The 130,433-nt window shown below is 47.3% G+C and overlaps 2 protein-coding genes and 1 non-coding gene across 5 annotated transcripts; 2 read left to right on the plus strand and 1 right to left on the minus strand.

Annotated features, from left to right (window-relative positions):
• Positions 1–242: 242 nt before the first annotated feature.
• Positions 243–11,800, plus strand: KLHL36 (kelch like family member 36). 3 transcript variants are annotated; one of them, XM_061138309.1, is made up of 5 exons: positions 243–351; positions 2,756–2,834; positions 7,491–8,564; positions 10,084–10,241; positions 11,099–11,800. In XM_061138309.1, the coding sequence occupies exons 2-5, from the start codon at positions 2,775–2,777 to the stop codon at positions 11,652–11,654; spliced, it is 1,848 nt and encodes a 615-aa protein (XP_060994292.1). In that variant the 5' UTR covers positions 243–351; positions 2,756–2,774; the 3' UTR covers positions 11,655–11,800. The 3 variants fall into 3 exon arrangements, with proteins under 3 accessions (XP_060994292.1, XP_060994293.1, XP_060994294.1); XM_061138310.1 differs by lacking the exon at positions 243–351 and adding an exon at positions 635–752; XM_061138311.1 differs by lacking the exon at positions 243–351 and adding an exon at positions 1,737–1,757.
• A 21,893-nt stretch (positions 11,801–33,693) lies between these two features.
• On the plus strand, positions 33,694–98,212 carry USP10 (ubiquitin specific peptidase 10). Its single transcript, XM_061138312.1, has 14 exons — positions 33,694–33,831; positions 64,990–65,058; positions 69,432–69,492; positions 73,831–74,877; positions 84,547–84,638; positions 85,168–85,277; positions 85,789–85,844; positions 86,071–86,174; positions 88,500–88,599; positions 89,377–89,554; positions 91,831–91,996; positions 93,073–93,217; positions 94,469–94,534; positions 97,218–98,212. The coding sequence occupies exons 1-14, from the start codon at positions 33,811–33,813 to the stop codon at positions 97,403–97,405; spliced, it is 2,403 nt and encodes an 800-aa protein (XP_060994295.1). The 5' UTR covers positions 33,694–33,810; the 3' UTR covers positions 97,406–98,212.
• LOC133055277 (U6 spliceosomal RNA) lies at positions 70,320–70,426 on the minus strand. Its single transcript, XR_009692576.1, has one exon. It is a non-coding gene; the product is annotated as a U6 spliceosomal RNA (small nuclear RNA).
• Positions 98,213–130,433: the final 32,221 nt, after the last annotated feature.

The raw sequence follows: 130,433 nt of genomic DNA on the forward strand, positions 1-130,433 counted from the left end.
TAGTCCCCGGGTCGAGGGTGTGCGGGCGGAGGGGTGGACGAGGACCCCACGCAGGCCCGGACCCCGCGCAGGCCCCGCCCTCCCGGCGCAGGCCCCACCCCAGCGCAGGTCCCGCCCACCCGGCGCAGGCCCCGCCCCTAGCAGGCCCTGCCCACGCGCCGCCTGCGCCCACCCGCTCCCGGCCGCCGCCATTGGCCGCGCGAGCCTCCGCCCTCGGCCTCGCACTTCCTGGCGAAGCCATGGCCGTGATCCCGGCCGGCCCGCGGGCTGCGGTGCTCCGGCCCCGCCGCCCCGCCCGCTCGGCCCCGCCGCCAGGGGTCCCTGCGCCGCGCCAGTAGCGCGCCCTCCCAGGTGGGCCTCCGCGCGCGCCCCGCTCCTGCGCGGGCCGGGAGCCGCGCGCCGTCCTGGGGCCGGGGCGGGGGGCGGGCCTGCTTCGGGAGGGTCGCCGGCGCCGCGGTTCCGCCCGTGGGAGCCCTTTGTGCTCGGCGGAGCGCCGGTGAGGACCGCGGGGCGAGGGGGACAGGTGCGGCCTGCCCGTCGGCGCGCGGCCCAGGTAGGCGAGTGTCCCTGCGTCCCGCCCCCGGCGCCCTCTCCGGGCGCCACCCCGCTCCGCGCCCTCCCCCGCCTCGCGGCCCGCGCGAGCCCGCCCGGCGGCCGTTGTGCCGGCGGTTCCGCCTTAGGGTGCCGGGTCCGAGGAAGCGACGGCGGCGTCCGCCGAGAGCCGGGACCTGTGAGTGCGGGCAAGCGTCCAGGTACACCTCCACCTCCACGACGCGGTTACCCCCATCCCCGGAGCGCCGCGGTCCGGCAGGTTTCAGGGTTGAAACCCGGGCTCCCTGGGACCCTTCCGGCCGCCCGGACGTGGCCTCTGTTCCGTGTTTAGTAAAAAGACCTCTCAACACCTCACTCGGTGTCGCCACCGTGCCTGCGGATGGCCTGGACCCCTCACCTGCTTGCAGAAAGCACAGGAGGCAGCTGACACCCACACTCCTGGAGCAGCTGGCCCCCCGAACCGCTTGCCCTCAGACAAAAGGGAGCCTCCGCACGAAGAAAACTCTCTCTAGAAACGTTGGCCTAGAAAACAAAGCTTTTAGCACTGAAGGCAGACCTGAGACCTGGCTGGCTGCCTAGGGTGGTGGAGACCGTCTGCTGCGGGTGACCTTGGGCGGGCCCCACGGCCACCTGAGCCTGGGCATCAGGAGCGGCGGTGACACCTGTCTCGGAGGGTGAAGGTGAAACAAGGAAGTCAGGGGTGAAGAGTAGGATGGATGCTGGTGTCCTTCCCTTCCGTCTCTGAGCCCCCAGCATCCTAGGGGCAGTCAGAAAGGATTGGGGGGAGGGCTACAGCTGGTCTTTGTCACAAAGCTGCTAATTTGCCAAAAGAAATCTACTTATTCCTTCCCCGCAGGAAACTGGCAGGGTAGACTGCGCCGGGATCGCTTCCTCCCCCTCCCCCGCATCACTGGAGCCCCCTCTTGGTTTCCCTGATTATCTTAACAGAGCGCTGACTCCTTGTCACACTGTTATTTGTTAGCAAAAGCTGTGTATTCAGCAGGTGACACATTGACTCTTCTCAACTTGGATAGCAAGGCATAGATCCCAATGGAAACCCTCTGTCCCAGTATATGGCTTGTGCCCATGTTGCTGGCTTAATCCTTCCTCCCTGTGCTCCCATCCTCTGAGGTCCCCCAGAGCCGGGCTGTGTGCTCTTAGTGAGTTGCTTGACATTTCCGAAACTGGAAGAAGCCTATCACGGGGTGAGTACACCAGCCCTTGCCATAGACTCCACCATGAAGTGTGTAGAGGTTAAATTGCTTGTTCAAGTTTATCTTGGATGTTCCAGGCAGGGCATACCCCCGTCCCCTCCCCCATTCTCTCTCAGAGGTTTCCTGCCTCTGGGTGTTTGTTTAATGGCCAAGTGGTGTAGCCTAGGGGTTGAGAGCCTGCAAGCCTCCCTGCCTTGGAATCCTGACTCTGCTGCTGCTTCCTGAGTGTGAAGCTGAGCAAGTTCCTTCCCCTCCCTGTGTCAGCTTCCTCCTCTGTAGACTGAGGGTAATAATGGTGCTGGCCTCCTGGTGATGTTGTGGGGCTGAAATCAGTGAGACACAGAAAACAAGACAGCGCCTGTGTCCGGAACATATTTTATACTTGGTAGTCGTCACCGAACCATATCCTGAACATCATGAAATTTTACAAGGATGAGACTCTCAAAGCCTAGGCCCCTTTCAAGGGCCCGTGTCTGTCCAGTTTTGAAGCTGAACAGATTGAGGTTTGATTCCCAGCCGTTCACTAGCTTTGTGACCTTGAGCTCAACATCTTCATCTGTGAAATGGGTTAAGTGACATCAGCTTGGTCAAGCCATTTTGGAAGTTTAATGTGATAGCAGGTGTCAGTCCTTTAACTTGGTCCTGGGGTCATAGTCTGGGTTCTGAAATGACAACTATTGATGTTGTGGTCTTGATCTATTGGAAAGACGTCCTTCTGATCAAATATCCAAAGGTAGGTGTTTGTAGGCGAGCTTAGAGACAAGACGAGGTGGGACTTTAGGTGAGAAGGGAACGCTTACTATGTGTTGTCTGATTTTAACACCCGAATGTTTTCAGTGCTCAGCGTGACAGAGTGCTTGGAAGTACAGTGTTGTCTCTCTCTTCCCTCCCTTCGCTCTTGCTGTCACTGACACCTGCCAGCAGAGCCTACGATTTGTGAATGACCTTGAGTTATTACCACACGCTCAGAAACCCCGTTCTTGTCGTAGGGCTGCGATCTCGTTTGTGATGGAGGGAAGCCGGCAGACGCGAGTGTCTCGGCCGTACAAGATCAGCGAGTCCTCAAAGGTCTGTGAACGGGTCACTGTGCCGATTGCCCAAGAAGTGTGAGGTTTTTCTAACAAGCTCATTCTCATTGTACAGGCTGATTTTCTATTCTTGGCATTGGTGTTAATCTCCTTAACGATGACTAGAGGCGGCACAGGCAAGAAGTGGAAAAATCATAAAATCAGAGCGGGGGTTGAAGGGAGTGGTGGATGTTAGAAACACAACTGGACTCCTTTATCCTGCACCTTGACCATGAGAGGTGTACAGGACAGGGTGGATGCCATGGGATTCCTGTTTCCACCTGAGGCTCCAAAGATGTCTGTCAAGAAGCCAGCCCCCAGCCTTATAGTGGGGCAGCACTTGGCATACCTGATGTGAAAGGCCAGAGCCTTTCCTGGTCGTGACTTTCTGGGACCCTAGGGGTGAGTGAGGGTGAGTCCCCAGGGCGCTGCTACCTACCTGTGTCACACTGACTGCATCAAACTCATCCTGGGAAGAGGGAGGGGGCAGGCGTCTCATTGGCAGTACATATACCCAGCCCCACCCCAGACCTGCTAAATTAAAATCTGGGAGCAGGACCTGGTAATCTGTAACCTTTAGCAGACTCCTCAGGTGACTTGAAACGGCCCTTGTCCCCACAGCCACTGTAGATAAGGTTCAGGGGACCAATTTGTGGGACAGTCCCCATTTACACCTGTTTCTTTATAAATATCAGTAGCATCCTTTTCTTTAAAAGTCTCCTTTTTTGAAGATTAAATGTCATCGTTGGACTAGATCATGCATTCTCCATGGGGCTGACGTTGCTCACAAGGAGCTGCAGTGTGTTCTTGGGGGTGTGGAAAGAATTTTACCCTTTCAAAGTACATATAATACGTGCCCAGATATATAGACTATATTATGTATTTAAATGACACAGTGAGCTATTAAGAAAAAAATATCTTAAAAGGAGACAAATGAAGAAAGATAAATACCATTTTAGATAAAGGGAGCTGCGAGCAACTTATAGATGAAGAGAAAAAGAGGGAGTGAGGTTCAACAACAGATGTGTGAAAAAGAAGAATGGGGTGTAATTTTCAGGGGAGGCTGGTCCCCCTGAGAACTCTGTTTCCATTAGAGCGGACTGAGAAGGCTCTTGCCAAGCCCGGCTTTATCTGCTGTGAAAACCCAGAAAGGTCTCACTGCTGCCTCAAAGGGGCTTTGTTTCGGAGCTTGGCTGCCAAGACAGCGTAGCTTTCTAAGTTCAACGGCGCCAGAAACCTTTGTCCCTTCAAGCTAGATTCTGAACCGGTTTCTCTTTGAATTGAAGCTTTCAGGAACAGGCTTCTCTATCCCTTGGTTCATTGTATTTATGTTCCTAACATTTTATACTTACCAAGTGCCCAAATCATAACGTGCCCTTGAGTTTCTAGACATTCATCACACCCATGTGGCCCGAACCTGGATAAGTTAAAAAGAACATAACCAGACCCCTCCGGGTCCCTGCAGTTGGGAGAGCCACTCTCCCAGCTTTCAGCTGCGCGGTTTCACCTGCCCTTGAACTTGTATGAATGGAGTCAGGGGCGGATCCTCTGTGTGCCTGCTCCCTGCTCTCGTTACCCTGCTTCTGAGGGTTACCCCAGTTACTGCATGTGGTGGTACACCTTGCCTGTCTCAGATCAGTGGAGTCTTCCATTCTGTGGCTGCCCCTGCTCATTTATCTCCTCTAAAATGTGTCGATCCAATTTGATGGTGAATTCTTTGTTTTTTAATGTTTGTTTGTTTATTTTGGTTGTGCCACGTGGCTTGTGGGACTTTAGTCCCCCGACCAGAGATTGAACCCATACACCATGCAGTGGAAGCGAGGAGTCCTAACCGCTGGATCACCAGGGAAGTCCCTGAGTTCTTTTTTAGTGTAAGGTACCCCGTCCTCAGGTTCCTTAGTGGCTCAGCGGCAGAGGGTCCACCTGCCAATTCAGGAGACACAGGTTTGATCCCTGGGTTGGGAAGATCCTGGAGGAGGAAATGGCAATCCACTCCAGTATTCTTGCCTCGAAAAATCCCATGGACAGAGGAGCCTGGTGGGCTGCAGTCTATGGGGTTGCAGAGTCGGACACGACCTTACAACTAAACAGCAACGACAACCCCATAGCTCCTCCTTTCTGTCCAGCGTTAGACCCTGAGTACCTGTGTTTCTTCACCTTGCCTAGCCCTTGAGGATGGTGCTAAAATAAGAAATGAAGGAATGAACAGGGTTAATGTCATGGGAGAAAGTCAAAGGTCAGAGTTTCTAAATTACGTGAAGTGCTGCAACTCTTTTACTGATGACCCTTTAAAGTCGGGAAGTTACGTTTGTCTGTTTTTAGTTCTTGGCTCTGCTGCTGCACCAAACAGCTGGAAACAGGCTGCGATGGAGACCCAGGTGAAGAACTAGACGAGCCCACTTAGCCTGGAGGCCCAGCTGTAGAAGCAGTGAAGGCGTCCCTGCCTTGGCTGTCTGCAGCAGATAGCCCCGTGGCAGCTGTCCTCCGGGGCTCTCCCTATCCTTGCCCCTCCCCAGGGCTGTTTCCTTTTCACTCCGCAGCTAGGGGCGTGTGTACCCCTATTTAACTGTGATAGTGCCGGTGCCCCCACCAGCTTGGAAGCAACCAGGAGACCAGGGTGGGCTCAGAGCTCACCTGAGGCCCCTCACTTGCTTCTCAAGGACACTAGCCTTCACTGTCACTTGATAGCCCACTCCTGTGGTGCCTTTTTATTTCCTTACTTCAGTCTGCACCCAAGAGGGGCCCCAAGCCAGCTTGTGCTGGAGCCCAGACCTTTCCTGCTCAATTGTAAGCCAAAACCAGGCCAGCCCAGCTCTCTGTGGATAACCAGAATAGGCAGAAATATCCATGTGTGGACCTCCAAGAAGCCACCCTGTAATGTCAGGCCGGAGAGCCTGGCTCTGTAGACTTGGAAGAGAAGGGAGCTCTAAGGATCGGCTGCATGGTGTCCTCAGATTGTGAGGATGTTGCCTGAGACTCGTATGGATGGAGCCATGGGTGTTGGAACTGGCTGGACGGGAAGGACCACAGGGAGATAAAGTGGCCCGTTACTAGTGCATCAGAGGTGGTAGAGAGCAGATTTGGAAGGGAAGGAAAAACCAAGTCCCTCCCATAGAACACATGTTGAGAAGTAATCTCTAGGGACCTGTGTGCAAGTCAGCCAGCTGCTTGCACCTGCACAGCCTCACCCCCCGTCTTCCTTTCTGTCATCCCCCACCTCCACCCTCACCAGACTTAATGCCCAGCCCTCCCAGCCCTTTTTCCCAATCACCCTTGAATCGCCCTGCTGATGTTTCTGAATGGTCTGTTTTACCACATGTTGAACCATCTTGTTTTTATAGGGAGTAAATAGAGCAGTGTGAAATATCCTGATTATTCCATCCAGGATTTAGAAACTGTTGTCTAAAGTCTGAGTTTTCTTTGTATCTTTAAAAGCCCAGGGCAGACAGACAACAGTCAGTCAATGTCCACCAACCTGAATGTATTGAATTAACTCCTATTAATTATTCGTGTCAGTTGATTTGTTACTTCCTGTGTAGTGTGGTGATGAAAGGTTTGGGCTCTGGAATCAGATCCAGGTTGAAATCCCAGCGCTGCCTGTCAGTCACTGTGGGATTTTGGACAGATTTCGTGGTCTCTCTGAGCCTGACTTTTCCTCATCTGGAAATACAATTGACGCTCCCTTGGAGGGTTCCCGTGATGCTCAGACAAGAGCATGCAGTCACGTGCACAGGGGGGTGTGTAGCAGTGTTCCTGCAATTTACATACGTTTCTTTTAACCCGGGCCATGACTGCTAAAGCCGTGTTTCTGAAAGTAAGATTCCCCAGGCACGTTAGTCTCTGGGCCCCACAATCTTGCTGGATGGTCTCTGTAGCCTAAGTGTTGGCACTGTGCCTCCGTGGGGACTGAAGGGCCCAGCAGGTGATTTCTGCTGCCGCTCCCCTGGGGCCAGCTCTGTGCCAGGTTCTGTCTCAGGACCCCCGCAAACCTGGGTGATGAACACCCTCAGCCTCACTTGTGAGACCAGGAACGGAGGCTCAGAGCCTGCTTGAGACTCAGAGGCTGCAGAGCTGGGGCTCCACCAACTCCCATCCCACCAGAGAGGCTCCGCCCCACATAACTTCACCCTCCCCATGGGACAGCATTTGCAAACCTCTGCCATGACACGCACTTGCTGAGAAGGAAAGAGAGATGGGAAAGGAGGGAATGAGGAACACTTTGGGGAATTCTGTTTATAAAGGAGGAGGATGGGGGAAAATGAAAGGAAAAAAGAAAGATTGAGTAAATTTAATTTGTAAAGAAACGGAACTGAAAGTTGCTCAGTCATGTCTGACTCTTTGCTGACCCCATGGACTGTAGCCCACCAGGCTCCTCTGCCCATGGGATTCTCCAGGCAAGAGTACTGGAGTGGGTTGCCATGCCCTCCTCCAGGGATCCTCCTAACCCAGGGATCAAATCCGGGTCTCCCGCATTGCAGGCAGATTCATTACCATCTCAGCCACCAGGGAAGCCCAATACAAATATAGACACACGCACAGTGAAACACCCTTATTTTCTGCGAGGCACTCTGGCACTGTGTCTCCCGTTCTCTCTCCTTCTGCCGTGTGTTGAGTGCTGATCGGGCTCCCCTCCTGACGGGCGCTCTCACCGCTGCAGGTGTACCGCTGGGCCGAGCACGCCGGCACGGTGCTGCAGCGGCTGAACGAGCAGCGCCTGCGCGGCCTCTTCTGCGACGTGGTCCTGGTGGCCGACGAGCAGCGCCTGCCGGCCCACCGCAACCTGCTGGCCGTGTGCAGCGACTACTTCAACTCCATGTTCACCCTGGGCATGCGCGAGGCCTTCCAGAAGGAGGTGGAGCTGATCGGCGCCTCTTACATCGGGCTCAAGGCCGTGGTGGACTTCCTGTACGGCGGGGAGCTGGTGCTGGACGGCGGCAACATCGACTACGTGCTGGAGACGGCCCACCTGCTGCAGATCTGGACTGCAGTGGACTTCTGCTGCGAGTACCTGGAGCAGGAGGTGAGCGAGGACAACTACCTGTACCTGCAGGAGCTGGCCTCCATCTACAGCCTCAAGCGGCTGGACGCCTTCATCGACGGCTTCATCCTCAGCCGCTTCGGCACGCTGTCCTTCACGCCCGACTTCCTGCAGAACATCTCCATGCAGAAGCTGTGCGCCTACCTGGGCAGCAGTGAGGTGCAGCGGGAGTGTGAGCACGACCTGCTGCAGGCCGCCCTGCAGTGGCTGACTCAGCAGCCTGAGCGCGAGGCCCACGCCTACCAGGTGCTGGAGAACATCCACTTCCCACTCATCCCCAAGAACGACCTGCTGCACCGCGTCAAGCCCGCCGTGTGCTCACTGCTGCCGCGCGAGGCCAACTGCGAGGGCTTCATCGAGGAGGCCGTGCGCTACCACAACAACCTGGCGGCCCAGCCCGTCATGCAGACCAAGCGCACGGCCCTCCGCACCACCCAGGAGTGCCTGCTCTTCGTGGGCGGCGAGGTCTCCGAGCGGTGTCTGGAGCTCAGCGACGACACCTGCTACCTGGATGCCCAGAGCGAGCAGTGGGTCAAGGAGACGCCCCTGCCGGCCCGGCGGAGCCACCACTGCGTTGCCGTGCTGGGGGGGTTCATCTTCATCGCCGGCGGCAGCTTCTCACGGGACAACGGAGGGGATGCAGCCTCCAATCTCCTTTATAGGTATGACCCCCGCTGTAAACAGTGGATCAAGGTGAGATTAAAGCCAGATTATTTCTTTACTCTTGAGGACTTTCCATCTCCTTAACCTTAGTCTTGACTGCCCCCCCACCCCCTTCTCTTGGGCCTGGATGGCCATCCTGCTTCTGAACTAGGTGTGATAAAGTGATGAGCCCCATCACGGCCCCCTAATGGGGGCGGTGAGGGGTGACTGGCCACCTTCTGCAGGGATGGGCCACGTCCAGAGCACCGCTGCCCCGTAGAACTCTCTGTACCGGCAGAACCGTTCTATGTCTGTGCCATCCAACAGTAGCCACCAGCCACCTGTGGCAATTGAGGGCTTGAAGTGTGGCCCACGGGACTAAAGAACTGAGTTTTCAGTTTTATTTCATTTTCATTCATTTAAACTTGAGTGTGAATGGCCACGTGAGACTAGTGGCTACCACCCTGGATGGCACTGGTCTGGGGACTTGACCCATAGTTCTGACAGCCTCCCCAGGTCTCGGAGTCTCCGCCAAGCTCCTCTCTGGGACGGGTTTGGAGGTGCTTCAGGGAGGCTGCAAAGGCTTATGCCTCGTAGGAGCCATGGCCCCTTGGCAGGCGTGGTGGCTAATTCTGGGAAGGGCCTGGGTCTTGGTATCAGACCCAGGTTCACGGCCCAGCTTGGCTAAATTGTAGCTGAGAGTTTCAGGCCGGTTCCATGCCCACTCCAAATCTCAGCTTCTCCCTCTGGAAACAGGTGAGGGGACATTGACCTTCCAGGGTCACGGTTGTAGCTCACATTTTGGGGGGTTGGGGTTGTGCTCCTTTGCTCTCCAGAACCACAGCTCCACCCACACGAGTCTGTCCCAGTCTTTATACTCACATCTCAGTCTGCTGACCTAATTCGGAGCTTTCCTGAGCTCAAAGCTCAGAAGGGACTCAGATGACTTTTTGATTTTATTCTCAAAAATATAAAAACAACCGCTTTGTAAGTCTTGCCACAAGAAGGAAGCTCCCAGCCTTGAAGGCTGGCCTCCAGACCATCATAGCAGTGGCAGCCTAACCGTGCAGTCGCCTGTGGGACTGTCTTCATTCGAGTGTCTTGCTTGTCGTTAATATCTTTAATTCGAATGTCCTGAATGTCTTTAAAAAAGAAAACAGAAGCTTGGGTCTCCTGTTGGTAATCTCCTGCTGAGTGCCACTTTCTGCCCGTCAACACGGATGGCAATCAGTACTAGTTTTTAAAATATCTGATCGTGGGGGGCGAGGGGAGAGGTGAACTTACATTTCAGGAAACCAGTCCAGCCGCTGGGACCCGTGTGTCCTGCAGAATTCTAGTCCACGTGTGCCAGACAGGTTTGGGGAAGTGAATTCTCCATGCCCCTCATGGGGATTCATGAGGTCTTGAGGGTCCCACCTTCTTCTTCCAGTTTGGCTCCCTTCCCCAGACTCACGTGGCTGCTGCCTCACCTGGGCTGTGTCTTCCGTGGAGCAGGTTGGGGACACAGTGCTGGATGTTGATGCTGACCCGAGTTTGGGAATGGGGAAGTACAGGTGTGTCGCCTCCGCAGGTGGCCTCCATGAACCAGCGCCGCGTGGATTTCTACCTGGCCTCCATCGAGGACATGCTGGTGGCCGTCGGCGGTCGAAATGAGAACGGCGCACTCTCCTCGGTGGAGACCTACAGCCCCAAGACCGACTCCTGGTCTTACGTGGCCGGCCTGCCAAGGTGATTGGGGCTTGGGAGCAGACCTACAGATGCTGAGGCTCTGGGATGGCAGTTGAGCCCACCTGCCTCTCTGGGTATCTTGGCCTCCAATTCCAGGTGGAGTCTCCTGGCTTGTAAATACCAGCGTGAGGAGCAGAGGGTGTAGTGGTGACGTGTCAGGGCGCCTGTTCTAAGCCTCCGGAGTGCTCCATTACTAAGTCTCTTCACTGCCTGAGTTTCAGGGAGTGGGTTCTGGGTTCAGGGAGTGAGAGATTTACTGAAAACCTCTCAACTTTGGGCAGGAGGCGTTCAGAGGGTTGTCTGTGCTCCATCTGACTCGAGCAGGTGTCCCCATCCCGTGCTGTCTCTGCTTCTTCATCCGTGAAGGGGACGTTGATGACTGTCCCACCCTGCCCAGCTGTCCGTTCACTGCGTTTGTTATCATCACGAGTTTAGCAGAAGGGCCTGTCATTTATCTGACCAGCTCTTTGCAATCAAACCTGCAAGTGCAGCCTCTGAAGCAGGCTTGCTGTGGAACACGTCTGAGTGTCTAGGGGTCTTTGTCCCTGGGACTTAGAAGAGGGTATGGGGTAAGCGTCTGGGTGTGGCTCCCAGCTCCTCCACTGAGCCACCAGGGAAGCCCTACCCGGGCACCTGTGAATAGAATGATGACCGTGTGCCAGCGTGGGCCTCGTGCTTCACGTGATGAGTTGAGTCCCTCGATCCCCAGAATAACTAGCAGGGTGGATTGTAACACACCTAGTTTATCACTCAAACCCAGACGACCGTGGATGGGGAAGCTGACCGTGGAAATCTTGACCTTGTCCTAGGCAAGCCCTTAGCTTCCTCTCTCCCTCTGTCCATTCACCCATCCGCAGGTTCACCTACGGCCATGCAGGCACTATCTACAAGGACTTTGTGTACATCTCGGGGGGCCACGACTACCAGATCGGCCCCTACCGCAAGAACCTGCTGTGCTACGACCACCGGACGGATGTGTGGGAGGAGCGGCGGCCCATGAGCACGGCGCGCGGCTGGCACAGCATGTGCAGCCTGGGGGACAGCATCTACTCCATCGGCGGCAGCGACGACAGCCTGGAGTCCATGGAGCGCTTCGACGTGCTGGGCGTGGAGGCCTACAGCCCGCAGTGCAACCAGTGGACGCGCGTGGCGCCCCTGCTGCACGCCAACAGCGAGTCGGGCGTGGCCGTGTGGGAGGGCCGCATCTACATCCTGGGGGGCTACAGCTGGGAGAACACGGCCTTCTCCAAGACTGTGCAGGTCTACGACCGCGACAAGGACAAGTGGAGCGAGGGCACTGAGCTGCCCAAGGCCATCGCCGGCGTGTCGGCCTGCGTGTGTGCCCTGAAGCCGCGGCTGGAGGACAAGAAGAGGAAGGGCAAGGGCAAGAGGCCCCAGGACCGCGGCCAGTGACCCCCGGCCTGCCGGCAGACCCGCAGCCACCCGGGAGAACCCGGCACCATTATGTACGACTTAGCAGCTTTTTTTTTTTTTACTTTTATGATTCTTGGTATTTCTATGGTATCACAGTAACCAATTAAATATTCTATATGACTTGACATATCATCTTGCTTGAGTAATTAACCTGGGGCCCAGGCAGGAGTGGTCCCTGCATCTGCGCGGGGCTGCTTCCCAAGTCACCAACCCCTGTGGGTGCCCCCCCAGCCCCACTCCCCGACCATCCCGCTGAGAGCAGCCAGGGCAAGAGTGACCCAGAAGTTTCTGTAGTGGAATGAAGGGCTCCAGTGTGACAGTGCAGGCCCTGGAGTCCACGCCTCCCCAAACCTGTCTGAGCTGTTCAAGACCCAGGTTCCTGGGCCCCACCTCAGAATTATCGATTCTGAGACCACCAGGAGTGATGGTAGGGGTGGGGGGCCGAGAGGGGGGCTGAAAACTACTGCCCCTGGAATGCCTGAGCGTCAGCCATGCTTGGGAATCACTGGCCAGGTGGTTTTTTACAAGCAGGACAGAGAGACTCCTGGAGAGTGACCGAGGGTCACCAGCAACCCAGGCAGTCAGGTAAGGTGTCGGACTTCTCACCAGGGATGTCTCCCCACTGGCCTTTCTTCCTCAGGTAACCGTTTCTCCCGGTTGGTCATCTTCCCGAATTCTAGAAGGGAACAGGTAATCAAGGGAGAAAGGAAAGCAGGCACAAGGCTCTTGATAAGCGTTATTCTGTAATTTGTGCTTTGGTCTTTTTATTGTCTCTTCTGGAACCCACTGTTTCTTAGATTACTGATGTACTGAGCCTCACGAATCTCCATTTATCACTCAGGAAAGAAGGGGGCAGGTGGAACGTGCCATTGTGTTCTATGACGCCCGCTCTGAGACGCCCCAGGAGGCTCCCACATGAAGGAGGGCCCGGGGACCCCTGACCAGAGGAGGCTGTCGGAGCTTCTCCGCAACTCCAGTGCCAGATCCTATCCCTCCCGGCTGTCGCCAGGTAGTCCTGTGCTGGGGGCACACTCTTCAACAAGTCTCGAGCTGCTTCCCACCATTAAGGACGGGTGAGATCCTGGCCAGGCCTCCTCCCAGGGGTCGAGGTCTCCCAGTCTGTGTGAGCTGTGATGGTGGATTCCGCACCTCCTCCTGAGATGTGCGACCACCCCTGCTGGTCCCGCAGTTACCAGAACTGACAGCAGTAGTGTGTGCCCTTTAAGGAGCGATTGAGACTCCTGCCCAAGCCACCTGTCACACCAGGACAATGGGTGTGGAGCAGGTTTTAATCAGCAGCCAAGGGAGGCATTAGTGATCCGTGCTGTGGCAGAGATCTTACTGCAGAGACGAGAACGCCTCTTGATTTATCGTTAACGTTGGCATTAGAATAAGCTCAGTGAACTTCTTTCTTCTTTTCCTTTTTTTCTGTCTCTTTATGGCACTTCCTTCCCCTTCTCTTGAAGGTTCACTGTGGTTTTGGTTGGCCTGTTTCCATAGTGACCAGGAGAGCTGAGAGCCAGCTGAGAGTTGAAAACTTGGTAGCCAAATGACCGCCGCCTCTCATGAGATGGGTGACCTGTCTGCATGTTTAATCTGTGGAAGTCGCTAAAGGCTTACAAACCCTTGAGAGGTTCTGCAAGGCATACAAATAAACCAAAAAACTGTCCACCTTCTTGGAGTTCCTTGATACAACATTTCGGTGTATTGAAGGCTCTGAGAAGTCCTGTGTCACCTGTTAACCCTCCATCAACCCTGCACCTCCAAACTGCATTGAAGCGGAAATTCTTTCATCTCAAACTTAATCCAGCCGTCCACAGAATCCGCGTTATAGCACTACTGCCAACCTTGGGAGAGCTTACCCTCCTCCTGTTCCAAGGCAGGTGTCGTTATTCCCTGAAAGGCACAGAACCTGTGGTCTGTTCCCAGCTCAGCCCAGGTCATGAGCAAAGAGGTGTTCATTCAACCAGAATCCAGGGGCAGACTGGGCTGAGCACATGTTAAGACCGTGCTTGCTTTGAGGAGCAGGCAGGCTTTGACCTCGGGAGGAGGACAGCTGTGGATTTCTAGCCCAAGCTAGCTGTTGTGCTTTTGACAGTAAGGGTGTGCTGCTGACCTCTATTCCGATTTTCTCGTGCCTTGATGTCTTTCTTGCCACTGTGAAGGATGTTTGTGATCTACGCACCTTAGAATCTGGTATGATTGAGGCGTGAGTGGGCTTTTAAAGGTAGGGTCGATGAGAAAAATTTCTTCTTGTAGACCCTCTTCAAATAGTTGGCAGTGGCTTCCCTGTGCCAAGAAAGGTTTTTCCAAGCTCTTTGGGGTCCATGGACAGGAGCTTTGTGACCCGGGGGCAGTGCCTGCCTGGGTGGGGCAGTGGTGGGAGAGCGCAGCGTGGGACTGTGGCAGATTTCTGCTGTCTGCACTTTTAAGGTGGAAATCAGTGTGCTGTGCAATCCAACTAAGACTGGAGGAAAAGTCTGTAACCCAGGTGGGCAGAGCTTTGGGGCACAGTTAGCAGGCGGCCCTTCAAACTGCAGAACCACAATAATATGATTTCCAGCCACAGTGACAAAGGCTTGGGGTCTCCTGGCCGCCACACTGAGACAGAAATGGTAACTTTCCCCATCGTGTTGTCAAGCTCAGCGCTCCCAGCTATTTGCCTTGAACTTTGACAACACCTTGATTGTCTTATTTTGATCTTTCAGAATGATGGGGTTTATTCAAGTTCTGTTTTTTTTTCTTTTAAAGAACTAGAGTTTTAACTTCATATGAGTGGTACATTTTTTTGTTTTGTTTTGTTTTGTTTGTTTGTTTGTTTGTTTTATTAGTTGGAAGGAGTGGTACATTTTGAGTTTGATCCTCACCTGAGTTGGAACCCTGTTTGCTTAAGATGTTAATGTAATGACAGAAAGAAAGCTGAAGAATCCTTGTTACTTACAGTGGTCTGTCTGCTGTTTAAAGTATACAGAGGTTATCTTAACACCTTGCTTGTGTGTATGGCTCAATCTGTATTTCTAACATCCTGCTGCTTTTAGAAATCTAGACTGTCAGGTGGTAGGTCTAGGTCCTTCTAGGTCTTAATCTGAGCAGAAAACCTCATGTGTGTATTTTTATTCTGAATGCCCTTCCCTTTGCCCCTTAATCATAAGTTGGCCACATGGTGACTTAATGGGAACAGCAGAAATCAGCCCTAAAGGGTGTTCAGTGCTGGATGGCAGCCCAGATGCCCAAGGGAAGTGGCGTCCCTTGCAGGCCTTGGTCCCACTCTTGAGTTCAGGTGAGTTAAGGGCCTGACCCCTAAGCCAGTAGGGACCTCTGGGCCACAGGCAGCCATGTAGGAAGTGAAAGGACTCCACTCCCACCCCTTGTAGACCTAGTAGCCTCCTCCTCCTCTTACCCTTTCCTCCATAGCATGCGCCTTGGCCAGCATCTCACTGAGCTTGTGGCTCTCAGGTCTTCTGGTTAGAATCTGAGACCCCTGTTCCTAAACCTGGAGGGGCAGTTCCAGCCATGTGGCGTGGACATCCTTGCTGTCTCCATGGATTCTGAGCACCTTCAGAGGGGAAGAGGCCATGTCCCTGACCTCCAGGATAAACCTCTGAAATGTAGGGCCACTCTCCAGGGGCTTGGAGAGCCCGCCCTCTGTGTCCGCCAAGCCTGGCAGTTTTTAAAGTTTTTGAAATGTTTTGATACTTTTTTATACCATTTGCTGATAACCATTTTGTAGTTGCCTGCCGGGGTTTTCATTTTCCATCTCCTCACCACCACCCCTTCCGAGGTCAGCGCCAGGGTCTTGTCATAGCCGCCTCCCATGGACATGACTCTCTGCCATGGCTACGATCTGATCCATGCTTTTGAGTTGTATGAGGTCACACATGGCCCAGGAATGTGACTGTCTTGGGCCCCAGCTGAGCAAAAGGGCAGTGTGTGTGATGAGGATGCGCTAACACCCTGAGACGTTGAACATTTCTTCCAAAGCTCCTACCTCAGCAGAGTGTGCAGAGTTGAAAAGATCCCTGAGGGCCGATCCATCTGTCACCTTTCCAATATGGGTCATTTTTCAACCCAGGGCCTGGCTGGGTCTTGAGTCACTCTTGTCCGTCCACCCTTTCTTTTATAAAGACACATTAACTTGAAATCCAACAAAAGCTGTAACCTAAACCATCCTGCACTTTACAGAGTTTTGGAGATCGCTCTTTTTTTTTCTTTCCATTTTTACACGGGTAGAATTTGTGGCTTTGCAGGGTGTTCGGTTCAGTGTTCTCAAGAAATTGTAGTTTGGTTGCCTTAGAAGAATTAATGAATGTACAAATTTGGGGGAGTGGGGCCGGAGGAGAAAAACCTTCCTGTGTCAGTTTTCTTTGAGAAAAGGAACTCTACTTTTCCAAGTTACTCGAGCCGTCTTTACAGGTTTGCTTGTGATGGAAGGAAAAAGCCCTTTGGATCAACTGAAATGCATCATTACTACCAGCTCCCTTGCAGAATTAGATTTTTGATGATTAAGTATTGATAATTCATTGAGTATGTTCTGGCTGTTAATGTTACTGAAGCCTGTTACCATGTGTGCTATTTTTTTGATTTGTTGCTATTGTATTGTAACTGTATGACACCCAAAGCTTTTCTGTTTCTTATCTCTTCTTAGTTAATTTCCTGCATGTTGAATTTTTTTCCCCTTCTGTTTATAACTCCATGAAGTATTCAATTCTTGAAACACATTAAAAATGACTTGCCTGCTAGGGTATGGCTTATTTTATAATTAAAGCCCTAGTCTTGTGTGGTTATTGTAGTAATCTTCAGTCCTATTTTCTCTGCCCAAATGAAAAAGGACTTTGCATGTTGAGCCCAAATATAATTTGGAAATTAACCAGACTGCCTTTCGGTGTCATGGGAGGCAGGGGCATTCCCAGTCAGCTTTCACTATGCTCCTAATTACTGTATTTTACCAAGTTTTGTTCAGTTCCTTAATGACAGCCCAAAGTCCTGTGACCTGAAATTAAACTATTTGACTAAATTTGTGTCAGTTGGGATAATCTGATTAGAAAAGAAAAACAAGCAATGGGTTATCTTTATCAGAAAGATAGTAGCATTTCCTTAAGAACTGAGTCCCTTTACTGCCCTTAGGGTCCAAGAAGAGGCAGATAGATAGCTCTGATGCCCTGCAGGGGTTTCAAGGCCACCACCAGCAAGCAGACAAGCCCAGACACTGTTGTGGTTAGGCGTTGCTCCCCTGAGCCTTTGGTAATTCAGCTTTGGGAGAATGGTGGGAAGAACCTGCCTGCCAGTTTCCACCTGTAAACTGGATTCAGATTTGCCTCTGAGCCACTGAGCTGCCCCAGATGGGATACCAACTAACAGATGGTAAATTCTCTTGGATTCTTTTACTTCCAGAAGAATCTTAGGTTAGAAATGAGACGCCTCCCATTTTCCAGATGAAGCACCCAAAGCTCGGGCTAATTACATTACCCACATTGGACTACCTCACCTCCCCAGAAGGTCCACGTCCATTTGGGTCCTCTTGAACGGAGAGAGAACCTTAGACAAGGACTTGGAGGCAGGCGGCTGACCTGGGGAGCTGGGGAGCCGAGCGAGACCAGGAAGGAGGAAAAGCTGCTCACAGGGTGCTTTATCTGTGTCTGAGTAATGAGTCACCCCAAGCCGTGGCTTAAAGCCATGGCAGTTATTTTTGCTGACGAATCTGAGGGTTGACTGGGCTCATGGAAATAGCACTCTCCTGGGTCTCACAGTCACAGCCAGATAGGAGCTCCCCGAGACTTACTTACACGTTGGGGCCTGAGACAGCTGGGGCCCCTCCCCCTTCATTTCTTTCCCTCTGCTCTGCTCCCCACATCCCGCTGGTCTCTCTCTTTCCCCCAAAGTAGTAGGGTTAGTCACTCAGTGTTGGCTGACTCTTTACAACCCCGTGAACTCTAGCCTACCAGGCTCCTCTGTCCATGGAATTCTCCAGGCAAGAATCCTGGAGTGGGTTGCCATTTGCTTCTCCAGGGGATCTTCCCAACCCAGGGATCGAACCCATATCTCCTACATTGCAGGCAGATTCTTTACTGTCTGAGCCACCAAGAATCCGCCATATCTCTCTCCAGGTCTTTCTTTACCAAGTGTCTTACCTGGCAGCCAAAGTCTCCCAGAACAGGTGTCCCAGGTGTGACTAGCAACAGCCACGTGGCTGCCATGTCCTGCTCTTCGAGGGCATCACAAGCAACCCCCTGGACTTCCCTGCAGTCCCATGGTTAACACTCTGAACTCCCAGTGCAGGGGGCATGGGTTTGATCCCTGGTCGGGGAACTAAGATCCTACATGTGGGCAAAAGCAAAGATGCCCTAGGTTGGAGGTTGAGGGATGACAGAGATGGCACCTTTTTTGAGGGATATCAATGAATTGGAAAGTCCCACAGCAGCCAGTGTGTCCTCACACATCCTCTGCCCAAGGAAGGAGGGTGGGAGCTCCCAGAGGCCCTGGCGACGTCCACTCCAGGGCTGCCCTGCTCAGAGCTGGCTGTTTAGAGAGCTCCCACCCTCCTTCCTTGAGGCAGAAAGAAGCACCCTGTGTGATGCAGGGGCATCCTGTCAGCGTGTGGCCAGCCCTGAAGCAGAATCAGAGGAGGGCAGAGGGTCCGTGTTGGACCCCAGAGGCACCTGCTACTCCTGATACTTAACCTAAGTCAGCCAGCTCACACCCAGCTCTTTCAACTGCTTGGAAAAGGCCACCATGTACATTCCCTGCATGGGATGTTAACGCCCCCAGAAGGCGCTGCTGGGATGCAAACACCAGAGAAAGGGATATTACTCAACCACGAACAGGAATGAAGCATGACACTGGTGACAGCATGGATGAAACCTTGAAAATACTGTGCTGAGTTGAAGAAGCCAGGCACGAAGGGCACCATGTTGTGTGATTCCGTTTACATGCAGTGGTCAGAACAGGCAAATTTAGAGACAGAAAGTGTTTGCTTGGGGCTAGGGGAGGGGTGTGATGAGAGAAGACAGGAGTGCAGAAGTTAAAGGATATGGGTTTCTTCTGTGGTGATGAAGATACCCTAAAATTGACAGTGTTTGTGGTTGCACATGTCTGTGACTGTATGAAAAGTCATTGAATTGTATGATGTATGAATCATATCTCAATACATTTGTTTAAAATATCAAAGCAATACTTTACCCCAGAGACTTTCCTGGCAATCCAGTGGCTAAGACTCTGAGCTCCTAATGCAGGGGACCCAGGTTCAATCCCTGGTCAGGGAACTACATCCCACAAGCTGCAACTAAGAGTTCACATGGTGCAACAAACACCTGGCATGGCCAAATTAATAAATAAATATTTTAATTAAAAAATGAAAATAATAATTCACCCCATTCTCTGAGTTTTGTTTATTGGTCTCCCAGATAACTACAGGTTGAGATTCAGACTAGAAACCCCTCTCCTTGGGTTCTAAAATTGGGGTTCTAAAAAAGTAAGAATAGGATTTCCCTGGTGGTTCAGTGGTTAAGTCTCCGAGCTCCCAACGCAGGAGACACAGGTTCCGTCTCTGGTCTGGGAGGATTCCACCTGCCACGGGGCATCTAAGCTCGTGGGCCACAACTACGGAGCCTGCAAGCCCTAGAGCGTGAGTTCTACAATGAGGAGCTGGAGCACCACACCTAGAGACTAGCTCCATGGAACTAGAGAAAGTCCACGCAGCAATGAAGACCCAGTGCAGTGAAAAATAAATAAATATTTTTTAAAGGGTAAACATTCTTATAAAAAGAATTTTTTTTTTAAGAGTAGCATTAAAAAAAAAAAAAAAAAAAAGCCTTGATTTCAGGCCTGCCAAGGGAGCAATTCTGTGTGTGCAGACCTTGCGGTATCCTTCAGAGGGCGCTCTAGAGCAGCAGTCCTCAAACAGTGGTTCTTGGATCAGCAACATCTGCATCCCAGGGAACTTGGGAACGCAGATTCTCAGGCCCCACCCCAGATCCGCTGACTCAGCCACTCCTGGGGTGGGGCCCAGCAATGTGTGTTTCCATGAACCCTCCTAGGGAGTCTAAGGCAGGCTCAACTGAGGATCACTGCTCTCTAGATGGTTCTGTCTCCTTTCTGCCCCTGCAGGCTTTCCTGAGCTATGAGTCTGCCAGATCCCCAACATCTGTGCCCGGTTTGCACTGACCAAACCTGAACCACGGGGCGTCCCTCTGGTTAAAGTCCAACTCAGCCCGGGGGTAGCCAAAGACTTGGGCTCAAGAAGGCTGGCGAGGTCTCCTTTGCAGGGCAAACCTCTGCAGGGCCACACACCTGCTGCATCCCAGGGAAAGTGAACCTCATCTGTGCACTTCCTTGTTGATGGGAGGCAGGAAGTGCTAGGGTGTGGTCCGACCCTTTGAATCGTCTCCAGCATCCGCTGGCGCTGGGACTTCATGCTTGGCTCAAGTGGAATCTTTTGACCAGGCGTGCCATAGCAGTGATTCATCTTCCCAGGGGTCACCTAAAGGCACTAAAAATATCACTCCTGTCTGCAGTTCTAAGTGCCTCAATGCTGTGGGCTTTCTTTTTTTGTTCCAGACTGAAATTCAAGAGACCAGGATTCCAGTCTGATCTTCCTAACTAATTAGCCTCAAACAAGGCTCTGCTTGGTGTCTCCTGCTTTTAGAACAGGGACTAGATCTCACCTCGGCCACATGGACGGAGCGCAGGGCTGTGCTTCAGGAATGTGGCTTTTTGCTTTCACTCTGAAACATGCCACCTGGACAAGAGATTTTATCTCTTAAATCTCAGTTCTTTACACTGTGGATGAGATGTCCCTCAGAGTGTGACCTGCCTAACCCTTGTCTCCTATGCAGCTGCCCCAGAGGAAAATGTTTAGGCCAGGAAATGTTTAGGAAACTCTGAGGTGAGATCTTCCTCTTGGAGACTCACATCAGGCTACACATTTTTATATTATAGCCTCTGAAAGTCCCATTAAAGACACCTTTGTAACTTTGGTTAGGACCCTTCCCTGGTGGCTCAGATGGTAAAGAGTCTGCATGCAATATAGGAGACCCAGGTTCCATCCCTGGGTCAGGAAGATCCCCTGGAGAAGAGCATGGTAACCCAGTCCAGTCTCCTTGCCTGGAGAATCCCATGGACAGAGGAACCTGGCAGGCTATAGCCCATGGGGTCGCAAACGGTTGGACACAACTGAGTAACTAACACAGCTCCAGTTAACCCAAGGTTTCTCAAGCTTGTTTGTGCCTCCTTGCTAATAACTATAGAGGGCTTCCCTGGTGACTCAGTGGTAAAGAATCCACCTGCCATTGTAGAAGACATGGGTTCAATCCCTAGTCTGGGAAGATCCCAGATGCCTCGGAGCAACAAAGCCCAAGTACCATAACTATTGAGCCTGTGCTCTGGAGCCTGGGAGCCACAAGTACTGAACCCCAGACACCCTAGAGCCTGTGCTCTGCAACAAGAGAAGCCACCACAAATGAGAAGCCCATGTACCCCAAAGAAGAATAGCCCCTACTCACTGCAACTAGAGAAAAGCCCATGCAGCAAGAGAGACCCAGAACAGCCAAAATAAATAAAAATAAAATTTTTAAAAGTAAACAAAAGTAACTGTAGAGATTTTATGTCATCATAACACCTTTTAGGAAACAGGAAGCTAAAAGATTTCTGTGTCTCATCAACTCTGACAAAGATTTGGTGATATTCCCATCACCCATTTGGAAAGATGTCACAGAGATGTCAAAGAATCCGCCATAGGATTCCTCATGGAGGACAGTGGCATGATGTGGTTACTATGTTTTAAGGTCTGGCTCTCAGTTTTGCGTATCTAGAATCTTGGTCTGGTTAATGCATATGTGATGGTTAATTATATGTATCAACTTGACTGGGTAACAGTGCCCAGATATTTAGTCAAACATTACTCTGAGTGTTTCTGTGAAAGTGTTATTTGGATGACAGGAACACTTAAATCGGTGAACTTTGGGTATAGCAGGAGACTCTCCATCATGTGGGTGGGGCTTCAATGAGGTGAAGGCCTGACTAGCACAGAGATCAACCTCCCCAGAGCAAGACGGAATTCTGCCAGCAGACAGCCTTCAGACCTGAACTACAACACACTGGCTCTTCTCAGGGTATCCAGCCTGCCAGCCAATCCTGCGGATTTGGGGCTTGCCAGCCTCTGTAATTACATGAGCCAATTTCTTAAGATAAATGTCTCTCTCTCTCTCTACACACACACACACACACACACACACACACACACACACACACACACACACACACACACACACACTTTCTATTCGTTCCATTCTCTAGAGAACGCTGACTAACATAACAGCCCCAAGAAAACAACTCAGGGAACTGACTACATGAGCCAAATTCTGAAAGAATTCAGCCTAGGGTCCTGTGTACTGTCCATCCTTTCCCCTTTTTAAGAAATCTTAATGTAAAATATATTCAAGCCTGCAGGTGGCCAGGGCTCTGCGTGCAAAGCTTTCTTTACTCTTTATCTGACTTGCTTTGCCACCACCAGTAAAATGGCAGCGGTTTGGGAAAAGCAGCATTTTTTTCTTTTTTTTGTCTGCATGGCATAGCATGTGGGAGGTCTTAGTTCCCTGACCAGGGAGTGAACCCTTGCCCCTGCAGTGGAAGTTTGGAGTCCTAGTGCCTGGACCGCCTGCAGTGGGGGCAATGTGGTCAGGTGCCCCTCTCCTTTCCTGGGAGGCTGCCCTCCCTGGAACCTGCACATGCTGATAAATTAAAAATTATTGCATAACTAATATATCAATACTGCTAATAGCGGCAACACTAACTTACATGCAAAATACTTTTATTTAATCATAGAGCAAGCACAGCATAGTAATTACCTACCCAATGGTAATTACGCTTTTATTATTTTTTAATCCTCTGTGAAAAGAAAGCATCTTAAATTGGAAAGAAACAATCCATGTCACAAGCCAGTTAGTCAAAAAATGTTTGTTTGTTTGGAGAACCCAGAATGTTCATGGTAATTTCCACCCCTTATAAAGCGCTTATCATGGACCAGGCATCATGCAGAGCCCTGGGGCTTTGATGTGTCCTCACAGCCATGATGCAGATGCATCTCATAAATCATGATTCGAGATGAAGAAACAGAGACAGAAAAATTAAATCTCTTGCTGGGGGCGGGGGCAGAACTGAAATTGAAGCCTTGGAGCGTTTAACTCAGAAGTAGAGCAAGGTAAGCCAGCATGTGGCCTAGTCAGTGTGGGTGTGTTAGTCACAAAGCCCTGTTGATGGACATGAAGAAAAAGATAAGGCACTGTGCCTCTGAAGGAAGACTGTCACTCCCTTGGCTTGTGTTTCTCTCTCTCACCAGACTGAGCAACCAGAGAGATTCTGTTACTGAAGGCAAGTTCGTGTGCCCGACGCAGTGAGGTCAAACAAACCAAAACCTCAGAGTTTGAAGCAGAGAAAGATTAATTGTAGGGTCAAGCAAGGAGAATAGGTGGCTCACGCTCAGAGAAACCCGAACTCACTGATGGTTGTTAGAATTCTCATAGGCAAAATTTAGGTGAGGGCTGCAGGAGGTGTGACTTTCTTCTGATTGGTTGGTGGTGAGGTAACAGAGTGATGCTCCAGGAATCTTGTGTTCAGCCTGAAGTTATCCACCTGGGTGGGGGCCTTAGTTTCTGCAGAAGAACCCGAAGATATTGTTTGAGAGGGAACCAGGACTCTACCCCAAGTCTACACTATTGTTTCTTGGCTGCTCCTTGCTTGTTTCTGGGCTTCCTTTGTGGCTCAGATGGTAAAGAATCTGCCTGCAGTGCAGGAGACCCAGGTTCAATCCCTGGGTCAGGAAGATCTCCCGGAGAAGGGAACGGCTACCCACTCCAGCATTCTTGCCTGGAGAATTCCATGAACAGAGCAGCCTAGCAACACACTTTCTTTCCCTTCCCTGATAGGCGACTATCTGAATCTGCCCTTTGGGATTCAGGGATGGTCAAGAGGGCTGAATGAAGCCTATTTCTTACAAATGAGAAATGGCGCACACAGAAAGGATTTGTACCATGGAGGGCACCACAGGTCCTACTCCATTTCACTTCTAATAATAGTTAAACACCTCATCTTAGACTGTTTCCTCTACCCACTAAAACAAATCAGAAATCCAAATGACATTAGAATAACGTTGCCTCTCTTACCTTTGACATCAGCTAACAGGTTCCATCACATTAATGTCTTTCCATTATTTCCCCTGTTAGCTGGCTCCTCTGTAGCATCCTATTCAGGATGGCTTAATTGGGAAGTCTATGAACTTTCTCTAGCTTCAGGCATGGCTATATCCAGGAGCTCACAAAGTATCTCCAGCCTGCGATTCAGTTGAAGGCTCTTAACTAGTATCAAGCCCTCCTGTCTCTTTGCGCTCCTCCAACCTCACCACCTTCCCGTCTCCAGCAATTTACCTGCCAATACCTGAGATGTCTTTCTAAAATGAAAATGTGGGGACTTCTGTGGTGGTACACTGGTTAGGACTCTGAACTTCCACTGCAGGGGGCATGTGTTCGATCCCTGATCAGAGAACTAAGATCCTGCATGTCACACGGAGCAGTCAAAAAGAAAAAAAAAGTTCCAGCATTCTTTCTTTCAATAACTATACAGACTCTATTTTGCATCCTTCCTTGAATCCATCCCCCCACTCTGCTGCCTTCCTTATCAATAAGCTTAGTGGACCTCTGACATGGGTTCACTATTATATTTGAATGTCAAGTACTAACTTTGTGAAAATGACACTTACACACCAACAATATTAATGTATTTATGGCACTCATTTGGTGGTAAGTAACAAAATGCCAGTCCAAAGTGGCAAAGGTTTGAAAGGGTTGGGGGTCTCAGTTCATGTGGAATTCTGAGTTGTCTGCAGATTCAAGCTGCTGTATCCAGGGACTCAAGAAACATTGTCAGCTATCTCTTACCTCTTCCTTTGTCTCTCTCTCTCCATCTCTCCATCTTTTATCTCTGCTGAAATCTGCTTTTTTTTTTTAATTGACGTGTAGTTGATTTACAATATTGTGTTAGTTTCAGGTGTACAACAATGCAATTCAGTTATACATACGTACACTGGAGAAGGACATGGCAACCCACTCCAGTGTTCTTGCCTGGAGAATCCCAGGGATGGGAGCCTGGTGGGCTGCCGTCTATGGGGTCATACAGAGTCGGACACGACTGACGTGACTTAGCAGTAGCAGCAGTATACATATGCACACATTCTTTTTTATATTCTTTTGTATTATGGTTTATTGTAGGATGGGCTTCCCAGGTGACTCAGTGGTAAAGAATCCACCTGCCAATGCAGCAGATGCAGGAGATGAAAGTTCAGTCTCTGGGTGGGGAAGATCCCCTGGAGGGGGAAATGGCAACCCACTCCAGTGTTCTTGCCTGGGACACTCTCGTGGACAGAGGAGCCTGGCAGATTACAGTCCATGGAGCTGCAGAGAGTCAGACATGGCTGAACGACTGAGCACGCGCACTATTACAGGATGTTGGCTATAGTTCCTGCTCGGCTCCTTCTAAAGTGGGGGTTCTCACGCGACCACAAGCTGCCCACCCATTAGAACCTTGGTGTGCCGTGTGTGGCTGCATTACAAGGCTGTCCTTCTCACTGGGCTCCGATCTATCCTGGTGTTACTGAGTCTAAGCTCATACTGCTCACCACAGACATGTCAATAATGAAGAGATGAGTTTGGGGGGCAAAGAATAGCAGCTTTCCTTGCAAAGATGGCAAACCAAGAAGAAGGTGGGCCCACCCGTGCACCAAAGAACCATTTTGTCTGAGTTAGAATTCAGACTTCTTTTACACTAAAAGGGGAGGGAAGAAAGCAAGACACTTTCTGGTTCTGGGCTGCCTCTGGAGGGGTGTGTTAATTTCTTCCTTTCTGCAATCATTCACAGGTGGGCCTGACCAGGATGTTTCCTATGGGCTAAACAAAGCTACTAAAAATATATATTTGTGACATGCTTAATCTTTAGACTTGGCATGCAAACTTTTAGTTGAGGCATGTGGGATCTAAGTTCCCTGACCAGGGATCAAACCCAGGCCCCCTGCATTGGAAGAGCAGAGTCTTAGCCACTGGACTACCAGGCAAGTCCCCCCAAAACTCTTGCATTATAGTAATCAATCTTCACTTGACAGTAGAAAGGATACTTATTTTTCTAGGCTAAAGAAGACTGAAAGAAGGCTATCCTATCTCTCCCCCACCCCCAGCTGTCTGTTTGGCAGAAAAAAAAAAATGTTAGATGAATATCAATGACAAATAAGAATTTCTTGGAAGAATGGGAAAGGTTGGTAGGGGTGACTGGATCAAGAAACATGAAAGAGTATTAAATAGTGATGTCACTGCTTTAACTCAGTGGAAACATGAACGCATGGCAGCTAATGGATTAGTCTACAGGATATAAGCTTCCTTTCATCATGCCAGTGCATTTCAGTATCTATGCTGTGAGGCTGGCAGGACACACTGGACTTTCCTCTTATGTGATAACTGAGTTATAGAAAATCAATGATTCGTTCAGGGATTCAGAGTGACTTGAGGCCAGAATCAATGCAATCCAGACCCTTGGTACTTCTTACCTTGGCTTACTCCTCTTCTTGAGCACTTTCCCCCTGGCCAAGGTCCTTTAAGATAGAGGCACCTGTTCTGTGGCCTGGGGACAGTGCCCAACCCTGGGGAGGGCAGAGATGAGGAAATAAGTATGACAGAGAAGAGAGGAAATACACTGTATAGGTGTTCTGCTCCAGAAGAGACTTCAACTACATGAGTTCTGCCAGTCAGAATAAAAGGGCGAAAGGAGAAGAAATAAATGCATGAACACGCCCTTTGGGGAGCTGATATGAGAGGCAGCAACTTGCATTTCCTGGTCCATCTGCTCGCTTCCTTCCTTGGGCAGGTTGCTGGGCTGAATTTGATGTTGATGTTTAAAGATTAAATATACTTGAAATAACATGCCCTGCAGAGCAAGCCGTGATTAGGGCAGCTCCGGGGGGACAACCTGACGCTCCATTCTGCTCTGGGATGAAAACCCCCAGAGTTGATTTTATTAAATGACACAGAGGGAAGAAGGCCACGTGACAACACAGGCAGAGACTGGAGTGCTGAAGTGCTAGGCCGAGGATCACTGGCAGCACCAGAAGCTGCAGAGGCCTGAAATAGATGCTCCCTCAGAACATCTGCTTGTCACAGCAGCCTTAGGAAGCTCATACAGCCACTAGGCAGGTTCTTTCTTGCCTAGAACAGGAGAATGAGATTACTCAGATGCACAAATTTGGCTCAAGGGCTTTTACCTGACCCTTCCCCATCCCCACTCCTGCCCAGGGGACAGCCCTGCCAGGCACCCGTCCAACTCTCTACCCGCTGCCCCCAGCCCCTTCCCATTTTCCCTCTTGCTTCTCAGAGGACCTAATCAGATACTCTCATCTCTTAGATTCAACGGTTCTCAAGATTTCATCTTGTTTGCTTCACTTACTCCTTTTTCCTTCCTGTTGTTGTTGGTTTTTTTTTTTTTTGGCCTTAAATATTTTTCAAGCAAATCCCATACATCCTGTCATTTCACCTGGATATATTTCAGCATGTGTTAGTCGCTCACTAGTGCTCAAGTCTTTGTGACCCCATGGACTGCAGCCCACTGGAATCCTCTGGCCATGGAATTCTCCAAGCAAGAATACTGGAGTGGGTAGCCATTCCCTGCTCCAGGGTATTTTCCCGATTCAGGGATCAAACTCAGGTCTCCTGCATTGCAGGCAGATTCTTTACCATCTGAGCCACCAGGGAAGCCCATATCTCAGCAACATCCCTTGAAACATAAGTGGGGTTTTCTAGAACAGCCCCAATTCCACTAGCACACCCAATACATTTGTTGACAGTTAATTCCCTGGTCTCCAGGCCTTACGCACACTACTAGATTGTCTCAAAGATGTCTTTTTGTATGAAATAATGCCATTTTCAGCAACATGGATGGACCTAGAGATGATCACACTAAGGGAAGTTAGACAGGGAAACAAACATTATATAATACTGCTTTTATGTGGAATCTAAAATATGATACAAATCACCTTATCTACGAAACAGAAACAGACCCACAGACATAGAGAACAGGTCTGTGGTTGCCAAGGGGGAGGGCAGTGGGGGAGGGGTAATTGGTGGTTTGGGGTTAGGAGATACAGGCTAGTGTATAGAGAATTGATAAATACCGGGGTCCTACTATAGAGCACAGGGAGCTATATTCAGCATCCTGAATCAACCACAACGGGAAAGAATATGAAAAAGAATCTGCTATATGTATAGCTGAATCCCTCTGCTGTACAGCAGAAATTATCACAACATTTAAAATCAATTATACTTCAATAAAATAAAATTTTTAAAAAGAAAGAGAGAGGGGGGAATAAAGGATTTCCCCGGTGGTCTAGTGGTCAACATTCCATACTTCTGCTGCAAGGGGCACAGATTCAATCCCTAGTCAGGGAAGTTGTGTGTGCCACATGGTGGGACCAAAAAAAAAAAAAAAAAGTAAGAGTGTCATTTTATGGTTTGACTCAATTTCCAAATCAGATCCCAAGCAGGCCTTTGGCAAACCTTAGTAGTGATTTGAAAAAAAAAAAAGAAGTGGTAGTTTGGGCTTCCCTGGTGGTCCAGTGGTTAAGAATCTGCCTGCAAATGAAGAGGACATGGGTTCAATCCCTGGTCCAGGAAGATGTCATATGCCACAGAGCAACTAAGCTCATGTGACACTGCTGAGCCCAAAGGCTGTAGAGCTCTTTCACTGAAATGCAGAATAGCCCCTCTTGCCGCAACTAGAGAAAGTCTGCCTGTAGCAATGAAGACCCAGTGCTGCCATAAATAAATCAAACAATCTTAAAAAGCAAAACTATAGTTCTATCTCATGAAACTGCTTTAAAAAACAAAGTGGTGGCTTGACTTCTTTCAGCTTTCAATACTGGAGTGGGTAGCCTATCCATTCTCCAGTGGCTCTTCCTGACCCAGGAATCAAACTGGGGTCTCCTGCATTGCAGGCGGATTCTTTACAACTGAGCTATCAGGGAAGCCCCTCTTTCAGCTTCCTCAGCCCCCAAATGGGGAAACCAATAGTCTTCACCTCACTGGGCTTTGTGAGAATTAAAAATGGTCACTTGTTCATTCATTCATTCAAAAAATATCTATTAAAAGGCTGCCAAACATCTGGAACAGTTCAGTTCAGTTCAGTTCAGTCACTCAGTCGTGTCTGACTATTTGCGACCCCATGGACCGCAGCACGCCAAGCCTCCCTGTCCATCACCAACTCCCGGAGTTTACTCAAACTCAAGTCCATCGAGTCGGTGATGCTATCCAGCCATCTCATCCTTTGTCATCCCCTTCTCCTCCTGCCCCCAATCCCTCCCAGCATCAGGGTCTTTTCTAATGAGTCAGCTCTTTGCATCAGGTGGCCGAAGTATTGGAGTTTCAACTTCAGCATCAGTCCTTCCAATGAACACCCAGGACTGATCTCCTTTAGGATGGACTGGTTGGATCTCCTTGCAGTCCAAGGGACTCTCAAGAGTCTTCTCCAACATCACAGTTGAAAAGCATCAATTCTTCAGCACTCAGCTTTCTTCACAGTCCAATTCTCACATCCATACATGACCCCTGGAAAAACCATAGCCTTGACTAGATGGACCTTTATTGGCAAAGTAATGTCTCTGCTTGTTACAGGTGTGTAAAACTATCAGGGAATAAAGGTAAGCTTCCTGGAGCTTAGAGTCTAGTGGAGGAGATGGATAATCCACACCGAAAATAAATATTCTGCACACTGTCATCCAGTGAGAAGTGCTGTGGAGGGGAAAAACAAAAATAGAACAGGAGAGACCGTGGTTGGGCAGAGAAGAGGTCCTTTCAGAAAAGTCCTTTTGGAGCGGGTGGCCATAAGAAACCAGAGATCTGAGGGAGTAAGGGGAAAGAAAGTTCCAGGCAGGCAGAGTGGCACATGCGAAGTAAAGTGGGGGACCTGCCTGGTGCCAAGTTGTCCTTCTCAAAATTCTTAGTGGTTTTTTTTTTTTTTCTGGCTGCATTGGTTCTTCACTGTTTTTTTTGAGGGCTTTCTCTAGTTGTAGTGAGCAGGGGCTACTCTTTGTTGTGGTGTGAAGCCTTCTTACTGTGGTGACTTCTCTTGTTGTGGAGCACAGGCTCTAGGTAATCGGGCTTCAGTAGTTGCAGCATGTGGCTCAGTAGCCATGGCTCACGGGCTCTAGAGCAGAGGCTGGATACTGTGATGCCTGGGCTTAGTTTGCTCCGGATCATGTAGAATCTTCCCGAACCCAGGATTGAACCTGTGTTCCCCTGCACTGGCAGGCAGATTCTTATCCCCCGTGCCATCAGGGAAGTCCTCAGATTTATTTTCATTTTACAAAATTATTGCTGATCCCCAAAACTTTTGTTTTTGTGAATTCTATCTTATCACCATATACCAGTTAGGAATGAAAACCAAAATATTTGTAAAAACATATGACAATTTATTTCTCATAAATTCATTGTGTATCAGTGTAAAACATAAAATATTTTTAATGAAATATAACTTTTCAAAACAACAACAAAATGGTGTTGAGAAGAGTAGCATTGTTTTGTATTTTGCAGCTGCATCCTCATATCTGCTTGTGACTTCAGTTGCTTGTGATATGTCGTTTTGATTCAAGTGTGAAGAAAATCCAGCCCCACACAGGGCATGCAGCTGGGAAGGCAGAGAGGAGTATTTTCCTGAAAAGTATGGTTCTCAAAAAGGAATGGCCTTTTTTTTTTTTTTTAAGAAGAAAATTAAGAAGGGCCTTTTTTCAGTAATTGTGTATATTTTTATTTGTTGCTTGTGAAAAGCAAATTTCTTAAAGGAAAACTGCAAAGTGGAATGTGAAATCATCTCAATGAGTTTTTCAATCTCTGTTAGATTAAAATCCACTGGTCTGTCTTAGTACTTTGAATGGATCTTTTATTCATGCATAATTTTATAACATCCTACATGGGTCATTTGGAAAACACTGATTCAGTGAGTTATGCACACCTTCCAAATATGAAATGTTCCATTAGCATTAAAAAAAAAACCACAAAACAACAACAACACTCATTTGTTACTATCACCATCAATCTCATCAGAAAAGTCTTTAAATGTTGGGAGGCTGCTCAGCTCACAATGGTGGATATGTCTCCCCAATTTCCAATTTTTCTTAGAAAACTTGAATTTTATTATTGGCAATATCCTGTCAAATGCACCGTGCCCTTGCAAACATTATCTCCCTTTCCAAAAAGTCTGGGAATCATAACAATAATTTCCATCATTTATGGAGCTCTTGCTCTATGCTGAACATCTTACTAAGCAATTTACATATGTTTTCTTGTTATTGTATTCATTTCCACTACATTCCTGAAAGGCATCATTCCTCCCGTTTTACAGAGGAGGAAACTGAGGTCCAGAGAGGTAGGTACTTGCCCAAGGTCACATAGCTACCAGTACTCTTCTATACTATCAGAGTTTCAGAAAAGAATTTTCCAGGTAGGATAGGTCTAACTGAAAAAGTCTAACCCCTTGGACCCAAGAATTAACTCCTGCTTGTTAGACCATATAGCCATTGGTTTAGATGGGAAAATATGGGGCCCCTCTCAAGAGGTAGCTATCAAGGCTTAGCTCAGATGTTACCTCCTTGGAGAAAACTTATACCTTCCCTGGGATATAATAAAAAGTCCCTTATCATTAATTGACTGGTAGTTAAAAAGTGCTAGGTACCATATTCCATGAGCTAGATATATTAGTTTCCTCCTGGCAACATGCTTGCAAAGTAGATTGTATTATTCCCCTGTGTTAATTTCCTGTTGCTGCTGTAACAAGTGGCCACAAATTTGCTGGTTTACAAATTATTTTGCAGTTCTGTAGGTCAGAAGATTCACTGGGCTGAAGTCGTAGGCAAGGCTGTCTTCTTTCTGGAGGTTTCAGGAGAAAATCTGTGTCTTTTCTAGTTTCTAGAACGGCATTCCTCCATCTTCAAAGCCAGCAGCCTAGCATCTTGAAATCTCTCTCACTCTGTCTTCCCTCCCCACTTAGTTGTTAACTTCTCTGATTGTCTGATTCTCTGGCTTCTTCCCTCTTTCTTTTCTAAAGGATCTTCCTGTTTACATGGGTCCCACCCATTTAATCCAGAATAATCTCTTTATCTCAAAGTCTTCAATTTAACCCCATCTGCAAAGTCCCTTTGCAATGTAAAGTCACATCTGTACAGGTTCTGGAGATTGGGAAGTGGACATTTTGGGGATGGGATGACTGCTCACCACACCTCCCTTTTACAAAAAATTCACAGAAAGTTTAAGAAAGTTTACCTGCTGAAATTCATGCAGCCCAGTGAATGGGGGTGTTGGGATTTTATTTCAGGCTTCCTTTGAGAGGGGCTGTGGTAGGACTTTGTTCCAGTGTGCAGGCTCTCTGGCTCTCTAGTTGTGGGGTGGAGGCCCACAGCATGTGGAGGTCTTAGTTTCCCAACCAGGGATTGAACCTGTGTCCCTGCATTGGAAGGTGGCTTCTTAACCACTGGACCACCAGGGAAGTCCCTTTCAGGTCTTTCTTGACTGTGCTTTCCTCCCCTGGTTCTCATTGCAAGTATAAGGGCCTGCTAAGGACTGTAGGGCCTACAAGGAAGTGTGCTAGTTAGTTAGTTGCTCAGTCATGTCTGACTCTGCAATCCCATGGACTGTAGCCCACCAGGCTCTATTGTCCATGAAGTTCTCCAGGCAAGAATACTGGAGTGGGTTGCCATTTCCTACTCCACAGGATCTTCCCAACCCAGGGGTCGAATCTGGGTCTCTTGCATTGCAGGCAGATGTTTTACCATCTGAGCCACTGGGGAAGCCCAGGGCCCCCAGTGCTTGCTCATATTTCCCTTTTCACATGTATCTCCTTGTATTGAAATCAAGTGGTGCCACCATTAAAAAAACAAACAAACAAAACATGCTGTTGAAATTCTCTGGCAGGCCAGTGGTAAAAAAAAAAGAAAAAAAAAAAAGGAAGAAAATAACGTGTTATCCTGGTACTGTCTCTGCAAGTGATTTGAAAATTAGAACTGGGTCTCACTGATCATAATTTAGATTTTTTGTTCAAGCACCGTTACCATAAAAACCAGATCTAAACCACCATAAGTCATCAGTGGGTTTTCATATCCCTCCCTGTCTTTATATATAGGTAGATTTTTTCCTGTGGTTTTAATCACAGCATGGATACAATATTATTGTTTCCCTAGTTTTTAAAAGTTGTTTCTTTTCTTTTTGCCAGTGTGTTCACACTCATTTAATCTGCTCCTCACAGAAATCTTATGAGTTAAGAAATTTTATTAACCTTATTCACGGGTGACGAACCCAAAGACTCAGCTGGAGGGGCCGAAGCAGGTGGTACCCTGCATGGTCAGGTGGGGCTCACTGTTTCTGGAACCAATGACCCGAAAACTGGTCTGTCCGCTCACTTGCATGTAGGTGTGTGACAGGTAACACTTACTGGATGCTTACCATTTGCCAGGCCCCAATCCTAAACGCTTTACAGGTGCGTTTTTATTTTTTAAAAATATTCTCCGATGCCTAGTTAAAGGCGTGGCACAGTGCAGGCGCTCAGTGTGTTTGTGGAATGAATGAAAAGTGAACAAATGAATGAATGGGTGGATGCGACCTCCATAAACGCGACTGCTCTGAGATCTTCAGCCAAGGGTTCGGCGGAGCGGGCCGACCTCAGGCCGCAGCTCCCGGCCCGTACTTCCCGAGTCTCGCCCAGCACCGCCCAGGTGGCCTCCCAGAAGCCCGGGCCGAGTAGGCGCTCTCGCGTTATCACCTCTGTCCCCCGCGCTTTCCCCTCCGGGCCCGGGAGCTCTGGTCTGCTGCAGGCGGGCCCGCATCCGCCTAGGGGTGCGGGCTCAGGGTCCACCCCGGGCCGGCTCCCGCCGCGCACGCCCACCTGTCGGCCGCGCATGCGCAACGCACGCCTGGCGCGCCCGTCCTCCCCGCGCCCCGCGGCGCGCGGCCAGTGCGCAGGCGCGGCGGCCGATGCGAGTGTGTATGTGCGGGCGAGAAGATGGCGGCGGCGGGGGAAGCAGCGTGAGGAGCCGGACGAGCGCCGAGGCTCATTGAAACGGGCCGCCATGGCCCTCCGCAGCCCGCAGGTAGCCGCCAGCCGGCGCCCTCGGCGGGAAGGGGCCCCAGGCCGCAGGCGGGCGGGCGCCGGGGCGGACGGGCGGGCGGGCGCACCCCGGCCCTGAACGAGCGTGTGGGAGTGGGGGAGGGCGCCGGGACACGCTGCCCGGGACTAGGCCCCGAGCCTCCCGCCGCCTCCGCGCCTCGGCCGCCCTCAGCCCGGCCCGCCCCGCGCCCGCCGGGCCCCACCTCGTGGGGGCGGCGGAGAGGGGGCGCCCGGGCCGGCCTGGAGAGGGTATTGGGGGGCGCGAAGGGGTTAACCTCAGGGCTGGACCGCGGGGCGAGCCGGCGGTAAGGATGGGGCCCTGGCCGTCCCGGGAGGCTACCGGGGGGCTTCGGGAGGCCCGGGAGCGGCAGAGCCTTCCACGCCCTCTGGTTGCCTCTGCCCGCAGCGAACCGCCAAGATTTGGGGGTGCATCGTTTTCCCCGTGGCACTAAAGGTTGCTTTCGCAGTTTGATTGACCCCGGGGTTTGGTGGGAGTGAGGGGGATTGCTGGTTTCTTGGCTTTTAGATTGAAGTGACTGAAGAGCAGCTTAAGGTTACTGTTGCAAAGGGGACTCGAAATAACTCGCCCGGACCGTACTTTTATTAATACCTGCCTTTGAGTGACATCCTTTGCATGAATCCGTCTCAGCCCGGCTGACACTATACTAACGCACACTGTCAGAGCGGTCTCTCAGGCTTAGGGGCCACTTAATCCCGTAGTGGAAAGAAAGAGGAACGAGCACGCTTTTAGGGAGATAGTGTAGAGTTGAACTCAGTCCTCCCCACTCCCCCAAATACAGTTGCTCGGTTTGAAAATCAGCATGTGGTCTTATTTTTGTGGGCTTTCTATGTAGACCACTAATTTGTCGACTTCCAATCCATAGAAGTTGTTGCACTTTTTTGTATCAACTCAGTGTGTTGTAGTATTAACTTTGTATTAAATATAGGGAAGTGGAACGAAGTAGCTATTGGAAAACTGGTGGCCGGTAAATCATAACCCTTTCTAAGCAGTTGGTTTTTGTTGCCCTTTTGGGAATGGAGTAGGTTTTAATAACTTCTAATTAACGCGTGTCGGTGGAATTTAAGAGGCGATAACTTAAAAATGAGATCTTACAGGAAGCTGCAGTTTTGGTAAATTTTTGGCGCTTCGGTTTACTTTACAACTGTCCGCCTTTAACTTTTTGTTCACTAGTACCTCTGCTTTTGAAAGTAACTCAGTAAAGTTCTATGCACAAAAAAAAAAAGGGCTTAGTGGTTGAGTAAGTTTTACAAGTGTGTAATTCAAAGATTTCTTTCCTTAAGAGATTTAGTATTTGCCTTTTTCTCAACTTAAATTTTAAGATAGATAGCTACAAAATAGGTACAAGATTCATTGTGAACGAATGGGTCGTAGTTGTAGTGATTTTGAACAGAAAGAAGCATGTTTAGGCATAATTCACTTCATTATCATAAGCACCAGTCGCAGGGCAAAATTGAAATGTTAATGAGCAGTGATAATATGTAAACATGATTGTAATTTCGTTTTCTTTCCTTGTCCTAGTATTTGTTTTATACAGCATTATTGCCTGCATGTTGTACATCTTTGGAAAATTAAGGTGGCAACAGTTAGCCGAACATAAATGTTAGCAACACTTTGGGTTTATTCTTTTAAAGTGTGATTGAAATGCTTTTAAGTTCTAGCATAGACAAGGTAGGAAAGGAAATGGTGTGATTTCTCATACTTTTCATAATTTTCTTTTTAGAAGCGTAGTAGTGAAAACAGGTAGTGAAATCATGTATGTGACAGGATTTAATGGTTCGATCCTGCTTAAGTCAGGCTGAACATTTTAATAATTTAGTTTTATTCAGTTACCTCCTGTCCTAAGGGTACTGCCTTGGTCATTGCCATTCATTAATTCAACAAATACTGATTGAGCGATCAGCCTGTGCTAAGCACTGTGATGCATATAACGTGTTTACTGTGGTGGTTCACAACCACAGATTAGCAGTAAGGGCTCTATTTTGTTATATTTTTTCCTTAGGTTTTTTTAAGGGTCCTATTTTAAAATTGGATTTTTAAGGTTACAGTTTAAAACATTTATAGATTATATCCTATTTCCATAGTATTGATTGAACCCTTTTCCCTAGATTGATGTGAAACAGTGAAAAACTTGGAAACCTTTCTAATGTGGATAGCTTTCAACACATTTTAACAAACCCAAATAATGAACTTTGACAACTGAGGTGAAAGTACATCTCTGATTAATATTTGTCGTCACGAGGGAACTGATGAAATGATTTGGGATAATTAATTTGAACGGACCAGTGCTGTCTTAAACCAGAAGAAGCGTTTGTGATCATTGCAGTTGCTCTTAGTGAAATCTGTACAGTAACGCTTCTTACACCCTATTTGAATATCGTGTGGCTGCTCCTGTCCTGGTCCTCTGCAGCGGGCTCACGCCAGTCTTTTCCTTACCTCTGATAATAATAATGTGGCCCCTCATTTTACACTGTGGGGTTTCTTGGATCCAGCTTACAGCAGATGTTGGGTGTTACTGAAGCATTGAGTATCTTTGTAGCTGACAGCTGTTAGTAGTTCTCCGAAGAGAAGCGTTTTTACTGGTGTTTCATAGTGAGCAGCTGAAGCAAATACAATTATTTGAAATATAGGATATTTGGAGATACCAGTGTTCGTTTGTAGAGTGACAGCAAGATCTTGAAACAGGTCCTCACACTAGATACACTGTTTAAAGTTTGAGGTGATGGTCTCCTCAGGGGTTCCTGCAGACAGCAGTGGAGGTGAGCCCCATCCAGGGCCTCCCCTCACGGAGCCCACCTTGTGGGGACCAAGTGATGAAGTGATGGCAAGTAATAAGTGGACCCGCCTCACGCTAAATTTCTCTCCAGAGCAAAAGTTAGGATGTTTATTTCAGATTTTTTTGAATATCGAACTGACACGACTTGAATAGTGGGTCACATAGGAAAACTTAAGGAAGAAAAAAATTCCAAAGCGTAATGATTATTTAATGCCAGGCCTAGTGGCACATTGACTTTCTGCTGTGCTCAGACTATAATATTCAAGTAATTGAGAAAAGTTGTGTCATCTCAACCTGAAGTAGTTACATCAAGATTATTTGTTTGTTTGTTTGTGTTTTTACAAATTTCAGACATGTAAGTACTTGCTGTTACGAGATCTGGCTTTACAAGTGGCACATTGAAGGTGGTTGCTGAGGACACTTACTGACAATACACTAAGTATGAAAGCCAGTGGGAAGCGCTTGCTTTTGAATCCGTAATCATGCTGTCACCGTTCTCTTTCCTGCCACACAGGCAGGAATCACGGTGGCACAAAACAGATAGATCTGTCTGCAGTGGAATTCCCTGGCCTTGGGCCCCTGGATTACTGTCGTTTGTCGCGTCAGTGCTGCTTCAGCAGTGTAGATGTTCAGTTCCAAAGACTTGCGTGTGCTTGGACTGCAGTTTTCCTGTTTTTGACGTGATCTCCCAATAGGTCTTTCTGTGATCTTTTCTGTCAGTGCCGGCTGGATGAAGAACTGAGTGTAGGCAAAATAAAGATAGCCCTTGGGGTAGGTTTATAGTACTATTTGTTTCAAGGATCAGACATTGTAGAATCTGTCATAAACCTCAAGGTGGAGCCTTCAGAGTGCAGACTTTTCATGAGTGGGCCACTTTCTGACTATTTGAAAGCTCCTCAGCCATGACCCCATTTTCAGCAGAGGACCCGAGAAACCAATAGCTCTGTGCTGCTCCCCATCTGGAAAGGCCCTGTGCTCAGGTTGCCCTCTCCCGGGAGTAGGCTTGGTGAGGTGTAGAGGTGGAAGTGTGGTTTGGGGTGGGGAGGACACAGCTGGTCTTCCTGGACATGCTCTCTCTGGCTGCCTTGAACACTGAGAGATGACCAGGTGCCTGGACCACGTGCTAGCCCAGGGCTGCTCCTCTGCTTGCCCCTCTCCTGGGCTTCATCTGCAGCTTTTTTTTTGGTTGTCATCCTTCAGGTCAGTTCTCACTTTATTATTTTGGTTATCAGCTCAGGGACCATCTCACCATCTCATAAGCCTGCACTCTGTGATTTAAGAGTCTCACAAGTAGTGCATTGGAAATAAAAATACCTCCTAGTAGAAAGACTGGTACTCCACTCTTGTGCCTTTGGTATCCAAGTTTTACACCTAGCTGCCTGTCTCTCTCTCTCTCTCTGATGATGGTACAGTTTTGTTTCCCCACTTGTACTTGTTTTATGGAGAAATGCTTTTTATCTGTTTGTACTACATGCACACAGTTGGCATGCCAGTGCTCTTTTCTAGCAAAGTAGTCTTTAAAGTTTCAAAAGATTCAATGTGATAGCTGCAAACTTATTGCCATTGGAGCTACTGTGAAAAAAAAATTAAATGTAATTTGAATAATATTAGAGATCTCAAGTATGCTCTGCTGTAAGACACTGAATGTAGGGAAAAAACCTTGCATTTAAGACTGAACAAAATAGAGGGCTTCATGTTACAGACCTGTTATTGTGGATGAGCTGGCAGGGGAGGGAAGGGAGGAGTCCCTTGAATAGCCCCCCCCACACCCCCATCCTCACCTGTCTCCTGGAGCTGTAGTTCCACGAGAGCCATCGGATGCACTGGAAGTGGTGGGGACTGTTTTTTGGACCATTTTCTCAATTTACTTTCCTCATTGTTCAGAAAAACAGACGTTTATCATTATTGTGAGTACAAGTTTAAAGTATTCTTTGTTTTAAAATATGTTGAATAAAGCTGGATCTCTATAAATTGCTGCAAGCCATCGACCTTGTGAACTACAACCAGAACCGCCCAAGAACATTTAATACATGGCTGTGTGTGGGGAATTTTGATTTGGCTTCTGGGCTAATGAGTTAGTCTGCATTGTTTAATTATTCTCACATAAAGATAGTATCCTTTTCTCTGGATATAAGCAATGCGTTTTAAATTTTATTATGCTCATTTAAATTTAGTTAGGGCCAGTCAACTTGTGAATTTATTTGGTATTCTGGTAACCGTCAAGAGCATTTCTAGTTTTCCTCTTCTTATGTGTCTCTCCTATTTTAGACAGTTTATAACTCCAGAGGAGTGAAGCAATGCCTCTTGAGAGACTTTCATCATTAAAATATGTACTCTTTCTATTTTTTTCTGAAAATATCAGTCTTTTTACTTTTGATAGCACTTAGGAGGAAATAAAAGAGAATTTGAAGATGATGTTTAATTCTCAAGTGTTTGGAGATTCCTGCCTGATGTTGTAGAAAACTCCTGTCTCTTGATGTTTAAGTGGTAATTCTCCTTGGATGGTTACCAAGATGTGTGTGTTTATTTGAGACCTGGAGAGTAGGCCTTCGGGGTAGATCTGGTTGGACAAAGAGGAGCATATTTATTATGAAATGAAGCATTGCAGCAATCAGCATGTGGACAGGCTGTGTAGTTTATAAGCTGCATGGTTTGTGAAGTGCTGTGGCTGGCATGATCCTTAACAGCAACCCTGTAATGCATTCCTGTTATCACCATTTTACAGCTGGGTAAAGTGAGGCTCAGGAGGTTGTGATTGAAGTCATGTGGCCATGAAAGGCACTATCGGGGACTTAAGAGCAGGTTTGGACTTCTAGCCTCTGCCATTTATACTTGGCCAGACTGATAAAGGCCTGCTGTCTCACAGTGCAATTTCCTCATGATAGTTCTCAGAGAAGGTTTATGGAATGACCGAATGAATGAAATAAAGGTTTACATGTTTAAAGTAATTATTTAGGGCTGGAAAAGGAAATGGCAAGCCACTCCAGTATTCTTGCTTGGAAAACCCCGTGGACAGAAGAGCCTGGCATCCTACAGTCCATGGGGTCACAAAGAGTCAGGCACAACTTAGCAACTAAACAGCAACAACCAGTCTGTTATTAATTGCTAGAGTCTGTGTAGAGTGCATTTTGGTAAAACTTGTTCTTTGATTTTATTTTTGAATACAAAATAAAAACTTGAATTTCTTTTCTTTTTTTTTTTTTTTTAAGACTTGAATTTCTGAAACAGACATTTTTAAAGTAAAAAGTCACTCTCTCCCTCCCTGATCCTTGGTCCCATTGGTCTGTCTTGTGTGCCTTTCCTATTCAGACACTGTTTTTGTCCCCTTGTCTCATAATGCAGTCTTCTAACCAGATGGTTGGGCTTCCCTTGTGGCTCAGTTGGTAAAGAATCCACCTGCACTGCGGGAGACCTGGGTTTGATCCCTAGGTTGGGAAGATCCCCCAGAGAAGGAACAGCTACCCACTCCAGGATTCTGGCCTGGAGAAGTCCATGGACTGGATACGGTTAGTCCATGGGTCGCAGGGAGTCGGACACTGAGTGACTTGCGCACACACATGACCAGATAGTCAGTGAGCTGGACTTTTTGGAGCACCTCTTGTTTCTAAAATTATTGAAGCTGTCTATTCAAGTAGAATAGAATTTTTCTTCTTTTTATTGGATTTTGCCAGGGGATGGAGCACATGTTCTGGAGGTTAAAGTGGTTCTCTGTGACCCAGTGTACTGAGAACTGTGGAAGTGCTGTAGAAATTTGTGACTATTAAAATGCCTGAATAATTTTTTTTTTTTAAGAAATGGTATTTTGAAGACATTCAGCCCCTTAATTATAGCAGTCATGGTGTCCAGTTTCTATATTGTAAAAAAAAAAAAGGCCTGATTCAGATTCAAATTCTTACCTGTTAGTCAACTCTGCATTAAAGAAGACCCCTGAGAGGACAAACCTTTGGTTAGTTTGAGAGGTTAGTAGGTCATCAACCTTGGTGACTAGTGGGGAATTGGGTAATGAACCTGAGCTTTCTCCTGTCTTATTCAAAACCAGACTTTCCTCACTTCCCCCCTTTGTTTATTTCTTTCTTTATTTTTGGCCACTCCGCAATCTTAGTTCCCTGACCAGGGAGTAAACCTGTGCCCCCTGCAGTGACCTATGGAGTCCTAACCACTGGAGCACCAGGAAATTCTCTAAAAGATGAGCTTCTTTAATTCATTAGTTATTCGGAGGCAGAGTGGGAGATACATTTGCTTAGTAACATTAAGAAAATAATTAGTGGTAAATTAAAACATGAAGTTTTTTTAATGCTAAAAAAACTAAAAACTTAAAACTACATACTAATTTGGTCAAAAAGCAAATTAGACTGTGAAATATTTGAAAAAGATTGAGAAAGACTTTTTCATAAAATATTTGTCAATAAGCTGGTTCATGTTTGGTCTCCTCCCCTTGTATTTATTGAAATACTACAGTGGCAAGAAAAGAAAAGCAAATCCTAAAGAACTGCCCCACTCTTCATGTCTGCTTCCTCTCCCCAGAAATCATATTCCATCACTTCTAATAAAATGCAAAGTCAGGTCTTCCAAGGGTAGTATTCTGTGCCTTTGGAATTAATTTGTAGTATACCAGGCACTTTTATTCAGAACTGCATATAAAGGACTTTTTATCTTTTGTGATTGCTCAAAGAATTTTGGTGGCCAGGCCTTAGCAGGATAGAGCGGAAGAGAGATCTGTACTTTGGGGGTTGACAGGGTAGTAGGAGAGGGAAACCTGCTAATTGGTGAATCCCCTTTTTAGGGTGGTAATTCCTGTAACAGAAGTGTGAACAATATAGTCAGAAACTTTCACTCATTCGTTCAGTAGGTAGTTATTGAGTGGCTACTGTGTACCAGGCACTGAGGATGGAATGATAAGCAGAGATGGGCATTGTCCCTCTTACCAGGGAGCTTACTGTCTAGAGGGAGAGACTAATCAGATAGTCACAGGAATGCAGAGGGCCATTCCACACTGAAGACCGCGTCTGGAGGGAGGGCAGGGGAGGCAGGGGACCAGCTCCCAGAAGCAGGGCTTTGGCCGATACCCAGTCTGAGATGGCTCTGTGGCTGCAGGGCCTGGGGGGTCCCTGAGAACTCAGAACTGGGTGCCAAGGTGGTGGGCGGGTGGGGAGGCGGCCAGTCTTACCCTGGGGAGAGCGTGGAAGAGGGTGACGCACTCGCACGCTGCCTGCCCCACAGAACCGTCCTGCAGGCTCAGGGTGGCCTCGAGCTTGAGCTTGGGGAGGGTGCGGTGGAGGTGGGAGGAGTGGCAGCGCCATGTGGGTTGGAAAGGGAGCATCAGGGGAAGCTGAGAAGAAGCGTCAGGAGAAGCTGACTCTCCTAGAAAGGCGACATTTGAGCAGAGAAGCTCAGGGATGGGGTGTGGGGAGAGTGTATGCGGAAGAGCAGAGTCTTTAGGTCTGCTGCCTGTTTGGGCACCTGCGCCTGGTGTGTAGGGTGGGGTGCTGGGACGCTATGGGGGGATTGGGGAACGAAGGATCTTGGTAGTCCAACCTTGGTGGTGGTGTCTGTGGGAAAGCGCAAGCTCTGTGAGGGTTGCTGATGGAGGTGGTTGTTCTAGGCCCGGTTGGGATCCTCCCCAGGGTGGCAAGGGTGTCCTCTGCCGGCTCTCCTCTAGATCCCAGAATGTTTGCTCTGCTCACCTCAGCACCTTAAACCCTAAAACTTTGAGGGGGGAAAATGTAGGACATTTGTTTGGGAATATCTGAGGCAGATTAGTGCAAGGCAAATAGCCCTTGAGTTTCCTCGGTGATAATTGGATAGAGTCGTTAGGGAAGGTCATTTAGGGACATCAGTTAGTTCAGTTCAGTCGCTCAGTCATATCTGACTTTATGACCCCAAGGACTGCAGCACCCCAGGCTTTCCTGTCCATCACCAACTTCTCAGAACTTGCTCAAGCTCATGTCAGTCGAGTCGGTGATGCCATCCAGCCATCTCATCCTCTGTCGTCCCCTTCTCCTCTTGCCTTCAGTCTTCCCCAGCATCAGAATCTTTTCCAGTGAGTCTGTTCTTTGCATCAGGTGGTCAAAGTATTGGGGTTCCAGCTTCAGCATCAGTCCTTCCAATGAATTTTCAGGACTGATTTCCCTTAGAATGGACTGGTTGGATCTCCTTGCAGTCCAAGGGACTCTCAAGAGTCTTCTCCAACACCACAGTTCAAAAGCATCAATTCTTCAGCCATCAGCTTTCTTTATAGTCCAACTCTCACATCCATACATGACCACTGGAAAAACCATAGCTTTGACTAGATGGACCTTTATTAGCAAAGTAATGTCTCTGCTTTTTGATATGCTATAGGTTGGTCATAGCTTTTTTCCAAGGAGCAAGCGTCTTTTAATTTCATGGCTGCAGTCACCATCTGCAGTGATTTTGGAACCCAAGAAAATAACGTTTCTCACTGTTTCCATTGTTTCTCCATCTGTTTACCATGGAATGATGGGACCGGATGCCATGGTCTTAGTTTTTTGGATATTGAGTTTTAAGCCAACTTTTTCACTCTCTTCTTTCACCTTCATCAGGAAGCTCTTTAGTTCCTCATCACTTTCTGCCCATATTCTCTTTAATTTTTGGAGAGGGGGGCAAATTTAAAAACCAGCATTTATTCCTTGATTGTAAAGAAAATATATCACCCATATATGATGACTCTGAGATGACTTCTGTTAATATTTTGAAATGCTTCCCTTTAAATTTTAGACATTTGGGTTCATTTTACATAATGTGCTGTGCTGTGTTGCTTAGTTGGTCAGTTGTGTCCAACTCTTTGCGACCCCATGGACTATAAAGTCCATGGAAGAAGTCCATGGAATTCTCCAGGCCAGGATTCTTTACCAGCTGAGCCACAAGGGAAGCCCAAGAATGCTGGAGTGGGTAGCCTATCCCTTCTCCAGCAGATCTTCCCAACCTAGGAATCAAACCAGGGTCTCCTGCATTGCAGGCGGATTCTTTACCAACTGTGCTATCAGGGAAGCCCTATTTTATATAATAATATTTCTTAAGTCACGGTCCTTGGTCATGGTCTTCTCAGTTGAACCACCTGGCATCCTGGTGGCCATCCAGACACACTGAATAGGGACCCCTAATTAGGCCCCCAGCTGTTTCCCTCAGCCCCCCAGGGCATCAGCCTCACACAGGTGTCAAAGCCTCCGCATGCTTTTGTTTACGCCTTTCCCCTTAACCTGCCGAGCCCTTTCCCATGAATAGAATTAACTGAGTCCTATTTTGGACATTTAAAAACGTTTTCAGTCGAGGTTAGGTATGAACAACAACAAAAGACGCCAGCTGTGGCCCTCTGAGAGGTAATGTTAGTAATTTTAGCCCTGAATCGAGTGACTTGTGGAAACAGAACCGACTGAGGAGCCTGACATGTTGCCGCTTTGAAGACCTGACACCCTGGGTCTTGAGCATGAGAGTTCAGTTTTGTTTGAAGTTCAGCAGCTAACTGACAATTCCTTTCTGAAAACATTTATCCAACTCTTGCTCTATATTGTATTATATTCCCCAAAGCCATGAGAAACTGGGTGGGTGCCATGTGGTGAGATAGGACTCTCGTGTGAGGGGCAGCTCGAGCTCTGCCCCAACTCCATTTAACTGTGACTGTCTGCCGTCTTTGAGGATTGGGGCATAGCATTGAGCCAATTTGCCACTGGAAATTCTTGCAGCCTTTTTTGTTGTTGTTGCTGGTCATGGATTTGTCAGCTTAGAAGTTCTTGTCTCCAGTTTTTCATAAATTGGTGCTAAAATAACACTCTTGATTCCATCTTGGTTCTTACTGAATTCTTGGCTTTTCCGTGCCACACTACACAGTGTGAGTTAAGTGCCAAGAGCACAAACTTTCTTTTTTATGTGTGACTGGAGTTCTATTCCATGAAAAAGAGATAGAGATTGCTTTGGAAAAAAATCTTGAGCAGTCTCTTTAGTTTTGGCTGGAAGTTTCTCTGGCTGTAACTGAACTTCACTCCCAATGACACTGTAGCAATATCCTAGCCATGACTGGGCTTGGATACAGAGTTGCCGCAGCTCGGTTTGGAAAGACTTGGCCTCTCACCCCCTGACACATGTTGAGCAAATGAGTCTCTTTTCTTTTTAAGATGGACAGAAAGTAAAATATGTTGCCATTTTGTTTCTTTGCCATTGATTTCTTTTTGTTGATAGCGTAGATCTGAGTTAGCTTCCTCCGTTCCCTGTGAAGAAGGGAAGGACTCCCAAGCGTGTCCAGCACCGGGAGCCTGGAGGGCCCTGTGGACTTTGGTGCTGGGGATGCCCTGCCCTTCCTCCTGGTCAGTCAGCTCTTCCGGGAGGCCTGCAGGCTGCTGGCCCCGGGTGGGCCGAGTGCCCGAGCGGTGGAAGGAAGGCATGGCCCTGCCTGGCGGAGGGCACAGCACACAGACGTCGTCTGGCAGAACCTACTTCCAGTCCTAGGAGTGAAGGTCAGGACCACAGGGTGCAGGAACCACAAGGGACAGATTTGCCCTCCCTAGACATACCTTTATAGTAACGAGAGCTGCTGCAGAAGAGGTGGGCTGCTCCTCAGGTTTTCAGATGGATTGCAGTTCTTGCGTTAAGAATGCAGGTGACCTCTAGGCTTTCTTTAAGGGTTTCATGACTCTCATTATTCCTGTTGTGTAGTTTTTTGAATCCAGGCGACTCATCTGTATATCAGCTAATCTGTTTTGTTTCGTTCTTTGGGCTGTTTCTCAGCAGGTTTAGCTGAGATCAGAGGACCGTTACTGATGCAATAAATACCTTCATGGTATCTTTCCCCATGGTGTTCCAGAGCATTGATCCTTTGTTGACCTGGTCTGAGCAAATGCCATTATCTCCAAATTCCAGAGCCACAGAGCTGTCTACCTTCCCAGGTGGAGAGCCTGAGTATGTCACTGGTGAGTGTGGAAAGAGAGCTTTTCCATTGGCTTGCCGCCTCAGTTATGTTTGTGTTTCCTACCTTTGTCATCTTAGATATATCAGCCAGTGTCATTGTTCGTCCAGTGGTTATTTTTTGAACTCAGCTATTGCCAACAAAAATGAGCACAGATAAGTTGTCTCTGCTGCAGCACGCTACCCGCTCTGTCCACACGCTTGCTCCCTGGCCGTGGACCACTTGGAGTGCGTGAGTCTTCTCAGGCAGGCCTGCCTCCCTGCCCTCTTTATTTTAGTTTTTCAAAGTGGACAGGTTGGTTTATTTTGCATTTTTCCTAGGACCAGACCTTATAGATGGCATTGTTGTTGTGTACTTGCTAAGTTGTGCCCGACTCTTTTGTGACCCCTGGACTGATGGGGTACAAATGGTAATATTTTCAAGTTATTGTCTCTTTTTGATTGTGTATTATTTTTCAGTTGGCAGGATCATAATTGAAACTGAGAATATGCTCTAAAATACCATACTTAGAAGTAACCTTAAAGTCGTTGTTCATTCACTAAAGTACATGTGCGACTTTTTTCTTACCCCACAGACTGCAGAACACCAGGCTTCCCCTGTCCTTCACTGTCTCCAGGAGTTGGCTAGAATCCAGGTCCATTGAGTCAGTGAAGTTAAATTGTTTTATGTCTGACAATAGCAGATGACGTTCCACCATTTAATTCTGTTTATGTTCAGGAAAAAAGACTTTCTGACCTAATTGGAGATTTCCAGCTCTAATGCCTCCGTGAGTTAAGCTTCAGCTAATATAGTGAAAGAATGAAATGTTGGCTTCATTTTTTAATTTCTTTTCTGCCCTGTTTAAAATCGCAGCCTCCTGCATCCCCACCACCTTCTTGCCTTGCTTTCTCTTCAGAGCACTTAACACCTTCTGATCCCCTTCATCTGGTATCCTAACAGTTATTTGGTTCATTCTCTCTCTCCCTTTACTAGAGTGGAAGATTAGTGAGGGGAAGGAGTTCTCTTGTTCACTGTTACATTCCCTGAGCCTGGAATGTAATAAGTGCTCAAAATATGTTTATTGATGAATAATTAATGGAAGATATAACACAGTCTGTACATTTAGGAAATCCCTGGTTGACTGTGGGAATGAGGCTAATCACCTGTTAAAATCCAGAGTAACTCAGGTTTGTTAGGAAAGCAGTTTGCAAAGAGGAGACTCGAACTGAGTTCTGCGTGTGAGAAGCCAGCCGGGACAGGCATGTTAGCTGCTGCTTGTAGCGGCTCTGGAAGGTATCTAGTGTTCTTACCCTGTGTAGGGAGTGGGTGACTCAGTAGGTGACTGAGGTATAGGAAACCATTGGGGCAGGTTCTGAGATGTGCAGTGTGTTGAACTCTGCAGACATGGCAGGTTCTGCAGGGGGAATTCAGGCAGTGAAGGAGGTGGGTAATGACTGGCCTTGAGAATGAATGGGATTTGGGCACATGGAGAGAAAGGAGGAGGGCATTTGATGTGGGCTGGTGCCTCCAGCGTGGGTGGTAAATGGTCAGCCAGCCTGAGAGAGGAGTTGGGAGCCCTGCAGTGGTGTCCAGGCTACAAGGCGCAGCTTGCCGTGAGGAGGACCCTGGGATGCTGTGCTACATGCCCTGTTTCTCAGGCTGACGCTACATTAAAAGTCAGCGGGGGATCCTGTTAAAGGCATGTTTGGCTTCTGTAGGTATGGACTGGGCGGCGGGGTCTGAGAGCTGCATAAACTCCCAGGTTGTGTCTCTGCTGCTGGGCTGGGAACCACACTGTGAGTAGCAGGGTGGTATAGGACATGAGGAGCGTGAGAGCGTCTGCATGTCCTGAAATCATGTGCCGAAATGTGTGCATGTGCATTCTTGAGGTGGTGGGCCTCATTTGCTTGCATCACTTCCTCACCACCGCCAAAAAGGTTAGGGGAATCAGTGTCTCACAGAAGTAATGTGCCGATTAAACAGGATCCTAGCTCCCTGACCAGGGATCACTTAATTGGGTTGCTTATTTTAATTCATGCAGTTGCTGCTGTTTTTACCAAATGAAATCTTTTGAGCATTTTGATGTTTTGATGAGATTGTCCAGGAACTGGGGTATATATATAATTCAAGATAATCTTCCAAGTTTCTCCTCCAAGAGTTTGGAAGAACAGTGAAGTTTGCTGTTGGCATAAGTGCAAAACCTGGTTTTGAGGAAATAGTGGACCTTTTGATTTCAAGGTTAAGCCAGAACATAACAGTGAATGAATCTAGGGGTTGGCAGCTTGAACTGTGGAACTGGAGTATAACTGAGCAGTCCAAGTTGAAAGTGTGAGTTTGGAATTCATCTGCTTAGTTGAAGCTGTGAGAGTAGGTGGACTGCTTAATGGGAGAATGAATAATCCAGGTGTCAGCCCAGAGGAGAGAGAATGGTTAAGAGCCAGAACCAAGTCCTGAAGAAGGTACAGAGTCCCCTCCAGGAAAGATTATTATGAAAAGTGTGTGTGAGAGAGGTCTTATTATTAATCAAGTGCTTGATAGATTGATGAGCTTAAGGATGTAAAATGATTTGGTTTGAATCAGGTTATTTTTGGAAAACCAGAATGTTGGAGGCGAAAGATTTCATTGAGTCAAAAGAGCAAATGGAAAATGAGTTCCATTACAAAGCAATGTCTCTGTGAAAAAGACATTTCTGAAAAGTTGCATTGGAGTGGAATGTTTCTATCAAATTATTTCTAGTTTAGTTGTGTTATAGTTTTTCTTCTGATTGTTGGACTTTAACTTGTTAATGACCAATAAACCCTTAAAAGCACTAAGAGTTCCCATTTTAAAAACATCTGCTCTGAGGGAAAAGTAAAAAGCATCTTCTCTGGATGTCCGTCGAGCAGTGGGTGCTCTTACGGAGTGAGCATTCGCCTCAGATTGTGTTGTAGTTTCTTCTGTCTGGTTTAGGGCTCCCCCTGAGTGTGGGGATAGTTATGGCTACCCTCACCCCAGTTTCTGCTTCATTTCTTCCACACCTCACTCCTTGGGTCTTGGCTGTGCCTCTGTGTTCAGTGATTCTGAACCCTGACTGCACATCACATTCACATAGGAAGCATTTGAAATGCTAAGTGAAGCCTTGCCTCCCACCATGGAACCCAGAATTGTGGCCTGAGGATGCTCAGTTGGTCCTCAGGTGTCTCAGGGCTGAGAAGCACCGCCTGATGGCTTTGTCCTGTGCAGCTGACCCTGTTCCCCAGCTTGGTGAGCTCCACCTTTGTAGGAAAAACAGTATTGTGAGCTGACTGGGGTAAAATTTCTTTTCCAGAATTCTGAGCTCCACATGTTTACCTTACAAGAGACTTTCTGAAGTCTTGAGTTTCATTTTTCTAATAAAATACTTCTAATCATAACATAATTTACATATGTAATTCAAGAATGGAGTTCAGTCTATTGTTTTGGCTGGTCGGGTAAACTATACCTCCATAATTACAATCTTTGGAGGCTGTTTTTCAGCAGGGCATTAGGTGAAGGTTAAATTGAGAAAATATAAAGTGGACTGTTTCCTCAGGAGGCTTGGCAGATCCTTAAGCTCTCAGTACCTGTTCTTGTATTCTTTTATTTTCAGCAGATAGTAATTTGCAGCTTTTACTGTTTTGAGCAACTCTTCTAACTTCGGTCTTCATTAACAGCCAAAGCAGTTCATGAGAGGAAACATTCTATATACTTTCTCCTTAAAATTGGAAGGAGAAGAGTGTGTGTACCAGCTAAGACGAGTCCTGTTTCTTAGGCACCTCTATGTTTTTCAGGGTGTTTGAAGACACCATTGGCAGTGACCAACAGAGGAAAATAATCTATGTAGTCACACCTCTTTTGTTCAAAAATGTCTTTTAACATGGAGCTCTGATTTAGTGATGCACTTTCCTTTCTGGCAGGTGATCTTCAGTAGTCAAGCTTTCGTTGGTTTGGTTCCAGCATATTTCATTAAGTGAAAAATCCTGTAGAACAGATGGATTTACAAGTTTCTGCTCATGTAGCATTTTGTTTAATGCAGCCCTAGTTTTGATTCAGCATTGTTGGCACTGATTGTCTGTGTGCAGTGTGGGGTTGGGTATGTCAGGGGATCTAGGCAGTTGTAAAGGCCAAGCCAGGCATGAACAGTCTGAGGTTGGAGGCTTAGAGAAGCCGGTTATAGTGATAACAGGCAGCGGAATATGGATGCATGCACTATCGTTTAGGTAGTGTTGTGTACCACTAGTTAGGGTCTTTGAGTTAAGGAACATGAAATCTTAAAGACCCCTCGTGTGTGAGTATTTATCAAGTGCTTAAGAATTCTACTTATGTAAACAGAAAATCAGTATCGTGGTCCTTGATCTTCAAGAGCTGTTTTTATAATACAACTGCCTCATCTATTTATTGATAGATGTGTGTCTAGTTAAAAACGTCAACCATATTGAGGTATAATTTAATACAATAAATGTGCCAATTATAAGCTAGCGCTTTGAGTTTTGACAAATGTATATACCAGGGTAACTGCTCCCACAATCAAAACAGAGAACATTTTCATTGCCTGTAAGTTTCCTCTCCCAGGCAATTACTGATCTGTTTTCTGTCACTATTATAGGCTAAGTTCCCATTTGCTAGAATTTTCTTTATGTGGAATTTTATAGAGTACTCTGTGTGTTGCCTCCTTTCACTCAGCATACCATTTTTTACATTTGCCTATGTGGTATAGGATTCTTTCCTTTTCAGTGCTGGGTACTAGTCCATTGTAGGGATGGACCACAGTTATCTCTTCACCTCTTGGTGGGCATCTTGATGATGCCCTAGATGGGCACCTCTTGTTCTAGCATTTGGCTGTTATGATGAAGCTGTTGACCACATTCACGTGCAGGTCTTTGTGTGAACATACATCTTCATTTCTCATGGTTAAAATACCTAGAAGTAGAATTTTTCTATGTCATATGGTGGGTGTATGTTTGATTTTGTAAGAGGCTGCTAAGTTTTTAGAAAGCGGTGGTCACCTTTCACATCTGCAGCAGCAGTGCCTTGTTCCCCTCTGTGTCCTCACCCACCCTTGATAGGGTTCCCAGGAACACGAGCCATATCTGTGACAGAAAAGTGAATCTGCCTGCAAGCAGGGGGTTCTTAAGGAAATAGGCTTTAATAAAGAAGTTTAAGTAGAAAAGAGCGGGGGCAAGAAAAACTGGGCAAATGCCCCCAACATGCTAGACACAGGGGACTTACATGGTGGTCAACGATGGAGGGCTGGGGAGAAAAAAATGGACTTTTACAGTTGATCTGACCTGATGCACATCCACGGTTTGTTTTGCCACTGCCCCCCCTTTTTCCCCTTTAAGGTTTAACACTTTGGAGGTTGATTTTTCTCTAGTTTGGGAGACCATGTGATTATTGTGAATGATTTTCCTCTAGGTCAGAATATATTCTCTTATTAAAGTTTTCTATAAAGCTTTAATTCACTTTTCTTGATTATGGTTAAATGTTATGTTTAAAAATTGCATGTTATATCTTGACTATGTTAAAAGTTTATATTTAGAAGTGAAAATTGTGCCCCTGCTCGCCCACCTCTGGTGATAGTAAAAACAGGAGCATAAGAAACAATGAGAGCAGTTGAGTTGGAGTTCTTCAGCCTGCCGGCCTCTGGAGTGGAACTGTTGCTGTAGAGAGGGCGTTGGTCCTCAGCCCTGGAACTTGGATTGGTTGTGGGCTTTGCTTTTCTTCCTCCTCTTCCTGAACTCATTTGTTCAGCAGAGCTCCTGAGCACCTGCTATGTGCCAAGTACTGATGCACGCGATGGAAAAGATGAATTGACTTGGTGTCTGTTCCTTTTTAAAAAACAACTTTATGGAGATATAATATACATGCAGTGAATTTAATTCATTTAATGTATATAGTTTGATGAATTTTGACAGAAATGGTTCTTTTTCATTGGTGTTCCACTTTCCTCTTCCCATCCCTTCCCTTTCCTTCCTAGATTAGCACCAAGGTGATTGAAATGAAAATAGGTGGAATTTTGAACTTCTTTCTACTAGGAGTATCCCAGATAACAAGTACCAAATTGACTCCCTAATTTATCAGCTCTTTTCCATGTGATAAAAAGTCTATATAGCAAGTTACTGTATAATGAAGGCTGTTTAGTAATAGTTTAGAGCAAAGCAAGTTAAAATTTAACTGACATTGTGTAATGTACAATAGGCCTGGAAAGTTGGTAAAAGTGGATTTCTGTTAAGTGAATCATGTTTTCTGATTTGGAGAGTACAGTCTGTGGAAACAAGTTTCAGCTTAGACTCCCCATGAAAGCACTTAAGTAAATCCAGTCTATTAAAAATTTTGGAAAAGTGAAGGGATAACTTTTTAAAAATTATTATTTTTTTGCCACGCCATGTGGGATCTTAGTTTTTGGCCACGCTGTGCAGCATTTGAGATCTAGTTCCCTGGCCAGGGATCAACCCCATGCCTCCTGCTTTGGGAGTGAGGAGTCTTAACCACTGGACTACCAGGGAAATTGCTCAGAGGATAGCTTTTGATAGGACTTTAATAGTCAGAATAAAATACACAAACCACATGAAACCAACACTTGACATTTGAATCTTAAGGAGGGAGTGGCTTTGTCACACTTTTTCGTCCATTTTTTTCCTTCTTGGGACTCCTTAGCCCCAAGAAAGTGAGGAGAATTCTGCTGCAACCCTGGGTAGTCAGTCAGTCGAGGCATAAACCTTCTTCTGCCCACCTCTTCCTCTGTCTGCTTCTGCCGTTTGTAGTACTGTCTGCAATGCGCAGTTCACGCACATGGTGACAAAATTATAAATATCATGGTGTCCCAAACTTTGTCTGTCTTGTTCAGAATTTGTTCTCATCATCAAGCACAGTTCAGCCTGGATAGTTGGTGCTCAATACATGCTGTTAAATCAATGAAATTCCTGCTGTGCATTGAACATTGTCACCTCCAGGTGTCCCCTAGGCCACCCACACCAATTTCCAAAGTTAAGGCTGAGCCGTGACTGTTCAGTAGATGTCACCATCCATCAGGTACTGGGTCCTGATTAAAAAAAAAGTAAAGAAATTAAAAAAAAAAAGTAAAGAAATTTAAATGGTTCTTTTTATGCAAGTACTGATCTGATTTTTTTTTTAACTTCACTTGTTAATAGTTCTCCCATTTAAATAGCTGTACATTTTGGTGGTTTTTAGTATATTCACAGAGTTGTGCAGCTACCCCCACAGTCCACTTTAGAACACCTCATCTTTCCAGAAAGAGGCTCCATACCCATAATGATGACTCCCTGACCCCTTCCCACCCAACCTCTGGCAGCCACCCTCTTTTTTCTTTCTGTCTCTGGGGATTTGCCTCTTCTGGACATCACACAATTCATGTGGATGGATTCTTGCAGCACATGGCCCTTGAGTCTGGCTCTTTCACTCAGCATGATGTGTTCAGGTGCCAGCCACCTGGTAGCCATGTCAGTCTGAGAACATTCCCAAAGCTGTGTTTCTCCAGGTTAGATCCAGGAGATCCTTTTGGAGCTAGGAAGAACTGTGGAGATGGATTTAGTCTGGCATACCCTGATTTTAGAGATGAAGTTAAAGCGTTTATCACTCGGAGCAGTGTTTTTTTTAGTCATTAAGTCTTGCCAGACTCTTTAAACCCCACGGACTGTGGCCCACCAGGCTCCTCTGTCCATGGGATTCTCCAGGCAAGAATACTGGAGTGGGTAGCCATTGCCTTCTCCAGAGGGTCTTCTTGACCCAGGGATCAAACCTGCATCTCCTGTGATGCAGGAGGATTCTTTACTGCTGAGCCACCAGTGTATTAGTCCTTAACGTTTCCTCCTACCTCCAAAATTCGCTTTTGTGTTGGGAAAGAGGGAGGAGGGAGGGAGAAGACTCTACTTCCTGTTTGGTTCTGGCATTTGACCCTGCGGGGCTGGGCTTTGAGTGTTCTTGGGACAGTGTGCCTGGGTCTGACTCACAGATGCCCGACTGCTGCAGAATCTGTGAAGTACAGTGCACACGCAGCAGTGTTTATTGATCACGCCTTTGTAGCCTAAGTTTTTACCTCAGAGGCTCACCTCCCATTTCTCCCAGTCCTCTTGAGGGCGGAGGACACGGATTTGGTGGCAGCCTGCACAATGACTTACGTTTCTGGAGCTCAAACCTTGGAAGCTGTGTTCCGGCGCCCCCTAGTGCCCGTTCTGGGGGTCATCCTCTGGGTCCGTGCTTCGTGCAGGAGGTGCTGTTTCCCGTGGCTGCATCGGATCCCTGGAGAGCCAGCAGCGGGCCACGCAGGCGACTGGCAAACGCCTTTCCTTCTCCTCACCTCTCCTGGGCTGAGGCTGTCTTTGCTTTTCCTTTAGCAGGAATACTGGTATTTCCAGTTTGGCCTGTGCCTTTCGCAGGCTGTACAGCCCTAGGCCCTAGAGGGCCTTCTGGAGTCTTCTGGCAACCCAGAGTGGCCACACCCTGGCGCTGGGCTGCAGTGAAGTGTCTTGCTTCCACCCTAGCTGTGCCAAGGGCTTGTCCCTTTTCCTGATGTGAGTTTGTGCATATATTTTTCATGTCCTCTATAGAAAGGATCAGAAAATAATCAGATAGGAGCAGTAGGAGTTCTGAAGGCCTGAGCTGGGGCCAGTGGAAGGGAGGGGAAGTGGAGCTTTATTCTGGTTGAGAGGACCCCTCCACCCCCGCCCCTTCCCAGGGGGACGGGGCAGCCCAGCACCCTGTGCTCTGTCCCGACCCCCGTGGCCTCCCCCCGCTCACAGCTGGGAGCAGAGCATCTGTGGTTGCTTTCTTGTTCCTCCTCTTGACTTCACTATTCATTCAGCTCTGGTGGGCCTGGCTTAAACCTCAGGGATCTGCCTCACTTGACAGTGCCAACGTTTCTGTAGTGCTCTGTGGTCCAGCGAGGGCTCGCAGTGCCCGTTGCCTGGGTGCCTGGGCGTGCCGGGCCGCCACAGGCTTGGCAGGGATGGGGAAAGTGGGGTTGCACTTCCTCCCTCACCAGCCTCACAGTCGTGAGTTTCAGCTCTTGCTGCTCCCATGGGACAAATGAATGCATGTGGCCAGTGCCATTTTCTTCCCCACAAGATTGTAAATCCTGTGAAATCAGGCACTGAGTCATTTTCATCTTGTATTTTTTAAACCAAAACTTACCATATTTTTCTTTAAAAACAGACTTTTAAAATATATTTATTAATTTTCCAGAGGAAGGAAAATGTTTCACACATGTATAAGAAGAGGGTAGGTAAAAATTTTCCTCACAGCTGAGTGTTTTCAGTTTTAGTTTAAAAACAACCCCAGCAAGCTCTTTATTTGGAAAAATTTTAAATAATTGCAGAAGTACAAAGAGCCCCCGTTTGATTTTTTATTCATGTTGACTGGTTAGGGTTGAACCTCACTTAATCATTGGGGTGTGTTTAATTTCTCTCCCTCTTTACACAGATACCTGTACAAACTCACAAACACATGAAAATACAGACACCTTTTCTCTTACCCTTTGAGGTTTGAGGGTGGGTTACATGCACTGGGACCCTTTAGCCTTCTTGTCTGCTTGAGTGTATATTTCCCATGAATATTCTCTTAAAGTAACCGCAGTTGGACAGCTATCACTTCCATGTGTTGACATGGACGCAGTATCTTTTTCTAACCCACTGTTCCTATTCTGGGTTTGTTAGTTGACCCTATGTTCTCCTTTTATAGCATTTCCCCTCCAGGGGAGGATCTGGCATAGGGTCAGATGTTGCATTTAGTTGCCCTGTCTCTTTAGCTTCCTGTTATCTGGAACTTTTCCACAGCCTTTTGTGACATTGAGTTTTTGGAAGAGCACAATCCTGCCCCCGCTTTTTGGTAACGTTCTTCATTTTGCCAGACATCTAAAACAGTTTGTGATTGAAAATTGGGAAGACTTTTGGGGATGGTGAGACTGGAACAATTGCACAATTGCACTCATCTCACACGCTAGTAAAGTAATGCTCAAAATTCTCCAAGCCGGGCTTCAGCAATACGTGAACTGTGAACTTCCAGATGTTCAAGCTGGTTTTAGAAAAGGCAGAGGAACCAGAGATCAAATTGCCAACATCTGCTGGATCATCAAAAAAGCAAGAGAGTTCCAGAAAAACATCTATTTCTGCTTTATTAACTACGCCAAAGCCTTTGACTGTGTGGATCACAATAAACTGTGGAAAATTCTGAAAGAGATGGGAATACCAGACCACCTGACCCACCTCTTGAGAAACCTGTATGCCGGTCAGGAAGCAACAGTTAGAACTGGACATGGACCAACAGACTGGTTCCAAACAGGAAAAGGAGTACGTCAAGGCTGTATATTGTCACCCTGCTTATTTAACTTATTTGCAGAGTACATCATGAGAAACGCTGGACTGGAAGAAGCACAAGCTGGGATCAAGATTGCCAGGAGAAATATCAATAACCTCAGATATGCAGATGACACCACCCTTATGGCAGAAAGTGAAGAGGAACTAAAAAGCCTCTTGATGAAAGTGAAAGAGGAGAGTAAAAAAGTTGGCTTAAAGCTCAACATTCAGAAAACTAAGATCATGGCATCTGGTTCCATCACTTCATGGGAAATAGATGGGGAAACAGTGGAAGCAGTGTCAGACTTTATTTTGGGGGCCTCCAAAATCACTGCAGGTGGTGATTGCAGCCATGAAATTAAAAGACGCTTACTCCTTGGAAGGAAAGTTATGACCAACCTAGACAGCATATTAAAAAGCAGAGACATTACTTTGCCAACAAAGGTCCGTCAGTCAAGGCTCTGGTTTTTCCAGTGGTCGTGTATGGATGTGAGAGTTGAACTGTGAAGAAAGCTGAGCGCCGAAAAATTAATGCTTTTGACCTGCGGTGTTGGAGAAGACTCTTGAGAGTCCCTTGGACTGCAAAGAGATCCAACCAGTCCATCCTAAAGGAGATCAGGTACCTGGGTGTTCATTGGAAGGACTGATGCTGAAGCTGAAACTCCAATACTTTGGCCACCTCATGCAAAGAATTGACTCATTGGAAAAGACCCTGATGCTGGGAGGGATTGGGGGCAGGAGGAGAAGGGGACGACAGAGGATGAGATGGCTGGATGGCATCACCGACTCGATGGGCATGAGTTTGAGTGGACTCCGGGAGTTGGTGATGGACAGGGAGGCCTGGCGTGCTGCGATTCATAGGGTCGCAAAGAGTTGGACACAACTGAGAGATTGAACTGAACTGAGACTGGAACATTTTAATGGAAGTTGGCTGCCCTGAATTTCTGTGATAAATTCTTTGGTGTCACAAGACTTGTGATGCTTCAGCTTTTAGTCAGATACAGTTTTAGTTAAATAATTGTCACTAAAATTCAGGGCAGTGTAATTTATGTCTGCTCACTGGGGTTTGCAGTTGAATAAATCCTTGGGTTTTTCTATGCTTTTGTAGTTTTAACTTCATAATTTAACTTTTCTTCCTAATTTTTTTAAGCTAAATTCTACTTTACAACGATACTTCTATTTGGCTTTTTGGAACAGTGTGGATAAAAAACACTTCTTCATAGTGATGCTTCCTGTGATTATTTGTAACTGATGTAGATGATTTTGAAAAGCACTGAAATGATAGCCTCCAAATTTATGTGGGATAGTATATTTTATTATATTACTTCCCTTCAGTGTTTGAGTGGTTACAAAAGAGACATTAGTTTCTTTGCCCATGAAAATACATGTTTTTTCACATGTATTGTGATGGCAGGAAATTGTCTTTTATTCGAAGTCTCCCTTACTTGATACTTGAGTGACTTTGTGCAACTCAGATTGAGACTTGGCGCTAGCCTCTTAGCAGCCCCTTCTGTAAGCTCAGTTGCAAAACTGACATGACTGTTCTTTAGATTGTTGCAAGTGTTAATTACTTACTTTCAAAAACTCATGCATTTTAAGGATTGAAAATAGATCCGATTAGGGCAGAGAATGTGATTCATGTGCATTTTTATGGAGCTGTTTATTGATATATGTGAGCTGGTGTTAAGAGAATTATGTTAAAGTTCAGAGCAGCTCTGGCTAGCCATTTGTCAGGTGTTAAATGATACTTTAGCATTGCATAGTTGATAGTTAGCAGTTGCTTATGGTGTCATTTTTGGATTAAATGTTTTCATCAAGTCCTAATCTGTTGTCAAGGAGATCATGAAACATAGGTGCAAACACAGCTTCTGGAAAATGGGTATATGATAGTTGTAGAGTGATTTGATAACATTGACTTTACAGTTAATCTTTTGAATAAAGTATTTTTGCATGGTTCAGAACTAAGAACTCTGAAAAGATACATCCTAAAACATCTCACTCTCCATTCCACAACCTCCACGACTTTCCCTCCTTCCAGTATCTGTTGCTTTTTAGAAATCAGTTTTTGGCTGTGCTGGGTCTTTGTTGCTGTGTGAGGACTTTTCTCTAGTTGCAGCAAGCAGGCGCTAGAGTGCTGGCTCAGTACTTGTGATGTCTGGGCTTAGATGCTTCTCGGCATGTGGAATCTGCCTGGGCCAGGGATTGGACTTGTGTCCCCTGCATTGGTGGGTGGACTTCTCATCACCAAGCCATCAGGTTAGTCCTGATTGATCTGTCTATGGTGGTTTAGTCGTGAAATCATATCTGACTCTGCGACCCCATGGACTGTAGCCTGCCAGGCTCCTCTGTCCATGAAATTTTCCTGACAAGAACATTTACTTCTCCAGGGGATCTTCCTGATCCAGGGCTTGAACCCGAGTCTCCTGCATCGCTGACGAATTCTTTACCGCCGAGCCACCAGGGAAGCCCCTACTTTTATGCAGATAGAAACCAGTATTTCTATTTTCCTGCCTCCCACCCTGCCCCCCCACCCCGCCTTTTTTTAACCCAAAGAATGTTTTCTTAATTTAACAGTGTTGGAGATTTCTCCCTGTACATGCTCCTTCCATCTGGAAGGCTGCACCAGGACCTCTTAGTCCCCAGTGGAGGTGCAGAGTTCTAACCCTGGACTGCCAGGGAGTCTTCCTGCCCTTCCTGGCGCCCTCACCAGTGAGGTTTGTGATCACGCTAACGGTGTGGATCTGTGGAGAGATGATTGACATGAAGTTGTAATGAGAAAGCACACTTAACATCTGTAGCAGATTTTTCCAAATAATACTGTAAAAACAAAGAATTGAGTAAAATAAAAAATAATAGGAGAAAAAGTCTTTCCCTGGAGCCTAAGCATTTACTTGCCTTCTGCGATGGCCTACACTCTGTGCTTCTCTCTGGATCTGAATAAATCTACTTCTTACCTATCACTTTGTCTCTCTGAATTCTTTCTGTGATGAGACATCAAGAACATGAGCTTCATTAGATCCTGAAACCAGCTAGACCATCCCCGCTTGTCATCAACACTGTTGCAGACGTCTTCCTGCTGTTCCTTTTCGACAACTTTTGGGCATTAACAACCGGTTGGGAAACTTCCTTGGGAGGGATAGCATCTGAAATCAAGGACGTGCGCTCATCGTCTCCTGTGAGAACTCCAAAATTACAACTCGCTGCTGAACGACCATCAACAGGAGAATATTAGATCCCACCAAAAAAAGATACCCCACGTCCAAGGGCAAAGGAGAAGCCCTGGCAAGACGGTAGGAGGGGTGAAATCGTGTTTAGAATCAAACTCCATACCCACCAGAGACGCTCGGAGGGCTCAAACAAACCCTTGTGCACTCCAGGAGACCCCACAGAGACTGAGCCAGACCTGCCTTTGAGTGTTTGAGTGTCTCCTGTGGACGTCCGGGTCATCAGTGGCCTGCTGCAGGGGCAGGGGCTCTGGGTGCAGCAGTCCTGGGTGTGGCATAAGCCCTCTTGTAGGCGGTTGCCATTAACCCTACCTTAGAGCCGTTGAGCAGACAACCCACAGACTGCAGAACAGTTATACCAAATAAATTCTCATACTGTTAAGAAGTTCTGGGACCCACAACAGATTTCCCAACCTGGGGATTTGGCAAAGGGATTGAGAGCCCCCAGGGAATTTGACTTTGGAGGCCAGTGGGATTTGACTACAGAACTTAGACAGGACTGGGAAACAGACTCTTGGAGGGCACAGACAAAACCTTGTGTGCAGCAGGGCCCAGGAGAAAGGAGCAGTTACCCCCTAAGAAACTGACCCAGACTTGCCTGTGAGTATCCAGCAGTCTCCAAAGGTGATGTGTTGGTTGGGGACAAACAACAGGGAGGGAACACAGCCCCACCCATCAACACAAAATTGGATTAAAAATTTACTGAGCATGGCCCCTCCCATCAGAATAAGACCCAGTTTCCCCCACAGTCAGTCTCTCCTCCCGTCAGGAAGTTTCCATAAGCCTTTTATCCTTTACCCTCAGAGGGCAGACAGAATGAAAGCCACAATCACAGAAAACTAACCAAACATCACATGGACCACAGCCTTGTCTAACTCTATGAAACTATGAGCCATGCCATGTAGGGCCACCCACAATGGATGGATGATGGTGGACAGTTCTGATAAAACATGGTCCACTGGAGAAGGGAATGGCAAACCACTTCAGTATTCTTGCGTTGAGAACCCCATGAACAGTATGAAAAGGCAAAATGATATGACACTGAAAGATGTCTCCAGATCGGTAAGTTGCCCAATATACTACTAGAGAATAGTGGAGAAATAACACCAGAAAGAATGAAGAGACAGAGCCAAATTGAAAACAACGCCCTATTGTGGATGTGACTGATGATGGAAGTAAAGTCCTATAATGTAAAGAACAATGTTGCATAGGAACCTGGAATGTTAGATACATGAATCAAGGTAAATTGGAAGTGGTCAAACAGGAGATGGCAAGAGTGAACATTAACATTTTAGGAATCAGAGAACTAAAATGGACTGGAATGGGCAAATTCAACTCAGATGACCATTATGTCTACTACTGTGTGCAGGAATCCCTTAGAAGAAAGGGAGTAGCCATTATAATCAACAAGAGGGTCCGAAATGCAGTCAGTACTTGGGCACAATCTCAAAAATGGCAGAATGATCTCTCTTTGTTTCCAAGGCAAACCATTCAATATCACAGTAATCCAAGTAATCCCCAATAATGCTGAAGAAGCTGAAGTTGAATGGTTCTATGAAGACCTACAAGACCTCCTAGAACTGACACTCAAAAAAGATGTCCTTTTCATCGTAGGGGACTGGAATGCCAAAGTAGGAGTCAAGAGATACCTGGAGTAACAGGCAAATTTGACCTTGGAGTACAAAATGAAGCAGGGCAAAAGGCTAACAGAGAGCCACAATCACAGAAAACTAACCAAACATCACATGGACCACAGCCTTGTCTAACTCTATGAAACTATGAGCCATGCCGTGTAGGGCCACCCAAGATGGATGGATCATGGTGGAGAGTCCTGTTAAAACGTGGTCCACTGGAGAAGGGAATGGCAAACCACTTCAGTATTCTTGCCTTGAGAACCCCATGAACAGTATGAAAAGGCAAAAAGATACGACACTGAAAGATACACATGGACATCATCAGATGGTCAATACCAAAATCAGATTGATTATATTCTTTGCAGCCAAAGATGTAGACGCTCTACACAGTCAGCAAAAACAAGACCGGGAGCTGACTGTGGCTCAGATCATGAACTCCTTGTTGCAAAATTCAGACTTAAATTGAAGAAAGTAGGGAAAACTGCTAGACCATTCAGGTATGACCTAAGTCAAATCCCTTACCATTATACAGGAAGTGACAAATAGATTCAAGGGATTAGACCTGATAGACAGAGTGCCTGAAGAACTATGGACGGTTTGTGAAACTGTACAGGAGGCAGTGATCAAGACCATCCCCAAGAAAAGAAATGCAGAAAGGCAAAATGGCTGTCTGAGGAGGCCTTACAAATAGCTGTGAAAAGAAGAGACGCGAAAGGCAAAGGAGAAAAGGAAACATATACCCATTTGAATGCAGAGTTCCAAAGAATAGCAAGGAGAGATAAGAAAGCCTTCCTCAGTGATCAGTGCAAAGAAATAGAGGGAAACAATAGAATGGGAAAGACTAGAGATCTCTTTAAAAAAAATGAATGATACCAAGGGAACATTTCAGGAAAGATGGGCACAATAAAGGACAGAAATGGCATGGACCTAACAGAAGCAGAAGGTGTTAAGAGGAGGTGGTAAGAACACACAGAAGAACTATACAAAAAAGATCTTCATGACCCAGATAACCATGATGGTGTGATCACTCACCTAGAGCCAGACATCCTGGAATGTGAAGTCAAGTGGGCCTTAGGAAGCATCGCTACAAACAAAGCTTGTGGAGATTGTAATGGAATTCCAGTTGAGCTATTTCAAATCCTAAAAGATGATGCTGTGAAAGTGCTGCACTCAATATGCCAGCAAATTTGGAAAACTCATCAGTGGCTACAGGACTGGAAAAGGTCAGTTTTCATTCCAATCCCGAAGAAAGGCAATCCCAAAGAATGCTCAAACTACTGCACAATTGCACTCATCTCACATGCTAGCAAAGTAATGCTCACAATTCTCCAAGCCAGGCTTCAACATTATGTGAACCGTGAACTTCCAGATGTTCAAGCTGGTTTTAGAAAAGGCAGAGGAACCAGAGATCAAATTGCCAACATCCTCTGGATCATTGAAAAAGCAAGAGAGTTCCAGAAAAACATCTCCCTCTGCTTTATTGACTACACCAAAGTCTTTGACTGTGTGGATCACAACAAACTGTGGAAAATTCTGAAAGAGATGGGAATACCAGACCACCTTAACTGCCTCCTGAGAAATCTGTATGCAGGTCAAGAAGCAACAGTTAGAACTGGACATGGACCAACAGACTGGTTCCAAATAGGGAAAGGAGTACGTCAGGGTTGTATATTGTCACCTTGCTTGTTTAACTGACATGAAGAGTACATCATGCGAAATGCCAGGCTGGATGAAGCACAAGCTGGATCAAGATTGCTGGGAGAAATATCAATAACCTCAGATATGCAAATGACACCACCTTTATGGCAGAAAGCGAAGAAAAACTAAAGCCGCTTGAGAGTGAAAAAGTTAGGTTAAAACTCAACATTCAGAAAACTAAGATCATGCCATCTGGTCCCATCACTTCATGGCAAATAGATGGGGAAACAATGGGAACAGTGAGAGACATTATTTCCTTGGGCTCCAAAATCACTGCAGATGGTGACTGCAGCCATGAAATTAAAAGACGCTTGCTCCTTGGAAGAAAAGCTATGACCAAACTAGATAGCATATTAAAAAGCAGAGACATTACTTTGCCAACAAAGGTCCGTCTAGTCAAAGCTGTGGTTTTTCCAGTAGTCATGTATGGTTGTGAGAGTTGGACTATAAAGAAAGCTGAGTGCTGAAGAATTGATCCTTTTGACCTGTGGTGTTGGAGAAGACTGTTGGGAATCCCTTGAACTGCAAGGAGATCCAACCAGTCCATCCTAAAGGAAATCAGTCCTGAATATTCATTGGAAGGACTGATGTTGAAACTCCAATACTTTGGCCACCTGATGGGAAGAAATGACTCATTGGAAAAGACCCTGATGCTGAGAAAGGTTGAAGACTGGAGGAGAAGGGGATGACAGAGGATGAGATGGTTAGATAGCATCACCGACTAGATGGACATGAGTTTGAGCAAGCTCTGGGAGTTGGTGATGGACAGGGAAGCCTGGCGTGCTTGGGTTGCAAAGAGTCAGATGTGACTGAGCAACTGAACTGAAGCATTCTGATGGTTGACCATGAGGTTTGTTCCTGCAGACTGGTAGAAGGCTTGCTGGGTCATGGTTCCTCCCCTTCCTCTTCATTGACATGATTTTATTGAATCATTTGAAATTTTAGTTCTCTTACTGGATTGACCAATTTCTGTTTTTTTAAAAAGACTTTAGATTGTATGGAAACTCAAATAAGAAAGTATACATAGAAGTGTGATTTCAATGAGTATTTCATTTATTTTTATCTTTCCAAGAGAAATCCAGCCTGAAGAGAAAAGCTTAGCAACTCTTTAAGAACATTCACTTCTTATCCTAATGTGTCTTCCCCACATTGTGAATTAAACAGCCGCTCAGAAGATAGCGTGGATCTCTTTTACGTGGACAACATTCCTGTTGTTGGCATTAAATAAAGCGGCATGAGTCTTCCTTCATGTTTGCATTGGGCTTCACGTCTACAGTATCGATCATCTTTTGGATCCTGCTTGTTTGTTACTGCTTTTGTATCCCTTGAATGCATTTTCTGGAATTCTTAAGCAGCCCACCTCCACCCATCCCAAGTGTGTATGAGAGTCAGAATTATTTTGCCTTTTGCACTTGAGTAGTAAACCATAGAATCGAATTCTATGAAAACAAAAAGAAATACTTTTTTTCTTGGAACTTTCATAGCATTGCTGTCTTACAGTATTGATCTTGGTTCTTTAAGATCGTCTGTTGAGTTTGTAAATTTAGTAATTTAAATTTAATAATCCTTTGATTTCTTTGAATACTTCCTTGTTCTCGCTTCCTTTTTTTCCTTGACAGTCTGCTTATTTTACCTGTTAGAATTTCTTTCATGATACAGATTAGAATTTTAACTTCTTTTCTGTTTCCTATGTTTTGTTTACGCAGATTCATTTTCCCCTGTTTTAATAGTAACCCTCTTTATTGCTGTTTATTGCCACCTCTCATGTCTTTTGATTTTTTGTTGTCCATTCATATTCAAGAACTGAAATCATTAATTTTTTGGTGGATGTGTTTCCTAGGCACATGGGAAGTTTACTATTTCTCTAACAGGCTTTCCCTGTGAAGCTCCGCCCCCCGCCCCCTGCAAAGTTCCCTTGTTCCTTTTTGTAATGATTCCTTCCTCCGACCTTGAAGCCACGGATCTGTTTTCTGTCCTTAGCTTGTGGCCTTGTAAGTCTGATGCTTCACTTAGTGTGATGCTTTAGAGAGTCATTGATTAGTAGTTCATCATGTTCATGTATCATGTCACCCTCTTGATATAGATTTGGCTTCTTTTCAGTTTCTGGTGGTTATGAGTACAGTTGCTGTAAACTTCAGCATACAGGGTTTTTTTTGTTTTGTGTGTGTGTGGACATTGTTCTTCATTTCTCTTTGGTAAGTGCTTAGGAGTAGGCTTGCTGGGTTGTGTGGTAAGTAAAACTTTATAAGGAACTGCCAACCTTTTTTTTCCCCTGAGTTGCTATGCCTTTCTGCATCCCTAGTTGCTTCACATCCTTGCTGGTAGTTGGTATTGTCTGGGACATTTTCCCCCATCATAAGGCCCATCATTTTGATTTTCTTCCATAAAATCGTAAGGTTTTTATCTAGACTTAAAGATCTCTCTGCAATGGGACTATAAAGGAGCACCAGAAAGCATTGTCTGTTTACTGGAGAAAGGGTCTTGGGGGTTCTGGCTAATTATTTATAGGATTGATGTAACACTTTTTTCTGAAACTGTATGATTTGTGTATGTTACGGGATCTGTGATTCTTTTTTTTTTTCCCCAGTATATTTTTGGAGATTTTAGCCCTGATGAATTCAATCAGTTCTTTGTGACTCCTCGCGCTTCAGTTGAGGTAAGACAAAATTTTGTTTTATTGAGTGCATGCATAGATTTAATTGATGGTTATGTTTTAGATCTGTTGTTGTTGTTGTTGTTTTATTTATGCCTTTTAAATAGGAATTCCAATGTACAGAAAAGTGTGGAGGCTAACATGAAAAAAATGACTGGACCCACCCATTGGATTTGACTACTGCTATACTTGTAAATAGCAAAACATTACAGAGACAGTTGAAGCTTCCGTTGTATACTCTCATTCCCCTTATTCCCCAGAAATACTGAAACTCTGCCAAAAATGCACAGTACGTTTTGTTTTCTGGCTGTGATTTTCACCTCTTACTGTGCATGTACTGTGCACTGTTGATTGTTTTGTGTGGTTAAAAATGTCTCATCAGGGGCTTCCCCAGGGGCTCAGTAGTAAAGAATCTGCCTGCGATGCAGGAGATGTGGGTTTGATCCCTGGTGGGTCAGGAAGATTCCCCTAGAGAAGGAAATGGCAACCCACTCTAGTATTCTTACCTGAGAAATCCCATGGACAGAGGAGCCTGGTGGGCTACAGCCCATGGGGTTGCAGAAGAGCCCTGACTTGTGACTAAACAACAGCAACAAAGTGGTATCATACTGTATTCATCATTTTGTAGTTTGTTTAAGCTAAATATTCTTTAGATTTACTTGGACATTTTGTTCTTGTTCTTTGATTTTAATTGTTAAATTTTATTTTTTTGGCTGTGCCCTGTGGATCTTAGTTCCCTGAGCAGGGAATGAACTTGGGTGCCCACAGCAGTGAAAGCGCAGAGTCCTAACTACTGAATTGCCAGGAAATTCCCCATCAATTGTTAAATATTGAACTTACCTGTTTTCATGTTGAGGGGGACTATCTAGGTCTTCAGTTCTTCCATTATTATAGAAATGTGGCAGTAATCATATTTTGTTATGTCTCCTCATGCTCGTCTGTGGGTTTCTCCAAGAAATACTCCTAGGAATGGAATTTTGGTGCCCTGCAAGGAATAAGCATCATTCAGCGCGTCTGCTTTCTAAGTGGTTTTCACAGTCTGCACTCCCATCACTCGTGCATGAGAGTTTTTGTTGTTGTTCAGTCACTCAGTCATGTCATACTGTTTGTGACCCCATGGACTGCAGCACACCAGGCCTCCCTGTCCCTTACTTACCATCTCCCGAAGTTTGCCCGAGTTCATGTCCATTGCATCGGTGATGCCATCCAGCCACTCATCCTCTGATGCCCTCTTCTCCTCCTGCCCTCGATCTTTCCCAGCATCAGGGACTTTTCCACTTTTCTATTGAGTCATCTGTTTTCATCAGATGACCAAAATACTGGAGCTTCAACTTTAGCATCAGTCCTTCCAACCAGTATTCAGGATTGATTTTTCTTAAGATTGACTGGTTTGATCTCCTTGCTGTCCAAGGGACTTTCAGGATCCTCTCTTCTCCAGCACCACAGTTTGAAGGGATCAGTTCTTTGGTGTTCTGCCTTCTTTATGGTTCAGCTCTCACAACTCTACATGACTGCTGGGAAGATCATAGCCTTAACTATATGGATCTTTTAGATCCCATTAAAAAGAAAAATTTTTGAGAATTCCCAGTATGCTGTGCTCAGATGTTCTGATTGTGTCCAGCTTTTTTTTGACCCCATGGACTGTAGCCTGCTAGGCTCCTCTGTCCATGAGATTTCCCAGGCAAGAATACTGGAGTGGGCTGCCATTTCCCTCTCCAGGGAATCTTCTCAACCCAGGGATCGAACCCGAGTCTCTTATGTAAGTCTCTTGTATTGACACTTGGATTCTTTACCACTAGTGTCTCCTGGGAAGCCCCATTCTCAGTAGAGACATACTTAAAATTTTTGTGAATCTGATGGAGTAAGTGGATTTTTGTTGTTTTAATTTACATCTCCCAGATTACAAACATTTGAGCACCATTACATTACTTTCACATGTCCATTGGCAGTGTAGATTTCTGCTTCTGTTAATTACCTGTTCTATATCTTTTGTCCATATTTTTATCAAATGGCTTGTCTTTTTCTTATTGATTTATAGGGTTAATCTTTGGGAGTACATTTTAAAGTTTTAATGTCATGTATTTTTTTTCCTCATAGTTTGTAGATTTTTAAAAATATCTTTTAAGAAGTTTTTTCCTTCCCTGAGGTCATAAAGACATTTAAAAAGTTTTTAAAGTTTTTGTTTTCACTTTGGTATGTAATTAAACTTGAGATTGTAGTGTTGAGTGTGTGTGTGTATGGTATTGGTGGTGGGGATCTAACCTCTCATCCCATTGCAGTAGCAAAAAGATTTAAAAATATTACCTTCTTATTGAAGGTCCTGAGTATTGACCTCACAATATGGTAGCACTGTTTTCAGAGTAAGTTGGTTTGGTTTTGTATCTAATACAAATAAATTTCAGCTTTTTCTGTTGCTCAGTTTCCTTTGTGAGATTTTGTATTTTTGCTTAAAAAATTCTCTATTCTTATAAGTAACTATATAATCAAAGAGAACTTTGAACAACTCTTGCAGTTTTATTCTGCTGCATTTCTATTATATCCAGTTACTACAAAGGGGTATCTTAGAGGTGATGGAGGTTTGCTGCGTTAGAGGCACCATATGCAGTGTATAGAGTAAAAAAAAAAAATACACACGTTTTCTGTGCCTGAACTCATTCTGGCATTCAGTAATTCCCAGTTATGCACTTACTAGGTTAGCAAACCAAAGTAAGTGTTTTAAACACACTGAACAGAAAACAGCAGTATGGCCCTGGGGCATGCCGGGGGCTCAGTTTTCAGACCCTGGCTCTCCTACTCCCTAGATTGTGTGTGAGAGTACAGTGTGATTTCAAAAAACAAGACTTTGACTGCCTTACAACTTAGATTTTTATCACCAGGGGGCACCCTAGTGTCATCAGTGGAATAAAGGCTGTGTCTGGGAGTTTGCTGTCTTCTGTGACTGCAGAGGGATGTCATCTTGAGTTGTGGCTTTCCCAGACACACTGTTTGGCTCCGTGTGTCCACGCCAGTGGTAAAGGCTGGGGTACCGGATGGGAGCATTGGAGTGGTGTGTGGAATGGTCTACAGGCTCAAGTGCAGCCCACCTGGGCACAAAGTGCTTTGCCATGATGAATGCTGGAATGGCCCTGTGTGGTGAAAATATGCACTGCTCTCAAGTCCAGAAAGTGGTCAGCTCCCTTTGTTTTCTTGGGCTTCCCTGGTGGCTCAGACCGTGAAGAATCTGCTGGCAATGCAGGAGACCGGGGTTCGATCCCTTGGTCAGGAAGATCCCCTGGAGAAGCCCCATGGACAGAGGAGCCTAGCAGGCTACCGTCTATGGGGTCACTAAGAGTGGGACACGACTGAGTGACTAGCAGTTTTGTTTTTTTAGCTTCTTATTTGTCATTAATTCTCTCAGGAGAGTACTTGGAGGGATAAGCTTTTATCTCTGAGACTGTTGCATTGACTCCCTAAGAGTCAGTAGGAAATCAGCTGAGGCAGTAGCTCTGAGACAGTTGTGGGCCTGCGAGTCTCCTGGGCGCCTCTGGACGCGCCGACCCTGGGCCCGTCCCGGCACCCCAGGCTGTCGCACTGCCTGTGCTGTAGCGTGCAGGCTTTGGGAAGTGCTGCGGTAGAAGCCGTGTTAGGCTGTAATCCTTTTGTTCTTTTGTTCTGCCTTCAGATAGCAATTATCTGTCCACTTACTTACCCCTTTCCATTCTAAACTTTCTCATTTCAAACATTCCAGCTCCTAAGTATTATGGAATAGCCAGGAGGGGCAAAAAATGGGCATATTCATGATACCTTCCTGCATCTTACAGAGAGCCCAGGCACTGGCCATTTTGCTGTCTCTCTCGCAAACAAGGAGTGCGATTGCCAGCTGTGTTCAGTTATTTAAGATACCCTGTCAAAAAGAGAGCTGTGATTCTCAGGCTTCTCTTTCCAGCTGCTTTGTTCACTGTCCCCAGGCTTGGTTCCTGCCTGTGACTGAGTGGACGTGTAGTGATGGTGAACAACGTGTGCAGATGGTCACTGGTCAGTGGACAAAGACAAGCGTTTATATGCTATTTGATGTGCACTCTGCAACTCCTGTGAAACAGAGGGTGTGTCGTGAGCCTTTTGTAGCTGGTTGACATGGCCATTGGAGCCCGTTTTTTATTTTTTGCCTCATTTTCGGATCTGTTTGATAGCAATCAGTATTGGAAAGCATTCTGATGGTGTTTTAAAATGAAGATGTTTAATCTTACTGTCTCCCCATCTGTGTTATTTTGTTAAAAATAGTGTTATGAGAAGTTGCATGGATAAATAGCCTTTTAATGAGGGTTGCTTTAATGAAATAGCATGTGTTGAACTTTAACAATTTGTTGAGTTAAACTCTTTTCCCCTTCCCTGGGCAGCTTCCTCCATACGGCGGGACAGTTCTGTGTGGCGCACAGGCTGCTGGTGACCTCCCCGACGGTAAGCCCTGCTCTCTGCTCCCCAGTGCACGCCCTGCGGGTGCAGGCTTCCTTCCTTTCCTTTCCTGCTTGATGTTTTTGCTGTAAACTCCAGTAGCTTTAATCACCAAACCACTTTGGCTAATGAATTAAAGTTTATTCTGTGCTTCAGAGTGTCAGACTTCCAAGGTGAGTTTTGGAAATAATTGCTCATTTCTGTTTGTTTTGTAAGAATCCTCTGGCATAGGAGTACCCTTCACAGCCAAGGCTGTCTGTGCGGGTTCTGGAGTGGGCTCTCTGTTGAGTGCACCAGCTGTTGGGCCCAGAGCTGGCAAGTCTCTGAGTACGTGCCTTCCACCCGGCTCAGTGGCAGCTCGTTTCTCTTGTCCTGAGTTTGCGGCTATGTCCACGCCTGTCATCAAGGCTCTTGGGAATTCAGGTGACCTCTTCACCTCCTGTCCTGTTATGACTGAGTTGCTGGCTGTCTCTGTCCCAGACACTGAGCTGATCACTGGGGGTGATGCTTACTGAGTTGCAGCCTTCTCATGTATGTCACAGTGTCACTAACAGTAGGGTCCTCTCGTCTTGCTGGCTGCCACTGCACGTGTCAAACCTGTCTGGACCACCTTTCAGTTTGCATCGTGCTCAAGGTCCTCAGTGGCCTTGGGGAAGCTGGAAGCTGAACCTTTTCTTTGAGAGCAGTGATTTGGTTCCCTGTTTCTATAGCATTGTCAGAAAGGGTTTTATTATAATTTAGATTTAAATATAAACCTTGCAGAGACCATGTAAACTTTTTATCTACAGACAAATGAGAAAGTGATTTTCTTTTTCCATTTATTTTTATTGGAGAGAAATATGGAGCGCTTCACAAATTTGCGTGTCATCCTTGCACAGGGGCCATGCTAATCTTCTCTGTATCGTTCCAATTTTAGTATATGTGCTGCCGAAGCGAGTATGAGAAAGTGATTTTATCTAAAATTATTAGCAGCTTTATAAGAAACATAAGGTAGGACAGTTCTAATGATGACTTAGGACGAGGATAAAATAAGAGATGCCAGAGGGACCCAGGCACCCTTGCCGGGCCTCCCAGCCTCTGGGACCCCCTTGTTAATCTGTGGGTTGAGGTGCTCCGTGACTTCCAGTACTTGGCACACAGCTGCTGTGCTGCCAGTGTTTGCTTGGGCTCACAGATGTCTCGCTGTCTTCCCTGTTGTTCAGGTCGTGCCTTACCATCCTCCCAGGGGCTTCGGCTGCAGACGAAGGCTCCCCCTCCCTCTCAGACCCCCCAGTGTCGCAGTGCCTCTCCCCTCTGCTCCACTCTCTCCTCCTTGCTCCCACCACGTCCCCCACCCACCCCAGGCTGGCATTCCTGCTCAGTTAATGCTTCCTGGCCGTTTCTCTCCGTTCTCCCCTCTCTCCTCTCAAGTCCATCTTTTAATCTGCCAAAAACACAGCTGCTCACACTGAGAGAAGCCAGCTTAAAGGCCCCCGTTCCCCAAGGCCTCTTCTGTCCTGTTGTGTAATTTTCATTTCTCCTACGGTGCCAGCTCACTGTCCAGTAGTCCGTGAGTCTGCCCCCCTGTTTTAGGCTGAGTTCAGCTGTGGGCGGTGGAGACCGCAGCGCATCCGGTTCTGTGTGCATGGTGCAGTGTCTGCAGAGTTGTAAACCCTCGGGAGGGTTTGGATGAGTGCTTGAGAGTAATTTCTTCTGGCACTTCCCACCACGGCCGGCTCCGCACACTCTAGGTGGGGGCTCCTAATGTGGCCTTTTTAAGTTAGTCCCCAAAGCGGGAAGTAGCCTTACCCCCTCCCCTCCCCTCCCCTCCCCAGTCTGGTTATCCTGCCAGCTCCTCTGACCTCTCTGTAGTTTCTGATCCAAATAGATCTCCTTTTGTGTGTGTTGAGGAGCATTCTGCTTTTAAATTTATTTACTTTTATCTGAAGGATCATTGCAGTGTTGTGTTGGTTTCTGCCACGCGTCAACACGAACCCCCCCACCTCCCACCCCGCCCCACCCCCTAGGTCGTCACAGCCCAGTTTGAGCTCCCTGAGTCACACGGCAAATGCCTGTAAAGCTGTAGAGGCTTTATCTCACCCACCCTCTGCTTCCTCGTTTCCTTCTTTGATGTCTGTCTCCCTGTAGATGTAATCCCCTGAGGCAGGGGCCTTGCCTTCCTGATCTCTGTACCCCTCCCCCTTGATAATAAACACTGCACACGACTGAGAGCGCCATGATTGTTGACCTGACTCACTGTAAGCTGCTTGGAGAAGTCAACTGAGGAAGCCACTTAAGTAGTGGTTCTCAGACAGACGTGGGCATGAGCATCTCCTGGGTGCCTCTGAGCATCTCGGACTTCAGGACCCCATCTGGGCACCCCAGGCTACTGTACTGTGAGTGCTGCAGGGCACAGGCTTTGAGAGGGCCGTGTTAGGGTGTGTTTGTTGTGTTTGAGCTAATTTTCCTTCCCCCAACAAATCTCCTGCCTGATGATCCAAGTGCCCATGAGCTTGTAGGCCCTCCACCACTTTTCTAGCCGGACAGGTTGGACCTTGTCCAGACTTCTCTGCCCTGGAGTGCAGTGGATGTGTGTGTCCACAACCCGTGTTCCTGCATAAGAAAAGGAACTGAACTGTTCTGGGTGGGACTCAGCCTTGCAGGGATTTGGTCAGACTGTCCACAGTCTGGTAAATGTTTTGGTAACAACTATAGCATATCAGAATGGTTCCATTAATATCACATCACATTCTGGAGTGTTGTATGTTACGATAAGATTAATGATTACGATGTAGAACGCACTGTGTCTGTCAGGAATAACCAAACTCTGCACAGGCTGCGTGGTAGAGCACATACTAACTTCACTGTGACTCCTCATGTACGTCCCAGTCTCTGAACGGCGGCCTCCCTGCTTCAGCTACATCCGTCATGGTCCACAGAGCAGCTCTGCATCCTTGCAGCCTCAGTGGATGGAGCTCCCTGGAAGCAAACTGGACAGCTCACTTTTAGGGATAATGGAGAAATATATTTCCTTTGGTGATTGTTTTCAAAATGAGGAAACCACGAATCAGTGCTCAAGGGCCAGAGGATTGAAATTGTCCTCTCGGTATCTCTATAGATGGTTAGCTGTAACCATCATCATGTTCTTTTTTCAGGAATGTTTTGCTGTCTGGCTGGTGTATTCTCCCCACTCGCAGGGTGTGTGATATCAAACCAAATGGAGAATTAGAAAACTATTTAGGGCCCTGGCCCCTCTGTGGGGCTGTTTTTTCTCCTCTAAAAATACTTCCAAAGTAAAATATATTCAGTTTTCTGAGTAGAATATGATTATTTTAGTACTGTGATTTTTTTTTTCTTGAAATAAACGCCTTGAGAAAAAATGGGCCTCTTGTGCTAGACTTGAGAAATCTTCAGTAGTGCATGAAAAATAAATTAAAAAACACATCCTTTCCTAACTTCAAAATGTTTAACTATTTCATCAGATGACATTGGTGTTTAGTTTCTGTTGAGAAACTCAGTTGATTCTGAAACTCACCCTAATTTTCAAGATGTGATCTGTAAAAAAAATGTCCATCTTAAATGGAAAGAACATGTGGATTGTTGTCAGTGGGGAAGAGGTATTAAAGGATTTCAAGGAGATTTTTAAAGGTTTGCAGTCCTAACTTTATCTTTTGGGATTTTTGGAAGCACCGTCCTTACTCATGGAGTTAATCCAATATGAATTAATTTAGGAGAAGTCACAGGCACTCATGCAAGGCCATTTTTGGGCTTTAGTTAAGGTTGTTAATAGAAGAGTCTGGGAAATGGATAATTTGAAAGAGTGCTTTGTATAATTCATACTTTTTGAATTATTAAATTGGACAAATTAGAGAAACCATATATATATATATATATATATATATATATATATAAAATACATAGAGAGTGTGAGCAAGCAGTGGTTTTCAAGTCCCCAAGTTGGTCATCTTGATTTTTAAAAATTAAGTTTTCCAAAATATATATGCCCTAGTCTTAGGTATAAAGTAAACTAATAAAATCAGATTGCTTTGAGGGACATGTTCAGACAGGCAGAATAGCATTTGTTTCCTATTCATAGTTTCATTTTAATTTCTACCTTAACTACTGTGAGTACAAAATGGATACCAGCTTCTGTATTTCATATCTTCAAACTAAATACAATTTTGTGGTTATTATTTATTTCAGCAGATTACTTATTTAGCACAAATTAAATGTTATAGCTTTGTTAATTACTGTAAGATTTTAAGGTTTCAGTTTCAAAAAGAAATAATTACTGAGACTTTCATAAGTTGTATAGCTGTGTTCTTAACTAGTGGGATATTTACTGATCATTTTCTTTCTAAACAGGGCACGACTATCAGAGAATTGAATTTGGTGTTAATGAAGTAATTGAACCCAGTGACACTTTGCCGAGAACTCCCAGCTACAGTATTTCAAGCACATTGAATCCTCAGGCCCCTGAATTTATCCTTAGCTGCACAACTTCCAAAAAGCTCCCTGATGACATTGATAAGGAAGTGAACTACAGCTCCGCCAACTGCCAGTACCCGGGCCCTGCCCTTGCCCTGGATGGCGGCTCTCATGCCGAGGCGGAAGCTTTAGAGAACGATGGTGTTTCGGGTGGTCTTGGACAAAGGGAGCGTAAGAAGAAGAAAAAACGTCCCCCTGGATATTACAGTTACTTGAAAGACGGTGGCGAGGGTGGACCTTCGGCGGAAGCCCTGGTCAATGGCCACGCCAGCCCAGCAGTCCCCAACAGTGTAGGTGCCGAGGACGCAGACTTGATGGGGGATGTGCCCATGGCAGGAACCCCCCGGACTTGGGGCAGCCCTCAGGATGCCACGGACTTTGTCAGCGACGCCGGGCCTGCTGGGGCTTTCCCCGGAGCCCTGGACAGCGGGGCCAGGACTGCAGGGCAGCCCGAGGTCTGCCCCGGGGCCAACTCAGAGGCCTCCTGCCTCCCTGCCGAGGCCGGCAGGGACACCCTGTTGAGGACAGCTGTGGCTCAGCCCTCCGTGGGGACTGATACTACTGAGAACCTTGGAGTCACTAATGGACAAATACTTGAATCCTTGGGTGAGGGCACAGCTGCCAATGGGGTGGAGTTGCACACTGTGGAGAGCTCGGACTCGGACCCTGCCAAGACCGAGAGCGCCCCACCTCCTGCGGATGCCCCGGCCTTCGCAGCGGGCACTGTGCCTGCCAGTCAGCCTGCCAAGTCGTGGGCCAGTCTTTTTCATGATTCTAAGCCCTCTTCCTCTTCCTCACCTGTGGTTTCTGTGGAAACTAAGTATTCCCCTCCCGCCACGTCTCCCCTGGTCTCTGAAAAGCAGGCGGAAGTCAAGGAAGGGCTGGTTCCAGTTTCAGAGGATCCTGTAGCCATAAAGATTGCAGGTATAGTTCAAAAGATAGAGGTCTGAGGCCAAGATGGGAGCAGACAGTCTGTGTTCAAATGAATTTCTGAACAATACCTGTGCCTTATGTGTCACTGAAAGTAAAATGACATATGAGCAGAATGGGGTGGGGAGGGATATCTTACTTTTACATTAAGTGGAAAATCCATGTCTGTTATCAGTCATTTTCTGTTGACATTTACATTTCCACGTCTTGCCTTCTGACCAAGTAATTGTGCTCCCTTGTGTGACTAATGGATAGTCCTGTCTGTGTTCCAGTTATTACAACCTCGGGGTCGTAATCCCTGAGGATTCTACTCACTTTGGAGTTATTTCTTAGGATATAAGAAAGTATTGGTTTTTTTTCTTTTTAATGTGTGTCTTGTATTGAGTAAATGGATTTTATTCAGTTTTAGCACAGCAAGGCCAACTCGACTGGAAAAGAAAAACTGCAACAGTTTGGCCTGAAGTTAATGTTTCATTTGCTATGCTAAGGCTCAGAAAGTAGGGCCAGTTCACAATAAAACTGTAAAGCCTCATGGCTTCTGTTTCTAAAGTTAAAGTGGGAAGTCAGAGGCAGGAGCGTGTATGTTTTTACACATGACTAAGAAGCTGGGGCTGTTTCTCAGGATTCATTATCCAAAGAGTACCAGTAGCCAGCACTTCAGGTTCTTACCCCATTAGCCCAGTTAAAATGAACTGTCTTTTTGTTTTAGTTTATTGGCTGCATTGGGTGTGTGTTGCTGCTTGAGGTTTTTCTAGTTCGGAGAGCAGGGGCTACTGTCTGGATGTGATCATGCTTCTTATTTTGGTGGCTTCTCTTGTTGCAGAGCACAGGCTCTATAGTGAGGGCTTAGTGACTCAGATGGTAAAGCATCTCCCTGCAATGAGGGAGACCCAGGTTTGATCCCTGGTTTGGGGTGATCCCCTGGAGAAGGAAATGGCAACCTGCTCCAGTACACTTGCCTGGAAAATCCCATGGATAGAGGAGCCTGGTAGGCTACAGTCCATGGGGTCACAGAGTTGGACACGACTGAGCGACTTCACTTTCTTCCTTCATTTCCTTCTTTTAGTAGTTGTGATGCGTGAACTTAGTTGCCCCGAGGCATGTGGAACCTTCCTGGATCAGGGATCAAACCTGTGTCCCCTGCATTGGCAGGCAGATTCTTAACCACTGGATCACCAGGGAGGTTCTGAACTGTCTTATTTAGGCTTTAATGTTTGCTGGTTTAACATTTTGGCATTCTGACAGCATTTGGTACCAGGATGACGGTGAAAGCAGTAGAGAGGTGCAAAATGTATACTCTTTTACGAATGGTCAGAATTCCATCAAATATAAAACACATCCTTTTGTTGGTAGAAAGATGACAGAAGCAATACTTGAAAAAGTTTTTAAATAAGCATTTTATTCCTATACAAAATACATTATTTTGAGTAATCTAGGTGTCTGGATTTCTCTTAAAATGAGAAGTTAATTGATAGATGCATCAGCATTTTGGACTTTTAAAATGATAACTTTTAGGTTATTTAGGTGAATTTTTTATTGTAACTTTTTAAAACGTGTTCACTGCAAGGGAAAGCTGTAAGAGTCAAGGGAGAACAGTAACAGCCTTTGTGTAGATCATTAAGTTAAACATCATTCTTAACCTGTAGTGGGAGATGCATGGTGTGATGCTTTTAAAAGTGGACATTCTAATTTTAAAGTCAGAGTGAAAGTGACAGTTGTTCAGTTGTGTCCGACTCTTTGCGACCCCATGGACTATATGGTTCATGGAATTCTCCAGGCCAGAATACTGGAGTGGGTAGTCATTCCCTTCTCTAGGGGATCTTCCCAACCCAGGGATCGAACCCAGGTCTCCCGCACTGCAGGCGGATTCCTTACCAGCTGAGCCACCAGGGAAGCCCTTAAAGTCAGAAGGCATTGTCATTATGTTTATATTCCTAAAATTGCTTCACAGTGGGTGGTGGTGGTTTAGTTGCTAAGTTGTGTCTGACTCTCTTGTGACCCCATGGACCGTAGCCCGCTAGGCTCTTCTGTCCATGGGATTTCCCAGACAAGAATACTGAAGTTGGTTGCTATTTCCTTCTCCAGTGGACCTTTCCAACCCAGGGATCGAACAAGGGAGTCCTGCATTGTAGGCGGTCTCCTGCGTTGCAGGCAGATGCTTTATTGCCCAGCCACCGGGGAAGCCCACTTCACAAGGAAAACCTCCATTCCTGGGAAATTTCCTCAGTCTTTATTTAAAAGGAGAAAGAAAAGATTCATTTTAAATGTTTTAAAGCATTCTAGTCAAATAACTTTAAATGTGGTTTGATACATAGTTTGCTGTGTAGTTAAAATCTAGTTGACTTGCTAAAATCTGATGGTAAACTACTCTCTAGAACATTGTGAGGAAAGTCCCTGGTGGTCCAGTGGTTAGGACTCGGCACTTTCACTGGGCCAGGGCCTAGGTTCAAGTCCTGGTTGGGAAACTAAGATCCTGCAAGCGATGCAGCTCCTCCAAAAGAGAAATAAAATAGAGCAACACTGGGTGCTCTTAGTTATTTGTATTCCTGTAGAGTATTGCTACAGTCTAATCACTTTTGAATTGATGGTTCCCCATTACCTCCCCCCAAGATTTATTTTTTTTAACCCTGTTTTTGATTAGGTCAGATAATGTTTTCATTATCTGAGCAAAAGCATGGTTCCTTTTAAAATGTTTCATTCTTTTGAGCCTGGTTATTGAACCTTAGAAATGCAGAATGTAGTTGCTGACAGTTTTCAACTGAGTAACTGTTGGAGTCACACTGAGCTTAGGTAAAGTAGATTGTTTAGAATTTTTTCCCCCTTTGTCATATTCCCCTCCTGGGAGGTTTACTTGATAAAAATGAAAGGCATATTGAGGTTGTAGTTGGTCAGATCACTATCGCAGACGTAACTTTACTGGTAGGCCCACTTACCTTAAGCAGCACTTAACTGTGAAATTCTAGCTCCTTAGTTAAAAGATCTGTTGATGTTGGCTGTCACGGAATTTGACTTGCATTAACATCTAAGCGGTTCTGCTGAGAGTAATTTTTATGTGTATCATTTTTATTTATTAAATTTGGGAAAGAAACAGGAGGAAACAGCAGTTTGAATAAGTTTATTCTAGAACTTTTGAGTTCTTAGAAGGATATTAATATCCACAGGCCAATTTTTGACCCCAGGGTCATTTGTTTTGGGTGTCCGCATTTCTGGATCATCTATCTGCCCTGTCATTATTATGTCTGTGCTTAATGAATGCTGGGTAGTTTTGTGTAACCACAAGTGAAATGTAACTCAGATCAACTGCACACAGAAAATAATAGTCATACACAGCATTTTGGAGTGAAATATAGCCAGATTTCAGTTACTCATGGTCTGTTTATCCATTACTGCATTGCATTCTGCTTTTACGTTCTTTGGTGGCAAGGCCATCTTCATGGTGTCATTTGTCAACATTTTGTTCCATTTGCTGTTTTTCTTAAGTGTAAACTCTGATTTAAGCAGGTGACGGAAGGGAAAAGCACTTCCCCAACCTGGTGGGAAGCATGAACCTGCACAGGAGGCCTGCAGAGGCTTGGGGAGGCTTCCGTGTTTCAGGAAGTGATGTTTATGTCAGTCTGAGAGGGAGTATATGCCATTTTTCAGTAGGAATGACTGAGCCTGGAGATGAGCAAAAAGAACATGAAAATCTTAATTCTTATAGCTTGTTTTGAAACTAAGTGCAAAACCTGAGGCACAGACCCATGTTGAGAGTAAGTGTGACAGATACAAGCAGAGGGGGCAGACTCAGCTGGTGCTCCCTCCAGAGCCTGGAATGGAACATAGCCTGGTGAGTGATGAACATTAAACTCCTCCTGGGCTTTTACTGGGGATCACTTGTCCTCTCCCAAACCTGAATTATATAAAATGCTTTCAGATCACACACAGAGTTATTTCGTTCTTTATGTTTTGCTTTCAAAACTGTGCACCAGTGTATTCTGTTTTAAAGGTGTGTAAATAATGGTGGCAAGGAGAGAGACCAGGCTGAATGCCCAAATAGGAGCAAGAATTCTAGTCTCAGAGAACTCTGTAAACTGAGGTCTTAGCTGAAAAACATTCTGTTCTGTGGGGTATTGAGGCTCTAGTCATGCCATTTATTATGAATTTTAGTAAAACACACTTAATAGATGATTTTATACTGTTTTAGACCTTAAAATTGTCACTGGAGAGAGCCATAAAATCACTACAGATTGGATCTGCTCAGAAAAATGAATTCTTGGATCTGTATTTATTTTAAATAATATACCCCGATTGAGCTTTGCTTTGGTGGTTTATAAATCATATCTATTTTTCTCCTGTCCTTGGGAAATAATTTCTCCAGTGTTTTTCATTCTCTTCAAATTCTCCCAAGTAGCCCAGGTGGTGACCATGCAGCAGGCCCTGAGTCGGGGAGGTCCAGCCCCTGTGTGCAGACTCACATGGGTGAGAATTCAGTTCACATCTGACTTGACAGGTGTATGTCCTTGCAGGTGTTTCTGTTCTGTATCCTTTATAGACCTCCCTATATGGGACTTCCTCTTCCCCTATGACAAAATGTAAGTTGATTTGTCGCCAGTGGGTAATGGCACATTCTGGTCACTTAACTGTCCTCCACCTGATAAGATAACCAGGATAGTGTGTGTTCTTGCACAGTGATGTAATGAGGAAGAAAACACTTGGAGAATATTCTAAACAGTTAGGAAGATGACAGAAAGGCAGGTCAACAGCATCAGAATGTCACTGACAAGCCAACTGTTGAGCCTGAAATATCAGTGAAAGTTCTGTGCCTTGCGTTTTCATGGATTTTAAATGTTAATATGACCTCTAGGTGTTGACTTTAGGAAAACAAAATTTGATGCATAAAATATGTAAGAATAATCATGGCTTATGGACTTATACGTTTCACAGTGTTAGTATTGCCATTGAGTTTATAAATCATTTCATTTGAGTGATTTGTGGTAAGGTATGTGGTTTACTGTATATGTCTTGAATTGTAAGAAAGGCTCTTAACCACTCACTGTTTTTGCCTGTCAGCAGATTTCATAAGGTTGCACTTTAATTCAGCCATTTAATGTTTGAGCTATTACAGAGGTGAGAATAACGGTTTCAATTTTGTATCTTCTGTGTGATATGGAGTCAGTGCTGGCATTTTATGCCATTCCTGTAACACCATTCCTCCGCAGACCTGCCAACTCCTGTGGAAAAGATGGCTTGAAGAGAGCACCCTCCTAAAGTTACTGTCTAAACAGATCCAAGTAGTAAATTATACATACCAACAATGATGGATTGAAGAGAAGGCTTTTCAGGGGGAAACTTGTTACTATAGTCAACTTCTGACAATTTGCCCTGAAAGAAGGTGAAATAGATAACCAACAGTGATGACTTGGGACTATAAGTCAGATTTAAAGTTTCAACCCCAGGAAATACCCCACTGTCGCTCTCCCCTTTGGCTGCCCTTCCTGGTTTTGATTTTTTGACCTCCATAATTACAGTGCTTATTGGACTTTAGCAAAATAGTAAATGAAAACAGTGATGTTGTTATAAAAGGAACTTAATTGAATAGTGGTTATACCAAAAGATTGAAAGCGGTGTTCATTCTGGCTTGTCTGTACATTGTGAATATTGACTTCTGAATCAGAGCAGTACCATTCATTGATTCTAGGAGGATTCACTGAACAGTATGGGGACTGTTAGGATCACCTTTGTCTTCGCGCTTGTGTTGTTGGGGCGGGAGGAGAGGAGCAGCAGTCCGTGGGCCGTCAGGTGTTAGTGTCTGGATCAGTGTGTAGCCATTGGCGCTGTGCCGGGGAAGAGGTGCACAGTGTTGTAAGACTGAACGTTAAGAGAAGAATCTCAGACAGTAAGATACTTAATCTTCATTTTTTCCACAACCTTTCTTTCCTTTCAAAATATACACACTCACAAAGTATTCAACACTTAACTTTAAGGAATTGAAGCAGACATTTCCATTTGAAGCACTGAAAAATGTTGGTCCTCTCAGACTTCCATCCTGTAGTCCCCTTCCTTCTCTCTCACTTGTATCAGCTCTTTATTTTCTGATCAGGATTAGGACCCTCTGTGAGGCACTGACCCTGTGAGACATCATCCAGACCCTCCCCATTTCCCTGCAGGGGCGGCACTGTCTGCCCCAGGTTGCAGGGTGAATGAAGTGGTGGAATCGGGCGGCAGACCCTTGTTTCCTGGCTTGTCTTCCTGGACAAGCCCTTAGCCCACTTCTCTGTTGGAATCCCCACTCCTGCAGGCTTTCTGAGTGGTGATGGAATGACCTAGGGGCTTCCCAGGTGGCTCAGTGGTAAAGAATCTACCTGCAGTTGCAGGAGCCGCAGGAGACATGGGTTTGATCCCTGGATTGGGAAGATCCCCTGGAGGAGGAAGCGGCACTCCACCGTTTTTGCCTGGAAAACGGTCAGAGGAGTCTGGTGGGCTACAGTCCAGGGGGTCACAAAGAGTCAGGCGTGACTGAGTGACTAGCACTTTTCACTTCAACTGCACAGGTTGTTCCACACAAACTTGTGTGGAGTCATTTGCTGTAGTCCACAGCTATTAGTCTCCAGTTTACTTCATCCTGTGTGGCTGGTGAACACTCACTGTGTGCTACCCATGGTCTAGGTCAGTGGGTCACGGTCGGCCTTGCCTGGAGGACTGGCCACGGAACACGATAGGAGAGGAGCAGCTGGAGCTCTTAGCAGAGAGAGAAGCAGGGGGAAGGAGGCGAGGAGACCCGATGGAGCCAATATGTGTCTGCTTGGAAGTTCTGTTCAGTCAAGTACTTGTGTCCGACTGCGACCCCTTAGGAAGCTCTGTTACCTGCAGTTACTGAACAAACCACTAGGTGATGCTAAGAGACTTAGCATTGGGGATGAAAGAGTGAAACTTTTATTTCTGTTTTTTTTTTTTTTTAACCTGCCTGCTCCTTGGGCAACCCTGGGACTGGTTCAGGGGAAGGGTTGATGTAGAACTAAAGGTTCTGTCCAATCAGCACACGCCATTTTCCAGATAAATGTTGGAAAGGAATCAGATAGTAGTCAGTTTTTTTAAACTTTATTGCATCTAAGATATGTATATTCAGGTATATGGATTATATGTGACCCCATGGACTATAACAATCCATGGAATTCTCCAGGCCAGAATACTGGAGTGGGTAGCCATTCCCTCCCCTACAGGATTTTCCTAACCCGGGGATCAAACCGAGGTCTCCCACATTGTGGGCGGATTCCCCACCAACTGAGCTAACAGGGAAGCCCAGTAGTTAGTTTTAAATCGGCTGTGTTCACAGATTCCACAGGGCTGGGATGCTTCAACCTCCAGGTGTTCATTCAGATTATTCTGGGCAGGCAGCTCAGTGAAGAGCGTGAGAGGGGAGGTGTTTTCCAGCCAAGAGCAGTAAGTTCCTGACCCTTTTTGCACCTCCTTCCCCTTTGAGAGTGGAGTTGGCCTTGTCATAAATGATTTTTTTTAAAAAATCTGACAAAATACACACCCAAAGCACCTTTAACCATCTGTACATGCATTTCTGAGGCCGGTAAAACGGTTGTGTGGAGGAGAAGTTTCAAATAGGATCTTGCACGCATGTCCTGGTCATTTGCTGTCTGTTTCCTTCATTGTCTGTACTGAGTAGGAATTGATGCTGTCAAGCCCCTTCCCCTCCTAGCCCACCCCCACCTTGGGACACTTTGCTTCCAGCATCATCAAGGAAGTTGATGCTGCTATTTAGTAACCCCCCTACCCCGTAAACCGTGTTGAGTCTGCCCTTCCCCTGTTCCTCCCTCCTGCCATCCCAGGATCTCCTGAGCCCCTGCCGTCCCTGTGTGTGCTTCCTCTTGGTGGAAGGCACCACACTCAGTTGGAGAGATTTCCTCTGGTGCCATTTGCTGTTGCATGTCTCCTGTCTCCCTCCTCAGCCAGGCTTCCCGCCCCCAGTGCCCTCCACCCTGGCTTTCCCCTCCTGAGGCCCTCCAACCTGTGTCTGCCTCCCCTGCTGGGTCCAGCTGCCCTGTCCTCGATCACCATGACAGTTTCTCCTCAGCCTGTCGCTTGGATGGGGGTGGTCCAGAGGCTCCATTCCCCACCCATTGCGCTCAGGATGTACGGCCCTGAGCTGCAGGGTCCCATGTGCGTGTGTGAGTGGAGATGTGTCACTGGCTGGTCTGTGAGGGTCAGCGTACTATTCACTGGTATCGTCCGGGCACCCTTATTCGAGCTTCTGAAACCCTCAAACTGAGCCCCTCATCTCGTCATAGTCCCCCAGAGCCAGCAGAGAACCTGCTTGTCCACATGCATGTCTCTTCTGGGCAGAAGGCAGCCCGCCCAGCTAGAGACACTTCCAAATTTCCGGTGCCGTTTGCTGTCTCAAGCCCCAGCCGCCTCCGGTTTCTCCAGTCCTTGGATCCGGTGGAGCGTCCCCTCCCCTGCCCCCGCCCCCCCACCCCCCAGCAGAGCCTGCACGTGTTGGCCTCCCTGCCCCCCTGTCTTCAGGCTCTGACCGGCAGGGCCACCCCTCAGTCATGTGTGCCTGCAGGTCCTGGCGCCCAGGCAAGGCTTAACCAACAGCAGCATGGCATTTATCAGAGGTCCTTGTGTTAGGAAGTTGGTTTTGAGCTTTATGACTGTGTGCCCCATATGGACAGCAGGGGTGGGAGGAGAGGACCTTGGCAAACTTAGTCTTAACTGAACAGGTTCCACGGCCTCTCTTTTGAGTTGGTCATGTTTCACTTTTTAATAAATGGGAGAATTATTCTCTATGCTTCCTCAGTTAGAGGACAGAGGGCATTTTATCCTCACAGGAGAGAGGGAGGAAGTGGGTGTGTTTGACATTAGAACCTTGCGAGTTAATTTCTTCATATAACGCTTAAGTCTGGGACCTGCCAGTGCAGCTATGTATTTAGAAAAGAAAGGCTTCTTTTGTTTTGAGTGTTGCCTTGGGGTGGGTGCTGATACCAAATTCGTGCTCCCTTGTTGCACTGTTCACAAGTCACGGGAGGCAGTGTCATGTGGCTGCAGGTCATGAGTTTCGGGTACTGACTATGCCTCCTGGCTCCTGTGAGGTCACAGGCAGGCAAGTTAACCTGGAGCCTCGGTTTCCTTTTGGTGAAAGGGGATGGTAGGGCTACCCCGGGATCTCTGAGGATGAAGCACAGTGAGTTAACACTGTGAGCTGGAATGCACTTGCCGAGAAAAACTGTGGCTGTCACTGTTAAAAGATTCGTAAGGGGACACAGGGGACCTTGTCATAAAACAGTTCTATTTAAAGCATAAAACATTATTTTATTGCTATTTTAAGACCGGGGAAAAGTGATGTCAAAGATGAATCTGAGGATAACAAAGCTTGTTCCTAAGTCTGTTGCCTAATACTGTTAATACTGTTTTTTAAGCCTTTTCTGTTTTTCATTGGAACAGTTCTTGTGCTTCCTAGTTGATAAATGTCAGTGTTTGGGGGTGGGGGCAAATACCTTTGAAAATTCTAATCATTCAATAATTACATGCTAGTGAGCTGAATGAAGCCTTGATGAAGCCTGCCTTCCCTGTGGGTGTGACTGTGCTCTGTAGTAAGCCGTCAGCTCCCAGAGCAGAGCAGGAGGATTGCTCCTGAGATGCCGTTAACGCCTTCACTGTGCTCCCGTCTTTCAGAGTTACTGGAGAATGTCACCCTGATTCATAAACCGGTGTCATTGCAACCCCGCGGGCTGATCAACAAAGGAAACTGGTGCTACATCAATGCTGTATCCTTCTCAGATGCTGTCCCTAAAGCTGGCTTTCTGCAGCATCCTCTTCCCAGGGCACATTTGACTTAGTTCAGCTTCTGTGGGGCGTCCACAGAACTTTCGATTTGAAGTTTTGAATCCAAAACTTTGGTTCCTTATTGCTTATCAACTGGGTTATTTCTGACCACCCCCCCACACCCTCCCCCCCCCAAAAAAAAAGATGATGACTGACAAAATCAAGCAAGTTTAGTTCTCATTAAAATGGTCCTGAAAAAAAAGGGTGGGGATTCCTGAATAGTAGGGTAGAGTGACCACTTAAACTGGATATGTTGTGCTAATTGACTTAATCTTGGTTAAGTCAAGATCTTGTTTATAAATTCCTTGGATATCACAAGGCATTTGTTGTGGGGATTATTTGGTTTGTTCCCTTTTGTGTTTACATATCTCAGTTGTTCAGTGTTCTTGGCTTATTGAGTTTTGTGTGCTCTTTCCACACTCTGGAGCGTCAATTTCATTTCCTTTACGCTTCCTCACTGCTGTTGTTTAGACACTGCAAGCCTTGGTGGCTTGCCCACCGATGTATCACCTGATGAAGTTCATTCCTCTGTATTCAAAAGTGCAAAGGCCTTGTACGTCCACACCCATGATAGACAGCTTGTAAGTAAGCTGCTGAGAGCACGTCAAGGAGTGGGCTTCCCCCTCTGATAATTAGATTCAGATAGCAAAGTTTTTGATTTCCTATAAATCAATCTTGTTCTTTTTTTTTTTTTTTTTAATTTACTGTTCATGATTTTGTATGGAAGTTAACCAGAAATGCAGTTGTTTTATCTGTGTTCTTCAGTGTTAGTTGAATAAATTTTAATGTTTATTTATTTATTTTTTTAATGTTTAGCAATTTGTATCTCTTAAAAAGATTTAAGAACTCACTAGCCTTTACCGCATTGGTTACCTAAAGTTTGCTATCTTCATACAAGGTAATACTCTACTTAGCCATCAGGTCTCTTTAGTGATAGTATGTCTTTTTTTGAAAAACGTGCTGACTAAATTCATTCATGTCTTCTATTTTTGCTTTATATATCTAAACTGTCATTATTAACATGATATAAATTATGATATTGATGTTAACATTGAAAAAAAGTGTACTAAACATTTTTTCCCCCGTGTTTAGTGTTCGGCTAATGAATGAGTTTACTAATATGCCAGTACCTCCAAAACCCAGACAAGGTGAGTGGAAACCAGGGCTTCTGATATCATTACATATGGGGAGCTATGAAGTCAGATGACTAAGACTGAGAAATTCAGTCTTGCTGGGAAAAAAATGTCTTTTTACATGCAGGTTGCTATACTTAAGCTCTCAAGTTTGGGCGATGGTGGGGGGAATTTTGGTGATCATGCTTTTTGTCATTTCAAAAATTGCGTTGTGAAAATCTGTGTCCTGTTTCCATTGCAGCTCTTGGGGATAAAATCGTGAGGGATATCCGCCCTGGAGCTGCCTTTGAACCCACATATATTTATAGACTCCTGACAGTGATCAAGTCGAGCCTGTCTGAAAAGGTGGGAACTGACGTTCCGTAGTGGGCGTGAAGCTCGTGCCATACCCATTGTGTGTTCGCTGCTTGCCCTCTGCTTTCAAGTGTGTGGTGAAGCAGGGGTTCAGTGGATCTGGGCTGGCTCTGGAGGCAGTTGCTAGGATGGGTTAGAGTGTGGAATGACAGTCATGGGGGTCAGACAACGTGTGTATCATTTACTGTGACCACTACTGCTGTGTGTTTATTCCATATATTAACTTACTTCCCCCTGTGAAGGTAGTTAGTGTGATAATTGTTTGCTTGTTACATTTGAGGAAAGTGAAGTCACTGTCCAGGGTCCCAGCTAGGAAGAGGCGGAGCCTGGCAGCCAAGCCAGCTCCTTGCCCTCTGAGGGACTGCCCTGCTGCTGCAGGGCCTGGGGCCCTGAACCACGCCAGCATTCGGGAGGGCTGCTGTCTTCCTTATGCTCCTGCTGCAGCAGCTCCTGGGCCTGTGACTTTCTGACGACCTACATTTTTAATCATGCACTGTGCTACTGAAGGCGTGGGACTCAAGGCCATGGAGGTCTTGTCCAGGGCCCTGACGCATGGCCTTGAAAGGAAATCAGGGCAACCTTAGCACAGTGAACTGGAGCATTTCTTTCCTCCCCGATGGAGTTTGTGATGAGTCAAGACAAGCAATGAAATGATGGTCAGGGAAATGCTTTAGGAAACAGTGAAAGAAATTCTGTTAAAACTGAGTGAAGTAATATTGTTTGAAACCCCGTGGTTTAACAGAAGAGTGGATACTCTGGGCAGTCCATCAGGATACCACCAGGGGCTCTTCCTGTGCTCGCAGCAGAGCCTTGAGCGTTAAGTTTGGAATTTAGGGATGTTTCTGTGTTGGAAATGCACACATGGAGTCATTGTGCCCTCTGCTTTCAAGGAGCTCATCCTCCAGTAAGGGAGTTAGATCAAGAATTTAAGAAAACAGGCAAGACAAGCTCTAAGGTAGATGCGTGTCCAGATGCTTTAGAAGACCTAGGACGCCCCCAGCTCAAGGGAAGCAGAGGTAAAGCCGGGGGCTTCCCCTAGCTGAGCAGCGCTGTGATCCTGTGGCTTTTATATCACTGTTGGCTTGTTGGGGTCCGTGTGACACCCCCTCAGGATTAGTGCTTAGCTGGAAGATCTCACAGGACTCCGGAGCTGTTCCTTCAGTGGGTTTAGCAGAGCCTGAGGACTCGGGCAGCGTCTGCAGTCTCGAGACTCCCGTTCAGGTGCAGCCACACAGTCCTCACTTAGGTCCTCCCACGCCACACTGGGGCAGCGTGTGGGATGTGGTCCACCCGGTACACTCCTTGGAGTCTCAGTGTTCAGGGGTTGTGTTAGGGGCCGGCTGCCTCGCACAAACCCAAATTCCAGACCCCCAGAAGGAAAGCCAGCGCTCAGCAGAAACCACACTGTGTGCACGATTTGGGCATGCTCCCTTCCTGGTTCCCGGAATGGGGGGAGCCCTCCCGAAACCCAGGTTCCCAGATGCCAGCTGAGGCCCAGCCCCGCAAGCAGCTCTTTCCCAGCCCTGTGAGCTCTTCTCTGTGTCTCGGGCTGTGCCAGCCTCTGCCGTTTCCCACAGACACACACCAGAAGCCCCCGTCCACAGCTCCAGTTACATGAGAGTAAGCAGATCTGCTCAGAGACCGCAAGCAGAAGAGCTTGCAGATCCTTGAAACATGCCCATGGTTATGCTCCAAAGAGTGGAGTGTGAAGTGATCATGATAAATTACACAGTCAGACGAACCCATGTGAGATGACACGTCTCTGTGTGATTCATCTACCAGTGATTGTGCTGATGTGTGGAACAGGCAGCTGAACCGTTAAAGGAGTAGTCTTTCACATGTAACATCTTTTCTCCCTTGGTTGCCCACTGTCAAAAATGGAAGGAGACATACAGAGGTTGCTAATTTTACAGCTTACAGTGTGCATGGGGACCCCTGGGGTTGTGCAGTGGGGTGGCCTAGACATTGAGTTCATGTTTTTATTTCATTTTAATAAAAAAGCAACTTTTAAAATAACTTATCATAAAGGTAGTGTCTATTTATTGTAGGAAATTTCAGAAGTACAGAAAAGCAAAATTGAAAAAAACAAACAAAACACCCTTTTTATTGCTTAGAGATAAATGTTTAATCTCCCTCCCTCTCCTCTTCTTCACCATCTTGTCAAGAAAAAATCCATATGGTTTTGGGGAAACTCTTTATGTTAAGTCTTATTGAACATTCAGGAGAAGGCTAGTTTGTATATGCAGATAATATACTCTGTGCAGGCCTTGGAGAGTAATCTGTTAAAATTAACACGATCCTGTTGGACCTTCTCAGGGTCGACAAGAAGATGCTGAAGAGTACTTAGGCTTCATTCTAAATGGACTCCACGAGGAAATGCTGAACCTAAAGAAACTTCTCTCACCAAATAATGAAAGTAGGTTACAGTGTGCTTACTACAGAAGCGTGTAGAACATTTGTTTAAGAATCTTTCTTAGACAAATGCTATATATAATCCTCATATAATAAGTTGCCTTCTCCACAACAGTCATTCAGCCTTCAAGAATCACTTGTTTGATAACTAGTTACTTTTATATTGCTTATTATGTACCACTGAGAATGTTATATTTTGTATATGTAAAAATTTGTCCAGAACCTTTGCTTTTTTCCCTACAACTTGTAATTAAGAAAATGATTAAACATAGAGAAAAGCTGGAAGAATAATTTGGTGATTACCTGTATGACTGATGGATTCTACAGTTGTTACCACACTATTCTTACTGATCTGTTTCTATCCCCCTTGCCCCACCAGAGGAGTTTTTACTCTGAAAGTGATTCAAAATCAAGTTACAGATGGTGGTTTAGTTCACTTCTCCTGGTAAAACGTGCGTCCCCTGAGGTAGGGGTGACTTTCCTGGTACCCTGAGTCCCCTCGCAAGTGAAGGAGCCTGACTGCGATTACACGGCAGAGTCTGCATCCCCATCCCACCCGCGTGCCCCAGGTGTCCCCTGGTGTCATCCATCCCTGGTCAGACCAGCAGGGACACGGGGGCATCGTGCCATTGTGTATGTCCGCAGTGTACCACTCACCCTGAGTTCACTCTGACACTGCAGTTGACAGGTCTGTGTAGGTGGCTCGTGTAGAACTTTCTTTTATTTTTGTTCTTTGTGTTAATGTGTATATAGTAGCCTAAGCAGATGGTCTGCTTTTCAGAACTTACTATTTCCAATGGACCCAAAAGCCACTCAGTGAATGAAGATGAGCAGGAAGAACCAGGAGAAGGAAGTGAGGACGAATGGGAGCAAGTGGGCCCCCGAAACAAGACCTCAGTCACTCGCCAAGCGGACTTTGTTCAGACCCCCATCACGGGCATTTTTGGTGGACACATCAGGTTTTACGCTTTTCTTTTTCAAAAATGCTTGTTTATTTGGCTGAGCTGGGTCTTAGTTGTGGCATGCAGGAACTTCCATCTATAGTAGCAGCATGTGGGATCTAGTCCCTGACCAAGGACCAAATGCAGGCTCTCCGCATTGGGAGTGTGGAGTTTTAGCCACTGGACTGTGGCAGAAATCCTGGTTTAGCTTTTTCTGGAATAATTTAGCATGTGCATTTTTTTAGTGTTTTGCCATTTTGCTGGAGGGCGTGGTGTAAGATTTGTCCTAAGACATTTTGGGTGGGATGGTTTGCCTCTGCGCTGTGTGCCTGCTCTGTTCTCGGGCCTCCTGACACTCGCCTTGCCGGCCCCACAGGACCCATGGTGGCAGTCCTGTGGAAGGCAACACCCCGCCGGTCCGCCAGTGGCTCCTGGCCCCCCTCAGCCCTGAGCACACTGACATTCCCCCCGTCAGCTGCTCACAGCCTGGAAGGAGGAGAAAGACAAGTTAATGGGAATACATGTTTTGTTAAGATATCCGTGTATCTGGTTGGAGGGGTTTCAGGCCCTGGAGCCAGCTGAGCTGGGAAGTTGAGGGAGAAGCTTTTACATTGAGGAAGACACGTGGCACCTCCTTGCCCCAGCTCCCTCAGGCCAGCTGCCCTTTGCTCATTCACGAAGTCCTTCTAGAAAGTTTTTGCTTATTTAGTTACGTTGGAGCTGTTCAGTACTACGTGATGTGGAGTTCAGTAGAACTTGTGCTGACTCCAAGGACCTCCTTGCACCTCCAGAGTCCTCAGGGACCTCATTACAGCTCAGTCTTCTTCTGAAGGCCTTAGCTTCACCTCCAGGAGTGTTTGTTTTTTTTTAAAGTGAGACTCTTAGTTTTCCATTGTTCTAAAAGAAGTAATGCCCTTTTCAAGGCATTGGAAGTTCGGTCTCTCTGCTAAAACAGCTTAGGTTGAGTGCCTTTCACAATCAGGCCTCCCGGGCTGGTCCCTCGACCTTGAACGTGTGGTTCCTGTGCCCTCACTGTGGACTGGACTCTGTGGGCCCCTTCCTGTTTTGGAGTCTGTTGCGTCAGTCTCCAACTGAGAGGTTTTCTCCTAAAATCCACCCCCTTCTGGGAGCTTTTCAGTTTCCCAAGGAGACTAGCACCTTTCTCCACATTTCCCACCCTCTTGGTAAAGTCCAGACCCATCACTGCTGTCCCCCCTGTTACTCTTTGGGACCAAGGGAACAGCCGCTGCTCTCTGGGCCGCCTCCTCACGAGGGCCTGGAGGTGCTGCCGTGCTGTGTGTCGGGGAAGCGGCGGGAGAGAAGAAAACCCTGGCAGGAAGCTGCTGACCTGCCCTTCACAGCAACTCCTCATGAAGTCTAACCACTGTCCACCCCTTTATTTGTGTGTAAATTAGGGAACTTGTGATGCAGTCAGAGTTCTGTGTTGAGTTCCTTGCTGAGGCTTGATGAGACATAGCCCCAGCATATACTTTTACTCAGAAAAACTTAGACACAGGAAAATGAATTGGAAAACCAGCTAAGGAAGCAAGGCTGAGCTGTGTCCGCCTCCCTGTCTCACACACCCTGCTCTCCTTCCTTTGTGGAGTTGTTTTCAGGGGTGAAGGCTACCCAAGACATTCTGTGTACCTTGGAGTTCACTCTTATTAAAACAGCCTGCGGGGACTTCCTTGCCGGTGCCGTGGATAAGAATCTGCCTGCCAGTGCAGGGGACACCAGTTCAATCCCTAATCTGGGAAGATTCCACACGTCGTGGAGCAACTAAGGTCGAGCGCCACACTACTGAGCCTATGCTCTAGAGCCTGTGCAACGAAGCGTAGCCCCTGCTTGCTACAACTAGAGAAAGCCCGTGCAGAGCAATGAGGACCCAGCACAGCCAAAAATAAAATAAGAAAAATTTAAAAATCAGTCAATCAGTCAGTAAAACAGCCTGCGACACTTTGAGAGGATACAAAGAGAGCCAGCATTTTGACTGTGGCAGGATCATCACCTTTGCTAACTGGTGCATTAAATAAAGCAGAGAAGGCCTTTGGAAGCCTTTCAAATTTCCAGCTGGTGGATTGAGTTGCTAGAAATTTTTTCAAGGTGGTATTGAGCAGAGTTACATTAAAATTCAGCATAGTTTTGGCATTTCTGTCCTCTCCTGTCACCTGACAGAGATGCTGAATTATCTTGCTTGTGGCACTATAATCTCGTTTGTTTTTCCTGTCCTGCTGCATAACCTCACGGGGAGCGGGAAGGCGGGCTCTTAGGTGTGCTGTGCTCTCCACCCCCAGGTCTGTGGTTTACCAGCAGAGTTCAAAAGAGTCTGCCACCCTGCAGCCGTTCTTCACCCTGCAGCTGGACATCCAGTCCGACAAGATACGCACCGTGCAGGACGCGCTGGAGAGCCTGGTGGCCAGAGAGTCTGTCCAGGGTTACACCACCAAGACCAAACAAGAGGTACGTTTGCTGTGTGTCTGGGATGTTTGTCCTGGGGCCCTCTGTGGGGCGGGGGATGGGGGGGTGCGGGGGACACGGATCTGGAATGAGGAAAAGTGGGTTTCAGCTCTGCTCCTCAGATCAGTTGTTTAACATTTTTTGGACTGAAAGCGTCTACGTTTGAGAATGAAATGGCTGAAACATCATCGTCTCTGGTTCTGACTGTGGAACTGTAGTCACATTTTCATTCATTCATCATTCGTGTAGTGTGTGAGACACTCGACTGTAGATACTCCATGGGGATGTAGAGATGACAGGGCCATTTCCACCCTTGGGATCTCAGTCTGAATGGAAAGACAGGTGAGAAAGCGTCTGGAAACCAAGAAAAAGCCAGGTGGTGGTGGCCACTAGGCTTGCTTCCCCAAAGCCTGACACCCTTCAGACACCTTCAGCCAGACAGGCGGGCACTTCTCCGAAAGTTTGCTGGGTGTTTTTTCTGTGCTGCTATCTTTTGGATTGTGACTTGAGCAAGTATTTTCTACCGAAGGTATTCTCCATAGAAACACAGGAAGCATCACCACGTTTGAAGGTACAGAGAACAGTACATAAAGAGGTTAAATTTGCTTCTGAAGATACATTTAAATAAAAAGCAGCATTCAGTAGACTTTTGAAAGTGCTTAAGGGGCATTTCAAATGGATAAAACTGGAACTGTTATAAAACCAATGGTTAGACCAAACATCTTTAAGGTCATTTAGAGCGTCTAATGCAAGAAACAAATTGGCCTCAGCTTTCTCTGTATTGTGAGAGTTACTAAAAAATGAGTCAGTAACGTATGTAATTTAAGGTGTTACTAAGTAAGCCTTTGAATTTGTATGCCAGTTTAATGCCCTAGGACAAGAGTTCTTAACTTGGCCTAGGGCCCTGAGCTGCATCTGTAGGGATGTCAACATGTGCTGAAGGAGGTCAGTGGCGCTCAGAACGAGCCCGCGGGCCTCTGTACAGAGGGACCGGTGCCGCAGGAGGCGCGAGGCGCCGGCCCGGGAGGCTGAGGCGGCCGCCCGCAGTGAGACGGCGTGCCCGCTGTGCTCTGTCTCAGGTGGAGGTCAGCCGCAGAGTGACTCTGGAGAAGCTCCCCCCCGTGCTCGTGCTGCACCTCAAGCGGTTCGTGTACGAGAAGACCGGCGGCTGCCAGAAGCTCGTCAAAAGCATCGAATATCCTGTGGACTTGGAAATCAGTAAAGGTAACAGCGGTGGAAGGCAGGAGCGTACATGGCGACACTGTGGTGATGCTGGAAACCAGCCAGTTGCTCGAAGCTTACGCTTTTCTGTCCCGTCAGGATTCAGAAGCGCTGTCTCCTGATTTTTTCGTTCTGCATTTCTTGACTCCTTAATAGAGTTTTAGGTTAAAGTTCTCACTAAAATGGCTTTTTAAAGACAAAGTAAAAAAAAAGAATAAGCCATATGAACATATTACTAGGTGAGAAAAATACTAAAAAATATAAAAACTTTATGGATCAATGGTAATAAATACTTTTCCTTACACTGAAGATCAGCAACTGTGGGAGCAGCCTGCTTAATTGGGCTTTCTAGAGGATGGGAATGTTGCCCTCTGGCGCCAGTGGCCCTGCTCAGAGCTGCGGCCCAGCCCCAGGTCTCTGCCAGGTCACTGGGGCTCCAGCATGGGTGCTTTGTGGTCCAAGCACCCCATTGTCCTGCTAAGAGTGAACTTGAAGGAAAACTTCCCTGGAAAGCTTCAGAATTTATGAGAGATGTTATGTGTGAAACTACAATTCCCTCAGGAGCATAACAAGCTAAAGGTGATGCTCAGAGTGTTCAGGTGCCTGGAGACAGAGGACATGGATGCGGTCCTTGGGCTCCTGGAGGACCAGGCCTACCATCCTCCTCCTCCCCACGCTCCCCATACCACCCAGCCCTGTGACCTCCTGGGCAGCAGGACCTGCCGGGCATCGGGCCTGGGATCACCTGCTCCCCAGGGGCCTTGTACTTCCTCTTCCTACAGTGGGCTCTGGCTTTCAGCCCTGTTCTCAGGAGTGGCTGTCTTCTGCCTATAGGTGTGCTCCAGTGCCAGTTCATGGTCTGCTTGAGGACCAGAGAGGGGAAGAAATGCCCACCAAAAGTCATCTCACTGTTTACTGGAGTTTTGTGATCTGGCTCACATGGATAACGTTTCACATCTTAGGCTTTCCAGGGCTGCTTTGTTTCTGTCTTGCTTTTCCATTTTCTAGAACCTCTGCTTGTAAGGAGTTTCTAGCATGAGCTTGAGGCTCACTGCCCATCCTCTGATGGGTGGGTTCTACTGATGTGGTTACTGCCTTGCTGCTCAGTTGCCTGCAGACGAAGGGCTGGAGTGCTGGCGGGTCTCCCTGGTCCACGGGGTGGTGACTTTAATGGAGGCCGCTGTCTGTCCCTTTCTGACACCCTAGTATGTCAGCACTTTTATAGATTAAAATTGTTGATATTTTGTTTTTCAGAACTGCTCTCTCCAGGGGTTAAAAATAAGAACTTTAAATGCCACAGAACCTATAGGCTGTTTGCGGGTAAGTAAACTTTGTACAACATGATATTTCTTGGAAATATCATTATTATTAAAACAATGATTAAAAGGTTTTATACGCAGGTACAATTTTGTACTGTTGTAATACCATTTAATGTAGAGAAAAATTGTTGGTATCCCTGTGGACTTTATTAGTCTGGGAATCATTTGAAAATGTGTGTTTTACCTAAAATTTGGTGTGTTTGCAATTTGACAGAATGTCCTCTTGGCTCTAAAGCTCAGCCCAGTGTATGACCTCGTTTCACACGATGTTTCTGTCTGGGAGCCAGAGGAGTGAGGTTGTCGGGCTGGGAACCCTCCCTACTGGGGCTGGGGTGCCCATGGCCAATTGTGTTTGCTTTTCTGGCCATTTTTATTAGAATTTTCTAGCTTCTCTCCCACTCTCCTTTTGTGTTGCCTTCCATGAGCCTGTTTGTAATGACTGCTGTTTATTGGCCCTCACCAGTTCATTGACCTTTCCACCAGATACTTCTTATGTAGAAGCCCATTTAGTCCTTGACAGTTTGCTGAGAGGAACGCGGTGCTGTCCGCATTCTGTAGAAGAACTCACTGAAGCTGTGGAGGAGCACTGACAGCTCCGTGCCCTTCCGTGGCAGAATAGAGCCTCGCACTCTTGCCCTGGGTCCGCCCCCAGTGCTCGGAATGTGGATGTGGGCCCTGGTCGGTGGGTGGTTCAGAGCCCTGTGAGGAGGTGTAGGGCCCGGTCAGCTTTTTCTTCCCACTGGGTCCTGCTCCCTTTGACTTGTTCTTCTCCTCAAGGTGGCTCATCACAGCCTGGCCCCAGCCTGCTGGAAGCTGGTGGGCACTGCATTCCCCTGGCCTGCTGTGGGCTGGATGCTTGGAGGCCTCTCTGCGGCCTGCCTGTGAGGCCAGGGGCCCCCAGGGTGCAGCCTGGCCCCTGAGATTTGTCACTGAGGTCCCAGGGCACTAACATGTTTCCCTGAGTCCCCTGCAGCTCTCCCCTGGGGTCCTTGCAGTGGGGGTGATGTCACAGGCAGGATTAGGAGTCTCGTCTCCTGGTCAAGGGGACCATGGTGAGAGCATGGACTCCACCTGCCTTCACCCCTGAGTCCCCATTGTGAGCCTTCCGACCTCAGAAATAAAGTCACTGGATGGGTTGCAATTTTCTGTACAATGGGAGTAAAGAGGTACTTATTTAAAAATGGTTTTGACTGTGGGACAAAGAAAACAAGTTAGTACAGTGCATAAGCTTTTGAAAATCTCTGGTTCTCAGCTCTGCTTCTGTGACAATGAGCTTGCTGGGTATCCATGACGACGTCACCACATTAGCTATGGGGTTACTGTTTAAGAAGCCCGAATACAGGTAGAGGCTTCTCTTCTGAATATTTAGAATGAAGTGTCTCAAAGGAAATGCAAATCAGTTAAATCCACAGGTCCTTTCAGTCCCAGTGACCTGGTCACTAAAAAAAAAAGAAAAAAAAAAAGCCCAAAACTCTTTCCCACGTCACGTAGGCCTTAGAGGGGAAGTGTGGCAACCTCTCCGCTGGGGACCTGCAGGACAAGATGAAGCCGCCTCCTGGTGTTGGTCCCTTGGCTGAATTCCCACCCAGTGGCCCTACAAGCTTGCCATCCTCATGTGACCAGTCACGTTCATCACTGGTGGGCCAGGGCCCTGTGCCCTTTGAGCCCCAGCAGGGCCCAGCTCTAACCAGCCCAGGTCCCTGGCTCAGGGCAGGTTCAGGTCTTCTTTACAAGGGGAGAGTGCACTGACGTTCAGGTGTATTTGTTGCTGAAATTTCATTTCAGATTGTGCCTCTCTGCCCTAGAGACTCCTTCATGCCACTCACGGTAGCACATAGCTCCCCCTGGCCGCACGGCCGTCCCCTTCCCCGAATGTCACCAGAGGCTGCTTCCTTCACCAGCAGGCTCAGTCTGCTGCTTGGGCAGGCCATCCCTGGGTCCTCCTCTTCATGGAAGGGGGCAATGCCTTTCCGAAGAAAAACAGAGCAGTGACCAGTGTGCCGTGTCTACATGGTGGCTTCACAGGTGCCCACCCAGCCCAGCTAACTGCCCAGGCGACCCTCCTGGGGCAGTGCTGTCCTTGTCACGGATGACAGTCCTCAGCGAATCTCAGATTCTGTTTTTTTTTCATGTAATGTAAGCCTATTTCTAAACCACCAAACAGTCCTAATCTGTCCTATGAAAAAAATTCATCTTATTGTAATGTACTTGGCATTCCTCCTAGTGGGTTAGGCTTTTCCATGTTTCCACGCTGTCCCGGATTCAGACACTCTGCTGAGAACAGTCTGGAAGTGGGGTTGGCTGGATCAGGGCCTGGGGTTTGGGTCTCAGTGTGTGGTCCCCCAGGGCGCCTAGCTGACGGCTCTGCAGGCAGTGTCTCCTGTGTGTCCTGCTTCCCAGGGGGCTCTCTCCAGCCCCAAGTCTTCACAGGGCTCACAGATGGGACGACCCCATTATAAACTGGTATTTCTTTTATGGTTTGGGAGGTTTTGAACATGTTATTAGAGTATAGATGTGTGACTTTGTGTTGTAACTTGTCGGAGGGTTTTGAGTTTAGACAGCCTCACTGTGTGTGTCATGTTTCTCTGTCCCACCTGCCTTGGTGTTGGGTTTCGCGGGACTGGGGGGTGCCGTAGGCACTGGTGTGTGAAGCCGCTCTCACGGCGCCCGGCCCTCTCTTGCAGTGGTCTACCACCACGGCAGCAGCGCCACGGGCGGCCACTACACCACGGACGTCTTCCAGATCGGGCTGAACGGCTGGCTGCGCATCGACGACCAGACGGTCAAGGTGGTCAGCCAGCAGCAGGTGGTGAGGCCCGCCGCCGAGCGCACAGCCTACCTCCTGTACTACCGTCGTGTGGACCTGCTGTAGCCGCGCCCGCGCCGCCGCCCCGCTTCTCTTTAGTGGCTCTTTAGAGAGAGGCTCTTTCTCCCTGTCGCAAAAATGGGCTAGAATGAAAGGAGACGCCTTGGGGTTTGTGCACAACATAGCTTCTGTTGACTTCTAACTTCCAAATCAAAATCATCTGGTGAAAGAGACTGTCGCTTAATTCAAGAAAATACACGAGAAACACATTTCTGAAATAATGCTGATTCCTGAGTAAGAAGGGGAACTTGCGTTTGATTCCCGGTCTAATTGCATAGTAGAGTAAGTCCTGCACCAGCAACAACACTTGTAAATCTGTGAAAATGAATTTTATCTTTCCTTAAAAAAGATGAATTTTTTAATCCATCACACTTTTCGTCCCTCACCCTTTAGTTTTTGATAAACGATAAAAACGAGCCAGTTACCAGAGAAGAAATAGTTCTTCAAAAGATAAACAAACACAAAAAAAGTTGCTGGTTCCTAACAGGAAAAATGCATTTTAATGATTGTGTGCTGAGAAGATGCTTCCGTACACCCTGCAGATCAGATATTTGGAGTTATGATGCCCGTCACACAGAAGGGCGATTGTAACTTTATTGCCATCAAAAGATTTCAAAACACACTCATGCTCCTGTGTACACATAATGAAAAAGGAGCAAAATGATGAAGATTGCTATTTCCCTCCGTCTGCTGTCTAATTCTGCTGTCTGCTCTTCTACGATGCCGCGTCTCTAATTGTACACAGTTAGTGATAGCTAGGAGTATACAGTTGTCGCCCATCAATAAAAATCACAAAGTTGGTTTAAAACTGAATGTGTGTTGTTTCTTTGACGGCGAGTGCCTTATCCAGTAACCAGTGTTCAAGCAGGTAGGACTGTGCTGCCGGAATTAGAGTAAGCCCTTGGTACAGCCTGCTATGTTTGTGAACGCCAACCCAACCCTTAGATAGTCGTTGTTTACTGTTCCAGAGTTGCTAATGCTAGTGATTTGGATAGGTGGATTTTTTTAAGATCTTCAAATAGCAGAAGTGGGGGGTGGTGAGTGCTGTCCCCATTGTGTTGTCCCTGCGTTGCTCAGTTCGCGGGGGCGGGGGGGGGGGTGGTCGGTCTTGCGCAAGCATCCCCGTCGTTGCCTGCCACCAAGCTTCCTGACCATGCCATGGACACCACCTCTGCATGTGGAAAAGAAGCCTTTCGAGATGGAGAGACGTCATGCATGTCCTGACGCCCTGGCCCATGGCGCCCTGCACAGGCCCCTCACAGCAGTGAGCTGGGGTCCCCAGAGAAGCCGACTTACGTGGTCCAAGCTCTTCCTTTTAGCGTCCGCTGCTCATAGCCATGTGTCACTGTGAGCTTACTTTAGAACTACAGTGCTGTGAGAGCACGGGGAGCCGCACCCAGTGTTGTGTACAGGACAACAGCATGTACACGGATATGGCCGAGTCACCGTGCTGTACCCTGGAAGCGCAACATTGTAAATCAGCTGTACTTCAATAAAATATATGCACATTAAAAAATTGCAGCACTAATGTTGTCCCCTGGGCCGGCTTGCTGTGTCGTTGCTCTGCTCTGAGTTGTTTAGCTTCTTAACGAGTCATAATCAGCCTCTCATTAAAATGATGTACGATTGTTATGGAACATGTGGAGTCTAGAGTAAGTTTGGGGAAAGCAGTCTGCACAGCAGTAGCCCCACCACAGGGGTAGGAGCCTGTTCCAGAGCCTGGCACTGTGTTCTACACTCTGGTCGGCGCACTGGGACAGGGCGTCCTGTATGAGTGGCTTGCCTATCCTGAGGTTTAGCCTCTGTAACTGGCGTTACAGTGTCCCTGTGAGTCAGCAAGCGTCCTGTCCAGAACGAGGCCTCCCAGTCGGGAGGCGCCATTCCCAGGAATCTGAAACGGGCCAGGACAGAACGGTGCTGTTGTTGGTATACTGCCTGCTTCCAGATCTTAGCACTCACCCTGTGTATTTCGGTATTTTCCCTCGGATGTCATTCGGGGATCTCTGCATGGTCTTCAAATTGCTAAGTCACCTATTTTGTCAAGCCCAAGGTATGTTGGAAATGACTGAAATATTAAAAAAGCTTTCTTCAAAAGATCTTGTCTCTCTCAGAAGTGGTTGGAGATGAATTCAGTCCAGCGGGCCATCGGGCGTCTTGGTCACCCTGTCCCATGTGGAAGTGCTGCATTCACTCCTGAGCGCTGCTGTCCCTTCTGGCATGTCAGACTTGCAGATTTCATGTCTGGCAGCTAGTAAAGGGCTCCTCTGTTAACCTGTATACGAGTGTGTTGTCTGAAAGACCACCCATGGCTTGCCAATCCCTGACAGCTGTGGTCGTGTTTATGACAGAGACACAGCTTCCCAGTTTTCTTGTGCTTATGCAGGATCAGCACGCCTGGCTGCAGAGGAGCAAAGCTCAGGAAGGGGCTGACCGTATAACGAGGAGATGCCAGCCTGGAATTCACAACTGTCTGCCTTTGGTCCCTGGAGGGACTGATTGGCCCTTGGGAAAATGAGATCTAGCAAGTCCAGTGCTTTCTAGGGTCCCAGGTGAACTGTGGGCCTCTCCATGTCCTTAAGATTGTGGACTCAATGTTCAGTATTCTGTGCTGCAGATTTTAGTATTTTTTAGAAGTATCATAGACTGTTTCCTTGGCTTTAAGGTTATTTACACTCGGACCTTGGCCCATGAACCTTGTTGTTGGGGTTGTGAATTGAGTGATTTGACATGTCTTAGTCACTGGCTTTTAAAGCATTGTGAATGCTAGGCTGACATTGGAAGCGTTTCATTGGGGGTTTTTTCCTTACTGTGTGAAATACGGTGAGCAAGACCCGGAAGTCCTCCTCCAGGAAGAATAAAACCAGGTTTATCTGGTTGGTATGTTGTGTGCCCAAAGCCAAGAAAGCGCATGTGCCGCTTTTCACAGTGGAAGATGGGTTCCATTCTGAATGGAACGATGGTAGCTCTTCCTTTCTCCTGTTTGTACAGCCACGTTCAGCTGCCCGGCCCAGCGGCTCAGGGCAGCCGTCTCTCCAAGTTCTCAGGTAGTCAGTCAGTAGTCATGGTCTGCTGTGTGTAGTCAGGTAGTCACAAGCAGTAACTTTGTAGTCAGCAGATGCATCATTGTCTGTCTTTCCCTTTGTGGAAATTTCTGGTGATTGCTCTCATAGGCTACTTGTACTTGACTGGACCAACTAGTGAGAGAGCCAAGATGGCAGTCAGAGGCCGTTGCTTCGAGTTCACCAAGGAAGCCAGTGAGCTCGGTGCTGCCCAGCTCTCGGCTCACCGGCAGGAGTCGGTGCCTTCCCAGTGTGGCTCCTTCAGCCTCGTGGTTTGTGACGCTTCCCTTAGGAAGTGCTTCCTGCACCAGGAGAGACCGGAGGCTTTTCTGTACTTCTCTGTCTCAGGAAGGAAAGATACCTTGTTGACTGGCCCCAGCGAAGGCAATACCTGTTACCACAATTTCCTGAGGGTCATTGGCTTAAAAAACATTTTGAGAAAAGTCTTAGTGTTTAAAAAATCGTCCACATCTAGAGTAAGGCCATGTGTGAACAGCCTTTCTGTACACATAACGCTTGTTCTTTCTTTCAGTCATAGCAGATTGCCAAGCAGGCGTGCTTTTTCCTCATTAAACTTTTGCTCTTGCTTCCTAGCATTTTTTAAAAATCTGTTTTTATTCATCCTTTGAACTGATTGTTGCCATCTTATTTATATACCTTTTGGAGATGAATGTATTTCAAGATGAATGCTTGAAAAATGAGATTTACCGCACAGCTTGACTTCACCCTGTGGTGATACTTGTTTTATTCAGGGATAAGCAAACGAACCATTGAACAATTTCTTGGTCCCCGAACCACTTTGCTCTACACCTGAAACTGATACGATGTTGTAAATCAGCTACACCCCGATATAAAATAAAAATGAAAAAAAATCTGAGTTTTGGTTTTTTTCTCCTCAAGGGGAATGTACCTAGCTGCTGTGTGATTCAGGAAGTGTTGTTTGACTCTAGGACTTAACGTGCATCGAGTGATACCGTTCAAGATGTTTTCATCTTTCATGAACTCCGTTTCCTCCTGGATTCCATTTCAGTGTCTGCTTTAATCTGACATGTGTAATGTATTTACTGTTGGTTTCCTAGCAAATCAGTATGAGGGTAGCTTTGTTTATTCTGCGGCATCAAAGCACTCAGACCCGAGTGTGTTTGAAGCACTCCTGGAGCTCTTCCCAAGAAACCCCGTGTCCGTGTCAGCACAGTTGGGAGTTAGGTGGACCTCGGCCCAAGGTTTGTCTTGTCCTGTTTTGAAATCGGAGCTGGCTTCTGTTTCTTTAGACACCTTAATGCACGCAGAGTGTTTTTGGTCTCAGCTGTCAGGCCCTCCATGAGCCTTCACCGAGCTCAGGGCAGCTCTGGGACTCTGGGGTGGGGTCAGGTGAGCCTGACCTTGAGCTCTCCCCTGTTCTCCAAAGAAAGTCGATTTCCTCACGGATTTGCTGAGCATTGGAGAGTCTGTACGTGACTGAAGAAAACAATTTTTCCTTGCTGTAAAAAAATAAAAGACTGCAGGTCTTTTACATGAGCGTGGATTTCCTGACCAATCTGCGAACGGACTCACTCCCTGTGGTCAGCAGCGGGCCGGGCTCTGGGCTGTGATGCCCGGCGGGTGGATTGTTTTCTGCTCATCTTGTCACCTACAGCTGAAAGCAGTGGCCTCCTGTGCTGGGCGGAGAGTTCAGTGGGTCGGCTCCGCCCTGTGGCTTCACCCTCCTGACTTTGCAGCGAACATCCACCCTTCACATCCCAGGCCAGCGAGGAGGTCCTCCTGGGGGGCATGCGGTGATGTGAAATCTGTTTGTTTTTGTCAAGGTGTGAATTAACTTTGCAGTAGTAACACTCCCTTTCTGGGAGGATCTCTTCTGATTCTTAGGGCTTCAGACCCTCCAGGTGCGCTGAGGCCACCCCTCCCGGTGCCAGATGGCCTCCTTCAGTGGAGCCCTCTCCTGGGGCTGATGACCTGGAGCAGGTCCAGGGGTGTTGGGGCCTGTGGTCGCTCTTGGGGCACTCCTGTTTGCTGCCCTCCCTCCCCCAGAACCTCCCTCCAATTGCCCCCCTCCCTTCTCCTCTCTGCGCAGCCTTTCTCCTTTGGCACATTTTCTTAGGATGCTCATAATAGCCAAGAGGACGTGGGGCTTCCTAGGGACCAGGCCCAGCTATGGGGGCTTCCGGACACTTGGCCCTCTGACAACTGGGAGGATTTCGTACCTGTGCTGTGCGGCTGGGGGGTTGCCCCAGCCTGAGTCTGCTCGGAGCCTCTGTGCTGTGCGGGGTGCCGGCGCACACCCCTCCATCCCCAAGGCTTGCCCAGCTCTGTCCTGGCCCTTGGGAGTGAGCTGGAGTGGCCAGCGGAGCCTGGTGATACAGCAGAGAAGCAGAAGGGCAATCTGGAGGAATGCTCCATGCTTATGGTACTAAAAGTAATGAAGGGGTTAGAAACTGGGGTGCAGAAGCACCCAGCCTGTGCTCCGAACTCCCCCTGCACTAACCAGCTGTGACCCTGGGGAGGTGGCCTGGTGTCTGAAGTGGCCAGGGATGGCACTGGCACATGGGGTCAGGGACAGGGTTAGGCCAGGTGACAGGTGGCGTCTGTGAGCAGAGCCTCGGGGCTCAGCAAGCCTTGGTCACCTGCGTCCCTTCTGGAATCACAGGGTCAGGTCTCATTTCTCATAACTCGCCTTTCAAGTTCTCTGCCTTCTCCCTGCCTCGACCTTTGACCCTGCTTGCCTGTCCCCTCAATTGAGTTCTGCTGTCCTGTCAGTTCTGGATGCTTCTGTTGAAGCCAGGCTTTAATTTTTTGTTAAATTCACCACCACACAGAAAGAGGAAGCCAAAGATTGGTCCCATGTAAGATTTTCATCTAACCTAAGTATTTTGGTCCTGTTAGTCCTAATGGTTGACAGTATGTAATATGATTCAAAAGTCGGAAAATTAAAATTGAAGTTCACTGCAAAAAACAGTACACAAACAGCGGCAGCCCCAGCAGGACGTCCTCGCAGGGTCCGCCAAGGTCCATCCTTCAGCCCGTCCTTGCTGTGGGCGGGACCTGTGACCTCATGGCTCATCCCAGCCCTGGGGTCTGACCCCCTGGCCCACTGAGCAGCTGACTCGCTGGGTCTTTGCAGGCCCCTGGTGCTGACACCACCGGCAGGTTTGTGGCTTATGGAGCAGGAAGGGCTGGGCCAGGTCCTGCCGCCTCTTCACGGAAATGACAATATAACCTGGAGCGGGGGCAGGGGTAGAGGGGAGGGAGACGTTTGTTCTCTGCTGGCATCGGTGGTGGTGGTTTGGAAAATCTTGTGAAAGGGAACCAAGTGGCTACCATGAGTCTGCATATTCATATGGTTTGTGTTTAACTTGGAACGCCTGCAGCCAAACCCTTTAATTTCACTCAAGTAAAAGTGATGCATTGACTAAACCATCCTGAAGTGGTGCTGAGGGGAGGGTGGTGGTGTCACATGGGGGTGGCAGGGCTGGGCTAGAGGTGTGACTTGCACACAGCCCAGGGCACATAGCATATTCACACTCCTGTGCAAATGTGTTGAGTGTTTCCAGCACCTGGGACCTCCACCTCTGTCTCACCAGTGCCTGACATCTGTCTGTCATACATCACTTCTCACCCTTGGCGCTTTGGCCATCTATGTGTGGGTGGCTGTCCTGTGCATGGTGGGGTGTTAGCAGCGTCCTGGCCTCACAGTGGGTACCAGCTGCACTCCCCCTCCAGTTGTGACAACCAGAAACCTCACCACACATGGCTGAATGTCCCCTGGGGGCCCACATCACCCCTGGGTGGGAACCACTGCCATAGGGAGTTTGTTTAGGATCTCGTAGAAACAACATCACACAGCCTGTACCCTGTGTCTGCTTTTACTCAAGGTTATCTGCACTTGTAATCACCCTGGTGTAGCAGGGTCAGTGCACTTTCTTGGTGTTGAAATCCCCAGGGGGGTGGGAGGAGGGCTTAAGCTCCCAGAAACCTTGTATGCAGAACGCGCCAGTTTTAGTAACAGGGTGTCCACTGATAAATGATTCTCAAAATGATAAACTCTTCATAGTCCAGATAGAAAACCGTTTTCGTCCCAATTACCACTGGTTGAATGCTCAGTTCAGTTCAGTCACTCAGTTGTATCCGACTCTTTGTGACCCAATGGACTGTAGCACGCCAGGCCTCCGTATCACCATCACCAACTCCCGGACTCCACCCAAACCCATGTCCATCGAGTTGATGATGCCATCCAACCATCTCATCCTCTATCATCCCTTTCTCCTCCTGCCCTCAATCTTGCCCAGCATCAGGGTCTTTTCCAGTGAGTCACCTCTTCGCATCAGGTGGCCAAAGAATTGGAGCATCAGCTTCAACATCAGTCCTTCGCAATGAGCACCCAGGACTGATTTCCTTTAGGATGGACTGGTTGGATCTCCTTGCAGTCCAAGGGACTCTCAAGAATCTTCTCCAACACCACAGCTCAAAAGCATCAATTCTTTGGCACTCAGCTTTCTTTATAGTCCAACTCTCACATCCATTCATGACCACTGGAAAAACCAGAGCCTTGACTAGATGGACCTTTGTTGGCAAAGTAATGTCTCTGCTTTTTGATATGCTGTCTAGGTTGGTCATAACTTTCCTTCCAAGGAGTAAGCGTCTTTTAATTTCATGGCTGGAATCACCATCTGCAGTGATTTTGGAGTCCAGAAAAATAAAGTCAGCCACTGTTCCCCCATCTATCTGCCGTGAAGTGATGGGACTGGATACCATGATCTTAGTTTTCTGAATGTTGAATGCTCACCTGATAGCAAATGCCAGGCTAACCAGGTGCCATGGATTCTTTGCACAATATCTTCCTTATCTTCGCCGAAATCTCAAGAAGAGGGCCAGACCAGTCTGTTGATAAACGAGGGAGCAAGTTTAACTGGTTGGTGGTTTGCAGAGTCACCTCATTTCGTCCACCATAGATGTTTCCCTCCCACTCAGCCTCGGAGAGGGGCAGAAACCAGAGGCCCTGGTTTTTGGAGGAAGTTTGCGTGAGTGACAGATGCAGCCAATGTCTGGATCCTGCTTCCTGGTCGCAGGCCTGCTCCCCCTTTTGCCCACAGGAGGGCAACCAGGGCCGATGGCTGGTTAATCACACCAGCCATGCCCCTTTCATCTCAGCCATGCATTTGCCACCTTGAAAGCCAACTCCCACAGCCCAGTGCAAAACCAAAACAGAACAACTCCCCCACAAAAAAACTGAAAGCAAATACCCTCATCCAAACATCACCAGTGCTCGTCTCTGTATGTTCTCCCCCACGCCTGCAGTCTATTTGTGTATTCCAGTTTCTCGACAGTGGATATTTTTTTCCTTTGTAAGTTTTAGAAATGTTTTTTCCTCTGTGTCCCCAAGCCAGTCCAGGTAGCTACTGGAAGTGCCTCTCCCATCCCCCACCTCTCTAAGGGTTCTAAGGTCTGAAGTTTGGCCGTGTTGCAACCCCAGAGGCTTATCTTGATGCCAACTATTGAGGAAGCACGTGTGTCCAGTCCGTACCCTCTTGGAATTGAAGCGCTGGTTTGAGAATTCACATGAAACTCAGTTGTGTGCTCTGGAATGCAAGCATCTAACTCCACATTTAAATAAAGAGAGCACAGGCCATTTGGACACCGCGGGCCATTCCACTGGGATGAGCTCAGCACAAACAAACCTTCAACATAAGGGTTAAACTCTTACTTAAATACTTACTGGTTCCCAACTTCTGGGGAAATATGCCTGAGAAGAATGTCTTTGGGGTTTCATCAAACACTTGGAAAATAATCTGAAAACATATTTCCAAACCCTAGATGGTTCCAGCCCTAATTGATCCTTAATAACTATGTCTACACGGGTTTCCTCCATTCTCGTCTGCATTCTTAACACTGGAAATGCCAAGGGGACCTCTGTGCTGAGTATGGGACTGGTGCCAGTAGACTCTGCGGATCATGGTGCTCTGGCCAGTCTCTCCACCGTCACAAAGGAGCCTCCTCCACCCCAGAAACACCCGGCCAAGCCTGCTGTTAACTGTTAAGAGAATCAGAGCTTGGGGCAATTTCAAGTGAATCTAATTCACCCATCAGACCGTTACTGAGTACCGACTCGATGCCGCGTTTTTCTTGTAGATGCAGGGAGATAAAAAATGAAAGGAGGTGGGAAGTTTGACAGCTCCCATCTTGAAGGGTTCACAGTCCAAGGGAGAAAGCGGGACCCAGGCTCTGGGGTGGATGAAGTGATGAGTGTTGGTCACAAAACAGGAGTCAGGCCTGGGAGAGCCCAGACAAGGGGCTGTCTGGGCAGGGCGAGTTCAATTCTAGTCTTTATCTATTCTAGGTCCTTTGCCTTCCTACATTGATTTTAGCATCTGCTTGTCTCTGTCTACAAAAACTCATGCTGGAATTTTGATTGGAAATACCTTAAGCCCTAGAGATCCATTTGGGGAGAATTTACAACTGAATTATGTCGTGTCTTCCAACCCCCAAACACGGTATGTCTCTCCATTTATTTAGGTCTTCTCTGATTTCCTTTTTAAGGATTTCTTTGATTTCTTTCATCAACATTTAGATGAAACATATAAATCACAGACAAGTTTTGTTAGATTTACACTTAATTATTTAATTCTGAGGGAGCAATTGTAAATGCTATTATTTTAAAATTTTCAGTTACCATTTGTTTATTGCTGATGAGTGGAAATAGGGTTGATTTTTGTATGTTGACCTTGTATCCTGAGATCTTGCTAAACTCACAGAAGCTTTTACACATGCTTTAAAATTTTCTTCATAGACAAAGATATATGCATGTGGGGATAGTTCTGTTTCTTTCTTTCCAGTCTGTATGCCTATGATTTCTTTTTTCTTGCCATATTTCATTGGCTAGACCTTCTAGCAAAATGAGGCATAAGAATGTTAAGAATGTATATACTTGTTTTATTCCTGGTCCTAAGAAAAGGCAGTTCTTTCACCATTAAATATGCTAGCTATGGGATTTTTGTAGATATATCTTTTACTGGATTAAGAAAGTTACTTTCTACTCTCAGTTTTTCAAGAGTTTTTTTTTTTAATATATGTATCATGAATGGATGTTGAATCTTGTCAAATGTTTTTCTTTCATGCACTAATTAATATGATACTGTTTTTTCTTCTTTAGTCTATTAATATGATGGGCTGTGTTGATTGTTTCTTTCTTTTCTTTTTTTAAATACTCCACAGCCTGCATTCCTGGGATAAGCACCATTTAGTCATAGGGTAGTATATTTTTTCACACATTGCTGTATTCAATTTACTAATATTCATAAAAAATTTCTGGGTCTGTATCCATGATGCACACTGGTCCATACATATTTCTTGCATTGTCTTTGTGTGATTGGGTGTCAGAATAATACTGGCCTCTTGGACGCCCCTGGTGGACCAGGGGTTAAGACTCTGAGCTTCCACTGTGGGCTGTGCAGGTTCAGTCCCTGGTTGGGGAAGTTCCACGTGCATCATAGTGCAGAAAAAAACAAAAACGAAACAACGAGAACAACAACAAAACAAAAAGCTGCTGTCTTAAAATGAATTGGTAAGTTTGGTAAGTATTCCTTACTTGTGTGGGACTGGTGTTACTTCTACTGTAAACATTTGGTAGTTTTCACCAGTAAAACCATCTGGGCCTAAAGATTGTTTTTGAAAAGTTTTAAACAAGTTTAATTAATAGATATAGGGATCCTGGGTAATCTATTTCATCTTGGGTGAGTTTTGGTCATCTGTGGCTACTCAGAAATAGTTTAAATTCATCTAAAGTATTCAGTTCAAGTGCAGAGAGATGTTCAAGGTATTCTCTCATTGTCCTTCTAGTGTCTCTGGGGTCTGTGGTGTTAACTCCTTTTTATTCCACATGTTGGCTGTTTGTGTCTGTCTCTCTATCTGTTGTCAGCCTTGTTTAGAGATTTGTTAAATTTTATTGGCCTTTTAAAAGTACCAACTTTTGATTTCATTGATTTTTCTCTATTGGTTTTCTGTCACTGATATTTCAGTGTCATTGACTTTTGCTTTTCATCTTGATTGTTTTCTTTTGCTTGCTTTGAGTTTATTTTGCTTTTGTTTTCCTGGTTTCTTAGTGTAGGAGCTTAAATTATGGATCTTTATTGTTTTTTTCTAACATTTTCTGATGCTATAAATTTCCCTCTAAAGATAGCTTTAGCTGCATCCAACCAATTTGGATACTTTACATTTTTAACTTTCATTCAAAACATTTTCTACTGTCTCTTGAGACTTCGATGCATGTGTGGCCCAGAGGTGAGCCCAGGAGTTCCTCTCCCACTGCATGGGGTCACTTTCTTGGGTTCCCTCCTCTTTCCGTCTCCCCTTACCGAGGTCTCTCTTCCCCGTCCCGTGGTCAGAGAGCCTGAACCTTAGTTCCTGGCTCTGCCATGCTCTTCCTGCCCTGCCTGCCTCCAGGACCAAGTGACAAGAGGTCAGAGTGAGGGAGAAGCTAGTGGGGAGGGGGCTTGGGACTTTCCTGGTTGGTTCAGTGGTTAAGAATCCTCCTGCCAATGGAGGGGGACATAGGTTTGATCCCTGGTCTGGGGACATTCCCACGCCATGGGGCAACTAAGCCCATGCGCCACAATTACTAAGCCCTTGTGCTACAACCACTGAAGCCCTCGCACCCTTAGAGCCCATGCTCTGTAGCAGGAGAAGCCCCCTTAATGAGAAGCCAGAGCTCCCCAACTAGGAGTACCCCCTCTCACTGCAACCAGAGAAACCCTGCGCACAGCAAGGAAGACCCAGCGCAGCCAGAAATAAATGGAAAAAAAAGTTCTAGGGTTGACCCCATGTTGTTGGGACCACAGCTTTTCTGACTAGACACTTTTCAGCCTCGGAGGTTCTAGGTGCCTACCCGACCACATCTCTGCTGCAGACTCCCTGGGGGCTGGGATAAACAATGGGAAAAGCAGAATAGAGGGAAAACAACTCGGGGTGTGCCCCCACATTCTCTGACTCTTCCGAGACTCCCTTTGGTGTTGCTCAGTCCAGGAACGGGTTCTCTCTGCTCTGTCTCTGCCCCACCTGGTGTACAGTTCCCTTCTCGCTGCCTGTGAGCTCAGGCCAGGCGGTTCCAGGAGAAGGGTGGCAGCTCACCACCGCCCCAGGGTGCTTTGCATCCCGGCTCCTTCCCCAGTGTGTGCCTCCATTTACTTCTGAGTCGATCCCAGTGAGACAGCCAGCAAGGACAGTGCTGGTCCATCTTGATGGACTCAAAGCTCCTTGATTTTATTTTTAATAACGGTCATCACAGTGGGAGCCCATGACAGCTGAGGGTGTCAAGGAACTCAGTGTGTCCTGGCACCGCAGGGACCGACCCAGGAAGTCAGTCGGGTTTAAGCTTAAAAGCCGTTTTCCTCTACAGTGGCATAAGGTCCAGCCTGAACTCAACTTGCCTGGGTGTGTGTGTCCACTTCCATCCCAGTTGTGTGTGTTGAGCTGATTTTCATTGGAAAACTGGAGAAGGTCAGAGTGGACATGGTCCTGAGGGAGCTGGCTGAGGCCCGTCATGTCACAGAGGGAGAAACTGAGGCCGGAAGAGGACCAGCGTGGGGGCTCCACCTGGTCTCTGTCTCCAGGGCCCGGCTGTAACGCCACTGGAGGGCGCTCAGGGTCTCCGCTAACAGCACAACTTGTCTCCGGAGTGAAAGCACTTGGGTCAAGTCTACATCTTAAATACTAATCATAAGTGCTACTAGTTACTAAGTACTTAATGCATCCTGATCATTACTCATTTATAATCCTGTCATTCATCTCCACAGCTGCCCCAGGAGGTAGATTGTGCTTAAGACCCTCATTTACAGTGGGGCGTGAAGCCCAGAGAAGACAACTGGCTTTCCCAAGGGCACACAGCAAGGGAGAGCTATGGCAGGGATTCAAACCCAGGCCCATTTGGATGGTGCCTCTTCGTCGGGATAAACTGAAAAATCAAATCCTGAAGACATGTCCTCCCAGTGAACATTGGGGGCTGGCCGGCTTATCTGTCAAGGATGGACTTCCGGAATTTCAGCGTTCTTTCTGCTGATCAAAGCCTTTCTGATGCATAAGCAGGGAACCAGCCCATGTCTCAGAGACGTCGTAAAGCGGCTAGGTCGTTAACCTCTCAGATGACTTCCATTTACTGGCAGGAAATATTAGTAAAAGAAGAGTTACCCTTGAAACGTTTGTACGCTGATGGTATTTTGTTTGGATTAAGAATTCTGGGAAGCCCAAGAGGCCTTCCTGCGCACAGAGCCGCTGTTTCCCCGCCAGGGTTGGCGCCTTCTGCAGATGGAGCAAGACCCCGTCACTCACGGGAACTTTAGAACCTTCCCTTCCGCTGACACATCCCTGTCCCGGTCAGCAAGACTGCCTCAGAACGGGCCAGGCCCCCGCCCTCCCCTAGGGCTTGTGAGGAGGTGGGACCGGCAATTTCCCCCCAACTCCCAATCGTTTCGATCAGTCTCAGAGAGGCCACGAGGGCCGGGGGACGGCCCCGGGATCCCATCCAGGCACCAGAAGTGCTTCACAGAGGCAGGACGTGGATTTGGTTGCCGTCCCCAGTTAACAGAAAGCTAGTCCCAGCTGCCCTGGGTCCACAGTGAGCACAGACAGGGCGGCTCCAGTGTGGGCTGCTTCGCAGGCACACGCCTCCTCCAGGGTCACAGGATGCCCGCTCTAGCAGGTGCCCGGCAGGTCATGTTCCTACATGTGACGGCGCAGTGGGGGGTGGGGGCCCTCCTCCTTCTCTCCTCCAGGGCTCCCTGCAGAGTTGTCCTGTCGCTGCCTCTGTTGCCCACTGTCTCCCTTCCTGTTTTCTTTCTTTCTTTCTCTTCCTTCCCTCCTCATATTTCTTTCATCATCCTATTTTGCACATTCCCCCTAAGGTAATACATGCTCACTGGAAACATCTTTGTTAGACATTCAACAGTAGGGAAATAACCCCAGACCTCTATAATCTCATCATTCATGGTATGCATAATTCTCTTTAGCCTTTCTATATTCATATATGTGTGTATATATATAAATATAGCTTGTACCCTTGACACAATGCTCTTTTCCTCTATTTTGCTTAATATGTTTTAGAAGCATTCCCCCACACCATGGAAAACACCATTTTTAATGGTTAGTCTAGGGATTTCAGTATGCATCTTTGACCACAACTTAACTTGAGTTAATCTTGAATTACTCCAGGAGAATGAATACAGGACCCTTCTTCAGACAGTATATTTTCATGTACCCCTCCCCATACTAAATGCTTTTATAACCACATTATCATTTCTATACACATTGTAAACCAGCAGCTCAGGGTCATCGCATTTGCTTTAAACAGTCCCACTTACTAACTTTTTCTTTTACAGGGTGTGCTTTGATGTTGCATCTGAGAAATCAGTGCCTAGCTGAGAGCTTCTCCTGTCTTTTTCTTCTAGGAGTTGTACAATTTTAGGTTCTACATGTAGGTCTGTTATCATTGTAGTAAGTTCTCTTTATCCCCGGAAATATCCTTGTTCTGAAGTCCACTGTGCTGCAGTATCACCCCTGCAGCTTTCCTTTCATGAGCATAAGCGTGTTGATTGGTGTACATTTCTCCCTCTCTTTGTTTTTAACCTCTCTGTATGTCTGTATATAAAGTTCGTTTCTTATAGACAGCATATAATTGCGTCCTTTTTGTACAGTCTGACAATCTCTGCATTTTAATTGGAGTGTTGAGATCATTTACATTTAATATAAATAACATTGTTGAGTTAAATTGTTTTACCTCCTCTTTGTTACTTTTTTCTCACCTTCTCTTCTTTCAGATTAGTTGCATAGCTTGTCTGATTCTAATTCATCTCTGTCATTGTAGATAGTTTAAAAGTTGAAGTTTTATTAGAGATGTGTAGAAAGTAGTGACTTTTTTAGTTAGGAATACCTACTTTAATCAGTTTTTACAATAAAAAAGTCTTCTTTTGAAAAAAAAATGAGTTATGACACACATACACACAGAGTAGCCATTTTCCCTAAAATAATGAGCCCAATCATGAGATAATTGGGTAAGGAAAAGGTCAGTAACAATAAAAATGCATATTTGGATTTGCCTCTGGTTATCAGTTAGGAAACAGAATAATCGCACATCAGAAGCAAGAGCATTTTATTCCCTCAGCTCACAAGTGTGGTGTCTACGGTTCTAATTCTCAGAGGGGCAGCATGGAGAGTTCTGGAAATTTGGGAGAAATGAGTTGACTGCTGAAAGCCCCGTCCCCAGGAATGACGAGCTCCCCTTGGCTCACCTTCCCCCCACCGTGGTTCTCCCTCCTCATGCTAAGCTCTCCAGAGCTGTGTGTTCCATGCTCCAAAACTTTCTCAGCCAAAGCACTTCTAACTAGTGTTTTCCAGTTCTTATCATTGTTAAGTCCAGCTCTTGGGTTAGCTGGAGTCTCTCCAGTGTACAAATTTTAGGGCATATTTTGGTGGGGGATGTGAAGGACAAGGCTCCAGTCACTACACTCAGAACTTTACCTGCATTGGTTCATCTGCTCCTTCCAGATGAGGAGGTCCCCTGTGAGGTCCCCGCTGTTATCAGCCCCACTTTGTGGCTAGTGAACTGAGGCTCCAGCCCTTCCAGCAGCGGTGGAAACATTCTACTTGTGATTGTAGTCTTTCAGTGTAGACATTTGTTGGAACCTGGTCAGCTCTGTGCTTTATCAGATTTGAAGTTGACCTCCAGTGATGTTGATTTCAAAACGCCTCTGCAGCCCCCTGCTGGTGAGGTTGGGTCAGTGCAGGCCTTGCTAGTCAGTGGAAGGGGATCGAATGGGAACTTGGGGATGAACCTTCCTCTTTTGTGTTTCGGGTGCCTGACACTTCTCTTTCTGAGCTGAGGCTCCTGTCTGCCTCTGGGGGACCAGGAATGCTTCAGGAGCTCAGCGGGAGAGAGGAGTCTGAGTCTGGCCTGAAATCAGAGATCAGAGGCCTGAAAGTGGACTCCTATAAAGACAAAGGGTCTTCTAATTCCCTTTAGCTCCCACTTATGCATTAAGAGCCAGGCCTGTTACCATCAGAAGGTCTACAAACAGTGAATGCTGAAGACGCTGTGGCAATGTGGAGAGAAGGGAACACTCCTCCACCGTTCATGGGAATGTGAGCTGATGCAGCCACTATGGAGACCAGTCTGGAGGTCCCTTAAAAATAGAAAAACGGAACTGCCATATGACCCTGCAATCCCACTCCTGGGCACATATCCAGAAAAGATGAAAACTAATTCAAAAAGATCCACGCACCCCTATATTCAGAGCAGCACTGTTGACAACAGCCAGGACATGGAAACAACCTAAATGTCCGTCGACAGATGAGTGGAGAAATATATAATAGACAATGGAATATTATTCACCCATAAAAGAGGAATGAAATAGTACCACTTGCAGCCACACAGGTAGGTGTAGAGATTATCGTACTAAGTGAAGTCAGCCAGACAAAGACAGACAGCATGTGGTATCACTTATATGTGTAATCTGTGAAAAATGGTACAAATGAGCTTATTTACCAAATGGAAACAGACTCACAGAGATAGAAAACAAACTTATTGTTACCAAATGGGAAAGGGCGGGGGGGGGGGTGCGGTATAAATTAGGGGTTAGGGTTAACAGACATCCACTGCTGTATAGGAACCAGATAAAGAAGCAGGGCCTACTGTATAGCACAAGAAACTATTCAGTTCAGTCGCTCAGTCGTGTCCAACTCTTTGCGACCCCATGCACTGTAGCACTCCAGGCTTCCCTGTCCATCACCAACTCCCAGAGTCCACTCAAACTCATGCCCATCGAGTCAGTGATGCCATAAAGCCATCTCATCCTCTGTCGTCCCCTTCTCCTCCTGCCCCCAATCCCTCCCAGCATCAGGGTCTTTTCAAATGAGTCAGTTCTTCACATAGGTGGCCAAAATATTGGAGTTTCAGCTTCAGCATCAGTCCTTCTAATGAATATTCAGGACTGATTTCCTTTAGGATGGACTGGTTGGATCTCCTTGCAGTCCAAGGGACTCTCAAGAGTCTTCTCCAACACCACAGTTCAAAAGCATCAATTCTTTGGCATTCCTTTCTAGTCCAACTCTAGCTTCCTTTATAGTCCAAATCTCACATTCATACATGACTACTGGAAAAACCATAGCCTTGACTAGATGGACCTTTGTTGGCAAAATAATGTCTCAGCTATTTAATATGCTGTCTAGGTTGGTCATAACTTTTCTTCCAAAGAGCAGGTGTCTTTTAATTTCATGGCTGCAGTCACCATCTGCAGTGATTTTGGAGCCCAGAAAAATAAAGTCTGCCACTGTTTCCACTGTTTCCCCATCTATTTCCCATGAAGTGATGGGCCCAGACGCCATGATCTTAGTTTCCTGAATGCTGAGCTTTAAGCCAACTTTTTCACTCTCCTTTTTTACTCTCATAAAGAAGCTCTTTAGTTCTTCTTCACTTTCTGCCATAAGGGTGGTGTCATCTGCATATCTGAGGTTATTAATATTTCTCCCAGCAATCTTGATTCCAGCTTGTGCTTCATCAAGCCCAGCGTTTCTCATGATGTACTCTTCATATAAGTTAAATAAGCAGGGTGACAATATATAGCCTTGACATACTCCTTTTTCTATTTGGAACCAGTCTGTTGTTCCATGTCCAGTTCTAACTGTTACTTCCTGATCTGCATACAGATTTCTCAGGAGGCAGGTCAGGTGGTCTGGTATTCGCATCTCTCAGAATTTTCCACAGTTTGTGGTGATCCACACAATCAAAGGCTTTGGCATAGTCAATAAAGCAGAAATAGATGTTTTTCTGGAACTTTCTTGCTTTTTTGATGATCCAGTAGATTTTGGCAATTTGATCTCTGGTTCCTCTGCCTTTTCTAAAACCAGCTTGAACATCTGGAAGTTCACGGTTCACGTATTGCTGAAGCCTGGCTTGGAGAATTTTGAGCATTACTTTACTAGTGTGTGAGATAAGCGCAATTGTGCAGTAGTTTGAGCATTCTTTGGGATTGCCTTTCTTTGGGATTGGAATGAAAACTGACCTTTTCCAGTCCTGTGGCCACTGCTGCGTTTTCCAAATTTGCTGGCATATTGAGTGCAGCACTTTCACAGCATCATCTTTTAGGATTTGAAATAGCTCAACTGGAATTCCATCACCTCCACTAGCTTTGTTCATAGTGATGCTTCTTAAGGCCCACTTGACTTCACATTCCAGGATGTCTGGCTCTAGGTGAGTGACCACACCATCGTGAATATCTGAGTCTTGAAGATCTTTTTTGTACAGTTTTTCTGTTTATTATTGCTGCCTCTTAATATCTTCTGCTTCTGTTAGGTCCATGCCATTTCTGTCCTTTATTGAGAAACTATACTCAGTATTTTTTAATAACCTATAATGGAAAAGAATCTGAAAAGCAGTATATCCATATGTATAACTGAATCACTTTGCCGTGCACCTGGAACTAACACAATGTTGAAAATCAGCCATACTTCAGTTAACCACCACCACCACAACAAAAGAGGCCCATTGAACTTGACCTTCAAGCTGATAACCAGCCAGAGGGGAATAAAATTCAGGGTCCGCGAAAGGGGCATCCTTCCTTCCCAGCTTCAACCAGGTGAGGGGAGGGGTGAGAAAGAAGTGTGGGGGGACATGTCCCGAGCTGCCCCCTTGGGTACTCCCAAAGTTGAGGGAGGAAGGTAGATTAAGGGGGAGGCAGAAAGCAGAAGGACTCGGAGCTACCCCTAGTGCCACATGGAGGGAGACTACCATGTTGCAGGGTGGGGGACCCCTTTTTGAGCTCTTGTCTAACATTCGGAAATGAACTGTCAGAGGAGACACACGTGCTGACAGAGCAAGAGACTTTATTGGGAAGGGGCGCCCGGGCGGAGAGCAGGAGGGTAAGGGAACCCCAGAGAACTGCTCTGCCACGTGCTTCAGTCTTGGGTTTTATAGTGATGGGATTAGTTTCCAGGTTGTCTCTGGCCGGTCATTCTGGCTCGGTCCTTACTGGTGGTGCACGCATTGATCAGCCAAGAAGGATGCCAGCAAGGATTCTGGGAGGTCGTAGGACACGTGGCATTTCCTTTTGACCTTTCCCAAACTCTTCCCGTTGGTGGTGGCTTATTAGTTGCATGTTCTTTACCAGGATCTCCTGTCGTAAAACATCTCGCGCAAATGCTTACTACAGTGCATGGCCTGTGGGTGGGTTCAGTCAGTGTGCTTCCCCTAACAACCACGTGCAACCCCAGCTCCAACATGGGGCAGCGCTACGTGTCCAGGCTGCTGTGGGGTGGCCTGGTTAGGAGGGAGTAGCCAGAGCTGAGCCCGAATAGTGTACTGTAGTGTTGATGGGGGGCTGGTAAAAAGCTGTGTCCGTGTGCTGACCTCCAGACTGGCAAATGTGACCTTGTTTGGAAAAAGAGTCTGTAGATGTGATCAAGTGGCCCATCTCAAGAGGAGATCACGGAGGTGGGCCCAAAATGCAGTGACCAGTGTCCCTCTGAGAAGAGGAGGAGCCGGGTGAGGACTGAGGCAGAGGCTGGGGAGAAGCAACCACGGGAACGCCTGAGCCACCGGAGACTGGAAAGGGCAGGAGAGGTTTCCCCAGAACCTTAGGAGGGAGCCGCACCTCATCCACACCTTGTTTTCAGACTCCTGGCCACCAGAACTGTGAGGACATAAATTCCTGTTGTCTTAAGCGTCCCCACCCCGCTGCCCCAGTCTGTGGTCATTTGTGCTGGTAGCCACAGGACCCTAATCTTGGCTCCAGTGTCTTGTAGAAGGATCTGGGGAGTGAGTGGATTCCCCCTACCCCAGCAAAACCACAAAGATCTGAAACAGCTCCCACCCCACAAAGCATCATCATGGGAAGGAGAGAGTGGAGGAAGATGCACCCATGAGAAGCTCCTGATGGCACGTCTCAAACAAGCGACCTGAGACTCTGCAAGCGAGCAGAGATGCTGTCAAGGGACAGAGACTGGACACTGCTTATTGTCAAATTTAAACTAGTCACCACTGCCCACACCACCCCGCCCACCCTGTTCCAGAAGATAAGCACACATCTCTGAGCGGAAGTGGAGTGAGTGGAAGTGGGGTGAGCGTAGCTACCCGTCCCACAGGGATGAGAAGCACGTGGAGGAGGAGGAGAGCACGAAGATGCCTTGGCCGTGGTCACGTCCATTCTGGTCCCAGCTTCTGCAGGCTGTCCAGGGCTTCCCCAACAGTGGAAGGTGACTGCTGCCCACCAGGACAAAGCTTAAGGCTGGCCCCCATCCAGTTCCGGCATCTGGAATGTGTTACTTGATTGCTAGAAAAATAACCAGACGAACCCAGGGCATTTCTGGTAAAGAGGCTCCGAGGAAGCAGCTCTTGGAGCAGATGACTCAGGCTGTGCTGAGGGCTGTGTGGTCTGCAAGCCACACTGCCTGGAAGCCATTCCCTGCGCCCTGGCTGATTCACCCTGCAAGGGCCATCACAGAACGCTGTGGCCTAACTCCATGGCTGCCCAGATGCCCTTTTTCAATCACAGTGAATCATGGGATCTGTGTTAGTGTCCTATGGCTGCTGTAGTGACCCCAATCTTAGAGACTTAAAACAGCATGTGAGATGAAATGTGCATGCTCAGTTGTGTCCAACTCTTGTGACCCCATGGACTCCAGGCTGCTCTGTCCATGATATTCTCCAGGCAGGAGTGCTGGAGTAGGTTGCCATACCTTCCTCCAGGGGATCTTCCTGACCCAGGGATCAAGCCCACGTCTGTTGCATCTCCTGCATTGGCAGGCAGGTTCTTTACCACTGAGCCACATAAATCAGCATAACCCTACTGTCCTGCTGGCCTGGAGGTCAGAAGCCAGAAAGGGTCTCACTGGACTAGTCAGGGTTCCCTCTGGAGACTCGGAGAGAATCTGTTTCCTGAACCCCTTGGCTTGTGGCCCCCGCCTCCATCCTCAGAGTGTGTCCCTCGGCTTCTGCCTCACACCTCCTTCTCCTTCAACTCTGACCTCCACTTCCCTGCCTCTCAGAAAAGGACTCTTGTGATCACACTGCACCCACAGGATAATTCAGGTTAGTTCTTCATTCCCAAATCCTAATCACCTTAACAAAGCCCCTCCTACAACATGTGGTGACTGGACTAGTGTTCCCCCAAATTTCATCTCCACTCAGTCCTCAGAACGTGACGTTATTTGGAAATGGGGTCTTTGCAGATGTAATCAAGTCGGGGTCCTACTTGGGTGGGGTAGCCCCCATCCAGTCACTGGTGTCTTGTAAAAAGAGGGAAATTTGGACACAGACACCCAAGGAAGACAGCCTTGTGACATCGGAGTCAGGGATGGGAGGGATGTAGAACTCAGGAAGCCCAAGGATTGCCAAGACCGGTGGAAGCTGAGGAGGTGTGGAACCAATCCTCCCCGAGGTCTTTTGGAGCAAGCATGGCCCTGCTGAAGCCTAGATTTTGAACTTCTGGCCTCCAGAGCTTTGAGAGCATAAGTTCCTGTTGTTTTACACCCCACCCCCATTTTTGGATGTTTGTAGCAGCCCTAGGAGACTGATGCCTCAGTCGTTTTTCGCTCATTTATGTCCAACTCTTTGCAATCGAATTTACTGCAGCACGCCAGGCCTCCCTGTCCTTCACCATCTCCTGGAGTTTGCTCAGACTCAACGTGCGTCAAGTCGGTGATGCCACCCAACCATCTCATCTATCTGTCAGATGTGGCAACATTCCAGGCTTCAGTGATCAGGCTGTGCTCCTCTTGGAAGTGTTACTCAGCTCATCACAGAGCCTTCGAAGGGAAGGGAATGTCCATGCCAGGGAGGAGTCAGGGACGGCAGTCAAGCCAGATGTGAAGTCTAGGTTTGGGACTTCCCTGGTGGAGCAGTGGTTAAGACTCTCTCTTCCCGTGCAGGGGACATGGTTGGATCCCTGGTCTGGAAGGTCCCACATGCCGCGAGGCAACTAAGCCCGCGCACCTGAGCTACCGAGCCCACACTCAAGCCTGTGCCTCACAGCAGGAGAAGCGCAGGCGCCGCGGCGAGGCACCAACACGCGCTGCAGTCAGAGAACAGTCCGCGCATCACAACGACACCCAGCACAGCCAAAACTTAAAAGTGACGTCCGGGTTTGCTGCCACAGGCTTTAGCACACGTGATGCCATTTTGGGCCTGTGGTTTTCTTTTTAACCGATTGAAACGTACAGTTTTTGGGAGAGGATCCTGTTCAGCCCATACGAGAAGTACAAAATACTGCCTGGGATTTTTCACCAGACAGCTGGCTGCTTGGAGGGGGAGTGTGGCTTTCCGTTCATCCTCTCCTTGGCCAGGCTTGTCATCACATGGCATGCTCTGCTTCGGCCAGCCTTTGCCAGAGCATTCCAGTTTGTCGGTGCGTTCTCATGCTCTGTGGGGTGGTCCTTCTGTGCTGTCACTGCAGATGACTGACAACTTGGCTAGGGCTGGGGGTCCCAGGCCACTTGCCCAGGTGCCTGGCAGTGGGGGCTGGCTAGCAGCTCAGGCACAGTCTGGGGTCCTCTGCCACCCCCACCCCATCCTCTCATCCTCTCATGGGCTACACCAGGCTTCCCCATAGCATAGCCGTCTCTGGGTCTGAGAGACCAAGAGCAGAAACTGCAGACCCGTGGGTCCCAGGCTTGGAGCTGGTGCCCCATCCCTTCCCCCACAGCCTATTGCCCAGAGTAAAACCACACAGCCAGGCCAGGTCCAAGGGAGGAGCAATAAACTCCGCCTGGTGATGAGCTGAGGGCTGGAGACACAGAGGGGTGAAGACACGGGGTCCCCGAGCGCCACCACCATAGTGACTGACCAAGTGGCCCTGACTCCCCGGAGGAGACCTCCAGCTTTGGCTTGAATGGAAAGCGGGACCCAGTCAGCAAAAGACCCGAGTCATCCTGCTGACCATACTGTCCTGGAACACGTGTGTGCAGGGTGAGGCCATCCTCCCAGTTGTTCCTGGGTCAGAGACCCGCCGGGACTTGTGCATCTGCAGGTCTCACTGACTCACTAGCCACGGTCTGCCAGGGGCTCCGGAAGTCTGTCTTCCACGAGGGCCATTATTTAACAGGAACCCAGAAGCCACCCCATCATTTGGAAGTAATCTCAATTTGTCTTGGTTTAGGCAAGAAGGAGCACAGAACCTGGGCATGTTTTGTATAATAATAGATCACAGGGTGTGAATGCCTTCAGTTGTTGCCATTGTTGAGTAGTTTCTTGGGAGTCAGAGATGATTGTATTTCAGTCCATGAACATTTGATGCGTGCCCACTGTATGCCCAGCCCCATGCTGTAACAGGAAGGAGTGGATCATCCCTCCCTGTTCCTGTCACCTACTGTGGAACAAGAAAGCACCCCTAAACTTAATGACTCAGAGCATCACCAGTCAGTCATCTTGCTGGGTCTGGAGGACCTGCATTCATGACTGCACGTTGGTGCTGCCTGCCAGCTCCCCTCCCTGGGGGCAGCTTGGGCTTCCTCCTGACATGTGGTGGGCTCCCAAGAACAAGTGCCCCACAAGGAAGAAGTGGAAGCTGCTGGATCCTTAAGGCCTGGCCCAGCATCACTTCTGCCATATTCTTGGTCTTGCAGTTTAGAGTCAAGGGAACAGCATCCTTCCAAGACTCATGGGCAAAGGGGATTTGTAGATGTAATAAGGTGAAGCCCTTACTGGGTTAGTGTGGCCCTAACACATTGAGATGGCTGGATGGCATCACCGACGTGATGGACATGAGTTTGAGTAAACTCCAGGAGTTGGTGACGGACAGGGAGGTCTGGCATGCTGCGATTCACGGGGTCGCAAAGAGTCGGACACGACTGAGTGACTGAACTGAACTGAACTGAACTGAACACGCTGTGACTTGGTGTCTGTGTACGGAAAGCAGGGGACATAGTGGGCAGGTCAGAAGCTGGAGGGGAAGAGCAAGGATCCTCCCCTCGGGGCTCAGAGGGAGTCCAGCCCTGTTGACCCCTTGATTTCAGACTCTGGGCTCAGATACTCTGAGAGAACATATTTCTCTCACGGGGGTGATGCCAACAGTTACCTCGTTTACTGCAGCAGCTCTGGGGAATTCCCCGGCGGTCCAGCGGTTAAGGCTCCAAGCTTCCACTGCAGGGGACATGGGTTCAGTCCCTGATCAGGAAACTATGATCCTGCGTGCTGAGCTGTGCAGCCAAAAAAAGAAAAAAACCACACTACAATGGCTTTGTCCAGAGGGTCTGTTGCTATTCTCATCTCACAGATGGAGAGATGAGGGATGGGAAAATCAAGGCATTTGCCCAGGGTCTCAGGACAAGAAGGACAGAGCTTGGCTTCAGTGTCCATTAGGAGCTCTGGAGGCTCAGGCCCTCCCCAGCAGGAGGGGTTCCCTTGCTGGGGTCTGGAGGGGAGACAGGTTTCCATTCTTTTCATCCCTTAGTCCCCCGGGGCTGGCGTGGAGGGTATATAGCAAACACACTGGGGGATGCTGTTTGTGAGCAAATAGGCAGCATCGGGATGCTTGGCTCCATCCTCAGGCTGACAGGAAGGTTTAGAATCTTCCAGAAATGCCACACCCTGGGTGTGAAACCCAGGGCCCAGCCTGCTCTGGAAAAGCCTGATTGTCACCGGGGAGAAAGCAATCACCAATGCAGCAGTTGCCAGAAGAGCTGTGCTTCTGAGGCACTCTCAGCCACGGTCACTGGGGTTCCCTGGCTCTGCTCCTGGAGTATCAGAGAGGAGAGAAGCCGGCAGGAACCTTGGTGACGCCGCGAGCCCAGGCGTATTTCGGATATGGGTTTGGCCTGTTCCAGGTTAATGATTTCAAAACCAGCATGAGCAATGAGTCTCCCAAAATTGTGAAACATAGTCTCCCCCTTTTTGTAAAGATATTATCATACTTCCATTTTGTTGTTTGCCTCCAAGGATGAAGAGGTTCCAGATGGATAATCCCAAAGAGCAAAAACAAAGAAAGAATAACAAAAAATAAACTCCCCTGTTCTAACATTAGATCTGTTATCAGGTTTAAACTAAAGATGTTATCAGAAGTAGCTACTGGGGAGGAAGAAAAATCCCACCCCTCCTCCTCACCTAAATCAGGATAAAAATTTATTTATCTTTTTATGTAAAAGAAATCTGAGATAGGTAGTGAGACTGATATAGAAACCTGTGTTAGTCATAGGTGGCCAGGTGCCACTACGTAAGGCTTCTGGTCCCACCATACCTCATGGTCTAAAGTGGCTGCTGCACTCCAGTCATCATATGCATATTCCAGGCAGGAAGAAAGAAGGAGAACAGTGAAGTCTCCCTTGAGGGAGAATTCCTTGAAGCCCCACTTAGATGTAGTTCTACAGACAAGAGAAGGTTCGAGGCTGGCTGGGAAGTATCATCCTTTAGCTGAGCGACAATCAAAAATCTTCCTGTTTTTAAGGAAGAAGAGAGATGAGCTATCTGGAGGCAACTTGAGCATTCCGTCGCTACTAGGCAAGGGATCTAGGATTGAGACTGAGCCTCAGGAAGCTGGCATTATGGCCCCAGGATGGCCACACACTGTGTCATCTGGGCAGTAATGGTTTGGCGACCTTATCACTTCTTATAAACTTTTCCTTGGCTGAGGAGGAATGGTTCATGAGCGTTCCAGGGTAGTTGTTTATACTTCAAGACCATGAAAGCATTTCCATCCCAAATCCTGTAACAAAAAGCTCCCCGAAGGTTCCAGCACTTTCTAACCAAAGAATTTCATGGGCTACTCTTGTCCATCCTAGAGGAAATCAGTCCTGAATATTCATTGGAAGGACTGATGCTGAAGCTGAAACTCCAGTACTTTGGCCACCTGATGCAAAGAACAGACTCTTTTCCAATAAGACCCTGATGCTGGGAAAGATTGAAGGTGGGAGGAGAAGGGGATGACAGAGGATGAGATGGTTGGATGGGATCACCGGCTCAATGGACACGAGTTTGAGTAAACTCCGGGAGTTGGTGATGGACAGCGAGGCCTAGTGTACTGCAGTCCATGGGGCTGCAAAGAGTTGGACACGACTGAGCGACTGAACTGACTAAACTGACTCTTGTCTGACTACCTCCTTGCTTCAGCAGGTAGCCCTTGCTAGCAGGAAGCTCACAGCTGGGACTCAGGACCTGAATAGATTCAGGAAGAGACAGAAAGGGAGGGAGGGAGATGGAGAGAGAGAGAGAGATGCTGCATTGGACCTATTAATGATAAATTACCACATCACTGATTTGTTAAACGGTCAGGTTTTGGAATCCACTGGCTCCCAGCCTCTGTATCTCTTACTGTGTGATCCTGGGCCACTTATTTATGTGTGTGACTCTCAGTTTTCCTCTCATTTGTCGGAGATGCCCCAGGTCCCACCTCAGAGTACTGGCATGAGGGATGGGAGACAGGACTCATGGAGAGCACTCAGTAGACGATGAGCTTGGGTTCCTAGTCCCCTCCTGTGAGCTCAGGGCTCACCCAGCACCCAGGCACCCAGAGTGGAAGGGAGCTGTGGGGGGGGCTGTGGCCCACCATCCTTTTTGGTGCCATGAGTTCCCCCAAAATCTCGATCCCAGCTCCCCTGGCCCCAGGCTGTCTCCCCAAGGGTACCCCAGGATCTGCCCCAAATGCAAGCCTTGCCTTTTGGGGTCTCCTCATTCTCTCCCCCTAGGTTCCAGCCTACACTGCTCAGAAGGCTCACTCAGGTCCCCACCCCCCAGCCTCGCCTCTCCGCCATGGTGTGTCTCCTCTTCATCCTTCCAGACCCATCTGTCTTGCCCATCTCTCTGCTTCTTTGGGGCAGCTGTTCCTCCCCTGCACGGATCACTGACTCTGGCTGCCCTGGCCACTGGGTGAACACACAAACCAGGTCCTGGCCCTCGGCCACAGGGTTGCGGTGATGTCTGTGTGTCCTGGTTTGCATTCCCCCTAAACAGACCCCAAAACAGGATGTGAGTGCAAGTAGTTTATTGAGGAGACGATCCCAGGAAATACCAGGAGGAGGGAGAGGAGGGAAGGGGCCAGCAGAGGGTGGGCATCACACAGCTACCACTTCAGCACCTGGAGTCTCTGGGACCCCGGGGATCTCTGGGAGCCACTGTCATCGCCCTGAGGGGTGAGGAGCTGGGGTATTTACACTCCATTTCTTATCAAGTTATTGGTGTGATTCCATGCCAATATTGTGCCATGCCCAGGACAAAGGAATGTCTGTGCCGGCAGCTGACAGGACAGGGCATGGCAGCATCTGCCAAGGTGGACGTGTGGCCTGAGCCCAGCCAATCATGTCTTTCCCTGGGATTTTGCTTCTCAATTTGAAGCCAGGTTGGAGGCGTGGCCTGTTGAACCATAGCTACCAGTGGCCACCTACTCCACCTCATGGAGTGACCAGAGGTGCCAGGCAGAGCCCAGAGAGGAGGGGGAGGTCAGGGAAGTGGAGGGAGGGGTTGTAACCATCTTCTCTGAGGTCCTGGTCCCAGGTGTGTCTGAACCTGTCTCCTCCTGGGCCTGCCACTCATAGGAGCTGACACATCATCTCATTTTCTTCCTCAGTCTGTCCTAGTTACCTTTCCATAACCTGCAGCTGGCCCTGCATCACGTCTGTTTGTGAAGCCTTCGTTCACTTCTCGGTCCAGACACCCGCCCCCTCTGGGCTCCTTGGAAACCTCTAGATCCCTGTTACTGCCCTCAGCACAGAGGATGCATTGACCATCCACCCGGGGTCCCTCCGTCAAAAGGCTTGTCTCATGTCTGCCTTATTCATCTCTTTTTTTTTTTTTCCAGGATGCCTGGTCCAAAGAAAGTCCTCAGTAAATGTCATCAAATAGAATGAAAAATGAACTCCAGCATTCATTTATTTTTAAAAACCTATTTACATTTTCTGCTTGTATTACTTCTTGTGGGGTAACTCAAGGTGGATAAATTTGCTCTTCACTGTTGGCTGAAGAATTCCTTTCATTTGCTCAAAACTACCTCTCTCGAACTTTAAGGGGGTGCCCATCGTATTCTGGGACTTGGTGTTCACTTTTCCTACGTGAGTCATCGTTTTTATATAGTTAAATAATACCACAGCTCAGCCTTTGGCTTCCCAATTTCTTCTTGTAAAAAGCCCTCCTCTCTTTATATGGCTAGACTTTTCTCAGTTCTTTCCTGGTTTTCTCCTGTACCTGCCCACATGTTGGCATGTAGTAGGTGCTCAACTAATATTCAGTGGCTAGAAGAATGAGTGCACAGATATCCTCAGCGAACAGAGAGATTCCTGGGCTCGCCTTCCTAAACTTCAGTTCCTTGTCATAGTTTGGGTTCCCAGAAGCAGATGCTGAGCTGAAGATTGGAGGGCAGGCAGCTTATTTGAGATGTGCAAGGAATACAGGGGCTTCCCAGGGGGCGCAGTTGGTAAAGGATCTACCTGCCAGTGCAGGAAAACCTGGGTTTGATCCCTGGGTGGGGAAGATCCCCTGGAGGAGGAAATGGCTAACCCACTCCAGTATTCTTGCCTGGAAAATCCCATGGACAGAGGAGCCTGGAGTCCTGCAGTCCATGGGATCGCAAGGAGTCAGACACGGCTGAGTGTGCACCCTCACGAGGAATACAAGAAGGAGGTGAGTCTAGTGATGCAGGAAGGGCAGGAATGTAATGTGTATAGCATTAAGCTGATGACTACTGCGTGACCAGCTAGAGAATCTTCTGGGAAACATCCACCTCTGAGTCATCCCAGCCGAGAGTGCAGGGTCTGGGGTATTTACACCCCCAGCCCTGTTAACCATGGTTGGCCGATGTCTCAGGGGCATTAAATCCCAGGCCCTTTGGGGCCTTGACTGTGGAGTGACGTCTCCTCCCAACAGGGAGACGACTGCGTACACCCTGAGCTGGTCCCTGGAACAAGGGAGATGTGAGCTCCCGTGCTGGTGGGGTGGTCATGTCCATAGGCAATGAGCAAGGCCAGGCTGCAGAGGGAGCAGGCAGGGACCCCTATGGTGAGAGGTGAGAACTTCGCAGAAAGTACTGACAGCACGCTTGGTGCTCTTCCGGGACTGACTCTTGTTCTTTGAGGGTCTTGGCTGTCCTTGAATCCCACAGTAACCCAGTGTCCTTCCAGGAAGCTCTCTTCTGTGCTCAGGCTACCTCAAGTGGGTTTCTGTCACATGCCGCTTCAGTTGCTCGAGATCTTCCTGTAGATTCACAACCCAGCCAAGAGTCACCTGCGAACATAAGATGTGGAAATCACCCTTGGGCCCTTCCTCTCCAACAAGTCAAGCAAACCCACCCCACCAAGATCCCAGAGGACCACACGACTGGCACCTGTCAACACAGAGGGGTCACCATCTTTCCCACTTTTTTGGTTCTTCTTTCTAAACTAATGCCCATCACAAGATGGTACCTCCATGTCTCCTTGACTCAAGTTGTTAGAGGTCTTTGATGCTGAATTGAGGCTCAGTGGCTTTGTGCAGCTGCTAAATGGGTGTGGCAGGAACAAATGAGAAGCTGGAACTCCCCAACCCTGGCGCTTGGTGTCCAGCTCAAGGAGACTCCAATGAAAACAACTGGTAAGAAGACATTGGTGTGAGTTCAAGACCCATCAGTTCTATGGCAGCCACCTCAAGAGACAGGAAAGAGAGACTTTGATCTTTGCTGTGGGTGATTAAATTTTCATGGCCATCTGCAAACCCCTCCATTCTGCAGACGTGTGTGGTCCTCACATCAGCCCACCTTGGTTCTGAGAGAGCGAGCAGACAAGAGGATGGAACCTCTCCAGGCCCAAGCGTTCCTTTTTCCAACCTGGGCTTCATTATGACCAGACGGCCTTTTCCTTGGTCTCAAAGTCTCCATGACTTAACTCCTGCCTGGGTGACACATAGGCTCCTTTGCTGGGATTCCCACGGATGTATGTGACAAGTCCCTTCCCGAGAGGACCCTTGGGTGCCTCTCAATTTTTCCTCATCCAGGACCTCCCAGGAGTCCACATTGCTTATGACATTTTATTTAAATGCTGACCATTTTATTCAAATTGAAATGCAATTTTTTGGAAATCAAAGTCTAGATTGCACAATGATGGAAAATTTGATGGAAATCAAACCTCTCCCTCTGTACTCTATTGACCCTAATAACAGTAATATTAACTAATACTTGCTAAGCGCCAGACCCTGTCTGACTCGTTTCCGTATATTAACCATTTAATGCTCATGGCAGCCTTGGCAGAGAAAGATGCTGTTATGATCACCCCATGTTCCCATGTTACAGACGGGAAGCTGAACAAAGGCCAGGCCTGGAGGTGGAGGAGCCAGGATTTGAACTCAGCCCTGCTGGTTCCGGAGAGCTACAGACCTGGGCTCAAACTGCCCCTTGGGTGAGCCAGCCTGGGAGGGGATTGCAGCTCAGAGAGGTCAGGTGACTTGAGCAAAGACACAGAGCCAGTGGAGGCAGGATTCAAACTCGTCCATCTAGACCCTCCTTCCCCTAAGAAGGATCAGTTATCTTTCACTGAATGTCTGCTTGGTGCCAGGCACTGTTTATGTGCTTTCACATATTGTGTCTGTTCTTTTAATTAATTGATTTGGCCACACCTCATGGCCTTTGGGATCTTTGTTCCTCAACCAGGGATCGAACTGGGGCCTAACGTAGTGAGAGCAGAGTCTTAATCCCTGGACCACCAGGGAATTCCCTGTCATATCTATTTTAAAATCTGGGGAAGATTTAAAACAAGCCTGCAGATTCTCTGATCTGTACCTGTTGAAAAGTGTGGTCTGTGCCCTCTCTTCTGTGCTTTGACCAAGGGTGCGGAAGCAGTGACGTTCTGTGAATTCCACCACCAGGCCATCAAAGGTCCTGCATCTTTTGCCTAGTTCTCTTGGGAGGCTTGCTCTGGGGGAAGTAAAAAGTCTGACTGCCTGGAAAGGCCGCATGGAGCTCCTACCACAAGAATGACTCAGCTTGGGTATCCAGCCAGGTGGGACCTTCCAGTGTCTGCAGCCCAGCCAGCATCTGACTGAAGGCACTTGATGAGGCAAGGAAGAACCATCCAGCAGAGCCCATCCCACATTCCTGACCTGCAAAACCATGAGCACAGTGATTTTTTCTTTATGTTTAACTTTTTTTTTTTAAACTTTTAATTCTGCATTGGAGCATAGCTGAATAACAATGTTGTGATAGTTTCAGGTGAACAATGAAGGGACTCAGGTATACATATACAAGTTATACATTCTCCAAGCTCCCCTGGCATTCAGACTGCCGCATAACATTAAGCAGAGTTCCCTGTGCTGTATAGTAGGTCCTTGTTGGTTATCCATTTTAAATATAGCAATGTGTACATGTCAGCCACAAACTCCCTAAGTATCCCTTCTCTCCATCCTTCCCCCTGGCAATCATAAGCTTGTTGTCTTAAGTCTGTGAGTCTGTTTTTGTTTTGTAAGTAAGTTCATTTGTATCAAGGAAAATGGTTGTTTTAAGCCAGTACCTTTTGGGATGGCTTGTTACAGAGCAGCAGTGACCCTAACATCCTGTTGGAGAAATGTTAGCCCCACTGAGATGTTAAAGAGAAATGAAGTTGCTGAGAAATGTCTAGTGGGTTCACACTGTGGCGCATCCAGCTCCCTGTTCCCCTCAGGCCACTTGGTTTAGGGGCCAAGGTCTTGGGCGTGAGTGCTTGCCAGAAGTCAGCAGGCAGCTCTGGGCAGACAAGAAGCAGGTGCACAAATGCAGAGGAGCCCACAGAGGGAGAGGAAAGGAGAAGCAGGGAGTGGAGGAGGTGGGTGTTGGCAGTTCCTTGGTGCAGGGGGCGGGGCAGTGGCAGCCATTCTGTACAGGAGTTGGCACGTCGGCTTGGGGGTGACATTGTAGAGAGGTGCCCTCAGGTTGCAGGTCTGCTAACGGCACCCCTAGAACACCTGAGCTGGGGATGGTGTCCCCAGAGCCATCCAGAACTAGCAAGGAGCCCACAGAGCAGCTGCCAGAGGAGGGGGAGGCCCGAGTCAGCCAAACTAGATGCTTCGTTGTTGACCACCCCCATCCGCACCCCCACCCGAATGCTGGGCCCGTGAGAAATCAGTCTGAGCCGCTTCTCTTCCCCTCTGCTGAGGCTGGGGCCACTTCGTCCCACTCCCCGAGCCCCAGGGTTAATGGTGCACAGGGCGGCAGCAGGTGATGGTGCAAGCGTGAGTTGAAATCCCAGTTCCTTGTGGTAGGTGGGAGCGGGCCTGTGAGCAGGACACCAGCGTGGGAGGGGAGTAGTGAGGCTTTTAGAAAGCTGCCCTGTGTTCCCGAGGCTCAGGTGCAGTGTCGCTGTTCAACCAAAGTTTAATTGAAATTGTAAATGTAAAATAAAATTTCTCCTCCAGTGAAAAAGCGAACAAAAGAACAAATCCTAGTACCTCCACTGGGGAGCTGTTCAACCTTGGGAAAGCTCCTTACACTGTCTGTACTCAGTTTCTTGATGGTGGTAGCACCAGCTTCAGAGGGCTGTTGGGAGCAGGGGGGGTTGCCAGGATGATGGGTATGAGGCTGGGTACACTGAGAGGCATCTGTCAGAAATATAGCTCTCTCTTCCCCTTGGATCTGCCCTTTGTCACACCAAGGATGCTCGTTATGAAGCAGTCTGTTTTGCTTACCACTAAATGCCCAGTGCTTGGGACACAGCTTGACACATAGTAGGGGCTTAATAAGTATTGAATGAATAAGTGTTGAGCTGAGAATGGTGCTTCAAAAACTGAGAAAAGGAAGAAAAGTAAAAGATGAAAATAAAATGAGTTAAAAAAATAACTTTTTTTTAAATTGCATTTGAGCTGCACCTAAAATCTTCAAGAGTTTCCAGCTTTCTGAATCCTAGTCACACATGCCTGGCCAATCACTGAGGTTCTTCCCTTATATTTACCCCATCCTCTCGCGCCCCCCCCCCCCCCCCCAACAGCCAAGTGCTCTGAACCATTGACACTCCAGATTCAGATCCCAGTCCCAGAGGGGCGTGTCTGTGCCTGCTCACTTCTGTATAGCGCAGGGGCGGGTGCAGAG

The sequence above is a fragment of the Dama dama genome, chromosome 4 (genome assembly GCF_033118175.1).
Source record: "Dama dama isolate Ldn47 chromosome 4, ASM3311817v1, whole genome shotgun sequence".
Lineage (NCBI taxonomy): Eukaryota > Metazoa > Chordata > Mammalia > Artiodactyla > Cervidae > Dama > Dama dama.

Bases quoted from the DNA above. Each gene is read 5' to 3' on its own strand.
- KLHL36 (XM_061138309.1), top strand. From the start codon at position 2,775: ATGGAGGGAAGCCGGCAGACGCGAGTGTCTCGGCCGTACAAGATCAGC. The intron at 2,835-7,490 runs GTCTGTGAACGG...TCACCGCTGCAG, and splicing joins AGATCAGCGAGTCCTCAAAG to GTGTACCGCTGGGCCGAGCA. The intron at 8,565-10,083 runs GTGAGATTAAAG...TCGCCTCCGCAG, and splicing joins GCTGTAAACAGTGGATCAAG to GTGGCCTCCATGAACCAGCG.
- USP10 (XM_061138312.1), top strand. From the start codon at position 33,811: ATGGCCCTCCGCAGCCCGCAG. The intron at 74,878-84,546 runs GTATAGTTCAAA...CCCGTCTTTCAG, and splicing joins TGTAGCCATAAAGATTGCAG to AGTTACTGGAGAATGTCACC. The intron at 89,555-91,830 runs GTTTTACGCTTT...CTCCACCCCCAG, and splicing joins ATTTTTGGTGGACACATCAG to GTCTGTGGTTTACCAGCAGA.